Genomic DNA, 142,635 nt, shown 5'->3' on the forward strand with positions numbered 1-142,635 from the left:
GGTTACAATTTATAGTGGCTAAAGAGCCAAATTGTTAAGGAAATTGTTTGAACCACTCAAATAAAGAAACTATTGGCCGGGAAGGTCAATATTTGATTTTCTCTAGCCATGGAAATTAAATCCTTCATGGTCTACGTTCCTACTTTTATGGCTCACACTATCCTTTTTGGGTATGTTTATCACAGCCGGAATAATTTGAGCATACATATATTTTCGAAAATTTTGGGTCTTGCACCGTGAAGGAAATAAGAAAGGAAAATTCAATTCCTTATTAAGTGCAAGAGAATCTCTGACTGAAAGATACAAAAGAAAGGAAAAGGTTGAAATTCAAGGGAAGTCCTGTTTCTCCTTTTGGAAAAGAAGGGACCTTTGATCGCAAGGAAAATATAGAGGTAAAAGAAATAAGAGTTTCATGCGTACACATGCCTCTGGAATTTTTTTCAAAAAAAAAAAAAAAAAAACTGCCCTTCATATTTCCTTAAACTAGTCGGTCAAAGATTTGTCACAGGACAGTCACGTTTTTGGTGGAGTTGGGAAATTTATTCACTATGGAAAACACAAGATTACACATGCCTTGTGTAGGAAAGGAAAGCTTTGGATCGGTCATTGTATGGGAAAATATTTCGTAGCAATAAAAGTTTCCATGACAGAAAGGCAATAGTTGCCCGTCGAATATTCCTTGCCTAAAATTTTAAAGTCAAGCTTGCTAATTTTGGGGCTGAATCTAAGTTGGGCACAATTCATAGAAAAAAATAAAAAAATAAAGTGATTGCTTGGACGAGCCACAGTTTTGCACGAGGGCGGCGGCGCACCAAGGTTCATTTTCGTGGACCATAAAATCCAACGCTAAAAAAATTGTCACGAGGCACTGCCAGTTTAAGAATAAATAAATAAATTCGTCTGCAATCTGCTCAAATATTTGGAACAGCGAGGTCAAGCAAGCACTTCTAGTTACAAGGACGCCAAAGGAACTTCAAGTCTCGCACTCAATGCTGGCAAGCAAGCATCCTCCTGAGTGTTGAAGTGGGGGCAAATTTGTAGACACTAAAATTTTGGCATGACTTAATCACCGTCCGACCAATTGGGATAAATTGTCTTAATTAATTAAAGTCAAGATTGATCAAAGCACTCGAATAAATATTGGACCCAACAAATTTCTACGGCTCAATCCATTTGAGATACAGTGAAGACCAAAGTAAGTTGGGCTAATTTAATTAGCCTAACGGATTAAAGAGTTGGGCTAGCTTGATTGGCCAAATGGGTTAAGGTATACAAGCCCAAAAGTGCAGGCCCGCTTCAAATAAATCATAAAAGAAAAGAGTCAAATAATAAATATATTATTTCTTTTTTAAATTAAAATCATTCCTTAAAAAGAAGAATAAAATCTTCTTACATATGAAATGAAATGGGATCAAGATCCAGTCAAATCAAATCAAGTCAAATCAATCAAGCCAATCAAATCAAATCAAGTCAATCAAAGATCTTATTATAAGATCTTGTCATACTTAACTCTTCTCTTATTGAACCTATAAATAGAGGCTCATATGAGAGAGAGAACACCCTTTTGCTTGGCATTCTTTAGAGCTCTCAAACACTCTTCAAGAACTCAAGCATTCCTCAACATCCTGCAGAGAATCATCAAACACCAAAAACTGTGTCGATTTTTTTGCAAGTCCACCACATCAAATTGTTCAGCTACTCAAATCATTCAACAAACCAAAACACTTGGAGATTTTAAAGATCAAACTCCAAAGTTCAAGTCATCTTCAAACTTTGTTCTTCGGTTTATTCAACTTGAAGATTCAAAGAAAGTTACTGTTCGGGCGATTCAACAATAAGCATTCAAGCCGTTAAAACGCCAATAATTCCGGAGATCGAATCAAAGGATTTTGTTCTTTTCTTATTTAAAGAGCATTTATTAGAGAATTGTACCCCTTTCAATTCAAAATCAATAAAAAATATTATTTTATGCATCTTTTTCGTCTTCTTTATTGCAGGATTCGAATTTGTGTGTTACAGCCACCACCTCGACTAAGCAATACAATCAAATAAAACTAACTATACTAACTAACTAACTCAATATTTAACCTGGCTTCGTTACACCTCAGGTTTTGTATAAAGCCAGGTTAGAGGTATCCACCAAACTAAATACGAGCTACTAACACATAAATTAATAGGCTACTACTACAAGAAAGAAGCGGGATACTTACAGCGGTTTGTCGAACCTCTAAGAAAGCCATAATAAGAAATTCCCGGCAACGGCGCCAAAAATGCTTCATTTCTCAATATATCAAATAAGATCACCCCAAGTGTAATATAAAAATGTTATTTGAAGTATAATAATCCGGAAGACCGGGATCGTACCCACGGGAATAATTAATACAACTTGATTGGATTTGTAGAAGTAAGCACGGGTTTTCAGCTTTTAGACAGCCAACTTGGTTTTACTTTGCGGTGGAAATAAAAATGCTAAATTGAAAGCAAATTAACTAGGATTAAAAAGCATGTTAGGTCTAGGAATAACTAACACCCACTACTCAAGTTAAATTACATTTTTCACCCGATTACACGATTTAAGATACTCAACTAAGGTTCTTAACCCGGAAGATAAAATGGTTCGATTACCAAGTTAGCTCTAGAATTTATTTAGCAAATACCTCGAGCGACAGAGCTCTAAGCATCATGTGTGGCAAGTAGGCGATGCTCGTGCCTACACATGATCAAAGAGGTAAACACCTTAGCAATTTGATAAACAAATCCGAACTACACATCGATTTTCAAACCAAAGATTCAAACGTTATTGGTGAAAAATGCAATTTTTACTCAAGCCATGAGGTGCTATTCACCCGATGACCTAACCTTAGAAAACTACTCACACATATCTAAAAAGATAAGAGCAAACAAAAATCTACTTAATTATTCCGTTCAATTGGAGCCGTCAAGCCACCTTCGGGTCTTTCCGGCCTGAGCTTTGGGACTTGATTATTCCGTTCTTAATCATCTTTGAACCTTGAATATCTTTGACAAGGTTTGGGCTTTAAAATTCTTGAATTAAACGGTTTCCCTACGAAACGAAACTAAAATACCTTACGTGCGAAAGTAATTAAAAACAACTAAGTTAACGATAAAATTAACTAAAACTAGAGACGTAGCGCACCCTAAATTGCAATATCGGGTGCTTATCACTCGGCCTCTGGACCATTTTACAACTAGTGTTGCTTGTGATTCTTTTGCTTTCTTTTCTATTTTTGTGACTAGGAACCATTATATTATTGCAAAACCATCCGAATAATTCATCTTGAATTCACCGAAACCTTAATTTTCGGACAAGCTAGAGAGACACTTGGAGGGAGCGTTTTGTTCTCGTTTACTTTTCTTCAACGTGTGGTTGGTGATTGCTCCAACACGTCGTCTTGATAATAAACAACAGCAATTCTCGGGCCAAAGTGATTATTGCAAGTAAGCATAACTCATTGCCATATTTTAATAGTACTACAACACTACAATTATGTTCAATCAGAAAATGCATTTAAATTTCACTGAAACAGAATGTTCCTTGTGTCTAATTTTATTGATTCAGTCTATTTTATACAGTGCATAAGTTAATTTCGATTTTGTAATGGTTATATGGTCAGTAGAACCAAGATAAAACCAATAGCTGTTCTATATCCATCGGCTTCGTTGTATGAGTAAGATGGACTTTCCCGTTTCAAAAAAACAGATGGGACTTTCTCTATTTCTTTGTAAAGTCAGCTGAACGAGCCTTACTACTTTGTCCACCTTCGGCAGGTACTTTCTCAGGTGTCGGAGTGTTACTTCTACTAATTTGTATGTGGTGGTTGTACCGAGAAGTCAATAGAAGAAAGGAAGCAAAGCTCAAGGAAAAATTCTTCAAAACGAAATGGTGGTTTGTTGTTAAGCTATTTGGATGTTGTTTGGAGACAAAAGTTCCTATGCTGGTTTATGAATTCATCCCTAATGGAACCCTTTCCAGTATATCCATGACCAAATTGAAGAGTTCCCACCTGGGATTCATGATTACGGATCGCAACAGAAATTGCAGGACTCTATCTTACCTTCATTCAGCACCTTCCATAGCCATCTGCCATCGGGACATCAAGTCCACAAACATACTCTTGGATGATAAATTCAGAGCAAAAGTCTCCGATTTTGGCATTTCAAGGTCAATTTCTGTTGATAAAACTCACTTGACCACAGCAATGCAGGGTACCTTCGGCTACTTGGATTCGGAGTACTTCTAGTCGAGCCAATTCACAGAAAAGAGCGACGTTTACAGTTTTGGAGTGGTACTTGTTGAGCTCCTTACTGGAAAAAGGCCAATTTTGTCAGCCAAGTCTGATGAAGGGGGAAGCCTAACAGCACACTTCCTATTGACAATGAAGGAGAACCGACTGTTTGATATTCTCGATGCTCAAGTTGTGAAAGGAGCAGGGAAAGAAGAGATTTTGGCGGTTGCGCACGTCGCAAAAATGTGCTTGTCCTTGAATGGAAGGAAAAGTCCAACAATGAAAGAGGTTGTAATGGAGTTGGATGCGATCAGAATGTCAGATGGGGCATCTGCCGCTTATGAAGACGTTGAGTTCGCGGCAGATGATGACCTTACTGGACGGTCTGGACGGTCTGGACCGTGGGAGGCTGCTTCTACTGCAACAGGTTCATTCTATTCTACAGTATGAAGAATCCTCTTGGTTGGGAAGAATATTGGTGACTTCCCTTGTAGAACATCGAGTCTTCCATATGAGTAGTGTAACTAGTGTTGCTAATCATAATATCTGCTTGGCATTGTTGGATCACTTCTTGACGATAACAATAATTGAAACCCTACTTAGAAGATAACAATATCTTGTTGGTTTTAATTTAATATTTTACTTTTACGTTAACTTTTATCACATGGGTCTGAGGAGTAATTACAGGGATGTATAGTTAGAGTTAAAATGGGAGTGTTTAGTTGAAAACCACTTTGACTAGGTCTCCTATTTTTCCTCCTAGTTATGAGACCACTATCTGTTAGCATAACAAACTTACGTTTTATTAATCCCTATAAAACTTTTGCTTTGTTATTCGGCTGAAAAAGATAATGTTGGAGATATTACAAAAGTTTACACTAAAAATAAATATTACAATGGACAAATTAACAGGCTGAGTCGCGGAAATCTCGCTTTCTTTAAGGAGAGTCAAGCCATTTACGGTAACAAGCCGGTGCAGTAGAAAATTTCTGACTTATCCCCTCCAGGATATAAACAGCCCGATAATTTATCATATGGTTCGGACTTACTCTGCACAAGTAAGAGAACCCAAAGCTAAACAAAAGAACACTCTTACATTTTGCCCAAGACTCTCACGCTCATATTAAATTTACAGGAAATAAATAGCCTGATAATTTATCGTATGGTTCGGACTTACTCTACACAAGTAAGAGTATCCAAAGCTCAACAAAAGAACACTCTTACATTTTGCCCAAGACTCTCACGCTCATATTAAATTTACAAGCTGTTTTTTTGAGAATGAAGATGGACAAAGCTGGAGGAAAATACTAAGTGTTTAGGAGAAGTTGGCTTATGGCTCTATGGCTGGGATTGCTTCTTGAATACAAAGCCACCCAAGCAAGCCTTATATAGGCAAAAAAGAATCCAAACTATATCTTTTCATTAATTACTAAATCTCATAGGATAGATATGAATCCAAACTATATCTTTTCCATTATTGACTAAATCCACTTGGATATGGATAGATTTGATAGATATGGATAGATATGCTCTAGATTTGCTAGATATGGATAGATATAAAAGATATGCTCCCGATTCTTTCTAGATTTACTAGAAATTCTCCTTGATTCTTCTAGATTTGCCTAGATATCCAAACACTCAATTAAATGATGTGATCTCAAGATTAGATATGATCTTGCGAATGGATATCCAAATAAATGCTAAGATAAGAGTCTCTCACACAGATATACACATGACTTGTAAAGTCTTGCACCAAAAAATGTGCAGAAATTTAATATTAAAATAATAAATTTCCAACATTCCCCTACCTATTTTAATATTAAATGAGACTCCTGGGCAAAGAGGGATATTATGCATCATGAAGGTGTGCTCTGCATTGAACCTTCACTTAGTGAAAACAGTAATCTCTACTCCAGAGTCAATAGTGGTCTCCGACTTGAACTATGACTGCTTAGGGGAAATAAAAAATGCTGCCCACACATAATAGTCCAGGCATTGACATGAGTTTTAATAGCTAGCACATTACAGCCTTGTGCTAATCCCAGTTTTCATGAGCGTATTTGAGAACAAAAGCCTAATTCTCATAGGAAGTGGCCCCACCTCCACGCTCACATAGGTGAAATCTGTCAAGGGTGCTCTTGTAATTCTAACACCCCACTCATAAGAGCTACATAATTTCATTAAGAGTTTCTTAAAAAACTCAACCTCCACAACATTACAGGGTAAATGCACTCACACCATAGGGATGGACTTATTCAAAAATTTCAGTGCATTTTCAAATGACCACCATATGATTCGTTCTTCCCATTGAACCTAGTTACAGGATCTCTGGTCCCTAGGTTGGGTATCCTCATACGTGGCTCATGAATTTAATGGCTTTAGCCCCATCCCCCTCGATGTATTCCAGACTCTTTCTCTTGCCAAGACCTTGGTTAATGGATCTGCAAGATTATCACGTGAACTCACATAAGTCACATTTATGATGCCATTACTCAAATAAGATCTCACAGTATTGTGTTTTCTTCTGATAGGTCTGGATTTACCGTCGTAATAACGGTTTTGTACTCTACCAATCGCAGCGGTGTTGTCACAATGAATTAACACTGGAGGAATTGGTTTTTCCCAAAACGGGATTTCATTTAATAAATCTCTCAACCAATTAGCCTCCTCACTCGCTGATGCTAATGCTACTAGCTCAGCCTCCATAGTAGAATTATCAATAACAAATTGCTTTTTCGATTTCCAGCATATAGCACCACCACCCAAATTAAAAATATATCCTGTGGTAGAGAGTGAATCACCTGACAAAGTATTCCAATCGGCATCACTATAAGCTTCAAGTACTGGAGGATACTTTTTGTAAAACAAGCCATAATTTTTTGTATCAAATAAATATCTAATTATTCGTTCAATGGCTAGCCAGTGTTCTCTACTCGGCTTGCTAGTAAACCTACTCAGTACTCCTACTGCATAAGCAATGTCAGGTCTAGTACAGTCAGTAGCATAATGTAAACTCCCTATTATGCCAGCATATCCTTTTTTATCAACAATATGCTTGTCATTTTTAATAGGAAATAAATGCACATGAGGATCAAAAGGAGTAAGAACATGCTTGCAATTATCAAAATGATATTTTTTCAAAATTTTCTAAATATAATGCAACTGATTGAAAAAAATACCATCACATGTTTTTGTAATTTTCATCCCCAAAATCACATTAGCCTCACCAAGATCTTTCATATCAAAATGGCTACTAAGCATATTTTTAGTCTCATTAATATACACATTAGAGCCAAAGATCAATAAATCATCCACATATAGCCTAACAATAACATGTAAATTTTCACAAGATTTATAATAGATGCACCTATCACACTCATTTATCTTATAACCATTTTCAATCATGCAGGAATCAATTTTCTCATGTCACTGTTTAGGCGCTTGCTGAAGCCATATAGGGATTTAGTCAACTTACACACTTTGCTTTCTTGGCCAGGTTCAGTTTGTTCCTTCTGCTGATCAAATTGTTGACCTTTTCACTAAGGGGCTACACAAGCATCGCTTTGAGCTTCTGCGATCCAAACTCGTCCTCCCTCCTATGTTGTAAAAGGGAAGTGCAGATCTTTCTGCAACACTCTTCCGACTTTATGCCACCCCTGAATCCACAAGTACTGGCTGCCCTAAGATAAGAGGAGGATATAGAAGCAGATTTAGTTACAAGTAGGAGCGCCCTGCAAAGCGGCTTATCGCTTATCCCCATTTGAGAACGGACTCCACCTATGGGATCAGACCTAGCCCCTTATCCATCCAACGGGCTCCACAAAGCCCTCGGGTTGATCCATGTAAATTTCCTCATCTAGGTCCCCATTTAAAAAAGCTGTTTTTATATCCATTTGATGAATTTTTAAATCATGAATTGCAGCAACTGCAATTAACAGTCTAATGGATGCTACTCTAGTAACCGAAGAAAATGTATCAAAAAGTCAAGATCAGCTTGTTGATTAAAACCTTTTGCAACAAGTCTTGCTTTTGTATTTATCAATAGAACCATCCGGTTTAAGCTTTTTACGTAGGACCCATTTACACCCAATAGTTTTACAACCCTGTGGTAAATCGACTAATTTCCAAGTTTTATTGGACATTAGTGATTCCATCTCATCATTAACTGCCTCTTTCCAAAATATAGCATCAAGTGATGTCAAAGCCTCTTGTAAATTAAGTGGAGTACCCTCCACATTAAAAACAAGATAGTCAGGGCCAAAATCTTTTTCAACTCTAACTCTTTTACTCCTTCTAGGTTCAAATTCAAAATTCTCTTGATTTTGTAAACTAGGAGTTGAAGAACTAGGCTCAGGTAAAACCAATTCTCTAGATTCTTGACCCCCACCATTTTTAAGTTTAAAAGGAAATTTTTCTTCATGAAAAATTGCATCACCTGATTCAAAAATAATTTTATTTTTCATATCAAAAAATTTGTAGGTTGTACTATTTATTGCATATCCAAGAAAAGCACAAGTGGTAGCTCTAACACCCAGTTTGGGTCTTTTAGGGTTTGAAAGCCTCACAAAGGCCAAACAACCCCAAACTTTCAAATATCCCAAATTTGGCTTATGACCTTTCCACAACTCATAAGGTGTAATTTTAGTCTTTTTGTGTGGCACTCTATTTATCACATGACAAGCCGTTAAAGTTACTTCTCCCCAAAGATTTGAGGGAGCGCCTGCTTTAATAAGCATGGCATTGGTCAAGTCAATTAATGGTCTATTTTTTCTTTCAGCCACACCATTAGACTCGGGCGAATATTATGGAGTAATTTCATGGATAATTCCCAAAGACTGAGCAAAAAAGTTAAATCCAAAGGATTCATACTCACGACCTCTATCACTTCTAATTCTTTTAATTTTTCTACCGAATTGATTTTCAACTTCTTGGAGGAATTCTTTAAATTTGTCAAATGCATCACTTTTATGTTTCACACAATATACATAAGTATATTTTGAATAGTCATCAATAAAAGTGATAAAATATCTATTTCCTCCACGAGTTAAAATTCCTTCAAACTCACATAAATCCGTATGGATTAGTTCTAACAATTCGGTATTTCTTTGAACACTTTTATGAGGCCTACTTGTGATTTTTGCTTTGCTGCATGTTTCACATTTCTCAAAGGAAAATTCTAAAATCAGCCCAATGGGCTGACGATAGTAGGTGTATGAATGTGTATTAAAAGATGTAAAAAGTGCACAGAAATACGTATTTTTCTTGTCTTTTAGTGTGTTTATCGTCAGCCCAATAGGCTGACAATAGCAATACCGTTTCTCAAAATCTTTTTTTAATCTGGGAATTAATCCTAAGCTACTCATGATTCCTACATAGTTACTGTTTACATGACATAGTCTAGCATGCCAGAAATTTAAAGAACACAGCATGTAAACAGAAACAGTAGCTGGTTTATTATTCTCAACGTTTAGTTTGAACATACCATCACATGCATATCCCTTACCCACAAACACTCCTTTTTTAGTAATTACAAACTGATCAGATTCCATAGTCTGCTTAAAGCCAAATTTGTTGAGTAGATAACTGAACATCAAATTCTTCCTCATGGACGGTGTGTAAAGCACATCTTTCAGAGTTAGCACACGTTTAGAGGTAAACTTCAAATCAACCTCACCACTCCCAAGCACCGTGGTAGTACTAAAGTCACCAAGCATCACAATTTTTTCTTCTGCAAAGGGAGTATAAGTTTTGAACCAATTTTTATCATAGTAGACATGCCTGTTGGCACCAGAGTCTGCCCACCACCCTTCCACACATTGAACCATATATATGTCTATAATCATAGCCACAAAAGGCTCCTCGACAACATTAGCCTGTGGAGCATTCTGTGTTTTTTGAAAATTGCAAAATTGAGCAATATGCCCACTCTTGCCACAGACAAAGCACCCACCAATTTGTTGTGCTTGTGAAGGGGGTCTTTGGTTCCAATTATTTTTTCTCATTTGCATTTCACCACGAGATTTACCCTTATTTTGAAGTTTTTCTTATTTGGCTTTAAATAAGCATTCTTTGGAAACTGACCTCTGGGTAAGTTATTTTTTGCAAAAACTAAATTTACCTTAGTGGTGGAGTGTCCATTACCCTCGTGAGTCATAAGTGCATCTTGGCCTCTAGCCTCGTCCTCCACTCGGATGCGGGTAATCAAAGTCTCCAGGGACGTCTCCTTTTGCTTGTGGCGCATTGATTTCTAAAACTCCCTCCACAAAGGTAGTAATTTGTCAATGATGCCTGCCACTACAAGATTGTCCTCAATTTTAATGCCTTCAGATCGGACCTCCGCCACAATCATTTAGAAATCTTGCACTTGCTCCACAACAGATTTACCATCTATCATCTGATAGCGGAAAAAACGGCTAGCTGCATATTTCTTTGCACCTGCCTCCTCAGTATCATATGTGCTCTGCAAGGCTTTCCAAATTTTCTTTGCAGTGGAGTAAGTAGTATCATAATAATCTTAAAATTGATCTCCAAGGCACTTTAAAAGATAATACCGACAATTATACTCATCTGCATTATACTGCTCAACTTGTTCAAGATGAGCATATTTTCATCATCGTTCATCCCATCGGTGGAGACTTTGTTGGGATCCTTCTTAGTTAAGATGTAGGCCACCTTAAGGAGACTGAGATAGAAGAGCACCTTACCTTTCCATCGCTTGAAGTGAGCTCCCTTGAACTTGAAGGGCATGTTGAGATCTCCGATATTTTCATTGGGTTTCTCAGCTATGTGGTCCATTTTTGAATCTCCTTAAAATTTTGGAGATATTACAAAAGTTTACACTAAAAATAAATATTACAATGGACAAATTAACAGGCTGAGTCGCGAAAATCTTGCTTTCTTTAAGGAGATTCAAGCCCTCTACGGTAACAAACTGGTGCAGTAGAAAATCTCCGACTTGTCCCCTCCAGGATATAAACAGCCCGATAATTTATCGTATGGTTCGGACTTACCCTGCACAAGTAAGAGAACCCAAAGCTCAACAAAAGAACACTCTTACATTTTGCCCAAGACTCTCACGCTCATATTAAATTTACAGGCTATTTTTTAGAGAATAAAGATGGACAAAGCTAGAGGAAAATACTAAGTGTTTCAGAGAAGTTGGCTTGTGGCTATATGGCTGGGATTGCTTCTTGAATACAAAGCCACCCAAGCAAGCCATATATAGGCAAAAAAGAATCCAAACTATATCTTTTCATTAATGACTAAATCTCATAGGATAGATATGAATCCAAACTATATCTTTTCCATTAATAACTAAATCCACTTGGATATGGATAGATTTGCTAGATATGGATAAACATGAAAGATATGCTCCCGATTCTTTCTAGATTTACTAGAGATTCTCCTTTATTCTTCTAGATTTGCCTAGATATCCAAACACTCAATTAAATGATGTGATCTCAAGATTAGATATGATCTTGCGAGTGGATATCCAAATAAATGCTAAGATAAGAGTCTCCCACACAGTTATACACATGACTTGTAAAGTCTAGCACCAAAAAATGTATAGAAATTTAATATTAAAATAATAAATTTCCAACAGATAACAGTGCTCATCTATATTAAAAAAAAACTCTCTCTCTTGCTTTACAAACTTACACTCTGATACCCGTTGATTTATGTTCCAAACTAAATACTTTCAACCATCCTCTTTCATATATATGTAGATATTTGGTACAACAATATATATTTGGATTTCGAGTGTTGGGAAACAATCGGTTCGTGAGTTTGATTTGCTGCACCGAAGAGAACTTGAAGGTCGTTGTATCTTGGGAAAAGAACATCATCCAACCCCGTGCAGAAGGGGTTGTATCATTCCTTAGGAGGACACCATCACGTGCCTCGACCACCCCACAGGCTATTCTTAAATTTTCTCCAATAATATCTAGTTGCCTTACTTGGTTGATTATTGTTCTTGTTTAGGCATTTAATTTCTAGTAGAAATATCCTAATCATATAATTTTCCCTACATATCTATCCAACACTTCGTAAAGCGTTCAACAGAATAAATGCTGCTTTCTGAGAACTTAGTGTTGTAAATCTTTGCGGATATGCTGAACCATTGTAGCTTGTGTCGCTTGTGATTCTTTTGTTTTCCTTACTATTTTTGTGACATGAAACCATCTTGTTATTGCAAAACCAGCCAAATGACTCATACTGAATCATTGAATGTCTAATTTTCGGACAAGCTGCAGAAACACTTGGAGGGAACCTTCGTGCATATGTTGGAGAAACTATCTATTTTTCATGCACGAAGTTGTTCGCAATTAAAACCCCATTTTTTCAGCCTATGGTGTCTACTCGGTGATTGTTCGTGTTTTCTTCTCTTCAACAGGGCCTTTCCGAATGATGTATCGCAAGCAGTCTGTCCTCATTGGTTAGCATTTTTAGGGAAAACAGGTCGGGATTAGCTGGACTTGGCGGATTTACCCCCTCTTGCTTTGTCAAGGAGGCGTACAATCGTCCAATAAGGAGACATGTTTAATTCATAAAGATTCCTCCAACGCTTTGTCATGACAATAAACAGTCATACGGTACGACAAAGCTGATTCCCCTAACGCTTCATCATGACAATAAACAGTCGTACCATTGGAAATCACTCAAGCGCACGCAATATTTGGATCCACGAAATTAAGGAGTGAACTTATAGAAAAAAGTTGAATATGGGATATAATACTGATTTATACTAGACTGCTTTTTGGTGCTCTTAGCCCATGACATGTCTAGTAGTAATAACATCGAAAAAATGTCGATCAATGAAATGTCCACAGACTCAAAGTCTAGTGGAGAAATTCTGAAATTTCTATAGAATTTCTCTATGTTCATAGGCTTTATTGCATCCTAGAGTTTATTTGCAAGAAAGTATTGTGCTTGAAAAGCTTTTTTTTTTTTTTAAATATTCTTCTACCGCATTCCTTTCTTTTTCCTTTTCAATGTACATACTAAAAATTTTTTAGGGGCGTTTTTGAAGCACCATAGGTATTCCTTGTTTTCTACTTTGTCGTAATTTTGGTCTTGCATTATAGTTATCTTTTGTGTGTATTTGCAATGGTGTGTGAGAAAGATAAGCAAACATAGAAGTAGTCCCCATTATGTTCCATCCTTGCACTAACAAGAAACATTTCAAACTAGTGTTTTACATAGCAAAAGAAGATAAAATACAATCAACGACTAAATTTTATTTATAGTGATTACGATACACAAAACAAATTAACATTCATAGCATCTTATATAAGATTACATGATGAACCATATGGTTTTTATTTATTTTTATTCACAAATCATACTAATTTGCTCTGCCAAGGGCTCCCTAGTCACCCTTCTTCCACCATGCTGAGAAAGGAGGAATGCTTTGTTCATTTCTAAAGAAATTTCCAGGATCAACTTTGGTCTTGACTTGCACCAATCTGTTGAAGTTGTTCTTGAAATACTTGATCCCCCAAATGCTTGCTTGTGCATAGCTTGTGTTTCCTTTGTTATTGTTGACTCCAACATCAAGGTCTCTATAATTAATATATGCAGCCCTTGGAAATCTAGAAACATAGGGCGCCATATAACTGTAAAGCCTTCTAATCCAACTTATATGCCTTTGTGATACCTCTTCCCCTTCTTCATTCCAATAAACTAAATGCTGGATCTTGTAGAGATTTCCCTTTCTGTGTGGGAAAGGGATTGCAGACTCTGCAATCTCTTCCATCTTTCCACCATATGGACTCAAGATCATTTCTGCTAGTTCCCCCTCATCTTCGTAAAACATTCTCCAAATCCCTTCCAATCCAAATACCGGAATTGGCTCCTTAACATAGTCTGATTTTGCCTTGAAGTATTGTCTTGTGAGAGGAGTCCTATCCAAGAGGACATCAAGGGATTCACCGGTGGGAAAACCCGCGAAATAGAGGATGGATTCGATCCAGCTCATCTCAGTGCAGTCTTCTTCCATCAAACCTAACTCCGGGAAGCGTTCTTGCATCAATGGAATCAAGTTACTGATTCCTCCAAGGTACAAGGAGTTGAAAGAGGCTTGGATTGTCCACTTTCCATTTTCACTAGAATTCACCCTTCTAATAATGATTCTAATGAATAGATCTTCAGGAAATTTGGGAGCAATATGCTGCCACTTATAGATAAGATTGGTAGCATTTTGGTCTAATGTCTTGGCAATAGTAAAAACAGTCACAGTTGATGGAACAGTGACCAAATTTACTTTCCATGCTAGAATGACTCCAAAACTAGCACCCCCACCACCTCTAATGGCCCAAAATAGGTCTTCCCCCATGGATTTCCTATCAAGAACTTGTCCATTGACATCGACGATTCGAGCATCAATGACATTATCAGCCGCAAGACCATATTTTCGCAACATAAGGCCATACCCTCCCCCACTAAAGTGACCCCCGACACCCACAGTAGGGCAAACACCGGCAGGAAACCCTAGGTTTTTACTTTTCTCGGCAATTCTATAGTAAAGTTGCCCAATAGTTGCCCCAGATTCAACCCAAGCAGTTTTACTCTCGGAATCAACAGTGATGGAACTTAGGTTTATCAGATCAAGAACGACAAAAGGGACATTGGACACATACGAAAGGCCCTCATAGTCATGTCCACCACTTCGAACCCTAATTTGCATTCCATGGTTTTTGGAGCAATAGACAGTTGCCTGAATCTGGGATTCGTCGAATGGTGTGACAATGACTAGTGGTTTTGGGGTTGATGATGATGTGAACCGGAGGTTTTGTATGGAGAAGTTTAACACGGATAAATATGAAGAGTTGTTTGGGGTGTAAATTAGTTTTGAGATCGAGGTTGAGTTTGGGGAATGAAGGGAAAGGCATTGAAGAAACTCCTCATGAGTATCAGCCGAAGCTGCCAAAGAAAAAGAAATCAGGAGGAGAAAAACAAATGAAAGCATTGAGGTAGTGGGAGTCTTCATATTGTTTCTAGTTGTTTAATTTGCATGGTAAATAAAGATAGAAGTTCAGCTATTTATAGGGCTTAATGGATAGGTGGCTAGAATAATAAGAGAATGTGAACATTGGGTTAGAATTTGTTGCCATGCATATTAACGAGACTATTCCAGGCTCTAGAATTATGACTTCCCACAAGAAGTAATAATAGAATGTGAACATTGGGTTAGAATTTGTTGCCATGCCTATTAAGGAGACTATTCCAGGCTCTAGAATTATGACTTCCCACAAGAAGTAATTAAGGGCGGAGAAGTTTCTAGCGAACGATGAAGCATCGTATATGCAAGGAAATTGTGACAATTGACATTTGGCCAATTGTCAATATTGAGAATCTCTTAGAGCGTGCACACTACAAGAAAAACGAACCATGGCAGCGACCAAAAATATATGCTGCTAAAGATGGCTAAAAGAGCTGCTAGAGACCTGGCAAATTTATACCATTGCTTGTGCAACGTTGGGAGATACCTGTTGGGAAAGCCCTAAACCAATGCTTTCTTCAAATGACAGTATACGTGAATCTGCCAAAACGGCCTTGAAATTATTTTGCGCATAGGAACGGTTTAAGGCCATGGTGTAATATATTTACATTGATGTTGAGCAACCGCTGCTAACGTCTCATATTTGGTATTTATGACACTGCTGCTATTTCATATTTTTGTCAAAACCAATTCATTCATCAATTACTCTGTGATTCAGAATCCTCTTGTGATAATGATTGACGAAAGAGAAAAATTAGATGGGAAAAACAAAATGGCCTAATCTATACATTTTTTCTTCTATTTTGGTTAGTTTAGAAAACTGAGAAGAAAATTATTAGAAACTTGCAAAACGTCATGTTTGGGTTTGTTGCCTATAAATGGTGAATATGTGCAAGTGGTAATCGTACTTTTATTCCACGTTTAATTGCGGATGCCAAAACCCAACAAAGCATAGGTAATGAGAACTATTGCCTTTCATACTTTTGACAAAGCGCGGGATATTTGAGATGAGGAAGGTACGATTTGAACCATGACATCGGCATATTTTCTGCATACCATTGCAGAATTTTCTACGTTAATCTGTTGTTTCATAAAATTCGTTCATTGTTGAATGTCCTTGGTAAACTACAATTTGGTTTAAAAGTCACAAAATGGCCAATTGCGGATTTTTCATTAGTCAATGAAAATGGCCATTGACATTTATCTCCCATATTCAGAAGTTTCTCAATTTTTGTTAAACGGTAGAGCGTTAATCTATCAATATTCTATAGGAATGTGTTTACACTTACCAATCCTCCCAACCTCCATCCCTAATTTTCTAGAGTTTTGATTTTCTTTTAATTTGTTTAAATTGGCTGGGGGGAGGGCGAGCGAGCAAGAGAGAGAGAGAGAGAGAGAGAGAGAGAGAGAGAGAGAGATATATATATATATATATATATATATTTGAGGAGAATGGAGGAAAAGTAATCCAATGCTCGGTGGCGGCCTAACTTATTTCTTCACTACACGTTTGTTAGGTTCTCACTACAAAGTGTTGAGCCCGCACAAATTGTTTTTTGTCCCGTGCATCGAACAGTCGCAACGCTAGATAATAAAAAAGATAATTTAATATTTTTTCCGTCCCGTGTTCAATGCAAACTTGCAGTAGTCATAATTTATGCACCGAAAGACACGTGTGGTGGAAAATAAATTTGGAGTACCACGTAACGGTGGTCCCGTGCATCGGGCACAAACGCTACTATTTTCTTCTTATGTACGGAGTATTTATTTCTAGCTAAATAATTAATCAAGAAAATCAGGGACGGCAACTTTTCCGGATACCGACGGATAAACCAGTATATGAACTTTTTTTTCTACCTGTGGGTTGGTTTTTAAACTGAAACATCCAATGGATTTTGATTTATTTATTTTCCTAGTTTCTCTATATGCTTCCTCTCAATTCCTCAAGAATTTCAAAAGTTCCGAGAACGAAAAGTTGGAATAATAGATTGATGGGTACATACTAACTCGGCTGTTCAAAACAAACTCTCACACAAGCACTGCCTCCTCTAATCCTAATGTCGTGAGTACGGTATGCTTTCGAGCCTCATAGAGGATCTTGATCCGTGGTTTCGGTAGAAATCGTACATGTGGGCTTTGGTTATGGTACGGACAAATGAAACCTCTCCCCTCCAAAAAAAAAAAAAAAAAAAGAAAAAAGAAAAAAAAGACTTTGGCTATGGTACTAAAAGTCAAATCAATAGGGTTATTGCTTTACATTTTGGCACAAGTACTAAACATTTCGGGTTTGGATATTGTAATTCTGAAGTCTACATAAAACGACCCTTTATCATCCTAGAGTCTCCCTTAGAGCTAAAAGTGAGTATAGCATATAATAACAAATAACTTCTCAGTTTGTAATACCTTATTGCTAATCGAGTTGATGTAATTTTATATATGCGCGTAAACTATTATATCATTCTTTATGGATCGGTGGACAATGCAAAATTTGTATAATCTACTTCTCGTTATCAATGGTGCTTATTCACATTGATAATGAAAAGTAGATTCCGCAAATATATATTGCTACTCGGAAAGGGAGAGGATTAGTGCCAAACGAGTGTAGTAGCAAAGATTGACGACACCAAGAAAAACAAGAGTGTATATGTATACCTAGCCGCCTTTTATCTGACTCCAAATTTAACACAGAATCATAGTTAGGTGTTGTTTGATAACCCAATTCAACACTTAAAACTAATTGTATTGAATGCTAAGCAATTAAAGGTTTGACAATCATAATTCAAATTATTTAGAATTATAAGCGCATCTTAAATTGTAGGCTAAGAAATTTTAAAAAAATAAATAAAAATGAAGTAGTGCACTCGTCTGTTTGATGTTATGAATACATCTTACAATCCCTTTCTTCCACCGCCATCGTCGTCGTCGCTGCCATCCATGATCACCGCCACCATCACAACGACCACCATGACCACCACCGTTTCCCTGCCACCACACCACGCCACTCCACCGTCCTCCACCACTACCACAACCATCCACCGCTATCACCACCAACACCACTCCACCGCCTCAACCACAACCATCGATCACCATTCTACAACCACCTTCGCCAGGGCCACAGGGAGTGTGAGACAAATGGGGTCAGCTCACCCACTTCCTTCCAAATGTCAATAGAGAGAGTTATAATTTTCACCCAAAAATTGCTTATTTGAAACTTAGAGCATCAATATCAGCCTTGTATTTTGCGCTAGAGTAGCGAGTAAAAGGGCAGAAAACCCATGGGAAAAGAGGGACTCAGGCAAGCAATTGAACCAAAGCCAAAAACGAAAAAACTAGCAAACCCCATGATTTGGGTAAAAAGTGGTCTGACTTCTAGAATCTAGAGCAAACTGATTCGTTCTGTTGAACGGAAAAGCAAGCTAACTTTGAGCAAAGCTAAGCAACCCCATGGTTCCTAGTTGTTGACTTTTCATAATTATTTACTTTTTAGATTCCTCTTGTTTATATGAATTAATAATCAAAAAAAAAATTGATGCAAAACTAATCAATGCAAAAAAAAGAAGAAAAAAATGTACAAGAACAAAAAAAAAATCTGACTCAATTATTTAGCCAAAACACCCCTAAGTTAGGGCTTTTGAGTTTTGATTCAATCCAACATAAGCCAGCTTATTTGTGGCCTTCTTTCGAGAGATTTTTCCAAATAGATATACCACTAATTATCAACTTTTACAAGTTACAATGAGGTTTCGAAGCAAAGTGCATTTTTCTAGAGTACTAATTTTTTCATGTTAATCAAGTGGGAATACCAAATTATATATATATAGATACTTGACCCCAGTGCCTATCAGTCCTAGCTCCGCCCTTGACCACCGCTGTACCGCTTTTGCTACTCCACCATCGCTACCACTATCACTCCACCAGTACGCCGCCGCCAGCGCTCTACTACGACAACAACTGCTCCAACAACCACCTTCTACCATTACCATTAACTCGTGTCTTCACCATCATGACTGCAAGCAACTCGCTACCATCACCACTAGCACCACCTCCATCGCCATCTATCTCTCCATGACCACCACCACCAGGTCCACCACAACACTGCAGGGTACTTTTGGCTACTTGGATCCAGTGTACTTCCAGTCGAGCCAATTCACAGAAAAAAACATTGTTTACAATTTTGGGGTGGTACTTGTTGAGCTCCTTACTGGAAGAAGGCCAATTTTGTCAACTAAGTCTGATGAAGGGGGAAGCCTAACAGCATCTCCCCCTTTATCTCTACCAGAGAAGCTACCTCGTTCCAATTAAGACTTTTTTCTATTCTTTTCGGATTGACCCCGTATGGGCGAAAAAAAGGAGAACTGGTTGTTTGACATTCTCGATGCTCGAGTTGTGAAAGAGGGTGGAAAAGAAGAGATTTTGGCAGTTGCTAATTTTGCAAAAAGATGTTTGTCCTTGAATAGAAGCAAATGGCCAACAATAAAACAGATTGTAACAGAGTTACAGATTGTAACGGAGTTAAATTGTGTTATCAGAGACAAGGGAAAGTGTAGAGGGTGTTAATGAACCCTAACAGGCTAACACACATGATTCCTATTAATATAATGTGATACCTCATTACAATATTATACTAAACATCCTGGGACTAAGATAATGACACTCTATAATCTAACACTCCCTCTCAAGCTGGAAAATAGATATTACATAGTCCCAACTTGTTACATAATTACTCTAATCGTGGCTTGAACGACGACTTAGTAAACATATCAGCCAGTTGAGCGTCTATGGACACAAACAGAGTAGTTATTACACCACTAGCTAACTTCTCACGCATCAGATGATAATCAACTTCAATATGCTTAGTTCTTTCATGAAATAAAGGATTGGATTGGATAGCTCCTGCGACTGAGAGAGTACAAACACAAATTCGTTTGACGGACAGTCAAAGGCGATACTCGTGCGACTGAGTGAGACCGAGTCAATCCTGGGAGTCGAACATCGACATAACCTCCAGCACCGGTGAGACGGCGAATTCATCTTAAAGGCACCATGTGAAACACGGGCCTTGGTCATTCTTATTCCTTTACAGTTTCTGTCTTGTTATTTCGGTCACTGTAATTTTTGTTCAAGTTGTTAATTCCATAAATTGGTAAATTTGTTTATCGTTTTTCTGCACTGTTTTTCGTACAGATTAATTTAAGTCTTTTCATGATACTCCATAGACTCAAAATCTATGACTTAGAAATTCTGACATTTCTATCGAAATTCTCTATGGAGAATTCAGAAGCTTATTGCATCCTAGTTATTATTGCAAGAAAGGTAAATGTGTTTGAAAAGCAATTTTTTTTTTTTGGTATATTGTTCTGAATGGTGATACCTTCCTTTCATATTCCTTGTTTTCGATTGTGCTATAATTTTGGTCTTGCATTAGATTTTTTTTTTTTTGTGGTCGCTTCATTAGGGGCGTCAACTTCCACCCAACCCAACTAGTGATTGTATTTATATCTGTGCATGAGAAAGATGAGCAAACATAGACGACCCCATGAAGTTCCATCATCGCACAGTCGCACTAGCCAGAAACATTTCAAACTAATGTTCTACAGAGCAAAAGAAGACAGAATACAAATGCAAATCAAGCAACTAAACTTTACTCGGAATGAAAATGGCATACACGTTAATAAAAAGACTGTGGTACACATAAATCAGCATTAAATTCCTAATTTACAAAAAAAAAAAACTCATAAAATTCATAACATCCATTTAAGATTAGAAGATGAACCACATACTAATTTCCTCGCCCCATAACTCTCTAGTCACCCTTTTTCCACCAAGCTGAAAAAGGAGGAATGCTTTGTTCATTCCTAAAGAAATTTCCAGGATCAACTTTGGTCTTGACTTGCACCAATCTGTTGAAGTTGTTCTTGAAATACTTGATGCCCCAAATGCTTGCTTGTGCATAGCTTATGTTCCCTTTGTTATTATTAACTCCAACATCAAGATCTCTATAATTGATATATGCAGCCCTTGGAAATCTAGAAACATAGCGCGCCATATAACTGTAAAGCCTTCTAATCCAACTTATATGCCTTTGTGATACCTCTTCCCCTTCTTCATTCCAGTTAACCAAATGCTGGATTTTGTAGAGATTTCCCTTTCTGTGTGGGAAAGGGATTGAAGACTCAGCAATCTCCTCCATCTTTCCACCATACGGACTCAAGATCATAACCGCTTGTTCCCCCTCATCTTCATAAAACATTCTCCAAATCCCTTCCAATCCAAATATCGGAATTGGCTCCTTCACATAGTCTGATTTTGCCTTGAAGAATACCCTTGTTAGAGGTGTCCTATCTAAAAGGACATTGAGGGACTCACTGACAGGAATACCAGCAAAATAGAGGATGGAGTCAATCCAACTCATCTCGGTGCAGTCTTTTTCAGTCAAACCCAACTCCGGGAAGCATTCTTGCATCAATGGAATCAAGTTATTGATGCCTCCAAGGTACAAGGAGTTGAAAGAGACTTGGATTGTCCACTTTCCATTTTCACTAGAATTCACCCTGTTAATAATGATTCTAATGAATAGATCTTTGGGGAATTTGGGAGCAATGTGCTGCCACTTATGGATAAGATTGGTAGCATTTTGGTCTAACGTCTTGGCAACAGTAAAAACAGTCACAGTTGAAGGAACAGTGACTAAATTTACTTTCCATGCTAGAATGACTCCAAAACTAGCACCCCCACCACCTCTAATAGCCCAAAATAGGTCTTCCCCCATGGATTTCCTATCAAGAACTTGTCCATTGACATCAATGATTCGAGCATCAATGACATTATCAGCCGCAAGACCATATTTTCGCAACATAACGCCATACCCTCCCCCACTAAAGTGTCCACCGACACCCATCGTAGGGCAAACACCGGCAGGAAACCCTAAGGTTTTACTTTTCTCAGCAATTCTATAGTAAAGTTGCCCAACAGTTGCCCCAGATTCAACCCAAGCAGTTTTACTCTCAGCATCAACAGTAATGGAACTTAGGTTTATCATATCTAGAATGACAAAAGGGACATCGGACACATAGGAAAGGCCCTCATAGTCATGTCCACCACTTCGAACCCTAATTTGCATTCCATGGTATTTGGAGCAATAGACAGTTGCCTGAATTTGGGATTCGTCGAATGGTGTGACAATGACTAGTGGTTTTGGGGTTGACGGTGATGTGAACCGGAGGTTTTGTATGGAGAAGTTTAACACGGATAAATATGAAGAGTTGTTTGGGGTGTAAATTAGTTTTGAGATCGAGGTTGAGTTTGGGGAATGAAGGGAAAGGCATTGAAGAAACTCCTCATGAGTATCACCTGAAGCTGCCAAAGAAAAAGAAATCACGAGGAGAAAAACAAATGAAAGCATTGAGGTGGTGGGAGTCTTCCTATTGTTTGTAGTTTTTTGCATGATAAAAAGGATAGAAGTGCAGCTATTTATATATAGTGCTTCATGGATAGGTGGCTAGAAAGAATAAGAGAATCTCAAAACGTTGGGTTAGAAATAATCACCATGTATAGTATAGTAGCATAACTAAGAAGACTATTCTGCTGATCAAAAAAAAAAAACTAAGAAGACTATTCTAGCCTCTAGAATTTTGAATTGTCAGAAGAAGTAAGGATAGAGATGTTCCTAGCAAAAGATGAAATAACCTGATTGTACCAAAATTTGACGGTTGACATTTGACCAATTGTCATTATTGAGAATCTCTTACAGCACGCACACTACAGGAAAATCGATGCATAGCGGTGACCAAAATGCTGCTAAAGATGGCTAAAGAAGCTGCTAGAGACCTCACGAGTTATACCAGCACATTTGGAATCCGTTGGAGATCCCCGTCAGGAAAGCCTTATACAAATGCTTTCTTCAGACGCCACTATGCGTGAATCTTTCACGGCGAAAATATTTTGCATGTAGTGGGTGACTGGTTTATGGTCTTTGGCATTGTAAATTTACAGTGATGTTAGGCAACTGCTGCTAAAGTCTCATACATGGTACTTATGACGGCTGCTACTTCATTTGCTCATGTCCACTGGTTGGAGCCGTTAATAATTTTGCCTAATTTGGCCTTAAGGTTGGTAAAGCTATACTTTGGCTTGAGGTTTGCTTCACCAATGCAGAGGGAGTTTTTGGGTAGCAATGCGGATGATTAACTTTTGCAAGTGTTTTGATCTTGGCGTAGATTTGCTCTTACCTAACAAGACAAACGTTTCTGATCAAAAATACCCAACTGCACTGTGCAGTTGATTCCCAAACTGCTGAGATTTCTTCTAAGTATTTGGTTAGGTAACGAAACTGAGAAGAAAAGGATTAGATTTAACATGCGTCATGTTTGTGTTGTTACCTATAAATAGTGAATACGTACAAGTCGTAATTAGAGTATACTTTTTTGTTAACTCAGGTGTCCGGGTTAGCTTGCGTGCTCATCGACTATTTTTATTCCACTTTTATATATCAATTGACATGAAATCCAAAACCCATAAACATCATAGGTGAGTCATTGCCTTTCTGCATAGCGCTGCAGAATTGTCTACGTTAATCTAACGTTTCATTAGTTTTGGTTCATTGTTGACTGTTCTTGGTAAACTAGGATTTTGTGTAGAAGTCACAAAATGACCAATTGAAGACTTTTCATTAGTCAATGAAAATGGCCATTGACATTTAAGTTTCTCAAGTTTCAGTAAATGGTAGCTAAAATATCCGGTGGATTTTGATTTATTTGTTTCCCTAGTTTCTATAGATGCTCCCTCTCATCGTTCCTCTCAATTTCGCAAGAATTTCAGAAGTTCTCAGTACGAAAAGTTGGAATAATATAATAATAGATTGAGTGGTACTCCCTCCGTCCCAGTTTGTTTGTCCCATTTCGACATACGTGCCTTTTAAAAAATTGTCTATATCTCACAATCTATAATGTTTTACATAATTTCGAAAACATCATATTTTAGATCTAATTGAGATCTATCAAACAAGATCCAAATTGCATATAAAAAACATTATAAATTGAAATATATAGACAATTTTGTAAGAGGTCCCAAATAGTGAAAAGAGACAAACAAATCGAGACGAAGGAAATAAATAACTATATACACACACGCACGGCCTCCGCTAACCTTAATGTAGCGGGTATGGTGTGGCTTTGCTAAAAGTTATACCCACAGACTTCGGTTACGGTACTAAAAAATTGAATAACAAAACAAAAAATCTGCGGTTTACAACTTGTAAGTTAGTGTAAACACTCTCAGGGCTCGGAAGATGAGAATATTTTCCGAATAGGGTAAACATATTATGTGCATGTGAAAGAAAATTGGGGCTAAAGAGACTTTCTCCGGGTTAAGATAGAATCACTCATTAAATAAATTCTCCGTAGCAGTATTCCTTTCCTTTCATCCCGAAAAGATTGTTAGTTTCTCAAAACGAGAACTTAAAAAATAAATTTCTGTCTAGAAAAATTTAAACTTATTTTAAATAAACTAAAAGGATTCATTGATATTTGCGTAACTAGCGGCAAAAATTCAAAACATTTTTCTATAATTTATTGCTCTTAAATTCTTTGTTTCCGGATTGAACAATTTTTTTGAAACCGAGGTAATAGTTTATTGCTAATCCATAAATGGTTCAATAGTATACGTATTATCATTGATAACCGAAAGTAGATCCTACAAATTAAGAGAGAACAACAGTTAGGTGGTGTTTGATAACTCAATTCAACACTTAAAACTTAATGTTACTATTAAGTGCTAAGCAATTAAGTAGGTTTGATGACCATAATCCACATTATATAAAATTCAAGTGCCTCTTAAAATGCAGGCTAAAAAATTCATAAAAAGTACCTAGTAAGTTAATTCTGCTTGAATATATGAATAGATGTTACCATCCCCTTTACCCGCTACCACCGTAACAACCCGAATATTTCAATAGCATTTCTATTTCAAAATATTCATTTTTGTGTAACTACACATTATGTTTGCAATTCAAGTTTGGATTTTCATGGGTGTTTTCTCCCTGATCAGGATTTGTCCTAAGACATATCTATAAAACAAGATCCCACCCTAAGTAAACCTTAAAAAAATTACTAAACTCCTGATCTCCATTAAAAATGTAAGTTAGATAGTTACCCTGCCATACACACAACAAACGAAATTCACAACAGATACCTAAAGAGAAAGCTGGGGTAAATGATCTTGAGCACCAGTTGTTAAACCAATACTATTAAATACCCAACGAGGTTTGAGAACCAAAAATGGGCATGCAACTGTAGAACTAGGTGAACACATACTCGAAATCTAGTTCACCGCTTGACGGGTTGAAGGATGCCTCAATTTCGGCTGAAATGCTACCTGTGCTAGATCCATGGATTCCAACTGTGACAGGCTCGGCCAACAACTTAACTCCTTGCTTCCAGTATCTTTGATCTGAAAACAAACGCAAGAGATGTAAATACCGGAACTCGATATCCACAGCTCAACTGCATCATTCTGCATAAATTTTTACGAAACCCATTCATCTTCATTTAATGCAACCCGGAGAGTCCTGAGAAAGCTTGGTTGCATAATTTAGAAAGTTTGTTTTAAAGGTGGATATGTCCCCCACTTTTGAGAAGTAGTGTGAGCTTGATACAAGTAATTTTTAAAGTAACTAAGAAAGCATAATTACGTGTGAAATTTCAGCAGTTCACTCTAAGCACAAAACTCAAGCATACCTGGTCCTGCTGAAATTAAAATGGAGTTATTAGTGTCCATCACCCAATCTATCCAGAGAGCAAAACCATGGCATATCCCAGTCTCCGTAAATTCAACCTGGTAAAGTTACTCTTTATACATACAATTTTGATACCTCAAGGGACAGTGTCAAAACAAAAGAGAAAAGATGCTTACAACAGAGGATTGGAATACCTGGGTTTCGCCAAAACACGGACTAATTGGTTTTGAGAAATCAAACTCCATGACTTCAAATATCTTGCTCAGTCGCTGAAATGACGCATATAATAATTGCAATTGAAAGAGGTAATAAAGCAGCCACTTCCCTAGTAATTTTATCCCCAACGAAAGTACTTGAAATTTTAATATATGTGATGTATCGATTACCTTGTTCTCCCCACACTGCCAGATAAAAAAGGGCAACCAAGGGCTCTCTTGGGGTGGAGGTAAATCCCCACATCCCCCCAAGGTGGCATTCACTACAGAGTGATCAAAACCTTCAATTAGTTGTAAGCAACGGCGACTTCTCCAAAGATCCTACACGAAAAGTTTTTAGTAAAACTCTGCAACATCACCACAGGCTTGGCTCAAGACAAAATTATGCATGCAAGAGCAACTTACAGGAAGAGACATTGCACAAGCCTTCAGTATTCCTTTACAAGGCATTATCAGTGCATCTTTTGACAGGACTGGGTCAAGCATAGTCCGTTCCTTCCTTCACGTCCATTTCAAAGTGCAAAAGAAGAATTCAAGTAAATTGCACCAAAAGGATTGCATGAAAAAAGAGCAATAAATATACTTCTTTCCTTACACCACTAAAACAGAATATAGTTTACGTGAGTATATTCAGGGGCCTCTACACCTCCATCAGATGAACCCCACTTAAAACATCCAGCCAGTATGTAAATAGTAAATACAAGTCCACATAATTTAAATTATCTGGTAAAAGAACCAGGTATTAAACATCTCTGAAGATGAAATTATCAGGGTTAAAGATCAGTAAGTTAACCAATCAAATGCTTGAATTAAGAATAGAGCTGTGTAAACTGTCAAAATCTCATTACCCATTCGAAGGTACCTTACATCCAGAATGAACATTGCAAGTGCCATTCTTATAAAATTCAGCACTACAATCTTCAGACCAGACTGATGCAATATGCCCACTTCAGACGGATCTGGATCCTCTCTCAACATTTTCCCTCTCAACATCTTCTCAACCTTCAATTCCTGACACACCGCCTCATGAATTTTGGAATCCAATGACTGAGAGGTGCTCCTCCCATTCACTTAAGTGAAACAATGCCACTTCGTAATTCACAATAACAGGCCAACCAACAACAACCTAACGGCTGCTTCTTTTTTGGTATTTGTTTCCCCTCCCAATAATACACATGCGGAGAACAGAGGGGTTTCCCTTCGCTCACAATCATCTAACGAAGCTGTAATTACCAAAACCCTTCCTTACAATCATGAATCATCTAATCAAAGTTGTAATTTCAGTTCAAAACAAAAAATTTCATATGTTGTAATTACGAAAATGATGAACTCCCATTCCAGACTGAAATATATCCTCTTGGTGCTCAATCCCTTCTGAAATCAAGCCCAAATTGATCATCTTAATCCACCACTTTGATTTCGACCTCTCCTCTCTCGGAATAAGATTGTGTATTTTTTTTCTGATTTCCTCTGCAATTGTAGAGAATATCAATTGCAGGCATGGGCCCAAAGGATAGGAGGTAAAAAAAAAAAAAGGAGATGAACCCCCCCAAATCTAATTGTTATCTGGCGCTTTTAACCAAGGCTTCTTCAACATAGTTTTAAGATTCACAATTAATCTTACAAAGTCATTATAAATTAAGTGAAATCAACCATATTGGGAGGTGAGGATAGAGAGAGGAGAAACAACAAAAATTAAACACAGAGAAATAGAGATGGAAGAGAGAGAGAGAGAGAGAGAGAGAGAGAGAGAGAGAGAGCGCTTGGGAACGGATATGAAGAATGCATTAAGCTGGCATTTGGGTGTTGGGGTCAAAACAGCGCAAATAAAACTAATGACATGGGGCGCTGAGAATAGAAGGTTGAGAAGATGCTGAGAGGGAAAATGTTGAAAGAGGATCTGAATCCCACTTCGGACACACTATTTGATGCTCAAATCAAGAAACACTGAAAAAATTAAATGGAAGTCATATTATTTACCAAAACCGCAGGTTTTGCCATGGAAGCATGCCATCATTCCCATAATAATAAGGTTCTCCAACAAGAAGCTCAACCTGCAGATAAAACATGATATTTCCCAAGTGTTAGACATGCAATTAAACAATTGATTCGAGCATCTTATAAAACTACTAAGCGCATTAGAAGTAACAAAAGAGAGAGGAAATAAAAAATTGTTTTTGAACTTGGTAAATGGAAAAACCATAGCAACATAAAACTGCACCCTTCAATAAGAATAAGCTAACTGAAAATTTGGCTATTCCTGTCTTGTTTCACAAGAAAATGAACAGTTTCACAACATTTTGTAGAATAACTTTGCAAAACTAGAAGCACATCAAGGTTGGCAAAACATCAGAGATCGGAACTGCAAGGAACTAACCTTTTTCTGATGAGTATCCCCCATAGTCAAGTTATCTTTTGCCTTATCAAGAACTTCAATTCGATCCATTGAGTAACCATTTTCGCTAGCAATGGCTCGTAAATATTTGGCTCCCTTTTCTCTTAGCCCCGGAAACAATGAGATTACTTGTGATGTTTCGCACAGATTAGCGATGGCAATTGTTAAAAAAACACTATCATCTGGAACAAGGCATAGTGGGGAAACTCGACCCTTCAACTGCAAGAAAAAGAACTGATGTAAAAGAACGATTGGGTGACATGAAAATGAAAAGGCAAAGCACATCACAATGCAGAACTTTTTCAGATAGTAATCAGAGATTCAGAAATGAAATCTGATGGTGTTGATACATATCAAGCAAGAGAGAGGAGAGAAATTTTACAGCCTTTTTAACAGCTTCTAACATAGAGCATCTCCAATTGCTGTCTCCATAAACTGCAACTCTTTCTGGCGGCAGAATGAGTTGATCTTCTTGAGCAAAGTCATACAGTTCAACTTCTCTTCTGAATGCTTGAATCTCAAATTCATATGAGATGCTGATATCAGTATGAATGGCATGCAGGGGAAGCTCTTCATCCTTGGATACCGACAGACCTTTTCCTGGGACAAAGTAGACACACTGTTTCCAGTGGTCACACCAATCCCCAGAACCTAGAAACCAAACATATATTGAATTCTAAAAAAAAACAAAAGCAAATTTAATAACGAAAAGGCCCTTTATTAAAAGAGCGTCAAATTACAGATATCAATGCAAAGAATCTAACTACATAATGTTTATTTAGTTAGACATCTACCAATAACGGCTGAAGAAATGAACCTGTTGCTGAAAGTAGACGTGTATAAAATTACCTAGGCTGCATTTGAACGCAGTCATAAATAGATTAGTTCCACTTACCTCGTACGATGCAAAAATGTGTTAATAATATGGATCTACATCCTACTTACTCCCTCCATCCCATTTTGTTTGTCCATTATTCCTTTTGTCTCTTTTGTGTTTATTGTGTATATCTTTCAATCTATAATGTTTTTCACGATTTCGACAATTTTGTATTATAGAACAAATTAAAATCTATCAAACAAGATCCATATTGCATATTTTTTGAGGTTCATATTGGAAAATATAAGCGATTGAAAACTGACAAGAACATCAAAAAGGGACAAACAAAATCGGACGGAGGGAGTATATTAATTTCAACCAACTTCACCAGTTAAGTGGATTCTACAAGTACCACCTAACATATCATAATGTCAACTAAGAGTAAAAAGAAAGTGTTTCATTAAGTACCATGTTTCAAAACACTATCTATAGCTGTTGCTATTTTCCAAAATACTAAGGGACATCAGCAAAATCAAAATGTACCCTTGCGATGCTTACCCATTCCTTCTTCTAATCTTATCCATTTTGGGCCAGTGGAATAATAAAGTGTTCCTTCGCGATCAAGTTGAAGTATCCACCTGAAAAAGAAACAAATATATAGGAATAACCACTCCACAGAAAAACTATGACAGATTTCACATATTGCAGTACAAAATATACCATGAGACAACAGCATGAACTGTACCATCATTAATTGCCTTAATGAGTAGTTTACTTTCTCCTCGACTTTCTGGCCTTCTCCAAAAGTCAAATTCAAAAATTTTGAAGGGTTCTGACAGCTGGGTGAGTGTTAAACTGAGTAGGAATAGGAGATAAGCCTATATCTTCATACTAAAGTTTTTTAGAGGAAATAATGTCTTACAAGTTTTATTTCATCTTGTAGTGCATCGCAATGCATGGCTAACTGTTGCGACTTCACACATAAAATTGTCTCCTTTGTTGTTGGAACAAGTTGAATGTCATCCAACGCTTGTACTTCGTTATTATGTAGGTCATGCAGCTTCCACAGATACTTGCTCTCAACTAACTGGGATGAAAAATGAGAAAGAAATCATGAAATGTCTGCACTAAAGTGATTGCGGAAGTTAAACAAAGAATAAAAAGATGTCATCAGATGGAAAGATAACAAGAAACCCAACCAATTAAGGAAAACAGCAAACAAAAAAAAATATGTAAGGCTGCTCGGTGAGATTCCAACTTTCCAGTGTAAAGCTGATATTTGGTTGGGCCATTCATGATACGTCACATCATAAAAATGTAAACATGTAAATACTGCATGTGCATATTAATTTAACCTGTTAATACTGCATGTGCGTAGGCAGGAATGAAGACAAGGAAGTAGGTGCATGTATTACCTAAGGAATCCCTCTCGGGGATTTTTGTCTTTTCACATTTTTCTAACTTTTTAGAGTGGGTGGCAGGTGTGATTATTCTAACCTATGAGTATATAAAAGTCCCTATAACCTTTTTGTAATCAAGGAGTCCATACTATAATTTGCCATATATAAGTAACGAAAAACAGGACTTAAGTCTGATCAATTGAATCTTTCCCATTTTTGTAAATCAGATAAAACAGTGGAATAGATCATAGATGGTGTGTAGGCTGTTCTGAACACACAGAAAAGCCTATACAGCACCTTGGCGGACTCAAAAACTTACAAGTCAGAAGCTCATGAGTCTACCGAACACCTCTTTTGCTTGGAACTCCATGAGGAAAATCCCATACACTTTGACCTTTTTAACTTTTTTAAAAACCTGATCAGTTTGGATTCGGTGGTAAGTATGATGCCATCACACTGAAGAAACTACCATTACGAACTAAATAGAAGCTCGGGGACTTCAGCGAGCCTGAGGAGTTTTCTACACTGATTTAATTGAACTCTTACTGTTTCAACAACAGAATGAAATGCCTATTACGTTGTAAAGGGAGAGGGATAGTTGATGTTAGCTAGTAACTGAACAAAGATAGAGAAAATGCAAATAGAACATATAATATTACCACTACATAATAGGAGAATAGAAATAAGTGGATATCCTGAGTCGAACACCTGGCCATAAGTAGTTGCTCGGTAAGGTACCGTCTGTGGGTTTTCCACCAATAACTTGTCATGTGCGTGCTGTAAAGTAGGGATTAGTCCTTCACCCAACAACTCTGAGTCAAGTATCTCACTGACCTGCATTTAGAATTTATTACTCATCATAAGTTACAAGTACAAAAACAGGGAATTATATAGAATGGAATACACCAAAGAATCTGTGCCAATTTTAAACCAAGGAATTTTACGTGAGATTTTTTCGTCAAGTGGAAGAGGAAGAGGAATAAGCAGTCACGGTGATAGCCCGATTGTGTCACACATGGTGCTTGTGAAAGAGAAAGGAATATTTTCTTTAGTTGATTTCATTGGTGAGCTCAATCTCAGAGATGAACTCTTTCTATAGGTGCTGTTTTCCTAAAGGTTTCACTACATGCTTATTTACTTGTGAGAAAAAAAGGTGGGCAAGTTTGATTAAGTGTTTAAGAAGAACAGAAACAAGAAAGAAGAGTGATACTCACAAGAATGTCCGCACGTTTAGAGATATCAACGCCGATTTCTAGTTCATCAGATCTCTTGTTGATAACACGTACTCTTCTTTCCATACCATTAAGTCGCAAAACTTTCCGCATCAGCTTCACCATAGGAAGATACGATTCACATGCCGTCACTGCACCTTCGGAAGTAGAATATATTGTTGACTTACTAGGATCTATTGCTCGTGCCGCCATCATTGAGAGCAAACCAGTTCCAGCACTGCAAAGTACTTAACCAATAACGCTATAGGAAAAAGAAATCGGTCTGAATACTCTCAAAAACAAAGACAGACATTGCGCGGGTCAACAATCCTCAAATGCAACCACCACCCATAAAATCTAAAGTACTGATAATAGTGAATTAGTGATAACTGATAACCAAAAATTTTGCACAATTTAACTCAATCTTAGGCCATCTCAGTGTACTTACGCAAATCTTGACCAAAACTCAAATTTGGGCTAAAAAACAACCTCAAACCCTCTCCAATCCTTTACACAAAATCATATCGAAATGAGTTTTACTACTCAAAAGTCAAATCAAGTGAGACGCTTTATCTTCTCAAATATTCCAAGGCACTTTGTGGCTTTGAAATTTAACACTCTACCAGAGTCCCAGCTTCCCCTTTTTGGCCCTTGGTAATTCCGCATCTGAGATGAGTTAGGCCAGGAAAGGTGGCAAGAGCCTTATGAAGCTTTTACTCAATCCTACGAATCAGCGTTGACCAACTGATTTTGTCTACTAGAGTGCATCACTGAACTTGAGTAAAAGGTTTTAAGTAAAAGGTTGAGAGATGGTCTTACACACTTGATTTGATTCTCTCTTCTCTCTCCTTCCAACTATAGGGTACAACATGGTGAAGCTGCAACCTTTATTGCATTTACTCTCAATTCTTTCATCGTTGATGTTCATTATAAGTAAGGGTGCCAACGAGCCAAGCCAAGCTTTGGAGCGTTCAAGCTCGGCTCCTTAACTAAACGAGCCAAAAACTCGAGCTCGAGCTCAACTCGTTTAACGAGCCTCTTTAAATGAGCCAAGCCTATACAAACAAGCCTCGCTTTTGAGTGTTGAGCTTCGATTGTTTAGTAAACGAGCCTAAAACTCGAGCTTGAGCCGATCCATGGTTCATTTGCAGCCTTAATTATAAGTCAAGTAAAAAATGTACTATCTAAAATTCAAAAATCCAAGAAGTAATGAGACAACTTACGACGAAGTAGTAAATTAGTAGTAAGTAAGTACCCAATGTCAAGAACATGGCCAGGTTTCGTGATGGACTTGTCGATGGCTTGGCGAAAAGCTCTGTTGCGTCGGGAGTCGTTAAGCATGTCGAGGTACGACGTGGTGGCCAACATGGGTTGTTGCTGCGGAGATGATCCTTGGTCTTCTTCATCGATAACGATCCACTCTGAGTTACCGGTAAGTGGGTCAAGTTTAAGCTGGAAAATGCGCCCCCCTCCTGAGTTCATGCTTCGAACGGGAGGATTTGGGTTGGAAAGAGAGAGTGAGAGGGGTGTGGTGATGGTGGAGAGGCGGAAGGTGGAAGTTTTTAGGGTTCTGTGGATTAAAGAGCGCATCAAACAACGGAGGTGTAACCTAGTTCTAACTTCTAGGGATGATGTAACCTAGCCCCGATTCGATCTGAAGGGTCTCGGGTGACTCCGAACAGGTGCTTCGGTCGGGTACGAGTTGGGTTCTGTTAAAAAAATGAGTTTCAGTTCAGACTTCGGGTCTGTGCGTTTCTTACCCGCGGGGGTCGGACCCGACCAACTTAAAGGCTAAATCGACCAACCCGACCTGAAGTAAAAAAAATTGGGCTCGCGGACGGATCTATACCATCCATCGGTTCAGTTGCGGGCCTGAATTTTCCTTACCCGACATGGTTGGATCGGGTTCGGGTTGCGGGCCATACCCGCCCCGTGCACACTCCTAGTTTTCACTCTGAATCGAGGATCCTATTTAATGATCTGTTTGGAACTCGTGGAAGAGAAAAAAAGGAAGGGAAATTAAAGAAAAAGAGTGGAGGAAAAGTTGGAGAGAAAATTGGAGGAAAGTCGGTATTCATTTTCACTATCGTTGGTTACCATTTTAGTTTAGTTTTTCAATATTATCCTATTTTTTTCTCCAATCATTATCATATTTCTTCAATTATTATTTTCTCATCTCTCTTTATCTCTCTCCAATCATTACTCATCTCTTCAATAATTACTCTATTTCTCTCTCCACCTACTACCAAAACTAAACTAAACTAAAATGCCAACCAAACAAAGCATTTGTTGTTTTCTCTCCTCCCCCTAGGAAAATTTTTAATTTGAAAAGTTGAAAGATTGAATCAACATATATTCATCATCAATTGAGCTGATTTTTCTAAGAATTATTCGAAAAATTATTTTAAAATTAGGAAAAATGACTGCCAATAACGTGTTTTGATAATTAATATCCGCTAAAGACATGCTGAAAATGTCCTTGGGAGATATTAATTATCAAAACAAGTCTTTGGCCGTCATTTTCCCTTAAAATTAATGAATGACGCGGATTATCCATATGTGACCCAAAAATGGGCCCTACACGCTTGGATGATCCATATGTGACCCAAAAGTGGGCCCGTTGTAGATGTGTGAAAATAGGATTTCACTGACTACAAGATGACAATTTGATAATTCGAATTTGATAATATCAAACAAATTCCGTCGATTTTTCTAGCGTAACCATCATGACAAGCGTAATCTGTAATTTTTAAAAACTTCGGGGGTAATTTTAGTATCAATCTGCATTTGCAGATTACATTTTCTTTTTGTTCAAACAAAATTAAAATATCACATTTTGTCTTGAGGGAAAAAATGCATCTTCAAATTATCTTTAAACTAAATGCGCTCCAAGGAATATGATACAATCAAATCAACATTAAATTCCTAATTTACCAAAGAAACATAAAATCCCTAACACCTAATTTAACATTATATGATGAACCGGATACTAATTTCCTTCGAGTACTGCTATGGGTACCGACGGTACTCATAGGGAAAATGCACCGACGGCCATCGGACGGCCGTCTCCGGTCACCGGACGGCCGATCCGAGCCGTCCAAAAATTTTAAAAAATAAAACGGAGGGGCCTACACGAGAATCAATGGCATCCGAGGTGTGTAGGGTACTTGATCCGAGCACCCATTTTTCGTGTATATTTGTATATACGTGTATATACACGAAAAATGGGTACTCGGATCAAGTACCCTACATACCTCGGATGCCATTGATTCTCGCGTAGGGCCCCTCCGTTTTATTTTTTAAAATTTTTGGACGGCTCGGATCGGCCGTCCGGTGGCCGTCGGTGCATTTTCCCTATGGGTACCGTCGGTACCAATAGGATTTCTGATTTCCTTTGCCCATAACTCTCTAGTCACAATTCTTCCACAAAGCCGAGAAAGGAGGAATGCTATGTTTTTTTTTGGGTAAGTGGAGGAATGCTATGTTCATTCCTAAAGAATTTTCAAGGATCAACTTTGGTCTTGACTTGCATCAATCTACAGAAGTTGTTCTTGAAATACTTGATGCCCCAAATGCTTGCTTGTGCACAGCTTGTGTTCCCTATATTATTGTTAACCCGACATCCAAATCTCTATTTTTATATGCAGCTCTTGGAAATTTAGAAACATAAGGGGCCACATAACTATAAAGCCTTCTAATCCAAGTTATATGCCTTTGTGATACCTCTTCCCCTTCTTTATTGCAGCTAACCAAAATACTGTAGAGATTTCCCTTTCTAGGTGGGAAAGGGATTGCAAACTCGGCAATCTCATCCATTTTTTCACCATACGGACTCAAGATCATAATTGTTTGTCCCCCTTCATCTTCGTAAAACATTCTCCAAATCCCTTCCAATCCAAATACCGGAATTGGCTCCATAGTTTGATTTTGCCTTGAAGTATACCCTTGTTAGAGGTGTCTTATCTAAAAGGACATCGAAGGACTCACCAACAGGATTACCAGTGAAATAGAGGATGGAGTCGATCCAACACATATCGGTGCAGTCTTTTTCAGTCAAACCCAACTCCGGAAAGCTGTTCTTGCATCAATGGAATCAAGTTATTGATGCTCGAATCGTAGAAGTTGCCCTAGCTAGAGGTGTCCTATCTAAAAGGACATCGAGGGACTCATCGACAAGACTACCAGCGAAATAGAGGATGGAGTCGACCTAGCTCATCTCGGTGCAATGTGTTTCAATCAAACTCAACTCCGGGAAGCATTCTTGCATCAATGGAATCAAGTTATTGATGCCTCCAAGGTACAAGTAGTTGAAAGAGGCTTGGATTGTCCACTTTCCATTCTATCTAGAATTCACTGATTCTATTTAATAGATCTTCAGGGAATTTGGGAGCAATGTGCTGCCACTTATGGATAAGATTGGTAGCATTTTTGGTCTAATGTCTTGGCAATAGCAAAAGCAATCATAGTTGATGGAACAGTGACTAAATTTACTTTCCATGCTAGAATGACTCCAAAACTAGCACCCCCACCACCTCTAATGGCCCAAAACAGGTCTTCCCCCATGGATTTCCTATCTAGAACTTGTCTATTGACATCTATGATTCGAGCATCACTGACATTATCAGTTGCAAGATCGTATTTTCGCAACATAAGGCCATACCCTCCCCCACTAAAGTGTCCACTGACTCCCACCATAGGGCAAACACCAACGGGAAACCCTAGCGCTTTACTTTTCTTTGTAATTCTATTATAGATTTGCCCAATTGTAATTGATTCATATTCAAGCCAAGCAGTTTTACTCTTGACGGAAATTCTCATTCCTACCATGACATCAAGAGTTTCCTGTAAAAAAATTTAGTCTTGACATAAATGGTATAATTTTTACTGGGCTGAAAAGGAAATTAATCAAGATGTAAAGGAGAAAAATAGGGATTGATTTTTACTCTCCCTTTGACCATATGAACTATTTTTTTTACTCTGCGCACTCTGTTTTTTTTTTTTTACAACATTAGAGAATTCTACCAAAAAGTCCATCATTTCTATCATCTGACCTCTTTTTTTTTTTTTTTGCCTTTATTTGTCAAACAACCGAATGTTAGTACGTTAATGAGTTAGATTACTAAAAAGGACCAAACGCCGATCCTGATGCTCTAGCAGCTCGAACAAATAACCTCATTCTCAGGATCAAACCCAAGAGAAAAAGACCACTGAGCCAAAACTCAAGGTCTTTATTATTAGTTTTTTCTTTGCCATTTACCCTCCTCTTTTCTTAACAATTTGCACTCCAAAAGAGTGGAGATAATAAAAATGTGAGTGTGACAATCCCTCCCCAAGAAATATCCCAAAAGACACGACACCTTTTTGCCATTTTGAGGAGGCATATCTATCGTGGGTCATAAGGCCCAAACAAACCTTCAAAAAGAGAGAAACGAGGAAATGAAAGGTGGTGTGCGCTGCTCCAATCGCCTGTCCCTTCGCATGACAAAACAAGGGGAGGGGAGACAAGTCTTCGCGTACATATACAAACTATACCAGTTAATATCTCTCTCTCTCTCTCTCTCTCTCTCTCCTACATGTTCAAAGGGACGTACTCAAGAAGACCAGAGGTGCTTCGGTCCAATACCATTTCTCTCTCTCCACGCTCTTCCCTCGTCTTCTGTACGCCCTCTCTCTCTCTCTCTCTCTCTCTCCATTTTAAAATCGTCATCGTGGGTCGTGTCAAAATTTTAAATATTTCCATCTGTGGTGATCATGTTAAATAATCGTGACTTTTCCTTGGCCTTGTAGCTGGTTTACAGATCTTGTTATTGTTAATACATAGGAATAGGAATAAGAAGCTATACGTTTGCACAGATTTGATGTTTTATATGGGGAGCCAGGTATAGCTTTTGCAAAGACTTTATTCAGATACACTTGTTTTATTTGTAAAGTTTGACCCTTTTTTGTGCAATTTGAGATGGGTATTTTTATTTGATTTTTGAAATTTGTTTCTGGTTTGCTCTTGAAAATAGATTCCGTTTCTCAATCCTACATTTGGATTTGGATTTATTCTCAACGTGAATTGGTAATTTTGATGGTGGTCCAAGGCTGTCCCTTTTCCCCCTTTTTTATTTTGTCTTACATGTTTGCCTCACAAAGAGATGATGTGCTAATTGAATTTCTTTGTTAATTGGGTCATTTTAGAGAGCTCAAATTTAGACTGGGTTATTTCAATACTTGTGTTCTCCCTTTGGGCTTTTCTGTTTGATCAAATTATTATGTGGGTGTATTTTTCTTGAAAATATGTTTTATATGCCAGGTAGAACGTTTGCAAAGATTTTATTCAGATACCCATTTTTTATTGGTAAAGTTTGACCCTTTTTTGTGCAATTTGAGTTGGGCTTTTGATGGTGTTTGTCGGTGGGTGTTTTTATTTGATTTTTGAATTTCTTTTGTTTTCTGATTTGCTCTTTAAAATGGATTTCGTTTCTCAATCCTACATTTGGACTTGGATTTATTCTCAAACTGAATGGTAATTTTGATGGTGGTCCAAAGGCCCTTTTTTCTGATTTGCTCTTTTTTCTGATTTGCCCTTTTTTCTTACATGCTCGCCTCACAAAGACATGATGTGCTAATTGAATTTCTTTGTAAAGTGGATCATTTTAGATAGCTAAAATTTAGATTGGGTTTTTTTAATTTGTATGCTTTACCGTGCTATGTTTCTCCTGTTTACTTATGTTTTCCCTTGTGGCTTTTCTATTTTATCACATTATTATGTGGGTGTATTTTTGTTGAAAATATGTTTTATGTGTGGTTTTGACCTAATTGTTTGCAATTCAAGTTTGGATTTTTGTGTGTGTTTTGTTGATGGTATTAGATTTTGGAATCTCATTGATTTCTTTTAGTTATGTGTGAATCTATTCAATGTCTGAATTGGATGTTTCAATTTTGGAGTTCTGGTGCTTGAAGATAAATTGCTTATTTGAATTATGATCCTTCAAAGGCCAAACCCTTTCTTTTTTCTTGATTTCTACTTCCGTCTTCCATTTTGGTGTTTACAAACAGACAATAGACTATATCAACAACTTTGTTAAATGGGTCATTTTAGATAGCTAAAACTTTGTTTGGGCATTTTCGATTTATCTCTTTCTTCGTATTATGTTGTGGTCTGTTTTTAGATGTTTCTATGCATCTGGAACACAAAAGCGGGTAATGTCTTTTTCAGGCGGTTGTTTGTTCGAGAAACAAAAGATTGTGTGTTTCAGTTTTCAAATTTTTGTATCTACATTTTACTTTTCTTGTGCACTTGGCTCCCTTTTTTGTTTTTTTTTTTTCCCCTCATCATTCCATGGATGTTGTAGTTTATTTTAGGGGTAATAAATTCTCTCCCACTGGACTTTAGCTTGACCTATTTGACTTAGTGCTTGGGGTATCATATGGTGGGAGTCATTGGCTCAAATGCAATCCTATGACTTTTGACGGATTACTCAAACTTTCTTACACTGCTGCAGATTAGACAAGTTGCACCTGCACCAGATTTGCGCCCTTAATTGACCACTGAGTGGCATGAGAGTTATTTAAAATTACATATTATCAGTGAAGACGGAGGAGATCTTCCCAATGCTAAATTTTAGCAGGACAAGGATGCAGCCACGGTCAACAAGATCTATGTCTTTAGGAGGTATGTGTTCCTTTCATTTTCTTTTTACTTTCATAGTCAATACTTTTTTCTCTGGTAGCGTTATTAAGTTTAATTTTAGAGAAATAAAAAAATATTTTTTGAATCTATTGAATTTATGGGTTGAAAGCAAGAGAGAGAATCTAGAAGTTTATTATCCTCCCTTCATCCTCTCTTTCTCAACATACATATCATTGTTGTATGTATGCATTTTAGTATTGGAATTTGGTCATTGCATAGTGTTTACTTTGTAGCTGCTGATTGCATGGCAGATTTTGTGTTCAGTTTTTATACGTATCTCAGTGATGTAAATTAACGTACTTCACTCGCTCAATCATTACTGAGTGTAATGGTTACAACTAATAATTAAGTTTCTGTAGCTGGAACTAGTACTTTGCTGCATATGTGCATTTCACCCATACAAATAAAAAAAAAAAACAAATTAGTTGAGTTTTATTGAAATCACGGATTAGATATAATCTTTTGCAGGACATTCTGTAAGTCTATTTGGCCTTTTCTTCTTGTAGGTATCGATTATGTGGACCCGAAGAAGAAGAGCAATGTTTTAGGAAAAATTCTCTTGGCTGCTGCCTTTACAGCATTATGCATTCTTATGCTCAAACAATCCCCAAGTTTTAACAGCCCAAGCCTAGTAATTCCCTGATCCCTCTATTTAAATTATAGCATCTTCACTGAGTTTCCTGCTGACACATGGTTGCTCTGTTTAGCCTCATGGTCGTGAAGTGAGATACTCATGCCAAACTTATTATTACAACTTTTTAAGTTCTCTTTCTTTCTTTTCTTTTTGTTATTTTGCTTCTTAGTCTGAACTAGACTTAAATATGCATAGAAAATGAGCTTCCTTTCCTGTATCCCTTAAGTGTCGTACGGTAAAACTTGTGATGCCTTATAATCAACTTGTACTGGGATGCCATGTTTGATGAAGTATCCTCATGACAACATCCTTTGAAATCCAAAAACTGTTAGATGGGTTGAAGCTTAGTTGCTAGAACCTCCTACTATGGGTGATGAATTTGCTTCTGAACCTCCATTCTGGAGTTTGGAGGAAGAAGGAGAACCTCGCTCCTTTGTCAAAACCTTGCTCCAACTAGGATGGAACGTCCCGACAATATGATCCCTAAGTAACAAAAGAAAATCTACAAAAAAAAAAAAGAGGACCGTTTCTTTTTTTCTTTTTCTTTTTTTTGTGGAAAATTTAACAAATACCATAACAACGTTTTCTCGCCAAGAAAGAGACTGAAAAGGAGGACATTAAATGGTGGAATAAAGAGGAGTCAGAGTGGTTAGAGGGGCAAAAGTTAAAAGTTATAGAGGTTTTTGGCATTATTAATGGAGCAAGGCCAAGTGGTTTGTTTTCAGAGTACTGCGTAGGGACAAGGCGAAAATGGAGATTGGAAGAATCACTTAGCTAGAACGAAATATCTTGGAGGCAATTGTCGAGGGCATTGTGGTTAACAGAACGTGATCGGAATAGTCTGTTCTTTCAATGGAGGGCTAATGCTCGTTTCAGGATTAATCACATAGAGCATATCAGTATTGATAGCAGGATGGTTGCGGACGAGCAATCTCCGAGATTGTATTACTGAGCTTTATCACAATTTATTTTCAGGTCAAGAGGGGGGTTGGAGAATGAGATGGTTTGGATTTCGTGCCTGTTTTTGTTGAGGATATAGATTGTTCGGAGAGGCATTTTACAGAGAAGAGGTTGTTAGTGAACTGAAGGAGTTAAATCGTGATAATGCTTTTGGTCCAGATGGGTCGAAGATGAATTTATTCCAAAGCTACTAGGAGGTGGTTAGGAGGAAGTGTGAGACATGACGAATCAATTTCATGCTACTAGGAGGAAGTGTGAGGCATGATGACTGCTACTTTTAAAAGGAGTTTCAATTCCTCTTTTGTACCATTGATCAAAAGCACCTTGTGGAGCATCCTGTTCTATTTTATGCCCATTTGTAGCCTTTCCGTGTCGGTCCTAAGTTTAAGATAATCCCTTTGGGTGATGATGTTGGGGAGGAGTTCAAGCATCATTTTGTAAATTGGGATGCAGAGTGAAGGTCATTTGGGATGGGGGTTGTTTTAGGAGGTTGGTGCCTTCAACTTAATGGTTGCTAAACCAAAAGGTTTTCGTGAAGTCCAGAAAGCCTGAGGTTGGTTAACAGAAAAAGGGTCCTGAGCACGAGAAATTGGTGGAGAGCAAGTTGAAGAACTGAATGTTAAAAGATTGGGCTTTCTTGTCTACGGAGTTCTTTTTTTGATCAAGGATCCTAGCTCAAAGTCATCATACTACTTATTTTCAGTTCATTGTGCAACCCAATTGAAAATCACACAAAGGTAAAAGAAACGGTTTCATAACCTTTAACCAAATCTAATGGTTAACAAGCCAACAGAATTGATGTAAACCAACTTATTAGAGGTGTGGGGAATTTCCTGTCGAAAAGAACGGTTTCATAACTTTTAACCAAATCTATTGGTTAACAATCCAATAGAATTGATTTTAACATTAATTTTGTTGGTTTGTTCACCTTTGCATTAAAACCAACTTATCATAATTGTGGGAATGTCTAGTATCTAGCATAGCGGTGTAGCCAAATTACAATGATCTAAGTTAAATTGCATTATTCACTGTATGCAAAGTGTATAAATTTGAAAGATTTTACAGAACAAATGCTTTGCGAAGGAAATAGCAAACAATTTATGTGAATCCCTCGTTAAAATCTTAGATTAACCGAGTAATAAATACCATGAATGACTCATGACTCAGCCCATACTGTGGCTCAACCTTCTTAAACTCTAATAATGTGCAATTACGGCTTCTCGGCTTATGACTCATCTCCTGCTAATGTTCACACAAGGTCTGCAATTGTTGAACTTTTGGAGTTCATTACTCCCATTTTTTGTCAATCATATCAACACTGTCAGCTATGGTGCTGATTTTGTGAGTGTACTGGAATCTCTCCTGAAAAATCAAATCAAGAGAAGTATTCGAATCAATCCTCGCCAATACCCAGTTTGACCACGGGACCTTGAAAACATGACTGTGGTACTTGGAACCATGTAGATGATCTGCTTTTCATTATTCGTAGTGATAAATGTATCTCATGCTCATAATATTTTCCCCTTCATTTTGACTGCAAGGGAATGAAATTTTTGAGACTAAGTTAAAGTGGCTATCATAAGGCTTAAATTTTTTATTTTATTTTATGGACTCTCAACCATCACCTATGAAGCACCAGTACGCCAGAAACAATGGCGTACACGTACCTGGTACGGGTACGGGCTGGGTACGCCGGAAACGCACCGGGTACGCCGGAAACGAACCGGGTACGTTCGTATGTTTAGGGTACGGCATGGGTACGTGAAATACTTTGATGGGTACGCAAAGAAGAAGAAGAAGCAGATGAAGAAGAAGAAAGATCGAAGAAGAAGAAAGATCGAAGAAGAAGAAGAAGAAGAGAGAGAAAGGGAGAAACCTGTTGATCCACTGCTACTGCGAGAGAGAGACGTCGGACGGAGAAGAGAGACGATGATCGATGGCGACGGCGAGACGATGATCGATGGCGACGAGAGAGAGAGACGTCCGACGACGATGATGATCGACGGCCAGAGAGTCAGAGAGAGTCGACGGTGAGGGAGTCGACGGCGAGAGAGTCCACGGCGACGTCGGCGAGAGAGTCAGAGACGATGTGGGACAGTGGGAAGTTGTGAGCCCTAGGTTTATACGTATATTTAAAGGGTTATTACACTCCAGTCCTTATACCTTATCATATGCAACAATATGGTCCCTAAATATATAAAAGTTTGCACTTCGACCCTTGGTCTCTTTTAAATTTGTATTTTATTAAGAAATATATAAATTTTTTATAACTAATATAATGATGTGATTATACATGAGCTATACATTATACATAAAAACTCAAGCGTATTAAAATTATAAAAAATAATAATAAATAAATATGCCGTACCCATACCCTACTTTTTTGGATTTTGCCGTTTCCCGTACCCGTACCCGTACCCGTACCACGTACCGGTACCCGTGCTCCATAGACCATCACGGACCTTTCTTGTAATTTCAAATCTGAGATTTGTTGTTTTCTCATAGTTTTCCATTACAGTTCTCCCGACGCGAGCCAGGAGTTACTCATGTCTTAGTAACTGGAGGTGCTGGATATATTGGTTCACATGCTGCGCTCCGACTTCTTAAGGATTCTCACCGAGTAACTATAGTGGTATGGTGGTACCTCTCTCTCTGAAAATATGTATATGCTCTTTGCTAGCATCTCAGCCTTTGATTGAGATGGATTTGAGATTTTCAAAGAAAAAAATTCTTTGTATGACAGGACAATCTGTCTCGTGGAAACATTGGCGCAGTCAAGGTTCTACAAGAACTATTTCCAGAGCCTGGACGGCTTCAGTTTATTTATGCTGATTTGGGGGATCCAGAAGCTGTATCCTAGTTATTCCTCTTTTAACAATGCATATTTTTTGTGTTTATTGCTTGGAAACCATTTAGCATTCGTTGTGTATCTTGGTTCCTTAATTGCCGTTTCAGGTCAAAAAAATATTCTCAGAAAATGCTTTTGATGCTGTGATGCATTTTGCAGCTGTCGCATATGTCGGAGAAAGCACCCTTGATCCTCTAAAGTAAGTGTTGTGTGCTCCAGGGCTGTTCAAATGTTTGTTGAATTTGCATGGACTTTTTGAATGTGGCAATTACTAGTGAAGCTTTGAGTTCCTCAGAGATATTAAACTTCTACTATTTTCAGGTGCAAGTTTTTAAGTTTCTATATTAACTTTGTCAAAATCTGCTTTCAGTCCATTGGGTTAATAAAACCTTTGAACCCTGCAAATCTGGAAATTTTTTATTATCTGGTTGATATATTGATTGAACAATTCACCCTAACAACCTTAAACTGGAAAACAAAGTACTAATCTGGGGTTACGAAAAAAGAGAGTTACCTTCCCGCTACAATCATGAGTTTAGCATTCAGTGGAAGAATCATATTGAAGTACTTAGGATTATTATGGATTATCTTTTCACTTTGTTGAAGATCAGAATCTGACCTATTTAAGTAGTTGAAATTGTTTGGAGCATGGAAACTTCAACAAGTTAACCTTCTTGTGTTTATCCAGGTACTATCACAACATTACATCAAATACCTTGGTAGTATTAGAGGCAATGGCAGCACATGGTGTCAGTATATTGATATATTCTAGCACATGTGCAACATATGGAGAGCCTGAACAGATGCCAATTACAGAAGAAACTCCACAGGTGAAGATTCTAAAAACTGTTTGTGTTTGTGTTTTCTACAAATTTGACTTAGTCTGTGCTTGGGGGAGTAGAGTTGGACCAGTTGGCATGGTACTGTTTTTTTTTAGTCAATTTGTTAATAGGTTGTTGGGATGTACTGAAAATTTACTGATATCTGACTGTTGCATTGATGTAGCTCCCCATTAATCCATATGGAAAAGCCAAGAAGATGGCAGAAGATATTATCCTTGATTTCCATAAGAACTCTGACATGGCTGTCATGATTTTAAGGTAGGTGTTTGAGCATGTACTACATCTCAGATTTGTTTTATCATGTTCTGTTATATGTTAATTGGCCATCTTATTTCTATCCAGGTCTGTCTTCTGTTATGGCTAGATTGTCTCACAAGTGTGTTTCTGTCTTGTATTAGTCATGTCCCTGTCTCAGTGCAAGTATTAACTGGAAATGTTTGTGTGTTTGAACAAATGTTTGCTGTGAAAAGCTTGTGTGAGAGTGGTTGATCTTGTGCCACATACCAGTCTTATTGCAATTATTTTCGTTCTGAATCAGTATATTTATTTACAGGGAGAACTTTTGTACCTTCGATGATTAAGTGGGTTAGCTGAATTCTCTACACAAACATGTGTCTGTTTCAAGATGAAAGATAGGAAAATCATGAAACAGTAAAGAAAAAGACTTAAGGGTGAGGGTTGAGCGGGACACTGTAGGATTATTGATTTGAGATTGATTGGATTTACAGGGTTCATTGACCTTGTGGTTCTGCCACACTTTGATGCCTTCCCCTTCCTTTTTCCATCTGTTTTTCCGCTGGGTCTCTGGAGCTGTTACTTTTTTTTTTTTCCTCCCGATGTAGTCTACATGGGACCTTTCCCTTTATAAAGTTCGATAATGGAGTCCCTCTATAACCAGAAAGGTCACACCTGACAGGGATACATATTCTTGTTTCTTTGTTTTGGCGTCGTCTTATTCAGAAGAAGAGTAATTGCACCCAAGATAGTTTTGGACTCATTTTCTGTTTCTGAATAATTTCAGATACTTCAATGTGATTGGTTCAGATCCAGAGGGAAGATTAGGAGAAGCTCCCAGACCGGAGTTGCGAGAGCATGGACGGATATCAGGTGCTTGTTTTGATGCAGCTCGTGGGATTATTCCTGGGCTTAAGGTATGATAATTTCTCATGCTTTTTTTTCCCCTTCCTGCTGCATATAATCTGGTGTACGCTGTACCATTGTCTTTAACAAGGAATTAGATATGTTGGCTGGGTTTGAACAATGATAGATCAAATAGAAAGATGAATTTCTTCGGGGAATTTAGTTGAAAGGAGGAAAAATTACAAGATGACAAACTTTTCATATTCCTTGTCTTCAGTTTTCTTTCTTGTTCATCCTTTTTGTTTGTCTACATCGAATAGAGTTTTAAAAAAACTGGAGATAGCGCTGATTCTAAAATCGACAGAAATTTTGTTTGGTGAAGATATCCCGTAAATGTTTTAAGAAAGCTAGTTGGAGCGAAGTACTGTTGTAAAATGGAAAACCCATATTATTCAGCTTTCTAAGAGAGTACAATTATTGCTAAAATGCTTGGGCTTTCCAAGATTCCACAACTTCTTTTGATTCACTTTAGTTAAAAAGGGAAAGGCAGAAATGAAACTTCACAGAATTGGGTCGACAACATCTCAAAATGGACCAACAATTTAGGGGCAGCCAAAATTGAAAAAAGTGAACAAAATATTTGAGACGGAGTCACAGAGGGAGTAAGTCAATGACGTAACCAACATGTATATTTACTAACTTCCTTGAGGTGGTAGAACTATACAATATCCATTTTTTTTTTTATGAAGAAGCAAAAACGATGATGTACATCCAGTGAAATCTCTCTGCTCTTCTATATGTCTCAACAACAGTTATAATGCAATACTCGGACTTGGCTAATCTTTTTTTTTTTTTTTGGTTCCATGCAGGTAACAGGAACGGACTACAAGACTACGGATGGCACTTGCATACGGGACTACATTGATGTTACTGATCTGGTTGATGCTCACGTGAAAGCACTTGAGAAGGCAAAGCCTGGAAATGTTGGGATTTACAATGTCGGAACCGGAAGAGGTAATGTGTTTAGGCTTACCTATGAAGCATAGAAAATTCGAGGACACGCATATCTCAAGTTAGACAGGGGAGGGGGCCAATTCATAGTTTTGAAAAGCTTTTTTTTTTCTTATTTTTGTGTGTGTGTGTGGAGGACTGGGGGAATTATTGTATTTAGGAAAGAAATGGTAATAACTGGAAGTTTTAACCTGATAATGAACAATTGAAATTAAGAACTGCAAGTTGTATTAGTCTTGGTTGTTTTTCAGAAACAATATTTCACTTGAATAACTACATATTTTGAAAAAGATTTTTTTTTTTTTTTGGACAGGATATTTTGGGAAAGATATACATGCATTTTTTGGCACGTCCCTTGAAGTGTCCATTTTTTTTTTTTAATTCGAATGTTACTTGTCGTTTATCTATACCCTTGCACATGTTTGTGTGTGTATTAGGGCTTCGTAGCATCTCGCTTATTTACAAAGGAAGGAGCGTAATTTAATTTTTCATCTCCATGAAGATCTTTATTTTCTTCCAATAGAAGCAGTTTTTGGAAATACATAGGTCCCACAAGCACAAACATAAAGAACAAATAGAATTACAGGTTAACATGCTCTAGCTAATATGTAGGTACCGCGTAGTGTCTCGGTTCTTTCTTCTTTTTTTTCCTACCTATCATTCCTTAGGTCAGGAGAGGAAGGGCTTCTCAGGGCTCGAACCCCTGACCTAATAAGTCACAATTTACTTGTTCGAACTCTGGGCTATCTACTTCTCTCGCCGTGGCTTGATTAACCAGCCCTAGAGTTTATTTAAAAGAAATTTAAAGATCCAATACTTAAGCTAATACATATCGTTAATTTGTTTTATTAAATTCACTGATTTTGGCCTGAAAAAAATTGCTATACATTGGATATCCTTTCAAAAATTGTTTCACACTAGTTATTTTGGGTCTCTGTTATCACAGGAAGATCAGTGAACGAGTTTGTGGAGGCATGTAAGAAGGCCACAGGGGTTGATATCAAAGTTGATTTCCTACCCCGCCGACCCGGTGACTATGCCGAGGTCTTCAGCGATCCGACAAAGATCCTGCGCGAACTCAACTGGACTGCACAACACACTGATCTTCAAAAGAGTTTGCAGGTCGCGTGGAGGTGGCAGAAGTTGCATCGGAACGGATATTGAACCACTGTACCCATGGCGTTGTATTAAATCATTTATCGCTCTCCTTGTGGAACATGAACAACACAAAAATCGCAGACTCCTCGCCAAGCATGCTTTAGCCCCCACCATTCTATCACTCTCTCATAGAAGGTAGGGGTTTTTGAGGTGAAGGGATTAGTATAATTCTTTGCACATTTTCTATTTACTTCTATACATGGGGTAGAGTTGTAGAAAGCAGCCATTTGTTATTAGTATTTACTTGAAACAGGACCAAGTTGTTCAATAATATTGCCAGCCAGGTATAGCATTTTTGTTGCTGATCTCTCTCTCCTCGGCTTCTCTCTCTTTCATTTATACCTCTATTTTTTTTTTTTTTTATGTAACCTTGTGGAAAACGCTTTCTTCTGTACCTCTCCAGTTTTATGTTGTAACCTTCTCGGCGAGTTCAAGCAGCAGGCTAAAACACAGTCATTGCCCCAAAATTTTAAAGTTAGTTGTTAGAGCTCAATTTTTCTTTGGAAGCATAAGAATTCCACGATATCAAAGCAAGTACTGAGTGCTAATAATAAGCACATAACGCATCATCCTTGTTGGACCTAATCATTCGATTCCATCAGAAACCATCACCGTATCCATTCCTGTGATCTGTTTTTTACTTTGGCTTGAAATCAGATCGAGGACGGAGTTCCAAGTTCTGGTCCAAGACGGAGGATCGTTTCTGTCGTCCATGGAGAGCCGTCACACGTCGAATTCTCAGTCTTTGTATCTGTTGAGTATAGTTACAGGTTGCCCCCTATAATAATTACTCCCTCCGTCCCTTTTTTAGAGTCCAGTATTTCATTTTGGGCTGTCCCTTAATAAGTGTTCATTTTGTAAAGTTAGTGGATAAAAGTTAGTGTATTGTCTATTTTGTCCCTAAAAGTAGATTCCATTTTGAAAAGTTAATGAGTAAAAGTGTAATGATGATGGGTAAGTAGTGAAAGTGGAGGAAAAAGTTGATATGAAAAGTATAATGATGATGTCTTTTTAATAAGTTGGAATTACGAAGCAGGACATTTAAAAAGGGATGGAGGGAGTACTTAATTCTCTAAAAAGTTTATTCTTAACTCCCTTCGTATTCCAAAAGTTCAGACGTATCTCAAACAGTCAAACTTATCCTTCATGTATCCGAAATTGACAACATTTTTATTTAAGTATATGATATTTTTTTGCCTCATCCGATATGTATCAGGGCATTTCGATAAACTCGTTTCGGAGTATCCCTGCTTTGTAGCTTGGGCTTCGAGGTCTTGACTCTGTGAGCCGTGGAGCTCTGGCTTGATATGGTGGACTTTCAAGCATATGCTTGTGCTCCTTATTTGTTAAATATGTTTCGTTAATGTATAATTTTATTTTAGGAAACACCAGAAGCATATATTAATAATACATAGGGGTGATAAATTGAACTCAAACTCATTAATCAACCCAAATACACCCACTAGAAAATGAACTCAACCCAACCAATTTATTAGTTGGGTTAAAATGGGTCCAACTCATCTAACTCGTTCATGAATTGGGTCTCAATTGGGTCAACTTAAATAACCTAATAGGCCATAGACATGACCCACCACATGGAAGGAGGAAAGAACCACCACAGAATCTACTTCTCTCATACTGTATATCGACCACCTCTCTCTCTTTCTTTCTTTTTTTTTTATCAGTTTTTCTCTTTTCATCAGGAGAAACAAACCCACCTCGCACCCCCCCAAAAAAAAAAAAAAATTCACAAACCGCACAAATTGGAAACTCCTCAATTAAACTGATCCCGCTCAAATTAATTCCGCTAAAAATATTCCCATTGTCTCTCTATCTCATATTTAAAAAACTAATACTGCTTCCGTCCCATAATGTTTGTCCGGTCCGTAAAACGAGAACGTAAAAATAATAGTACAATTTTTTGGAAGAAAAATTTCAGGTAGACCTCAGTTCGGAGCTGGATTGTAAGTCTTTTTTTTCTTCCCTTCAAAAAGTAAACGATGGTAAACACAGAGACCTCAGTTCAGAGCTGGAGCTAGGGTTTGAATTTTGCAAAAGTATTTGTTATTGGATTTAGGCCGAGTCATACTTGTCTTCCGAGATGTGGCTCTTAGCTTATTTAGTTGTATACCCTTGGCTTACAGGGATGTCTGGGGTTCGAGTTCCATAGAGGTCGAACCGTTAACTTTCTAAGTCCGTCACCCACTGATGTATACAATATAGTACAATATTGAAAAAAAATATAACTACTTTATCTTAGGGGTTTTTTTTCTCTCAAAAAGATTTCAGTTTGGCCTTCAGGTTTTTTGGGTCTCTAAATACGTTGCCTTAAACTGAATGTTGTTAATTTGTTATAGATGTGCTGGGTTTGGATGATTTGTTGTGGTGATGAATGACCAGTAACACCATATTTGAATTTTAGTCATTTTAATGTACAGGGGTCATATGGTCATTTCAGTGTACATGGGTATTCTAGTCATTTTAATGTACAAGGGTAATATGGTCATTCTAGTGTACATGCGTATTTTAGTCATTTTAAATTTTAATTTATATGTAATTGGGTTAATGGACAAGTCGGGTTTGATTTTAAATAAATTGGTCGGGTTAGGTATGAGTAACTGAACTCATAAATAATTGAGTTTTAAATGGGTCATGACCCATTAAAGACCCAACCCACATACAACTTATTCAATTTGGCCCAAACCCGCCCATTTAATACCAAACTGAAATAATCAAACAACAATACAACTTGCAAAGCTATAGCTCAACTGCTCAGGATCAAACAAAATCCTTTGCCAAACCTGCCAGCACATGGGCTTCTTGAACAAAGGCCCAACTAACCTTAGTAATACAGACATTATAAAACAAATTACATAAAGCACTAATGTTTTCTAACATAGCATCCAAGAGCCATTCGGATGTGTTGCCTTTCACAAGATCACGGACCAAGAGCGAAGAATCGGTATGATTTTAACTTGGAGAAAATTGTTTTGAAAACACCAAGAGACAGCTTCATAGCATGCCCTGTATTCCGTTAATGCATTAACATACCGAAACATTTTGTTGAGATTAGCAAAAGATTTCGCTCGCTTCAATTTTCCTTTTGGTTTTCCCATTTTGAATGTCATTAGGGCTTGTGGCAGGAAAAAAGCCTTATTCCTTTCGTCTAGTTTGCGACGTAAGCTCTTTGGGTTTTGGATGGCATACGAAGATCTTTATTCTGTTGAGTGTTTTGGGGAACAAGTCCTTGTAATTGAAGCTCCAAATAGTATATCGCACCAAATTCCTTGAAATAATGAACTGGATATGCAAAAAAAATTAACATTCTGAAGAAATGCAAAACTTACACAGCTTGCTGAATACCGTAAAAGCAACTGACTAGGTGATATCATTCAAGGTACATACATATATAATCACCAGAAACTGAAGAAAACTTTACTTTGAATGGAACTTTAGAAGTGACTCCAACAAACATTGTTCTATATATCTTCACAATCAAGAAGCTCAGGAGAGAAAAGGGACAAAAAATACACTTCTAGTATCTGAAAAGGCTCTGACAGCAAATTCTCATCACAGATTCTTTTCCAATAAGAAGTAGTTAAGACAACATCCACAAAACATATCTGAAAAGGCCTGAGATTTGACAAAAACCAGTTGCCTAGTGGATATCAGTTCCCCCAACATTCATCAAGCAATTGTTTGAACTGCTCTGTCAAAACTTTCTTCAGCAGATGATGAGCGTTTGACAAGCATGTGGTCCGGATGTGACAGTTTCAGCTGGCTGCAAAACAAGGTTACATAATATAATCATTTCCAGAAACAAAAAGAACTCACTTTTAGCAACCCCTGGAACGACTTGGTTACGGACGATGTATGAGTGGTGCCATGAATTACACAAGCTATTGGAAATCCATAACGCGTAGGACCATAATAACTGCTGAATAGAAATCTTCCTCACACGCATGGGTAGTACATCCATTGTACCTCCGGCTAAAATAAGAGACAAAAGCTAGCAAAACCACCTCCAGCAGAATTAGCAATTCCCACTTTTAAATGGAACTGCTACAAGGATAAAACACAACCTTTGTAGAATCTCCATTCACGAAATGCTTTATCATCTGTTGACAATTTGCACTAAGTTTTGATCTTGGATGTGAAAGGGAGGCAAAGGTAAAGAAAAGCGGGAAGTCATTTTCCTATGTGTAATCACTGACTATAGTGGTTAAAATCTCGTGGCACACAATACGAATGCTGTGCATCGATTCAATTTGACGCCTACTTGACTTAAATCTAGCGGCTGAATATCATATATTACAAATCTTTATGAATATACCGTCGTATGTGTGCCAAACTGTCTATCTTACCAGACAAATGTACACCACATTGTGTGGGACCCATGGGTCCCACACTCATGATCAGAGCCATTCAATTTTTTTTAAAACACTATTTTAAGGGTCCCTGGAAAAAATCAACTCATTCGGATATCGGGGGCTTGATCAATTCATTCAATTTTTGTCCCTATGAATTCTGGGATGAAAATAGATCAAGCTCTTAGCGACATCCGAATGAGCTGATTTTTCACACATGTTTTAAACAAATTGAACAGCTCTAATCATTTGTGGGACCCCGAGATGGGTCCCACGCAATGTGGTGTACACCAAATGGTGTACCCTTAGTGTTTTTGCAGCAAATAATTGAGGCCTGCTACATGAATCCGTTTTCTCAGGTGAGCTCTATGAAGAACCAACCACATTAACTTCGTTGGCAGTCATCAATTCAGCCATGTTAACTTCATTCGAAGTCATTGATTCAATAGGTGGTAATTTAACATCAGGTTCTACATTCAGTGACTTGAAGATGAGCAAAACATGCAAAAACACCATAAAATTCAAGCAGTCATGATTTTCACAGCTATTACCGGTAAGAGGATAAGGGATAGCTAATACCAGTAAGAGGATAAGGGACATTAATAATTGATTCGGTAACCTCACTAGGCACTCTGCATGGAGTGGACTTGAACCTGTGAGCTTTCTAGGTAGATTCGTAGGAATCTTTTCAAGTGCTATATGCGGTTAGCATTGCCTACGTATTATTGGTCTCACTAGTATCACAGGATAACAAAATTGGGAAAAATGTCCCAAGATAACATCTCAATAACGTCCCCATGTTCTTCTAACATGCTCAAATTGAGAAAATAGTCAGTAACCTTGGAAGTTCGTAGCCTAAGAATGAGCCATTGACGATAAAATTGACTTCTATAAGAAAGTGGCACATACTGGGTAATCAATATTTTCCTCATTTGAGTCTGTAAGGTAAAAACATCATCTTCGCCTAAATAATACTTGATCTTCCACAAAAGACCAAGGCAAAGAAGCACAATTCACATCATGTCTCACTTCCGGCAGCTATAATCTCACATAGCCATAAGTGAGGTCCATAAGCTATGGGAACAAATAGCAACAAACAGAAGGGGCAGGTCAAAACATAGAAGGGGCTGATTAACCACAGGAATGTGGTGGTTATAGGTAGTTTGGTGATTTGCAAGCCCATGAGGCCACTTTCATCTAATACGAGAAAAGGCGATGCAGTGGTAATCCAATAGAACAACCACACTTAGAGCAAGTAGAGTTCAGAAAGATCGTTTCAAACAATCTCAAATGCAACTCGTGCAAACTAATGATATATGCAGATAACTTACTTCAAGTAGCGTGAAGATGATTTCCCAAGGTGAAGGCTGCACACAACCAGATTAGCCAGTGTCTCTGGATCCTTTGCATCCTGCGTCAATTAACAAAATAACTAACCACTAGATGTAAAGATGTGCAAGTCTCTCCAATGCAATGTCAAGAATTCGGTGACAAAAGTGGATTCTAAATGGCAACTTGCAGCAATTGTAGACAACCAATATCAAACAAATAAGTTGATCACTTGGGAGAAAAAGTGTAAGAATTTCTGTCCTTGGATGAACTTTTTGGCTGGGATTAAGGTATATGACTAATTCTCGTCAATCTAATCACTACCTGAGATGTGCATAAGAAAAAAAACAAACACTAGCCGAGAAATACGCTACTTTATTCTGTTAAAGAGAAGAGAAGGTGATTTTATTTTATTTTTGGTCAATCAGATCATTTCCATCATGTATGAATTACAAAGTACAAACCACGGGACACTACATCAATTGTGAGAGTCCACAAGATAACCAAGCCCAACAACTCAACCAATACAAGAAATAAGCACATCATAGGGAAGAAACAAAGAAAGAAAGGATGTGAGAAAGTGAGGAAGATGATTCAAGCCTTGTTAAGTATACCCATGTATGTGTCTATCAATCTCAATCAACCATCTACTTCTGAGATCCCTTGCCAAATATTTTTCAATAGAAAACTTCAGCATCCTCCCATGAATTAGCGAATGAGACATAATTGTTTTGTACAGGGGGGAAAAAAAGCAGCAGGTCAATCTAATACATTTCACAAGAAAATGATTCAGCTCCTAGCCAAAGATCATAGTTATCAAACGAGCAATGAAAAAGATTTTGGAGCATCCTCAGGATTAGGTATCATAAAGATTTGGCTGGAGAGGGCAAAATTAGCTTGTTTGGTGTTGTTTTCCTTTTCTGTTTTTGTTTTCCAGAAATCACATAACACTTGGAGCGCTTACTGATAAGTGATAACAACCCCCTTTTTTAAGAATCACAAAATGATCCTTCAGTTCAAACATCTAAAACATTCTCCGCATGAAATTGAGAAACACGAGTGTTTTAAATTTCATAGTTTCCGTATGAGAAAACACCAAAAAAGAAGAAGATTTGTTTGATGATTATGACACACTCACTTCAAATAACATATAGGCATTTACATGTACTCTTCAATCCCCATACTGCGCCAATGCCCACAAGATTATCAAGGTTAAGCGTATGAGATACGTTTACCTCCGGCACCCAAATTGGGCACTTGGACCATCTTGTTTCTATGATGTTTCGTGAAGCAGCATCTCTAATTGGATAAAAAGAAATTTATCAGGCCTCTCACAATGATGGGAGGATATTTTAATCCCTTATCCCTACTACATCCATGTATCCTAAGTTTTTGGGTTAGGGGGGTCCACTCACACCCACCCACACGGCTGATATATTTGCCTGATTGCATTTAACATAGCGCCGAGGTAAGAGCATTAAGGACCTCAAAAGGCAAATGAGGGGAGTACTTAAACTTGCCTTGTTCAGTGCTTCTAGTAATAGTGACTCAGCTTCGTCAAAATTCCCCATATGCATGCAGCACACAGCTTTTCCGTTAAGGATCAAACTTGTCATCTGATACTTCTCAGAGAAATCTTGGAAGATAAGATATGCTTCTTGTATCTTGGAGCCACCCTAATTTCCAGAACAATATATGAGTACAGAAGTAGGAAATCCGTCAGGTGACGGGAGAAACCATGAATAAACGTACCACTGCCAAGTTTAGCCATGCACTTGCAAGTTGAGTTAGTGTATGGTCCTCATCAATCTGTTGCATGACCCTCAACTGTTTCTCTGCATAATCTGATCTGTGCATCTTAAGGAATATTTGAACGTTCAATGCATGCCTTCAAAAGAAAAGGGATGTATCAAGCACGAGAAACTGATAAAGTAAATAATCACGTTAAGTAATGTTTGCATAATTGCATCACGTTTCGAGTTATAGGTGGAACTCATCAGATATCACCCGCCATATGCACTTCAAAAGAGGAATCTTAACTCCGCAATGCCAAAGCATCTGTATCCTATAGAGGGCTAAGCAGATATGTAATGTCTCAAACAAACTTTAGATTGAGATATTATTATGTTTTGCTAATGAAGGGCAGTAACTGACGTAAAATTTTCTTTCTTAAGAAGTCCTCCAAGAATCTACAATCTGGTGTAGAAGCTTAGTTCTGCGATGCCACAATATACACTGAAAGTGCTAGGTTGGATGTTGTGATTAGTACTTAAAAGAATAATTTCAGAACACTAAAAGTGTTTTCTCAACTAAGTTAAGTCGAATCTACCAAGATTCAATTCAAATAAAATTCAAGACTCATTTGTCAATTCTTTGATCTCAAGATTCTCAACTACTGGTCACTTGGCACGTTTTGTTGCTGCATAAAAAAAGAGGGACTGGATTACTAATCCATGGAACCCTTTTATCCCACAATTGCTTCCCTTTTTTTTGATAAGTAATCCCACAATTGCTTCCACTACTTAACTAGTTACTGTGGGACGGTGGGAGAGTGGGAAAAATTTAAAAATCTACAGATAAAAATACAACGTACAAAAACAGAGATTTTACAATAGCGGCAGAGTTCTATAGGGTCCCAACCAAACATGGGAGAGGATAGCATACACTATCCACAGAAAATAATTTATCCTATGTAATCCACAAATCTCTCGCCTATCCCAAGGATAGTCCCTTTTCTTTCCACTTTTTGCCAATGAGGGTGTCTGGGATTTTTCCTAACGTACATGTCGCCCCCCCTCCCCCACATGTCTGGTAATTGTTAGACCCAGCTATGGGGTAGCTGTTACACGGTCTTGGGTAGAACACAATCCCAAAAGCTAGCTCTTGAAGTAAGTGTGCCCTCACGCTTATATACTTCATATTATTTTGGTGCCTAGGGGTCGTAGGTGATGTGGGACTTTGTTTCACACCCTCCCTCACCACAACGTGCTCACTTAGCAGCACCGGTTGCATGCCGGCCAGGGATACACACCCTACCCATCTCTGGCACCTAACTTTTATACCAGGTTACACAGTCTTGGGCAAAACTTAACCCAAAAAGCTAGTTGTTCAAGTGAGGGTTACCTCACGCTTATATACTTCATATTATTTTCGTACCCAGGCTATGTGGGACTTCGCTTCATGGTAGCCACCTCAAGAGGTAGTGCAAATTGCAGCTTACTAATTGTCCACCCTAAGCCCAAGTCTGGCTGTTCGTGCTTAAATAAATATGCGATTAGATCCAAGTGTAGTTACAAACCTAGAAGTAGTATCGTTCAATCAGGGTGACAAATCGACGTCGGAACTTCACTCCTGCACTCCTAAGTCGAAATCTCCTAAGAAGCTTGCTCCCATTGAGAAAAGAGCGCTCACAACTAGGGTAGAACCTTTTGAGTATATGAAACTCAAAAGAGACAAACAACAAAAAGCCACCAAGCAAGAGAATATATAATGCAAAGATAAGATACCAAAAACATTAGCACAAATTTTCTCAGGTACTTAATGCAATGAAAACATGCATACTAGGACCATAAAGATAATGACAGTATTACATTATTATCTGCACAAGCTCCCCGCGATAAGTTCTTTTATGACCTCACACTTCCGGTCCTGTACCCGCACCTGCTTCGTCCAACTAAGGTAACAACCACGTGCCAATCTCTAATCAAAATAATGCCTAGCAGTGGCACAACTGATACTCAAATTCACTATAAGATCCACATTGCAAAGAACACCAATATCATCTCATCCAACAAGGCTCGAAGTTAAATATACTCATTGCTCGAGGTAAAGAGATGAAAACCAAGATTCTCACAATTGTTTTGGAGACAATTTTTTTTGAAAGGCAAAATTTCTTATTAATCTTTTTAATTGTTACAACGATTAAAAGGAGCAAGAAAATGATGGCATCATATCCCAAAGCTAAGTTAAGAACAATCCTGTGCCCATCCGAGACTCAAACCCAAGGTTAGCAAGAAGCCAACCATGGAAACACCCATTGGGACAAGACCACACCTAATGGGCCAAGCCCAAGACACCCAAAGGGACGAGCCTGCACACCTAATGGGCCAAGCCCAAAAACAAAACACTTAAAAAAACCAAAAGAAAACCCTAGCCACACTACCCACCAACCACCGCAGCTTGGCTGGATCAGACCACCAACATCACTGCCACCGCAGAAACAACATCCACCACCACCAGAGCACCACATGCATCACCTTGTTCCACCCAATCCATGCGATGAAATACTGACAACTAGATCCAAATCAGAGAGAGACCTCATCATCATCATCCTATTGACCAAGTATCTGAACAACATAAGGCTTGTAGAGTATCTTGAGCTCTATATTGTGATACTAACAGTGCAAAATTCGTAGTGCAAATGAAACATCATACTCTTGGAAGTTAATACAAACTCAGGATATACATATTTGAAAACTAATACTCCCTTCATCTCTTCATGTCAGTCCTCTATTCCAAATTATTTTGGAATGTCCCAAAATATTAGTCCACTGAAAAAGTAAAGAAGAAGTGCCTAAATTTCCAAATCTACTAATTTCTGAAAGAATTTGGGGGGGGGGGGGGGGGGGGGGGGGGGGGGGAGGGGGGGGGGGCAGGGTTGTTGGGGGTGCAATGTTGGAAATTAAATCCTACTTTTTAAGGGGACATGCACTAAGAGTACTTGGAATTCCCAAAAGGGACGACGGGACCAACTTTAAGGGATGGAGGCAGAGATTGTATCATCCATTTATGTAGGTCTATTAATCTATGACTGATCCAAACACTCTATATTGAAGATATATGATGTCATCACCCTGTTGACCGTGTATTTGAACAACACAATGTACTATTAAAAGTGTCTATAGTTCTTTTATTCTTTACTAATGATACCCAAAAGGGACGACGGGACCAACTTCAAGGGATGGAGGCAGAGATTGTATCATCCATTTATGTAGTTCTATTAATCTATGACTGATCCAAACACTCTATATTGAAGATATATGATGTCATCATCCTGTTGACCGTGTGTTTGAACAACACAATGTAATATTAAAAGTGTCTATAGTTCTTTTATTCTTTACTAATGATAACTACGGTTGACGCATACTTCAAACCTGCAGAGCTGCACTACGCATGATACACATTTGCAAAACAAATAACTGACTCACCCATTTTGTTATTCCATGTTAATGTGCAAACAATTCAACAACTAGAAAAGGAAAATGTTACCCCAGCAAAAGGAGGATTAAGGGGGCACTACCACGTAGGGCCGTAGCACCAAACAATTACACATTGCAAACAAGGAGTGATTTTTTGGATGAAATATGCTTAAGAACTTCAGTAATAGAGAAGTAACATAATACTCACAAGTCCATAGTTCCTCCAACATTGGTGTGTTTCAAAGCTTCATTATAGTCTTGTTCATGAAGGAAAATGATCCCAGCAATAAGCCGTAAGATCGGATTGTTTCCAATGGCTGGATCTCCCAACCACTCATGGAGACTTGAAATCGTAGTTTCCTGCAGGATTCCAGAGCACCGCTATTATTGAGCGGAAAGTTAATGACACAAGTAGCCTCCATATCATTGCTGACAATTTAATAAAACCATCCCAAATTCATGTTTCACAGCATTTTTATTCAAACAATTGGAGAAACTCAAGCATGTATCCGTAGAGTTGTAACAATTATCCAAAGTCCCATATCTAGGCTATAAGCGCGTCAGCCAAAAATCAAAGTCACGTGTGATCAGTTACTACTAGATAAAAACAAAAATCACCCTCTAAACCAAATACTGCATGAGAAAAATCTAGCTGGATTTTCAGTCTTCTAATTGCCAAACAGTAATTTCCCCCCACCAATTTCAATATACAAACATTTTCTTTAGAGGGAGACCGAGAGACAAAATAACGGTACCGTTGCTTCCAGAATCAATTTTACAGTACATATTTCCAAAGATTTTTTCGGTTAAACTAGTTGGGCAACTTATTCTCCACGGATTTGAAAAAGAAGACATTTAAAGGACGTTCTGAAATGTTTTTAAGATTCTCGAGAGCTATTTCGTATAGGATTGAATAAGATATCGAAAGGAGTAAAGGACGAGTGTCTTTGTTTCGAAAAATAGTACCTTGCAGATATTAACATAACTACTTTAAAAAAATGAGAACACAACAAGGGCCATAACAGCAAACTCAAGGAATTTTACACGCAAAAAGCAATAAACGAACTGAATCAAATCTTACTTACGCAATGCACACCTATATAACTGACTTCAAATCAACAGGTAGCAATGAATCAAAGCAGATCTAGTGAAACACCAACCAAATGATAGCATCGCGTAACTACCTTATTAGTGGGACTTGACAGGTACATTGCTAGCAACTTCACCGCTTGGAGAGGCGTCGCGGCCGACGAATCGATCTCGTTGATAACAAGCTGCAACAAAAATCATGAGTCCGAATCGAATCAAAGAATCACAAAGATTGAACGAAAATCGAACGCACTCGTGTAGATCACGGGGAAAATTGGGGCGACAGCACAACAACATAAGAGATCGCTCTTATAGTCTAATTATACTAACGGTTTGTAAGATAATTGCCAAATATACAACCTAGCAATTCAAAACCATCAAAAAACCATGCAAACATTTTAATTTGATAACGAAATCAGAACGGTGGTCGCCGCGAATAAGAGGATTCGGGAGTGCCAAAGTTGGAATACGGTATCCTGGATAGGGGTTGGGATAGTGGATCCGTTGTGTAGTACCTGGTAGCTGCCGAGGGCAATGTAGGATCTGTAGACGAGGCAGTCCCGTTCGACAGCGTCGTCGGGGGAGAGGTTAGGGACGTCGCTGTTGTTGATGGCGGCTTGGTAGGCGCCCAGGTAGAAGTTGTTCCGCAGGCCGAACAGCAAGTCTGGTGCCGCCATGATTTGATTTTCCTGCCTTGGATCTGGAAGGGTTTAGAGAGAGAGAAAAGCGAGGCACAAAGAGGAGAGAGAGAGAGAGAGAGAGAGAGAGAGAAAATGTGTATGGTTTTGTGCTACGAAATGGAGGTTACGGAAGAGGAACTTTGGGGGTAAAAAAATGTCAACGTGCAAACCCGACCCGAACCGTGAAAAACCACGGGTGGGTTTGATTGGAAGGTGGAACCTAAGTCAAATAATCCGTGTGCATGAAAACGTTTTTGAAACATATTTCAACCTACTGAAATTGGTGAGAGCGAAGATTGAGAGCAGATGCACAATACAAAAATTGAGAGCGGGAGACATTTTGAAGGATTATGAACCTGGGTTTTTAGACCCATAGGGGTGTTGGCCTTTTAAGTGGACTTTGTCCAATGGATGTCCTTATTAGCTTCATGCCAATTTTAGGTTTGCGTCTCGGATTGAGTAAATGATTGCTTTTTGAGAATGATATTTACTCCTATTAGAGCATCCACGGTGGTATAATCAAAAATCAAAAGGTTGCTAAGCTTAGCAACATTTGCTCAAAAAAGAGCTCACATTGGAATAACCAAACTTAGCAACTCATCAAATTTTGGCCCTTGGATAATCTAAATTAGTAATATTTTACAAATAATCAAATTTAGTTGTCCTCATATTTCCTTAATCAAGCACATCATCATTATACAAAAATCTTCTATCTCTTTCATTTTCACACATGTACTTTTAGAAACAGTTCTTATTTTTTTCAGAAATTGTTTTTTTTATTAAAACTCTTTTTTTATTAAAACTTTTTTTTTCAAAAACTGTTCTTTTGAAAAAATAATTTTTTTTCAAAAACTTTTTTTTAAAACAAAAACTGTTTTTTAAATCAAAGTTTTCAAAAAACCTATTTTCTTTTTTTTTGAATAATCTGTTTTTATTAGTTTGAAAATTATTTTTAAAAAAATTATTTTCCATATTATAATTTTTAGATTTTTATAAGTTGAAAAGGTGATGTAGCAAGTTTTTATTATTCAATTTTGATTGTACCATTGTGGACCTTTACATTACTAACCTTAACAATCCTTTAAATGGAACTTTTGATTATCCACTTTTGATTATTCCACTGTGGATGCTCTTTGTCTTGTATCAATTTTAAGATTATTGAAATTTTTTTACCGTTAAAAAAAAAGGAAGATGGAACACAATTTCCAAAGGCGCACAAAATTCATGCCCCGTTCAATTGTGTGGCAATGTTAGAAAAATCAAGGTTTCTTCTTCTTTTTTTTATAATAATTTTCACCCCCCTTTTTTTTTGGTAAATGTACTCCTATTTTTGTCATTTGGTAAAAAATTTATGTGTAATTCTTCACTAAAAGGCAAAAAATAGAATGCATTTTTTTTTATAAAAAAAAGTGTGAAAATCATTTCCACCTAAAGGCAAAAAATAGAGAGCTTGTTCATTTTGATATTTGGATTTTAAGTAATGAGTGGAGTAAAATAGAGAGAGGAATTGGAGTAATAATTGAGAAAAAAATTATTAGGAACCGTACGCAAAGAGAGAATCTAAAATCTCAAATATCAAAACGAAGAAGCTCCTCATGTTGGACTTGGGAGGTCTTGCATCTAATGTAGGCACACATCCGCAGGCAGGGAGGAGTCGCAGGACTAATTCAAGAGTAATGGGACCAGGTTATCAAATTATGGGACCATAGTAAAATATCAAAATATGGGGTTTGCGATTGCCCGCACCCCCGAGACCGCCCCTGTTAGTACGCCGTACGTGAGCCCTTTCCCATGATAGCGAGCAGTAAAATTTGCCACCTTACCATTACGGGTCGTTTGGATGCAGTAAAAGAAGGGGGGGAAAATAATACCCCTCCTCCAAGACCTGGGGCCCATCTCTTGCCCTCGTTTGGGAACTCAGTCGCAGGGGGTTTTTGGTTATCCTCTTCCTTCGGTAAGGTTGTTTGTATTACTTTTTGGCGAATAAGGTTGTTTGTTGTTTTGAGCATGCAAATTGAAGTTTCTTAACTTTCTTCTCCGCTTATGTCTTGACATTAAACTTGAGCGTGTTGCTTAAGCACATATCCTGGTGTACAATTGGAGGCTATGTTTTTATATCGTTATTGCGCATTATTTCTTGCATTCTGTATTTTTTTTGAGGGGATATGTTGTTGTGTTTGAGGTTTTTCTTCATTTTCTTATTGTTGTCCTTGAAGGCTTTTATTTGCTTAGTTGTCTCCTTAAATTTGACCCATTTTGAACTGACTTGTGTAAATGAGGGGAAGGAGTTACTCCCCTTGACCACAAGGGACTATGGTAGAAGAGGAAGGAGCCCCTAGCCCAAGGGGTCGCTATATATGGTAGTCGTGGGAGCAATCTTCCAACTAGTTTAAGATATATGCATGAAAAATAAGCATTGACTAACTTTAGGTACTCAAATTAATACCCTTTATAAAAAATACAAAAAAGAGGGGTAGTTAAAAAACTTCAAAAAAATTTACTATGATAATGTCTTTTCATTGGAGCAATAAAAGACATGAAAGTACAATATCTATCTATTCTAACTATACGACAAGAGAAATACTTATTTCCGGAACAGCCAGAAACAACTTGTTTACAGCAATAGTCCATCGCGACCGTCCAAAAGTGTTTTGGATGGTCCGGATTTTAATGAAACTTTTTTGGAAAAAAGTTTAATTCTTTCTCGAAAAAGTTTCATTAATATCTAGACTGTCCAAAATACTTTTGGACGGTCGTGATTGAGCGCTGTAAATTCTTGTTTATGACTGCTCCGGAAATAAGATTTTCTCATATGACAAACCAATGCATGAGAGAGCAGTTAAAGCCACGGCCTCCTCTTAAGAGGTAGTAATATTTCACTTTGTCTTCTTCTATTATACACTAATTTATAATTTATAGTACTTCCTTTTAGTCGGTACACAGTTGTAATGAGTAAAAACAAACATGCCCAGTTCGGTTTGAGTTTTGTGAGAGGTTTTAAAGTGTAATAAGTGGAGAGAGAGATAGAAAAAATTTATTGGAAACTATGCGCTAGAGCTGCTAAACGAACCAAACAGCTTGAGCTCAGCTCGAATTTTGGCTTGTTCAAACTTGTTTGAAAAAAATATAAGCCAAATTCAATGACGTTTTTTTTGTTTGTTTATGAATTCAAGCCAAGCTTTTAACATATGAGTGTTTGGCTCGATAGGCTCAAAGATGTCATTCCATAAATTTTACAAATTAAATATAAGGGTGGATTTAATAAATGTCCCAAAATATAAGATATGCATCGGCCTTTCAAATTGATATTTTCACCAGTTTTACAGTATCATTACATCCATATAGGAAATATCCTATGTTAGATATGAAAATCTAAGGGTTATAGGGTTTTTAATTTAATGAATGTAGTCAATAACTGAATTTTATGTTTATGAGTATTTTTTCCCTAGATTAATGATGTTAGTTCTTTATGGCCTTAAATTAGCGCCTTTCATTTTGGAACTTAATGAGTCTAGCTTGAAAGCTCGAAACTTTATGAGTTTAAGCTAATGCTTGAAAGCTTGAGATTGACTTGCATATTTCACAAGCCAAGTCAAACTTATCAAAAACACAAAAATTCAAGCTCAAGCCGATCGAACTTAAACAATTAATCTCAAAAAGTTTCGAGCTCAAGCCAAACTTGAACATATGTAATAAGAAGTCAAGCCAAACATGAGCAATACTATGCTTGGCTTATTTGGCTCGATTAGCACCTCTACCGTGCGCAAGGGTTTTAAGTACTCCAAACATCTTCAAAAAATACTCCAAACGAACAAGCTTAGTGACCTGCCTTCCAATTCCATGTTTGCTTAGTGCGTTGCCTTCCATGTTTGATTCGAATCCGAATTATTAATTTACCCCCACACCAAATGTAAATTTTTTTAAAATTGATTGGGGCTTCCCTAGACCATATTGAGTTCATAGAGTTTGGCTGTGTCTTTTTCTTTTTCCCTAAAAGAACAAATTTCATGTATAAGTCGGTTGGGATTAGAGAAAGGACAAACTTGATTGCACTTTAGAATTTTCAATTAGTTTATATATTGTTCTCCTCTTGGGATTTTCTAGAGGTTGAGGCACGCACGATGTGTGCAAGTTGAATTTTGATTAATATGCGCAATAGCTTCTTGTTTGTTGTTTGTTTAATCATATTTTGACCATATATGTAAAATTCGAGTTGCACACGTATTGCGTGTGCCTCGCCGCTAGTGTATTTATAAACAAAGTATGATATAGCTTCTTCTTTTTTGGATAAGCAAAATTATGATATTGTTATTTTAGAAGTTATTGAGATCATTTGAAAAAATACAAAAAATAGTAAAACATTGCACTTTTAAAGGCTATAAGCTAGCCCAAAAAGAATTAGGGGTGAGCATGGTCCGGATTAGTTCGGTTTTATAGTAAACCAGGAACCAAACCAATAATTAAGAATTGTGAATTTGGAGAACCAAACCAATTCATAGAATGCATAGAACCAAACCATAAAAATACAGTTCGATTTTGGTATTGAACCACGGTTTGCATGAAACTAAGATATCTATCTTCATAAACTATTTAAATTAAGTACTAAGAGTCATATTAAACCAATCATTATTATTAGTATTAAAACCAATTCTTTTCCTATGTAAGGAATATAGTAAAGAAAAGAACTATTAAGAGAGAAAACAGTGGCTAACAAAGAGTGCCTATCATTGATGGAAAAAAAAAAAAAGATGAATGCAATTTGCCAATTTATTTTTATTACGTTAAGTTTAGATAGAATAGGAATATAGTTTCAACATACAAATTTAGACTTAGAGTATTAGATTAGAAAATTAATTGACTATCGCTTAGACTAATTTTATTTGGTGTATCTAAATCGTGTATATATCGATATCGATATATGTAAATACTAGCACTTGCTAGTTAGTGGCTCAAACAATAAATCAATTCATTAATGTGTAGTGTGTGATCCTCTTTTTAGTGGCGCGAAAGAGAACTACCCGTGCTTACGGCACTCCCCCAACTAAACTTTTAAGCTAGCTACAAAGAACTATTAATTTGCTTATGGAATCCCAGTAAATACCAAGTAAAAAAGTTAAAATAACACTACTATGGATCCCCTACCACAACATTAAATCCATTTGCAGAAATGAAAGAATATATTAGAACCTAGAAATCAAAAACCTCAATGTAACTTCAATCACTAATAGTTATCAAACGCCATAAACTAACCATATAAAGAGTAAAAAAAAATTTAGTTCGGACCGCGAGGAAAAAAAAAACAGGCTATCGAAAAAAGCTACAGAGAACTCAGGCTTTGGTTGAAATACACAGTGTAAGCGGTCACCGGAGGCATAGTGTTTGCCCGTGTCTACAGCACTACCCACCCCAATTGGATTGGCTCAATTTGCTGAAAATTATATACCCATGGAGTTACTATTCTGAAGTTCAATTTCTGCCAAGACTTGCATCATTTTCTACCCATGTAGGCACGGGCAACCCGATGATAACATAAAAAGGAAGGGAGAAAAAGAAAAAGAAGGGTATGAAAACACATGGACCTGGGCGCGGACTACACTACTAAACAATCATTCAAAACAAAACGTCAAGAGGAATCAAAATAACAAAACTCGATTATGTGTAACATTTAACAACACATCCACCCACCCACACTAAAAAAATCACCCAAATTTCTTGAACACTCGGAACAGGCACAAATTCCATCTGGAACAACAGCTAGATTGAAATTTAAGCACTACTTGCACCCTGAAAAGAAACAGACACCAAAAACTCTTAAAGGAATGTTTCACACAGCTTTCAAAAAATGGTTTATTTGTTAGATCCATAACCTTTGTTTTCACGGAGCTTTTTTGGCTCAGTTTTCACACAGCTTTCTTCAACCAGCTTCACCGGAATAAATCAAAAATTTCAAAAGAATGTTTCTTGGCCTAGCTTTCGACAGGATTTGTAGACCTCGGTGGGGATTCGAAAGATGACAGGAGCGGGAGAGAGAGAGGCAGGGGGGACCCAAACAATAGGAGCTGAAATTTTTTTTTTTTGGCAAATGCTAAAGGGTGCCCTATAGCACCGGGTATGTGGGTCCAATTGGCCAACTTTCCAATTCTCTCCGTACTGGACATTGACATCACAAAGACTTCTAACATGTTTTACTCCCTTCGTCCTAGATTCTTTGTCCGGTCCGCAAAACGGAGTGTTAAAAATAATGCAAATTTTTCAAGAAAAAATTCAAACTTTTTTCACAAATTAAAAATACCCATTGATATCTAGTAAATTGTTGAAAAACTTTTGATTTTTTCTTGCAAAAATTGTATTATTTTGAACACTCCATTTTGCGGACCGGACAAATAATTTGGAATGGAGGGAGTACAAATTTACCCTTACTTTTGTAACTAATAACAAAATAACCAATAACCCAATCAGAAAAGTAATGTGCGCCATTTCCCAAGCATTTCCCCCATTTTTTTCCCCTCTTTAGACGCCATATATACACAGGCATTTCTTTTTCACCTTTTCTTCTTCTAAACTCTCTGTTTCTCCATCTCCTAAACTTGTTTTGATCGACTGGAAGGTCAGAGAGCTCTCAATTACACTTGAGGTGCTGCAAAAACTCTTGATTACCCCCTCCTACATGGGTCCTTTTCCCCTCGTTTTGTCCGTCCCCCTCCATTTCCTTTTTATTTAGAACCCTAGAAATAAAAAATTTGAAGGAGCTTAATCAATGGAAGAAGAATAGTTCGGTTGTGATTCTCTGGCGAGGGTTCCGTCGTGGCGAACAGGTTTAGGCATTTGAGGGCGAGACAGTGGCTGGTGGCTAGGGTTTGGAGTTCAGACTTGTGGATTTGATAATGGGCATCTATTTCTCCAAGACCAATCGATTTGTTGTCTGATTAGGTAATGATCTCTGCTTGATTTGCTTCCCTTTGGATACATATTTGCCTAGATGAATGGGTGTTGATCGATTTGGTGCTAGATTTGGTGCAACCTTGGTAGTATCAATTTCTTGATTCAGATTATTGTTGTGTGCGAATGTGTATGTATATACCTGTGTATATATATGTGTTTTCTCTTCTTTAAAAAAAATAGTAGATCTCTAATTTGTAGGATAATGGTGAACTGTGTGATTCAGGTATATACCTGTTGTGTTTCGATTATTGACATATTTATATCTCTAATTTGTAGGATAATGGATGGACAATTGTTTTCTTTTGATTTAAATGAGCTTCCAACAGTTGAAGATGCAACATTTGTCAAATGTGGGCAAACCAAAAATGATTCATGGAGAAATGAATTTGATCGTTTCATTGGCCAATGTTTTCTTAGTGAAGAAGAAGCATTCATTTTCTATAAAAATTATGCATTTAGGCATGGATTCTCAACTCACAGAGACCGCTCTCGTAAGAAGAATGGAGAACTTAAAAGACATGACTTTTGTTGCCAATGTGAAGGAAAAGCACCCTTGAAACTTGTCAATCCATTCAAGCAACAGCGAAATAGGTAATCAGTGAAATGTGAATGCAAAGCTCGAATCTGTATCACTTTGAAAAAATCTTCTGAAATTTTTCCTCAAGAGTGGCAGATCACCACGTGTGTTAAAGAACACAATCATGAGTTGTTAGCTACTTCAGAAGTTCGATTTCTTCCAGCTTATCGAACAGTTTCTAAGAAGGATGAAGATCGTATCTTATTGTTAATAATCAATAATCATGGAAAGACAGTATTATTTGGATGCGTACTTCTTTGAAACAAAACTACAAGTGCTTTTCAATGGTTGTTCAAGGTAATTAGTAGGACCATAATTTTTTCCTCTTGTCAAATGTAATTTACTTTGATATTCTAAATTATCTCATTGTGATTTGTAGACTTTTCTGACTTTAATGAAGAAACAACCGAAGACAATCCTGACTAATTGTAGACACCCCAATCCGGTTTCCCGATTGTTTTACTTTGTTTTTCGATTTCTTGTTTCCCCGATGATGAATCAGATCAAAAACAGTCTTGAGAGCGAAATGGTTTGAGCTTGGAGTGAGTGGAGCCCATCCTAAACCCTAAAACCCTAAGTCAAAACCCTGATCTCAGGGTTGACCGTCGCGCTATCAATTGACTCTCCCGTGTGATGATGTACCTGCCAGGTGTTGGTCAAAGTCAAAACCTTGACTGTTGACCATGGCGTGGGTTGGTGCCACCGTCGCGCGATGGAGTCACTCCCTCGCGCGATGGTCAACACCTGTCACTTTCACCTTTTTTTAGCTGGATTTTGTGATGATCAGAGGGCCATTGTCCTGAGGAACCCCGTTTTCGTCGACTAAACAGTGTTTTGCAGGTGCATGGGTTGCACCACCCTCACAATCTCTCCCATCACCTTGTTGGAACCCTTCTCCACCAAGCCTCCTTCAACCAGCCTTGTTGGCTGGTTTTTCCACCAAGTTAGCCACCCACTAACTTACTCCCTCCTCTTGTTCTATCAGTACCCCCATTGTCTTTCAAGACAAAGGTTTACAAAAAATCAAGCAAAATAAGGCATACAAACCCAAATATACTTCATATTCTCTCACTCTTGCCATCATCATACAATTATTTCACAAGCTCTACCACCTCATTCAACCCATTCTCAAAACACTCAAGCGAAGGTATAATTCCCTACTGTTTACTGTTTTGATCCCTGAGGAGGGCTGGTAATCTATACTAGTCCTGGCCCTAAAGTCAGCAGGGCTACAAGAACCGACTCATTAGCATTCCCGCGCGCGACGGACCCACTATCTCGCGCGACTGTTTCAGTCAGCACGTGACGGTCCTCGTGGGGATGGGATGCTGATCCTTTCTTGTTTTTATAGTATTATAAACTCCTGTGAAGCATGTTTAAATATTAACCCATTGTCTTGCATGCTAAAACTCATAGCTTACTTCAGATAGTTTGTTTAAATTCTCTAGGATGCCCCTGGGTGGCTTCTGAGTATGTTTCAGAGCCCAAGCATGCAAAGCAATTCCTGAAAGTCCAGTTAGGATCATCGCGCGATGATTCTCTTATTTTCAGGAACTGCCCTTGCATGGGCAACTAGGCCCTAAGCCTTTGCTTTAATACCCCTACTGTTTAGGGGTTCTGATGTAAAGTTTGGTTATTCTGTTTGTAATAATTATTTGCTTTCAGTTCTTATAAACTGCTTGGTTTGAACCTAGGTGTGCACTGGTCCTTCCAAAGCCCAGAAGGAGGTAAAATTGAACCTGTTGAAGGGACTTGACCATCGTGCGATGGTATGAGTCTGATGCGCGATGGTTGACTTGCATGCTGGCAGATCCATGCATGCAAGTTGGCTACTGCTTGTATCAGATTCATTCCAACGCACTGTTTTGATGCCCAGCCACGGTGTTGGATTTTACCTCATTTATTTTCTAGTATATCCATCCATCCATGCCATTCTTTTGATTGCATCCTGTAAATTGTTATGGTTTTAATCCCCGATTAACTGTTTCCCCGCCCTAATTGGCTAAAAATTGGTTAAATAAAAGAAGAATCGCAAATATTTTCGCAAAATGCTTAAGTAGAGACCGATCTCCGGATTGGCGAGAGGGGTGCCTTAAAACCCTTCCCCTCTCATAACTTAGCTACTGACCCAGATATGGTTATGACGGACTGGTTCTTTAACTTTTTCAAATCAAATAAAGCGCGACTGGTGCTTCGAAATACGGTTCCTTGGGTGTCGGACTTTCAAAACCCGAGTGGCGACTCTGTATTTTGCGAGCGCTTGCTTATCCGCTCATGCTCCCTCGATTTTCGGGCCCTCGCGTTCGAAAACCCAAAAGTTTCCGAAGGGCATGCTGCCCACACTAATCAAGATCCATGGATGAGTGAAGCGATTGCAAAAGAATTTCCTGGTACAAAGCATAGCTTTTGTATTTGGCACATTACAAGTAAATTTAGTGCTTGGTTCATGGCTGTTCTTTGCGACCAATATTAGACATGGTGTTCTGATTTTTATGAGTTATATCACTTAGAAACACCTCAAGAGTTTGAGGATCACTGGACCCAAGTCATTGCCAAGTATAATTTGCAGTCCAACAAGCATGTCATGGGTTTATATGAGATTAAACACTTTTGGGTGCTAGCTTACTTGCGTGATTATTTCTTCGGAGGGATGACTACTACAGGAAGGTCGGAGAGCATCAATGCTTTCATAATGCGGTTCATTAGCTCTCATACAAATTTAGAGAAATTTGTTAAACAGGTTGGTAACCCTTAAATCTTAAATTAGATCTTTTTGTATTACTCTCATGGTACTCAACTATTAGCTTCGTCAAACACATAGGTTGATCTTGGTATTGAAGATATCTAACAAAAGGAATTGCATGACACCATGTTACAAAAGTACATATGTTCTTCTTTAAGAACTATGTCACCATTGGAAGAGCAAGCCCGTGAAGTTCTTACACAAGTTTGCTTTAAAAAATTTCAAGAGGAGTTTGGAAGAGCAACTTTATATTCATTGCTACATGGTGATGGGAATGAATTTATTGTAAAATATCACAAGAACGTGGATAGCAAAAAGCACAAAGTGTTTTGGGATGGTGAGGCAGCTACATGTGGTTGCAAGCACTTTGAGTTTTGGGAAATTCTTTGTCGACACATATTAAGTGTGTTTCTTCATAAGGATTGCTACCAAATTCCATCCATGTATTTACCATCACGTTGGTGTCGTGATACATTCCAAAGTGAGGAAGGGTCTCAAATGTCAGATGAAATTTTAGCAGATAACTTGATTGATGATGTTCATTGTCCTCCAATTTCTAAAACCAAAGGCCGTCCAAAGACTTAGCGACTGAAACGCGGAAGAGAAGTTTACTCCAAAGCTAAAAAGGAGTTGTGAATTTTGTAAGAATGTTGGGTATAATATCACTACTTGTCCGGAGAAGGAAAATATTGATTGTGTCTACAATTCTCAAAAGAAGAAAAAGATGGCATCAAGTAGTGACATGGGCTTAAATCCTGTGTTCTGTATCAAGTACTAGGTGATGTGCAATACCTTTATTCCTATACTTAAAAACTCTTTGATTTTATTTTTCTAAGCAAATATTGATACTCCTTCATGCAGGTCGATGGAAAATTTTTGTGCCACACGTCTAAACTTTTGGAGTGGATGGGCATGTTTGTGTAGCTCTTTTTTGGTGGGGTTTAGTTTTTGTTCCGACATGGCATACATGACTGATCATATGTCCTAAACTTGTTTTTGTTCTTACATTTTGTATAGTCATGTTAATTTGCTCGTACAATTTGACTTTGTTGATGGGCAACAAAAATAGATCAATGCCCATATATATTTTTGTAGTTGTGGGCTGTGGAATGATTCTTGATATGGGATCATAATACCTTGTCTTTTTGTAATTATGTCATGTGAAAATGAAACGTAGCAGGAACGTGATGGTTTATGGAATTTTTGGCATTGTTCAAGTTCTCACTTAATTATGTACTTACGAGCTGATTTATTTGTGGCTTATGGTGTTTAGGCATTTCTATGCACTTTTGGTCTTGTTCAAGTTCTAAAATACAAGATATTTGGGTTCAGGTGTAGTTCATCTAATTTTTGTAAATTTGGCTTGGAAACTCTGACTTGGACTTGTCAACCACCTCAAAAAGAAAAACAGTTGTGCCATTCGTTAGCTGGACCGGCGAATACAAGTTAGACTCGCATAACTCAATAAGAACTCGTATAACTGTTTAACTTTTCGTGTCGACCCGTTAACATGAAATGACGCGAATAGAATACAACTCTTGATAATTAGCTTGTCGAGACAAACTAATAATTCACAAACTTCTACGCAAAAATTAAAAAAAATTTAAAATTGTAAAACTAACAAATACGAAAAAATTTAAATAAACACAAAACAAAATGCCAAGTTGATTTTTTTCAAAGGAAACTGGCTTGTTCGTTTTAGGTTTTGAATGAGGTTTGAGTGAAGAGAAATAAATACGAAAATGTATTGAAAATCGACGCAGGAGTTATACAGCCCCAAACGAAAAAAAAAGAAAAAAGAAAAGAAAGGGTAAAGACATGTCAATCAAAAGAAAAGGTAAAGACAGATGCCAATAAAAAAAACAAAAAAAAGAAGAAGGTAAAAATTGTAAGTAGAAAAGGTCACCCATTATTTGAGGGCAAAGTTGTCAATTAAAAATACATTGGTAAGCACGTGGCTAGTCCTTTCTTCCTTGATTGGGAACTGAGAAATTCATGTCCTTTAGGTCTAAAAAAGTAAAAATAGTCAGAGTTTTAGAAAAATAACACCTCAAAAAGAAAAACAGTTGTGCTATCCATTAGCCGGACTGGCGAATACAAGTTAGACTCGCATAACTCAATAAGAACTCGTATAACTGTTTAACTTTTCGTGTCGACCCGTTAACATGAAATGATGCGAATAGAATACAACTCTTGATAATTAGCTTGTCGAGACAAACTAATAATTCACAAACTTCTACGCAAAAATAAAAAAAATTGTAAAATTGTAAAACTAACAAATTCAAAAAAATTTAAATAAAGACAAAACAAAATGCCAAGTTGATTTTTTTTAAAGGAAACTGGCTTGTTCGTTTTAGGTTTTGAATGAGGTTTGAGTGAAGAGAAATAAATACGAAAATGTATTGAAAATCGACGCAGGAGTTTTACAACCCCAAACGGGAAAAAAAAAGAAGAAGGGTAAAGACAGATGCCAATAAAAAAAACAAAAAAAAAAAGAAGGTAAAAATTGTAAGCAGAAAAGGTCACTCATTGTTTGAGGGCAAAGTTGTCAATTAAAAATACATTGGTAAGCACGTGGCCAGTCCTTTCTTCCTTGATTGGGAACTGAGAAATTCATGTCCTTTATGGTCTGAAAAAGTAAAAACAGTCAGAGTTTTAGAAAAATAACCGATGCATAGTAGCACTGGTTAGCTTGACCCTTTATTATTATTATTATTATTATGCCAACAGCAGAAGTTGGGTAAAAAGAAAAGATGATATTTTTGTGAAATATTTGAAAGATTGTGGGCACTTTCGTAAGAGAGTTGGAGAGCACATATCAGGCATTGAATCAAACAAATCTGAATCGTTGCAACAACTTGTCCCCACGCCCTTCTGTTTTATAATAGAGATAGAGATATATACACATACATACACATACATACGGTTCGGATTGAAATAGGAACCATTAATATAAATCCATAAACCAAACCATTGCACACGGTTTATATAATTTGAAATTTTTTGAAATCGGAGCCAAACTACACCACTAAAAAACCGAACCAAACTATGTCATTTAGATTGATTTGGACCGGATTCATAGATCGACGATTTTTTGCTCCCCTTAAAAAAGAATTCAATCCTAATAAAATATGAAATAATGGCTAGCCTTCGCCACATGGGCTTGCAAAAAGCAGGATATTATGATGATTGTCAGTTAAGGCCTTCCTAGAAAGTTTGATGATATAGGACTATTTGTTATTTTGTTATATTTGAAACGCAATGGACGAAAGTCAAATATGTATGAATAAATGAGGGTAAAACTGTAATTAATTCGATGATATGTTCACAATTTCACACGCTATGGGTGTGTAAAAAATCTCTCAAACCACGAATTCAGCCTTTGCCAAAATAATTTAACTTCTATATATCACAACTCATTCATATAATTTTGATATGGTAAAAGCACATACGATCATTCAACTTACACAACCCAATTCTTAAATTGCCCCAAAGCACATAATTTTGTCATTTTCCTATTTCTTCACTAGTTACCCTAACTTTCTATATAGAAAAACATATGTTCCTATTCAATATGAAGACTGAAGAATAGAAAGTTAGGGTAATTAATAAAGGAAGAAATTAAATCTATTCCTATTCTGTATAGAAATTATCATCACTAGTTTTTGTTTAATTTTTTTTTTGTGATTATCACAACTTTATCCAGAGGACTACATAGGAGGGGAAAGATACCTAGATAAAATAAAACAAATTACAGGAGAAGGGGACGACACCCAATTTATTGGAAGAAGACCTCTGTCCCACCACTTCATGAGCTAGCCCATTAGCCTCCCTCTTCGTCTAGGCACACCTAATCCCTTCTTCAAGGCATAATTGCCTAATATCCAACACAACCGCTACAACTTCCCAAGGGGGAACAAGCTCCGAGACACTTAGCTTAATGGCCAATTGATTGTTTGATTCCACAAGAGTTGTTCTAAGGGCAGCGCTTTCACCATCCCACATGCTAGTCAAATTGCCAACAACTCACCATGAAGAGGGGAGGAGATGTCTGCTTTAAGCACTTGCCCATCCAGTAGAGATCCTGCCTCATTTCTAAGAACCACAACACAAACTCCCTTCCTACCATTACAATGAACTGCGACATCACAATTAAGCTTGAAATTTCCATGATCTGGAGCCCTCCAATGGGAAGAAACGACCTCAACTGTTGGGTTGTCCATGTGGACCAAACAAGGGATCCTAAGGTCCGAGAACTCATGAAGTGCCTCAAAGGCTCGCCTCATAGTATTCTCAGGATCAACAAGATTATAATTGAAAACGAAATCATTTCTGGACTTCCATATATACCACACAATAGTCACCACTCTTCCCAGAAAACTCATTAATTGCTTTCCCTTCAAAACATCACTAGCTGAGAGGTCCACCTTAAGACATAATTTGGATGGCCATGACCCACATTAAGATTTAAGTTGCACCCAAACCAAACTGCATGAACCCATTGGTAGTTAAACAGAAGATGTTCAATGGACTCGTCAAAGCTTCCACAGATTGGGCATGTCTTAGAGGAACCACATCTCATTCTCATTAAGTTCTCCTTTGTGGCTAGACTGTTACTACTAGCCCTCCACCATAAATGACGCATCTTGTGTGGAATGTTCAGTTGCCAAATTACATCCCAAAGCTTCTTATTTGGGGTAAAAGAGGAATAAGGTCCATTCGCTTGAGGAGAAAGAGCCTGAAAAGCAAGATGGTAGCCAGTCTTGATCGAGTAATTTCCATTCTTAGTATGATGCCAAACAAGAGAGTCCCCCCTCTTGAACTGAGAGGTGGGGATAGAAACGATTTCTTGCAGCTCCTCTTTTGTCACAATCTAAGCCAACAAATCCCTATTCCAGCTGCCTTTAACATGAACTATCACCTCTGCCACCCACTGCATATTGCACTCCTCTGGTCTAGTAGAAGTTAAAGCGAATTTTTTTAAAGATGGAACCCACTTATCCTCCTAGAACCTTATGGATTCTCCATTCTGAACCTGCCACCTCAAACCTTTACTCAGCAGATCCCTCCTTTGCAGGAGACTCAACCAGGCCCACGAAGCTCTACTTCCCCTTTTAGCCTCAAGAAAGGAACAATTGGGAAAATAAAGCCCTTTGAGAATTCTTGCCCAATAAGAGTGAGGGTTCTACAACAATCTCCACCCCTGACGAGCCAAAAGGGCCTCATTCATAGATCTGAAGTTTCTGAAACCCATACCTCCGTTAGATTTTGCCCTTGTCATTTTGTTCCAACTACACCAATGGATCCCCCTAGCCTCAGCATCCCTTTTCCACTAGAAATTGGAAACATAGGAATTAACTTTATCATACAAACTACTTCGTTCTCCAATATAATGTGGAATAATACCCCAAGCGTAGGGCTTAACACGTCGATTGAAGCATAATAAACCGGAAATCCGGGATCGTACCCAAGGGAATAATTATATGGCTTGGTCGGATTTGTAGATGCAAGTAAGGGCTTTCGGCTTTTAGACAGCCAACTTTGTTTTACTTTAAACGGTGGAAATTAAAGGCTAAATTAAAAACGAATTAACTGGAGAAAAGATAGGCTAGGTCTAGGAATTATTAACACTCAAGACTCAAGCTAAATCGCACTCTTCACCCAATTACACAATTTAAGATACTTGATTAAAGTTCTCAAATCGGAAGATAAAATGATTTGAGAACCTAGCTAGCTCTAGAATTCATTTGACAAATACCTCGAGCGACAGAGCTCTAAGCATCATGTGTGGTGGGTAGGCGAAGCTCCCACCTACACATGATCAAAGAGGTTAACACCTCGGTGATTTGACAAACAAATCCAAACCCCACATCAATTTTCAAATCAAAGTTTAAAGTTTTATTGGGTGCAAAATGTAATTTTCGCCCGACCCATGAGATGCTAATCACCCCATGACCTAACCCTTGAAACTACTCACTCATATCTAGAGAGAAAAGAGCAAGCAAAAATCTACTTAACATAATTGAAAAGCAACACTAGAAGAAAATTAGAGATTAAGATAGATCGGGAGAAAATAAACAACTTTAATTAAAGTAACAATATCAAAAACTAACAACTAAAGGCAGAAATTAAAGTATTTAAAACTGAAAATGAAGAACACTCAAGAACAATTTGAATTGCAAAGAAATCTAATCTAGATCTAGAAAATATGCTACTTGAATCTATCTACTTCTTGTTTTACAAAATGACATAAGCTTTTATACTTCTAAGATCCGCGCCTGGAATATTCCCTAGATGCTCTGAAAATTCGCTCTTAAGTCCCTTGGCATCGATGGCAACGGCCTTAGAGTGCTCTACTATGGGGCTCGTCATCGATGTAACAAAATACATCCCATCGATGCCGAGCTGGTTAAGGGACTGGACCACTAAGGGGCTCGGCATCGATGGAACTAATGGCATCCCATCGATGCCGAGCTCAATAGCTCAGAATTCTGCCTTGGCTGCTTTCCTCTTGCTCGGGCAAATCTGCTTTTGCTCGGGCAATTCTCCTTCTGCTCGGGCAATTCTGTTTCTGCTCGGGCAAATCTCCACAGCATCTTCTCCACAGCATCTTATTTTCATTCTTAACCTTTCTTTTACCTTTTCTTTTACCTTTTCTTTACTTTAATTTATTTAATGAAAATAAGGAAGTACCCCCCATTTGGAAACAATGGCATTACCAGAATTTTGAGATTTCAATCCAATCAAAATGTTGACCCCCAGCTTTTAGTGTAAAACAGAAAACAACACACTTTTCTATCGAATAAATGGCTCAAAACATGGCCTTAATCTTTGAATAAAACCTTGCAATTTTGAAGTTGCTCTTAGAAAAATTCAAGGATCAATTACCGCCATTTTTTATCTCGAAAATCGATATTTTTTCAAAAAGTGATTTTTCCATACTTAGACAGATTTTCAGGGGCCGATAGGGTCTTCATTGGTTCCTCGGGTACTTGGACGCACTCGGGCCATGGATGATGTCAAAATATGTCTTATTCACACAATTTACCTGAAAGCACTAAAAACATACCTTATGAGTAAACGCAATTAAGAAGCAACTAATTAAGCGATGAAATTAATTGAAACTAGATACTAGCGCATCCTGCATTGCATTAACGGGTGCTTATCACAAACTCTTGGGCAACAAGAAACACGACATCGCATAACTCAGAATAGCCTGTGTAATAGACTTGATCATAATCTCCTTGCCCCCCATTGACATCCCCTTCTGCTTCCATCCTTGTAAAACTCCAAGAGTTTTCTCAACAATAAAGGAATACGCCTCATATTTCAATCTCCCCCAAAAAGTAGGCAACCCCAGATATTTAGTGTCTCCTTTCATTGGAGGTACATCAAAGAAGTCGCTCAAGAATTATTTATCATTGCTGCACATATTGGAGGAAAAAAAAGAGACTTGACTTGTCAAAATTTATTTTCTGCCCTGATGCTATCCCATAATCCTTAGGATGGCTTTGATATTGTCACAGTTTTGCACCTCCGCCTTTAGAAACAGTAGAGCATCGTCAGCAAATAATATGTGGGAGAGTTGAGGGCAGTGATGATTGAGCTTGATACCACAGATCTCGTTGCTATCCCTGGCTTTGATAATCATCTTTGATATCACATCTTTAACTATCACAAATAGATAAGAAGACAACGAGTCTCCTTGCCGAAGTCCCTTACTTGGATTGATCTGAATTCTTGCCTCTCCATTCACCACTACTGAAAAATTGACTGTAGAAATGCACTGCATGACCCAATGCACCCTCTTGGAATGAAACCCCATCTTCCCAAGAAGAGCCTCAACGAAATCCCATTCCACTCTGTCGTAGGCTTTGTTGAAATCTAATTTAAGGGCCATGAAACCATCTAACCCTTTCTTCTTCAGTTTCAGAGCGTGGAATGCCCCATGTGCTACTAAGATATTATCTTGAATTAGTCGCCCAGGCACAAAATCAGATTGATTTGGAGAGATAACTTCCTATAAAATGCTCTTCAATCTATTTGGCAATACTTTTGTAATCACTTTGACCGAGAAATTGCACAAACTGATTAGCTGGTAGTGCCCAAGAGATTCCGGAAACTTTACTTTATGGATCAATACAATATTAGTAATGTTGAACTCCCTGAGCATATACCCATTTACGTGCATTAAAAATGAGAAGTGCTAGCCGTACCGACCAATTTCAAACCGAAACCGTACCGACGGCCGCTCCGGGCTGTCTCCGGCCACCGGACGACCGATCCGAGCCGTTCAAAAATTCTAAAAAAAAAAACCGAGGGGCCTTACGCGAGAATAAACGGCATCCGATGTATGTAGGGTGGTTAGATCGAGTACCCTATTTTTCGCGTATACATATATAAACGAGTATACACGAAAAATAGGATACTCGATCTAACCACCCTACACACATCGGATGCCGTTTATTCCCGCGCTGGGCCACTCGGTTTTTTTTTTTAGAATTTTTGAACGGCTCGGATCGGCCGTCCGGTGGCCGGAGACAGCCCGGAGCGGCCGTCGGTACGGTTTCGGTTTGAAATTGGTCGGTACGGCTAGGATTTCTGATTAAAAATAGTTTATGAAGATTATAGCATTTAAAGCAAACCGTGGTTCAAAACTGAAATTGAACCGTATTGTAATGGTTTGAATTAATTTGGTTTTATACCTTTTGTGAATTGGTTTGGTTCTCAAAATTCAAAATCTATGAAGTAATGGTTTAATTCTTAGTTTACTACAAAACTGGACCAATCCCATATATGTTCATCCATATGCACGTAACCTGGTGCCGCGCAGAGCATTCTGGGAATTTACAACCTGTATAATCACAGGACGGAAGGAAGGATTATGTTTTGGTCCCCTTTTTTTGGTGCTATATATATACATAATGTATATATAGGGACAGTCTTGATATTATAAAAAAAATGAGTATGAAATCATAACTGCAAAAAAAAGTGCTGGATAAAAACTTATTGAAAGTGACAAGTGACACCTGAGGATGATTCTTTAAGTCTTCCTAAAATGATTTTCAGTCAGGGGCTTCCTAGAAAGTCCGATGATATATTTGTTACAGACGAAAATCAAATATGTGTGAATGAATGTGGGTAAAACTGTAATTAATCCAGTGACGCGTACACAATTTCGCACGCTAGGGGGATTCAATCCCTCAAATTGCGAATCTAGTCCAAACCAATTCAAACTATATGATGTGATTTGGTTTTTTTTAGTATGATTTGATCTCGGGTTAAAAAAAAGAAAAAGAAATCGCATTAAATGATTTGGTTTGTAAATTTACATTGGTGATTTCAATTCCAAACCGATCATACTCAATCTATCGCTCTATTTTTTTTTCGTCCACATCAAGATAATTTTGACTAAATTTCCATATGTTACAATTCATTCCTACGATTTTGAATCTTTGATACGCTAAAAGGCAAAAGCACATCATTTAACTTTCACGGTCCAATTCCAAGTCCTTTTCCAATTCCGTCACACAGTTACCCTAACTTTGATCGGGAAAAAAAAACTTTCTATAAAGGAAGGAGAACATATTCCTATTCCTTAGAAAAACAGGAAAACAGAAGAAAGTAGAAAGTTAGGGTAATTAGTGAAGGAAGAAACCCCGCTGCCGCGCGCAGAGCATTCTGGGAAGTTACAACCTGTAGTGTTCTAGTGGTCTAGGAGAGAGAGAGAGAGAGAGAGGATGTCGTACTTGCTGCCGCACCTGCACTCGGGATGGGCGGTGGACCAGGCGATCCTAGCCGAAGAAGAACGCCTCGTCATGATCCGATTCGGCCACGACTGGGACGAAACTTGCATGCAGGTACCTTCTCTCTCTCTCCCCCTCTGTTTGTATCGGCAAAATATTCAATGTCCCGGGCACAGCCACGTAGTGCCCCAAACACTTTCTCCACCCCAGATTTGTGTGGTTTCCACCACAAAGCATGTGTACTCCGCACAAATGTGTTGTAGAGTGGCGGTGCCAGGGACATGGAATAATTACTCGTTTGTATCTATTACTTTGCGTACTGAATCCTACTTTGCGTTCTGAATCCAACGTTCTAAGGTCGCTAGGCCCGAAGCTAGTCGGGCGGTAGGTGAACTTCGAGCTTCGAGACCTAATAACCGGCAATTTATCGGCCATAGCAACTAGATCGGCAATTAATCGGCACAAAGGAATTAGTCGGATAGGCCCCGCCAGCGATTAATCGGCGTTTAATTCCAATTTTTAGAACATTGACTGAATCGGACTTAGTTACATGTCAGTTCAACAAATTTGTCACATAATCACTGAATTAAAGTTCAATTTCAACTTGAAGGAAGTCATCAATAGTTGTAAGACAGGTCTATAACCTAGTGTAAAAGATGCTAAGCCTTGTGCTTCTGCCTAATTCATAAAAATAATTCTTCACTAGGACGCTTCGCCTCAGCTCTCAATTCTCGCTCTGCACCCCTGCTATCATTATGTGTAGGTGCTTCGGAAATAAAGATACCCAAACAGAGAAGCCATGTTAAAACAACAAACCAACAGGAAACTAAGGGGGATTGTTTGGAATTTGTGGGAGGAAAAGAAAAGAAAAGAAAAATGGGAGAAAATTTGAAGAAAGTGGATTACTTTCTCTTGTTTGGTTGTAGAGAGAAAATTATGAGGAAATGACTTTCTTTTGTTTGGATTCAAGAGGAAGCAGAGGGTAAAGTAATGAAGTGTATATGCCTTTCTCTCCAAGTCAGTTGCTTCCATTTCCCTTCCATTTTCTCTTCTCCAGCTGTTTGTAGACTTTTTTGTAATGGACTCCTTTCTTTTCTTTCAAAATCAGGAACCAAAGCATTACTAAGGAAAATTTCTTATTTTCCTTTCTTTTCCTCCGTTTTCCCTAGGATCCAAACAGAGGGTAAACCAGACACCCTTTAGTGGCCAAAGCCCAGCCCATGCTCCAGTACATAGTGGCGCTCTGCTGGAGGTGCTGCTGCAGCGACGACAAGCTCATCTTCTTGCTCAGCTCTCAGCCTCACTTAGTTATCAGCGCTTTGGTTCGCTTGGCGATAGATATTCCTGATTGTGGCATGGGAGGAACCATGAGCCTTCCTGAATCCTCCACTAATGCTTCATGTGGATGTTCCGGGGGGACGTTCATCGATCTAGTACATGGCTGTGAGAGAGTTGGATTCCACTTTGATGTCGCTCATGCTCCTTTCCAAGATGGTCGTGATTCGTGAGACCTTTCTAGATACTCCTTAATTTGGTTTCTAAACTTGACCCATGGTTCAGCTTTCCATAGAAACCCAGATTCCACAATCCTCTACTGTCTCAGTTTATACTTTATAGTGGTGGGCTTTCCAAATGTTTGTGGTTTTTGGTTTCCAATTTAGGGATTCTGCATTTTGAATGCGTTATTTGCCCCTTTGGCCTTCTCAAGGGCCTTTCCCTTGGTCTCCCTTCTTGTTTCCACTCATGGGGTATTGGGCTTTGGATGTAGTAGCCGTCGCACTCCGGCATTTCTGCTGCTATAATGGGCCGATTGTCAATAGTGGGCAAGGCCTCCTGCATTACTAGGACCATTGGGCAGGGTTGCCTTTTGTTTCTTCTAGACATAACCATCCAAACACCAAATACCCAATCTCTTCCGTCCAAGGTTTTAAATAACGATTTTGCGACACGTAAAGGTAACGGTTAAGGTGTACTGGTTTCCGTAGTATTGAACATAACAACGGGAATCAGGTGTAACAGTCGTGAATTTGCTAATATCACGAGCAACATCTATGAGTCTCAATGGGACACTATGATGCACGGAGACGGATATGGACACAGATATTGACACGGGGACACGAGAATTCTAAAAAAATGGGGACACGGACATGGCGGTGGACACGTTACGTGTATATTTATTTATTTATAAATAAATAATTATAGTTTGACACCTAGAAATTTAAAAAAAATTACAATTTGGCCCCAATTTTTTTTAAAAAAATTTACAGTTTGACACCCATTTAAAAAAAAAATAACAGTTTGGCCCCAGCCGTGTCTCCGTAAAAAATTTAAATTAAATTATGGGACATGCCACGTGGCGTGTCCCATACGTGTCCTCGCCGTGTCCCTGTATCCGACACTGCGATACTTCTATCTCTAGAGGTGTTGGTGCTTCATAGATGGAACACATTATTTTTCTCCCTTCGACTTATTTTATCACATTTTAACCATTATTGAGACAAGCAGTAGCTCATTTTATCCATTAAACCTTTTATACAAATTGAAATCTACATAAAGCCATTAAAAATACACTTAAATGCATAATTTAGCTACTGCTAGCTATTTGATTTTAAAAGAAAAAACTATTGCCAAATGCCACCCAACTCCACAATTAATGCTCACATCCCCACTGCCCAAAGCATGTGGGAATCTTTCTTCTTCCCATGGGAACTTGGTATTTCTCTCCCTAATGGCCTAATTTGTACTGCTTCTTTGCCTTTTCATCTTCTTCAAAAGCGAGCAAAGAAGGGAAGAGCTCTAGACACAATGAGCGATAGTGAGCGCAGTGAAGAAAATCATCTCGTCTAGATCGACGATATTCTAGGAAAAATTCAAAAATATTATCAAACTTCTATTCTCTCTCACCTTGTCTCTCTCTTGTTTATTGACTTGACTGCACAAGACTTGGTGTTGGAGCTTAAAACCACTATGTTTCTTTAACGGACAGAATCTGGGTGGCAGAACTTGTCTGTTCTTGTTTTCATCTATAGAAAATCATCAAAGACCACCGAACTGGTTGGTAACGGCTCGAAAAATCTGTGACACCTCACACCGCTATATTGGTACCCAACTGGCCCTTCGGAAATCCATTACGCACTGATCGAACTGGTACTTAATAGCCATTTTTTTGAATCTATGCTTCCGGCCCATCTTGGTCTACCAGACGGTTGAACCATACAAGTTTATTGTCAGGTGAATTGGTGCAAAAGCGTTCGTAATTGCAGTGGCATTCTCTTTTCCGGCATTGGGGTGAGACTGAATTATTTCCTCTTGTGCCCCACCCCGCGACAAGAGAAACAAATTAGATGCATGTGTCCCAGAGATTAAAAAAAATGGCCGTTGCATACTAGTTTGACTAGTTCGTAACGGGTTTTCAAAGGGCCGGTTCGGTTACAAACCGGTATAGCAGTGTGGGGTTAAACTCGCAGGTGAAACAGGCGTTTCCCGTTACGTAGCGGGGTGTAACGAATTTTTCGAGCCGTTACCGACTGGTTCGGTGGCCTGTGATGATTTTCTACAGTTGAAAACAAGAACAGATAAGTTGTGCTACCTGAATTCCGTCTATTAAAAAAGAAACAAAGTTGTTTTAGGCTCTGAACCTCCGGCGTGAAGTGGCTGTGCGTTCCGACACCAAGTCTTGTGCAGTCAAGTCGATAAAACAAGAGAGGCATGAGAGAGAATCAAAGTTTGACAATATTTTTGGCTTTTTCTGGAATATCGTTGATCCAGGTGATTTTCTTCATTGCATTCACTTTCACCCAATGTGTTCAGAGCTCTTTCCTTCTTTGTTCTATGCTCGCTTTTGAAGAAGATGAAAAGACAAAGTCGTAGTACAAATTAAAGAGAGAAATACCAAGTTCCTATGAGCAAAAGAAGGATTCCCACGTGCTTTGGGCAGTGGGGATGTACATATTAATGGGAATGTACACATTAATTGTGGAGTAGGGTGACATCTGGCAGTAGCTTTTTTTTTTTTTTTAAACCAAATAGTAGATGGCAGTAGCTAAATTATGCATTTTTAATGGCTTAGTGTAGATTTCAATTTGTATAAAACTTTAAATGGATAAAATGTGCTGCTTCTCATCTCAATAATGGTTGAAATGTGACAAAACAAGTCAATGAGAGAAAAATATTGTGTCCCATTGGTATTTATAGATGTTGCTAATGATTTTAGCAAATTCCCGACCATTACACCCTATTCCCATTATGTAACGTTCGATACTACCTCATACTACCTCAACCGTTATTGCTATGTGTCGCAAAACCGTTATTTAAAACCTTGATGTGTCCATATTCTATCAAATAACCATATTTTCCTACAATAGATGTCTCCAGCGGTTTACTAAGATCCAGTTCAACACAAATATCCGAGCGTAACTGTCTCTAATGGATTCCATCGTATTGTTATCCACTTTGAGGGGTTCACCTAATTTTGTCACAATAACGAGGAGGCTTTCCTTATCATAGAATTCGATAGTTAACAACAAGAGTCGAATCCAAACGGCAGTTTTAATGCCCTCTGTCATATCTGCCTTGAAATCACAATGCCTGTTGCGTACAATAAGGTAATGGTCTTGGATAATCCAAGGGTCACCAGTGTATACCCGAAAATAATCAATTTTAGACTCTAATTTAATAGGATACAACCCAAGGCCTAGATCGACTTATTCAAATACTCCTTCAAGGTTCCACAGATGTTGAATCTGCTCCATTAACATCTTAAAGCCAATGTTCTTTCCTAGAAGTTTGATGATGAGGCAACCCTTCCACTGCTTCCTAATTCTTTTCAGGTGATCATTTGGAAAATCCACCCTAATCATAGACTTTGTTTTAGGGTTTCTTTAGAGTCCATGTCTTCATCATCGCTATCTGTGAATTTAGTGATCCTTCTTTCAATGTCCTCTTTGGAGGTTTCTCTTGCTCCCAATAGAGCAGATTTGAAGGATCTCGCTTTCTCTAGTGGAACAGCTGATTTCTGAGCCGAGTCCCGTGAAATCTTCATTTGGACATTACTGGGTGCTCTCCGCCATTAGGTATTTCCCCCAGAGCAAAATCCTCTGATTCCATAGGGGTGCTTATTACAGAAGACTTTCCTCCTTTGACATTGCTTTTGATTTTCTTAGTGCTTCGCTCAAGTTGGTCTTTTTCCTCTGATGATTCGAACTTGAGATCGGGTGATTCACAGTGGGGAGAGACTTTGTCTTAGTTTGGGATTGAGGGTGGGAGTCTTTGTCTTATGCACATTCCTAGGTGGTTGTGGTCCTGCTATCAATCCTCGCTCTGGCGAGTTTTAGTAGTCTGAGATTTTTTCGGAATTCGCTTTCACACTATTGCGCCTACTTTTTCTGATGTAGTTTCCGAACAAGGTCTCTCTTAATGCTTAGACTTTCAAAACTGCCTTGTGTTATGCTTGCTGCATTTTACTTTTACATGCGTGCTGTGTGAATACTGGCTGACTCGTTGCTCTGTCTTCATGAGAGAAACTTCTGCACATCCAGTAATAGATGGACTGCTTTGAATTAGCTTTCATTTCTGCATCTCTCTCAGTGACTTGGACGGTTTAGATCTCGAGTTGGAAAACTATATTGGCTAATAGAGAGCTATGGTTGCGTATTGTGGTTCTCTTCATGCGTTGCTTTTGGCAATTGAAACCGTTCCCCTTTCTCTTTGCATTTTCTTTGCAGTTCATTTGTTTAAGTCAAAAGTTTCGTGTGTTGCATTCCTTGCAAAGTTAAAAATAATGACACCAAGCTCAGGCTATAGTTGAAGTTTCGGATTGTGAAATATGGCATGCCTGTTTGATTTGCTAGCACTCTCCCTAACTGCAACAATACAGTATTTCACACTACAATGGTAGGGAAACAGCCACATCTTTTGAAATCACCCTCATAGTTCACTATGGTATGATCAGTTTGACCAACTGGGCTTTATTGTTGTACCTAAATATCTACCCAAATGGCCAAGTTGACTTGGATTGACATGCCGCTACAGATTTCTGTGCAATCTTGTCTTCCAACTTGTAAGCTGATATGACTCGTGTTCATGTTTTACCAAGTAATAATCTGATTTTTAGTTCCACTTCGCTTTTATTTTTGCCTTATTTATTTCTTTGCATTGCAAATTTCTTATCTGCTAAATATATATTTTTTCGTTTGGGATTTTAGATGGACGAGGTTCTGGCTTCAGTTGCTGAGACTATAAAAAACTTTGCGGTCATATACTTGGTGGACATCACAGAGGTGCCTGACTTCAATACAATGTATGAGCTGTATGACCCATCAACCATAATGTTCTTTTTCAGGAACAAACACATAATGATTGATCTTGGTACTGGAAACAACAACAAGATCAACTGGGCAATGAAGGACAAGCAGGAGTTCATTGACATCGTTGAGACAGTGTACCGTGGGGCCAGAAAGGGTCGCGGGCTGGTTATTGCACCCAAAGACTACTCTACTAAGTACCGTTATTGAGCAAAGCACTTGGGTCATTTGCTGTGTCATTTGAAACTGTATAATCAAATCAAAGTCGTGTTTGCGATTATGCTTTGAAAATCTAATTGTGGTTAAGAATGTGCATGTGAGGTTTATGCAACAAGTATTATGTTGGACTGTTTCCCAATCTGAAGCATGTTTGTGTCAATTGGTTTTTATGTAGTAGTAGGTTGTAGTAGTTGACATTCTCTTGACGGCTTATGAGGGCGTGTTTATTCATATTTGCTTGCTGGGAAATTGATAGGTGAACTGGGTTTCAGAAGCTTGCTTTGCACGTTACTGAACGTATGACCAAGTTGAATTTTTAGATGGGTGACCTACTCGACGAGTCTAAATCTGTTGTTGCTCTGACCCAGGTAACATGAATACCTCTTCGCAATCTGATTACTAGAAAGGAAAGAATTGTGTGAAAGATCTCTAGCCTTATCAAATGTCGATCGATGGGTGGTAACCTTTCCTGCATAGCTACGATCAAGGCGCCTTTACTGTATTGCTGCTAGCCTATGATGCACGAACACGGACAAGATAATTCTAAACAAATGGGGACACGGACACGGTGGGGGACACGCCATATGTATATTTATTTATATTTGTTTTTCAATTTTTTTTCGAGTTTAAATGGCAAAATGTGGACAAAATGAAAATTCTATAGTTCCAATACCTTCAAACAAAACAAGACATCCATAAATTTAATACAACTCATTTGAAAAATTACAATTTGACATCCCAAAATTTTTTAAAAATATAGTTTGACCCCCAATTTTTTTTAAAAAATTACACTTTGGCTCTCACCATGTCTCCATCGGTGTCTCTAGTCATGTCCCACTCAAAAATTTAAATTAAATTATGGGACATGCCACGTGACGTATCCTATACGTGTCCTCATGTCCGACATTGCAATGCGTTGACCTCTAGAGGTATCGGTGCTTCATAGCTGCTAGCTATTTCAACTCTGCAGGGGAAGATTTGCAGAGTTGTATGGAGTATTTTTATTTGAAAAAAAGCCGGATCCCCAAAGTTACATCGGGATGTGGAACTTCAAAATCTAGTGTTTTTGATATTTGAGTGGGTACAAAAAAAATCAATTTTCAACTGGAACTTCGAAAGAGAGAGTATAGATCTACAATAAGGATTCCTGATGCGAAATTCCAAATGTGAAACTGAGAGTGGAAGAAGGCTACAAAAAATTCTGTCCTTAGTCCTTCACGAACAGAATCAGTCCTTAATTCTTCGATACCCAGAGTTCTCAAAGGGGAGAGACACTGATGGCATCTCATTCTCCATCCCATCATCCACGTATCACCATATTCTTAAAATAGTACCACTACCATATTTTGTTAAAAATCTAGGGGGGTGTTTTTCCTAAATTATGGAAATTATACAGTTTTTGACAATTTTTTTGGGAATTGATGCTAGTTTATTCGCTTAATTTTCTCTTTAAATTAATCTTCGTCTCAACAAAAAGAATCTAGAAACTATAAAATTAGGATCAAAAGAAAGAAAGAAGGTTACTGACCCCAAGGGTTTGGTCATTATTACATGAAAATGTAACTAAAGGGCTAGCCTCTCAAAAGGTCGTGAGTTTGAATCCTGTGAATGCCAAACATTCGAAATTAAACCTTGGGTCCGTTGAAGGTTTGTTCTTTAGATAACTTCAGGACCTCAGGAATAGTCGATGTGCGCGCAAACTGGCCTGAACATTCGGTTATCCATAAACGGATGATGAAAAAATTCAAAAAGAGATACCCTTTGAAGTTAAAGGGGTACTTTAGTCTCGGGAACACCTTTAGTCAGTTATGTGCCGTTCGCATTGTACGGTCACATCCAAAACCCTAACAGACCACTAATGGAAGGTGTTTGATGTTAAAATTCAAGAACTTTAAGGGGTTGAGTATTCGAGTTTATACATTAGGAGGGCAACTCGAAAATGGGTCATAGTTAAGGGTTTTTTTAAATGTAAAAGAGAGGAATAGGAATAGTTTTTTAATGACATTTTACTTTTTAATATTTTTTTTTAAAGATAATAAACAATTTAAAAAATTGCCTGGAGACTACAAAATCCCAACATCCAGAGCCCGTTGTTAGGTACAAAGACCTTAATTTGTAGACCTCAATGACCGGGTTATCCAAGGATATATAATTCGATTACCCTTTTTTGTATGGATATATAACTCAGATATTAGTCATAAATCTTACTGTTACTTTTTTTTCCCCCAAAGATTAGAAGAGTTCCATTGATGGAAGAGAGACCATTACATTAGGGGGAGAGAGTTCAACAAACAGCTAACCCAAACGATACCCACAAAGGGTGAGGAAGACCCACATATGGAAAACACAGCTAAAACAGAAAATAACAACAAAAAACCCCAAAACCTAACCCTAGCAGAAACAACACTGATGCCTTAAAACCACCCCCGCCACATCACAGATCCGCCACCCTCAGACCACCAAGCTGCCAAGCAGATGCGACCATGGACAACAGCGCCATGGCACCACCATGAGCCGCAGATGCAACCATGTACGGCAGACGTGACCCCCACCACCACCAAACGCCTCGGATTGCAACCCACCCCACCTGCCATTGTGGCAACACCACCACCAACAAAACATTGACGGTGGATCCCAAATAGAGGAGGACAACGCAGAGGTGGATGAGAAGGAACTGGCCACCATCAGAACCGCAAGTGGACCCGACGGGAGACAGAGAAGAACTGGCCAGGGAGAGGGAGGGAAGGAAGAAAAGAAGAGAAAGGAAAAGGAAGAACCGGACGGAGACCATTAATTGTCCTTTTTGGGAGTTCTTGTCAATTTTCAATTGATTATATATTGTAATTTATAATGTTTTAGGTGATTTCGAAAATATTGTATTATAGAACAAATCGAGATCTATTAAACAAGATCTATATTAGATATAAAATTCATTACCAATTTAAAAATATAACTATTTTTTTTTATTTAGTTAAAATAGAACTGAAACAAATAAATTATAACTGAGGGAGATTGAACAACTGATCATCCATGCGGGTTTGGTAAGGTGGCTCAAAACTTTCTGTTGCATGTATTTGGATTGGTAGAAGCAAGGGTGGGTGGGTTTAATGGAGGCATATGGGCCGTGCCAACGCGAGTGTAATCATGGAGGTGGAGGAGTGGTTTGGTCTGATTTTGAAGTTAGGGCTGCAAACGAACCAAGCCGTTCGCGAGCGGCTCGCAGCTCGGCTCGTTAGTGGTTTGTTCAAATTCGGTTCGGAAGTTAAACGAACGAGCTCGAGCCGATTTTTTCAGCTCATTTTGTAAACGAGCCGAACTCGAGCCAGGATAAGCTCAGCTCGAGTCGGCTCGTGAGTCGGGGTATATATACTTAAGTTTATGATTTTTATTGTTATTTCATAATTTATTCTTTCCGTTTTCATTTTTCAGTCAACCAAGGGAGGCGAGAGCACATGCACACCAGTACACCCCCCCGCCCCATAGGAAAATGAAAGATATATACCTTTACAATCAAAATATTTTTGGTTGTATTAGGCTTATTCGAGGATATATATACATTTTTCGTTGGTCCGTTGAAGCTCGTGAACAAGCTCGAGCTCGAGTCAAGCCAAGGCCCGCTAGGCTCGAGCTCGACTCGTTAAATTTTTACTGAGCTCGAGCTCGAACTCATGTTTGTTAAAAACTTAATAAACAAGCTTGAACATTGTAAAGCTCGGCTCGACTCGGCTTGTTTGCAGCCCTTTTTGCAGTTGCAAAATGAAGAGGAATGGTGGAGGGTGATTACTGGCGGAGCCAGAATTTTAATTTTGGCAGGGTCGATTTAGTAGACATATTTTTTTATTGAAAAATATATTTATTATATCATAAAGTTCTTATTTTTTAATTCATTATATTTGTACATTGAAATAATTTTTTAGGTTACATCAACTATTACGAGCTTATTTTTTATTTATAAAAAAAATTAAAAAATGAGAATGTAAAATAACTAATTTTTTATAAAATCAAACTAAAATTATTAAAATTATAAGTAACTATACACGAATAATTATCTATAATATTTAAAATAAAAAATTTTAAAACTCGTACACTCGCGAGAGCCGGAGCCCCTGGCCCAATATAGCTCTGCCGCTGAGGGTGATGAAACGGAGTCAACTGGCAAGACAATGATTACTCACCTTTATCAAATCAAACAATTCATTTGGTGTAATGTATTTATATAGCATCTCTCTTTTTTAATTAAAAAAAATAAAACAAAAATTGTGCTTTCTCAATTGAGAAGTAAAATGGGGAAGAGACAAAACCTAAAACAAAAATGGTGATGAAAAGTTGCAATTGAAAAACACGGTAAATTAGAAGTCGAATATAAGGCTAATACAAGAGTTGTTCGTTCACGAAAGAATTAGTTTGGGTAACAAATCAAATGGGGCTGATAAGCTTCTCACCACAAGATGACAATAGAGTCATTTTACACAAGTGCTCGTGGCATTAGAGGCGGTCTTACTCATACTTTCAATTATTACTTTCATTTTTTTTCTTCACTCATAATCCTATAAAAAATTTTAAAATTTTCTCAAAAATTCATCAAAAAGTAACCCTAATTATAATTCAAAACCCTCCAAAACTCTTAAACGAACAATACGAACGGGGTCACGTGTTTTCAATTGCCCCCCCTCTCTCTCTCTCTCTCTCTCTCTCTCTCTCTTTCAGAGGAGCATGCAAATTTCCATTGCCGTCTGGTCTGATACTACTGTTCATGTTCGTCTTGCTGCCCGTGTTGCATGCCGGTTGTTTTGAGACCCTTTTTCTTGCTGGTTCTTGATGCCGTTGAGGTTAAATAGCTAGACTGTTGAAATTAAAGAAAAGAGGTACTGTACTGTACTAAAATTTGACAAGTTTGCAGTGGTGGCCCGGTGCAATGGGAAAAGACGAGGGTGACGTTTGGATAGCAAAGACACCTCCTGCCAGGGCTGAGCCAAATCGAACAAGGGCGAGGACTAGGAGGCCAAATCCACTTTCCGAATCCGCCAGCAATTTGCGACAAGAAGATTACTGTACGGGGGTTTCTATTCTCAAGTGTCCTATTATAAAATTTATTAACTCAATTGAAAAATCAGCTATCCGTGACCAAAATAGGGTTGCAAACCATCCGAGCTGCTTGAGACTCAGCACATTAAGGCTTGACTTGGCTGGTTTTGTAACTGAACCGAGCTTGAGTTTTGTAGGATCATGAAATAAACGAGCCAAGCTCAATACTCTAAAGTTCGGTTCACGTCTCTTCGAAAAAAAAACTTGACTCTTTTATATAGGCTTGGCTAGCTAAGAGTTCGGCTCATTTACAAAAGAGCCAAGCTCGAGGTCGAGTTTTAGAGTTGTCTAGTAAATGAGCTGAGTGCGAACACTACCAAGCTCGGCTTGTTTGCGCCCATATACCCAGCACACCCTTTTTCACCTCACTCAAATGCGAGAGTCCACGTACTTTCACCTCAAATTTACATGGAGTCCATATACTTAATATTAGATCCCACACGTGGTGGATAAAGTGTTGGGCATCACATGGCGGTGTTCCAAGGCCACCAAATAATTTTTCCTAAAGTTAAAACGGAATGGGTCTTTCGTGGACTCGAGGATGGAATTCAATTGAGAAAAATTAAATTACAGACTTAAAACATAGCAAAGGTAACTACATTTGGACCATAAGTTGAGTATCCTGAGTTTTAAATTCTTACCTACGTAGCATTTCAGAGTTTCGTCAAGTTTTGAACAATAAGAAAGTCAACAACTTTTCTTCTTTGGTCGCGCAATAGGATTGGATGATTTTTTGATCACATAAATTGAGACAGACATAACTAAAGTTTTTTTTTGACGTTGATTCTACCATGGATCCTTTTAACGTCATGGTAAAGCATCGAGCACAATTCTAGATGTATCACTTTAACATATAGATTGAGGAAAGAACTACCAGGTTTTTTTGGGTACTATGCGTGCATATCAGAAACATTGTTCGTTACTTAGATTTTATTTAAGATTTTTGTCGATAAATGATCATATTGTGGTTCATCTTTGTATCTTTTTTCAGTATATATATCTGCCACCACTGGGTTAAGATTTCGCCTTCGTCCTTGCATGAACTGGAGCATCTATCTTAATGATCGGAACGGTTCAAAGAGTCAAGCATGCAAAAATTCGCATTGAGCAAAAATAGAAATTACCTTGATCAGATATCGCTTGATGTAGTTTCGAAACACATTTATATTGAAAATTAAAGATTTCAACACTGAATCACAACCGTTTAACCCATTTTCTCAAGGTAAATGTGATACAAAATTATGTTAATCGATATCTAATCAACTTGATTTTTGGCATGGTTGACGTACTGCACAAGCTCTAAAACTTGAAGGGTTTGATTATTAAAGTGGGCTAGGTAAGGGTTCACAAAGGGGCATAACTGGACAGTCCAGTCCGTGAAGATCCATTCCCGAGTTGAAACATGTTCCAGACATTTCTGAAAACTTTAGGATACTCGCTGGAGATGTGCGGGACTCTTAGGGGGTGTCAAATGGGGGAAATTATTAGGTGCTCCTGGGGCAAAAGCACGTGATGTCCAAGTACATTACAGTGTGTGGATTGGATAAGTATATGTTATGGTTAAAGGTCTTGGCCAGCATGTGTCCATATCTAGGACCAATGAATATTACTTGTGAATTTCACAGTATGCTCCAGGTTATGCTCGGGGGAGCTTTTTTTTGGGTATGATAGAAGAATATGTTGGGCGGAAGATGGTGGAGGAATAAGAAACGCTTTTTGTTAGAACACTTTATAAATGAACCAAATGAAAAAATGAAATGATCGGTTGACATACGTAAATGAAGGCATATGTTTTTTTTTAGAGGTATAGCCCTATTTTGGCTTTTGTATGTAATAAAACTGCACTAGACTATCAAAAATAGTGTTCCTAACGTGCGGTCTCTTTCATTTATTCAAAATTTACGTTTGAAGAGTGTTTGGCACCTTGTCCATTATATGTCCCGTACGGGCCGTACCCATGTGTTACATGGTATATATGGCCTCTGCATATGATAATGCTGTTAGAGTCTTGGGTTTCAATTGGGTGGAAAGTTGCAGAAAACCCATATTTATCTCTTTTCCAAATTCTTCAAACTGCAAGTAGCTAGCTTGATTGATCACTCAAAGAAGCTTTTACTTTGTAAATATGCAGACCCTGGTCGGTACTGGCTTCGCTCAACTTCAAGGAGAATGATCGAGGGCTTGGAAACAGCAAAAGCTCATCCTAATGGCAGTACGCGCTTAATTTTAACCATGTCTTCAATTAAATCTATTGTATGTCCTATTTATATATACTTTTTTAAGTGCCTAACCTGTCCCGAGGACCAAATTGTGTACTCCTACAAATAAAGGAAGGCTCTGTTTAATTTAATACAGAAATACGAAGTAAAGTGATTTCTATTATGTTACACTGCGTAAAACCAATTATATTTGTTGTGGAAAATGGAGTTCTTGAAGGTATCAACATCCACATGAGGGTCACATGAAGTAGCAGTTATCAGGACTTGGTGTAGAAATAGTTATTTACATATTAATAGTGGACCGTTTTTGCTGATGGCGAATTGAAGGGTTATCCCAAAGCGCCTTTGTGCAAGTTGATTTTCTCCAATTTTGTCATCAATTCATTTTTCCTTTTACTTAGTGGCACATTCTTTTCAACATCACTCTCGTATGAACTATCCTGATTTTCTAGTATGTTAATCCTACAGAGTTGTTCAGCTTTCATTGGATTGTTTAACCTAATGATACACGTCAGCTAGATCATAAAAATGAAAAATAGTTAAATATGAGCAGATATGAAGAAACAGATGACGCATTTGTCCCTAAGTTCTAACATTTATCTTATTCTTATTCCCAAGATTCCTACCCCTCTCCCTGCCTCTATTTTAAGTACCATTCAGTATCTTAACTGGTCTAATGGCACCGTAATAGGAAACATGATATCATTGCATAATTGAACAACTTTGCCCAATTTATGTATGAGTCATTTATGTGGGTGGAAAAAATGGTAAGAATTCTGCCTTTCCCTACAACATTAACAAACAAACAAGCAAGAGGGAGAGGCATACGAGTTCGACTTCTCGTACTATCATGTCTGGTACGTCATTGTCAAAAGATTGAAGTCTCAGTGGCAGTACCGCTTAAAGAAAGTGTTCAAGTTGCAAGTCGGAGCTGAGGTTTGCCTGTGATCGTAACACTTCCGTGTTGGCTATAGTTTTAAGTAGCTATACAATAAGATGTTAGTATCTATGACTTACCATGAGAAGTTAAAATTATATTGTTGATTGCAGGGGATGAGCAGTCCAGATTCTATGACAATAGATGTTTATACAAGAAGCTGGTAGATCATAGAAAATATGGGCCTAGAGTGTTAGGTGAAGCAAACATAAAGAGGATGCTGGAATCAGTCACACATGATTATTCACCATCCAAGAGAAAACTATGCATGGATGTGGAAACTGCATTTGAACCAATTCAACAATCTACTGCAAAATCATGCAAGCGATCATTGGATTTTACTCTGGAGAACCTGGAAGGAGAAGATCAGACAACACCTTTCAATGAAAATAGGAGTGGCTATGATACCAAGTCTCTTCAAGTGTATAAGAGGAGAAGGCGAAAAGTTACTGCATGCTATTTGCAGTCTGTCGTGAACAAAAAAGACGGTATTGTACCATCAGCGGTCTCAAGTTGAAGTCTGTCTGGTGAAAACTTAGTTAACTATTGTCGTGGTTTAAGCCTTGGTGAATGTACAGAGGTTATAACCATGGCTAGTTTGGCAACAAGTAGAGCACCTGTTATTATCAGTTGAGACCATGTCACAGGAACTCTGGTGAAAGTAACCTATATCTGCGTTGCTTGTTCGCAGTTATCATTACATAGTTGAAACAAGATAGTGTTTCTGTTGTTGCAGGTTCACGGGACATGCAACCAGAAGAACTGATTGATTTTGCTGTCCAGAGGGCCGAATATCCAGAAATGTCCAATGGATGTGCCGAACTGGGTGCAAATGAAAGCACTCCAAATATGAAAGATCACTTGAAAGTTAAACTCGAAATTAGAGAGAGATGGTTGCAACAAGAAAGGAAACTACTTCGACCACGGGTAGAATCATTTATTGCCCAGATGCGGCGAGTTCAAGGTAGTTCTCACTGTTTAGTTTTGATCTGTCAAAAACCGGTAATACCGGCCTGGTTGCTAATCGATACATGGGAGGGCAAATGGAGATTTTCATTCTCTGACTTGCCATGGGTATCGCTAAAAAGAGCATGGAGCGAGATATGTTATTTTCTACATCCAGTGATGGCTCTACGGCTATGGGAAGGTGGTGACTTGAAGACCCTGGATTGGGAAAGAATGAGAACCCAAAAATAAATTGAACGAATATATTTGTAGGATTACATATGTTTTGATAAACCCCATGAAAGTGATGAACATTCCAATGCCACACTTAACTATTTCTAACATCAAATTATTTCAGCTCAATTCCTTACGTAATTAAATTTATTTCAATCTCCTAAAAAATTGTCTTTTAAGTCAGCCCTCTCATCTCATTGATCTGACTTAAATTTGTGGAAAAAAATGTTACGACAAAGTTTAATGTTGAAGCCAGAAAAGCGTGTGTGTGTATTTATATTCTACTCTTTTTTTCCTGGGAGAGTGTTATTTCAATCTGAATTTTTTTCTTTCATCAGTAATGCAATGTCTAAAGTGTAAATTCCGTGACTAATTAATGGAGGTAAATAATGTCTTAATTACGGACACAAAAAGAGAGGTATTTACTAGCATTAAAAACTATACAAATGCAATATAGTCCTACTATTTACCAGTCACTTCAAGAAAAATTACATTGGGTGACGAATGAAAATTGTCACAAATTGCATGTTTTTCGCCACAAATAATATAGGTGACGAAAAAAAATTTGTCGACTAAAGGTTGTCGAAGATTCCTTCCTGGTGACGAAATCTATTTTTCGTCACATATAGTGCTTTTTGATGACGAAATATTTCGTCACCAAAAAGTGAATAATTGGTGACAAAATTTTTTTCCTCACTTATTGTGCTGTTTGACGAGGAAAAAATTCGTTACCAATGGGTCATATCGGTGACGAAAATTTTCATCACTAATATAAGAAATCGGTGACGAAATTTTTTGTTACAAAAGATGTTTTCATATGGGGAAAAATATCTTCTTTCTTGCTCCTACTGGGTTTCGAACCTGAATCCTTTGAGTTTTTCACATAAGCCCCAACCAACTGCACTACAAACATTTTTCAATAAATATTTGAAATATCTAATATATAACATATATGTTTAACATGAAAATATATTTCGAAAGTAATTTTAAACCTTTAAACATTAAAATTAGCAATTTTGATAAACATGAAAGTTGTAGGCAATTGAGTTATTGTTCAAACCCAATTTGAATTATCTCAATCGGAGTTTTTAGTAAAGAGTTATGTCCGAAATATATTTAGTGACAAAGCGCAATTCATAAATTTCATCATGGAAGGTACCCATTTAGTGACGAAATATATTTTTCATCACTGAAAGCATTAAAATGGTGACAAAATTATTTTTCGTCACCAAAGTTAAGCATTTGGTGACGAAAAAAATATTTCGTTACTAAATTGGTCTCATTTGGCGACAAAATATATATTTTGTCACCAAATGATTATCTTTGGTGACGAAAAATAATTTCGTCACATTTTTTAAGTTTTCGGTGACGAAAAAAGTATTTCGTCACCAAATGGGTACCCTTTGGTGACGAAAATATTTTTTTCGTCGCTAAACAAGTATAATTGGTAACGAAATTTTTTTGTCGCGGAAGTTGTTAAAATAGTGACGAATTTATTTTTTCGTCGCCAAATATACTCATTTAGTGAAGAAATTAAATTTCGTCGCCACTTTTTCGTCACCAATTTTCATTTTTCTTGTAGTGAGTAATGCAATAAATACTTACATAATGATCTTACTCTATGAAAACTAAGCGAGGGCAATCGTGTACTCTTATTTTTGCATGTAAATTTCCCTAATATGCTTGTAAAGCTGTTTGGGAGAATTTTTTTGATTTATAGTTGTTAGAATTACAAATATTAATCTTTTTTAGTGACTAGATTGACGAAAATTTCTGGATGCCATTGTCTAGATTTGGTTCACATTCTAGAAGTATCGTATGTCATACTTACTACTATTAAGGAAAAAATAGAGATGGTTTATCACATTTTAGCACTATCCGTGTACATGAATGCTTTAGATTTTAAAAAGCTAAATAGTATCACCTCATGAAATGGTGAAGAGGCTAGAGATCTAAATTCTGAGAATAACCCAAAACTTGAAATTACTGCTTGTAGCAAATTTTGTGATTCACTCCCAGGAATGGAAGATATATAGGTATTCGAGTGCTTTTTGGATATCCATTGACATTCTATTAGCATGAGATTTTGATTCACGTGTATCTACCATTTCACCACTAAGGAGTCTTGAAAATTTGAGTTAATTGTGGTCCATAGAGCTATGGACGTACAACCTATCATCCATGCATGTCCATAGAAGAATATAACAGCCGTCAATCAGTATGACTTTGACATTGTAGCTGCAATGATACGAACACAGACACTCACAAATGTGGATAATAAAGCACTTCAATTGGAATGTGACATTAACACCCAAAGACCTCGACAATTATAAACCTGTGATTTCCTTTCATAGGATTACAACAGTATAAGTAGAGAATCGTACATCTACATTTTGCCAAACCAATCTGTGATGAGTCCATTTTGCGCTCGCACACAGGCAATTGGAACACATCCTAGAAAGACAAACGTCCAAATGTGTACAGAGATATTTTTATGCAGATATTGCCAAACCAAGCTGAATGATTCCATTTTGTGCCTACACATACTGCAATTCTTTCTTTGTTGTGGGAGAGCGCCTCGTCAAATTTTCACCATTTTATTGACCACAAGTTAAACTTTGCAGGAGACAGGCGTTATTTACCATGGAAGGGTTCGGTGGTAGATTCAGTAGTTGGAGCTTTCCTGACTCAAAATGTTTGTCAAGGTGAACTCATGTTTCTTGGTCAAGAATTGTCTCTTCATGTTCATTCGATAAGCAACACCTTTATTACAAATTACGTGGTAATAGAATATAGGAAACTAGTGATCTTGTTTTCTTACAGCTCTGCCTTCATGTCCCTTGCTGCCAAATATCCCCGTAGAATAGTGGACAAAAACAAGTCACCACAGAAAAACTTTACTTTTCAACTAGTAAAGCCTTGAAGGGAACCCAGGCCTCCTCTGCTGTCAACCTGGATTATGTAGAGTGGAATAAAGTTAGATCTGTGAGTGTTAGAGAGATATCTAAAGTCATCAAAGAAAGAGGGATGAACAACAAACTTGCTCAATGGAACAAGGTACTCTGACGTCTGCTTCAAGAAGTTACTAAAGTTTAGAAGTTATCATCATACAATACAAAACCTTATAATGGTCTGACTTGACTATTAGTAAATAGCCTTATAACAGTTGTTCTTTCTGATTTCTTCAGAAGTGCCTTGATCGTATAGCTGGCGAGCGAAAAGGCATTGACCTGGAGTGGTTAAGAACTGCTGAATCTGACAAAGCAAAGTACGCAAAAACAAATTGTTACTGGAAATATTTAGTAGAGAGCAATACATGACTAGAGCACTGTGTCCCATATGTTTGCACTATGTATTATGTGATTTTTAGTAGCTCCTTTTCTGTAGGAATTACTTGATGAGTATTCAAGGTTTGGGATTAAAAAGTGTAGAATTCGAACGACTTTTGACTTTAAGGCATCTGGCATTTCCAGTAAGACCTTATCACCTTTACAATGTAAAACCTCAATGTAGTTCACAAGTTCTATCGACGTGCCCTGATTTGTTTCTTGAAAAGGTTGACACCAACGTTGTTCGGATAGTAGTTCGCCTAGGATGGGTTCCCATTGAATTACTACCAGAGGGAATTCAGATGCATCTTCTGAAAAAGGAAGGACCATTTACCAATTAGTTAATACATAAAATTACCGTAAACCATAGCAGAATGCTGATGTTGTTCTCATTTCAGATCCGTAAGGCGAACTCCATTAATGAATATCTATGGCCAATATTGGAGGACACCTTTGATCATGAAACAATGTAATTTCACTTTTTGCAGAAAAAATTTCCTCATTAGTGGATTTGTGCTAGGCTCCAAAGGATTTCTCATTGACTAAAAGATCAGCTAGAACTCCATACTAATTTGATGAATTGTGTAATGCAGGTACGAACTACATTAACTGATTACCTTTGGAAAAGTATGCTTCCGCAACTTTAAATGCATGTTCCAGTATCACATTTTCCTCAAGTATATTTTTTCATCAATGTAGTGTTGTGTTGCAGGTCTTCTGTACAAAGAAAAAACCAAACTGCAATGCATGCCCAATGAGAGTGGAATGCGAGCACTTTAAAAGTGAATCGGCAAGGTTTGCAGTGAATGTGGTGTTTAGTTTATTTGCAGTTTGTTTATTTTGCTCTCTTTCTGTGATACTTGGTGGCCATCAATGCCCTTCTAGGGACATATGAACATCTAGTTTGGTACCCGACCAAATAAATGATCTCTCAAGTCTCAACCATAAATCCTTGGTTGCATCACTGGAGACAAGTAGTCACGGGGATGACATAAACGATTAGATTCCCTTTCCACAGTCCACACTGGGCAAGATATGCGATAAGTGATCAAGTGTCCCCCGGTGAGTTATTATGTTTAAGAACGTTTGATATCTTCCAATGCAGCCAAAAATAGAAATGTTACAGTAGTGATAAGTAGTTCTTTTTTCAGGAAGAAAGATAGACTTTAATAGCGATTTTAAATGATGGCTTAGTAAAACTATCTTAATTAGTATCATACAAAGGTTGTCATCAAGAGCCTACGTAAAGGTATGTTAATCCTCTTATATTTGCTAATGTATCATGTATTGTTTATATTCTGTGAAGGAATACCCTGACAGGACTGCAAGAGAAAAGAACATCATGTTCCAACAGTCTCATTACATCTGTGGAAAGCAAGGTTGACTGCGAACAAACATGTGAGAGAGATAATGAAGATTTGGTGGTTGACACATCAAAAGCTATTGGTAAAACACAGAAAGCTGCTTCAGTTTCCGCACTTGGGAAAAGGAGGACAGAGCACGTTGTGTAAGTGCACATTCTATTCAAAAGTAGAATTGTTTATTCCAATAATGTGGTCACTGTATAGGAATAGTGAATGTGGTGTAAAAAAACAATGTAATTTGTGCTATTACATGGACTGATGCCCAATGCTAGAGCTGGAGAGTTTTTTTGTTGTAATAACTTGGAGCATAACAATGGCAGCAGGACACTAATCTCCGGGCCCGTTTGTTTGACACAATAAGAGCATCGAATTGTCCTGCACATGTATCCAAGGGAACCACGTCTCCAATATTTGTTATCCTTTTTACAGCCCGGATTAAATGTCCCTTGAGTATATAACCCAGAAAGTATGGGATATACACTACCGTGTGGGTGTGGTATTACTACTGCTCCGAAGTGATTACACATGTGTACGAGATTTTAAATTGCTTCACTCTTAGTCCCTTCAAACAAACGGACCCTTTGTGTGGATAACATTTTCCTAACTTGTTTGTTTGCACTTACGTAACTGTAGACGCTTGCAGTTTGTTCTGATAATATCTTTTCTAGTGCAGCTACGAGCTTCTGAATTCACACCCTGTTCTGGTAAGGGTATGTAGCTTCACCCGTCTTTTGCATTTGTATCTTTGTATCAATCCTGAGTTCACTTGGAATTGGCGGTATTGCAGCAAGACAGCAAAGAACCTGATTGCACGTATCCATACCTACTTGCTATATGGACAACAGGTGCAACCTCTAATAGAAGTATGATTTTAATACCTCCAAAAAAATCCTTTATAATCCACTGAGTCCACTAAATGTAAGTTGATCACTAATGAGAACTTGTACCATATCCATATCAGTGCTTGACTGCTCGTTATGATCTGGAATATCATCAGTGCAAGAATGATAATCATTGCAATTTTTAAAACCAGCATCTTTGGAATCAACGATGGGAAAGATGAAGTGTGGCCTTAATGTGTTCCTTATATTTTGAGATCTTATACCGATAATTGAAAGTGCAGATACCTCTGAATGCGAGTCTCGCAAAGCAGAACTCAACGATGTATCCTCTTTGTGCAAAAAAACAGCCGAACAAGATAGAGAAATGGTCTCTGGAACCCTGCTGGTGAGGGAAAAAGTCACATGTATAGATAATTTCTAGTTGTCTAGTTGTAATTCGTGTTACGAATCACAGAGAAATAAAAAAAATTCATTTGTATCATTTGTGTGCGCTTAAAATGCGGACTCACCTTTCCTGATTGAATTTCGATGATCTGAGTCGTTCAATGTGTTTATAACGTGATTTTAAGAGTATCCACTTGAAATTGGCAAAAAAAAAAAGACCGGTAAGGGCTTGATTTGAGTAGTTTTCTATTGAACCGTTCAATAAAAAACTGTTCAAATGAAGCCCTTCCCAGTAATTTTTTTTGTTGATTTCTCGCGAGTATCTTTAAAATCACGTTTTGATCATATTGAGCGGCTCGGATCATCAAAAATCGATCGGGAAAGGGGACTGTTAGAAAAATGGGTCGGTTCGGACCAGACCCAACCCACATGGGTCGTCCACATGGGTTATGTGATTGAGTTGGTTAGAAGGATGAGATAGACTCCTAATCTCTATCTGTTAGGAGAATTCAAAGATAATAGATCACACCTATATCTATTAGGAGACTTTGAAACTCTTGGACTTTAATCTATAAATATAGTCTTGCAGATATTTGGAGATATACACAATACGAAAGAATTAGAGTTCCTTCTCTCCTTCTACTCTAGAAAAATTCTCCAGTCAAATATTCTCCAGTCAAATATCTTCTCTCTCTAGGTTTCCATCTAAGAACCCTAGGATTTGCGGTGTGGATATCAAGAGTAGACTCTAGTAGTCTTCTCTATCCGGCGTGAAGAGAAGACGGTGTTCGTATACGTAATCGGTGCTTGTAGAGCGGGCCTCAGATCGTGAAAAGCTTGAAGCAACTTAATTCCGCAGCGCTTCAATCGTACGTGTAAGTCTTATGTGATTTACGAGCTTTCGATCCTATAAAGCACGCACAACGGTCTTTCTTGACCCAATTTTGATAAGTTTTCATGTTTCGGCGGTCTTGGGCAGTTGTCCCCTCTTGGGGGACAATCATGGTATTGGTCAAAGTTTCAAGTACTTCTTGCTCATTCAAGAGATACTGGATTTTCTTGTGCCACATGTCATAGTTTTTCCCATCCAGTTTCTCTCCCTTAACAAGATCAGCAACAATAGTCTTCGAGGCCATTTCATTGCATTTATTTGCGCATTGGAAATATTTAACACATTACAATAATTTTATCCTAAAACCCTATTAAGCAAATAATGATTTTAACCATGGATAGAGATCGAAAATCTACAATGCTCGTAGTCATCACTCCAACACATGGTGTAAATCATTATTTCTTAATCGATTTTTAGACAAAATTTCCAATGAATCCATATAACAGTAAGAGGATGAGACTAGTTATTTTAAGTCCTTCATTAATATTTTATGCAAGAATGGGAGGCAGAAATATTATACAAACATAAGTGCAAAAATTCACCCCCTTACAAATAAAAAACCCCCTTACAAATAAAAAACCAATGAGGGTGTTGCACTTATTCCATATAATAAGTTTGTCTCCGGTCTCTATCATCAATGAGAGCCCATCTCCAAACACATATAAATATTAATCCCTTCAATTGACCATCCATGCCAACATGCACATAATCGGTAAGTGTATGGATGGTTCCACCACACTCATCCTCTAAGAAGATGGGTGAAGTCTGATTAGTAAGGGTACAATTGTTTGCGCCGTAACACATCAATAAACAATCAATACATGATCAACTTAATTACACCGGGATCGCTAAATATTTTCCAGAAAAGAAAACAGATACAGTAGGATATAGATTCTAATCCATATCAATCCAAAACGATGAGAAAGAAAAATCAGTCTTGCAGTCCCTGCCTTGTAACTCGGTTTCACCAAAAATAGTCACCAAAGCCAAGTTTTTTTTTTTTTTTTTTGTAACTATAATTCATCAAATGGTGGTTTAACTCTCCGGTCCCAGCAAACCTGTTCCAAAACAATTTTTATTTGACAAAGGTACTTGAAAAACAGAACCGGAAGCCTTTTTTTTTTTTTAAACAAACAGAGTCCATCCAAGTCCAACCACTAACTGTTGAAAAGTTTTGTTTTCCTAAGAAGGAAAATCAAGCCACATGGGAAAAAAAATATGCTTAAGATTAAAACCCCGCTTGGCAGAAGACTAAAGAGACAAAATATAGTCCATTAATAATAGGTGCATAACAGTGCTCTCTCCAAGTCCGTGATTCGCTGCCGCTCCACGTCGGCGCACCCACAACCGAGAATAACAATTCTTAATCCAATGGACTCTATTAATCGTGACACAACACCAAGCCAAGGCAAGCCCGCATCAGATTTATTCTCACTATTGCATCGTCCTCATTTTTTTAATAAACACCAAATATTCATTAATATGGAAAATATTTGTAGTCAAAACATAAAACTTCAAAAACGTAATCAGTGCTTGTAGAGCGGGCCTCAGATCGTGAAAAGCTTGAAGCAACTTAATTCCGCTGCGCTTCAATCGTACGTGTATACGCAAATAAATGTAGTTAAATGGCCTCAAAGACTATTGTTGCTGATCTTGTTAAGGGAGAGAAACTGGATGGGAAAAACTATGACATACGGCACAAGAAAATCCAGTATCTCTTGAATGAGCAAGAAGTACTTGAAACCTTGACCAATACAATGACTGTCCCCGAAGAGGGGACCACTGCCCAAGACTGCTGAAACGTGGAAACTTATCAAAATTGGGTCAAGAAAGACCGTTGTGCGCGCTTTACTATGTTAGCCAGCATGCACAATGATCTCATTGGTGAGTTTGAAAACTGCGCTACGGCCCAAGAAATGTGGAACAAGCTGAAAATTACTTTTGGTGGCACAACGGCAACTAGGTTGCGCGCGTTAACATTGAAGTTCGACAGTTATAAAATGAACCTCCAACATTCTGATATGCACCATATAATGTAATAGAGGGTACGCTAGTTATCTAGTTTTAGTTAATTTTATTGTTAATTTAGTTGTTTTAATGTTCAAGGATTTTGGAGGGTTGCGTGAAAGTGGTTTTCAATGATTCAAGGAGATTTGGGGGTGGTGTGAATGTGATAGAAGTGGTTGGAATGCAAAAATGCAAAGAATTGATATGTGATTCTCTATCTCTCCTCTCCCACTACAAAAGTTAAAGTCCCAAATTTTCATCTCCCTCTCCAAAAAGCCCCAAAATTGGCTCATCAATCTCTATCACTACTAATCTCACCTCAAATGACCCTATTCCTCAAAGAAATGAGATCAAAGAAATGCTATGAAAGAGCAAAAGCGAATTCGGAAAGAGCGTTAAATACTTTGATGAGAGGATTGTTTTGACATATGGGCTAGCATACATTCCGGATGAGAAAAAATCTAATGAAAAGGGGGAGCTCGAGGCTCAATACCGTGAAAAGCCGGATGAGGATAGTGACTAGGTGTGATGGAGTCGGTGGTAGTAGTTTAGTAGGTCTTATCTAGTATCTTATTCGTAACTTTGTTTAGTGCTTGGAGGCGTGTGGTCATGTCTTGGGTAGTTTAGGGTCGGTAGTGGCCAAGGGTAGATGAACCATGCTAGCATATGACCACTACACTATTTTGTAGCCCATTCCCTTTGTAACCAAGGTCATTACAAGCTTAAAAAGTCCTTAGTTGATCTTTTGTGCGCATCGATTCCTTTGTGATTGACTGTTGATATTTGCATAATTAGTTGCATGACATGTTTTCCTTTCGTTATCCAAAGTCATCTGATAGTTGTTAAATTCTGTTGAATAAAGTGCTTTCGCTGTTAAGGCATAGTATTTCTTGTTCGTTGTTGCCTGTTTATAAAGCACTTCTTCGTGGGATATGGTTTAGTTTGAATTCACAAGTTTGTGTCCCGTATCCTCTCCTTGTTCGAGGACACAACTATTTTTAGCTTGCTCTTAGACTTGCTTGATGCTGAAATTGTGGATTGTAGAGAGGAAATAAAAAGCTGGATTGTTGAACTCTTGTTAGTTTACAATGTTGAGCATGTTCTAAGTTATGATAGCGGAATGGATTGGAAGGACGTTAGTTTTCAAATTTCCTGTAGTTTATTTGCTAGGGACTAGCAAACCTCAAGTTGGGGGGTGTGATAAGCACCCGATAATGTAATAGAGAGTACGCTAGTTATCTAGTTTTAGTTAATTTTATTGTTAAGTTGTTTTAATTACCTCTACTCGTAGGGTATTTTAGTTCGTTTTGTAGGAAAACTGTTCAATTCAGGAATTGTAAAGCCCAAAACTTGTCAAGATTATTCAAAGTGCAAAGATGATCAAGAACGAAATAATCAAGTCCCAAAGCTTAGGCCGGAAAGACCCGAAGGTGACCCGACGAGACGAACGGCCAAGGCCAGGACCAAAAGTCAAGTGTTGGAGATAAACAGTCCGGTACTGATACCTACTGATTTGTTCTATCAGTACTGAGGGTATTAGTAGGGTTTCAGCGACAGCAGTTAAGCAGCTCGATATTGATACCATATTTTGACTTCTATCGGTACCGAAGCTCTTAGCACAGTAACGTAAGGCCTTTGCTATCGGTACCGAGGTTCTCGGAGGGTAATTTTGAAGCATCTCCTGAAGAATATTTCGTGCGCAAACCTTGGAGTATAAAAGCCCGTGATGTCATTGTACAAACAAGTAGAATAGATTTGATTGCATCATTTTTAGATCTAGATCTAGATTTTGAATTGTTCTTGGTTGTTCTTCAATTTCCAACTTTGAATCTTTAATTTTCTGTCTTCATTAATTAGTTTTTGATATTGTTGTCTTCATTAAAGTTGTAGTAAATCCCTTGATCTATCGTTTAATCTAATTTTCTTCTAGCGTTATTATTTCAATTATGCTAAGTAGATTTTTGCTTGCTCTTATCTCAATAGATATGTGTGAGTAGTTTTCCAAAGTTAGGTCATGGGGTGATTAGCACCTCATGGCTCAAGTAGAATTGCGTTTTTCACCATAAAGTTTAAACATTTGGCTCGAGAATCGATGTAGGGTTCGGGTTTATTTGTCAAATCGCTAAGGTGTTAATCTCCTTGATCATGTGTAGGTAAGAGCATCGCCTACTTACCACACAAGATGCTTGGAGTTCTGACGCATGAGGCATTTGCTAAATGAATTCTAGAGCTAGCTTGGTAATTGAACCATCTTATTTTCCGATTTGGGAACCTTAATTGTGTATCCTGAACCGCGTAATTAGATGAGAAATGCAGTTTAACTTGAGTCGTGAGTGTTAGTAATTCTTAGACCTAACCTACTTTTTAACTTAGTTTATTCGCTTTTCAATTTAGCCCCTTTTACTTCCCACTGCAAACGTAAAACCAAGTTGGCTGTCTAAAACCCGAAAACTCGAGCTTACATCTACAAATCCAGCAAAGCCGTATTAAATATTCCCGTGGGTACGATCCCGGTCTTCCGGATTATCATGCTTCAACTGACGTATTAAGCCCTACGCTTGGGGCGTTATTCCATACATCGAAGTGAACGAAGCACATTCCATGCTTGAACATTTGAGGGTTATGTCGGCTATGATACGCGACATTAGGACTGCCGGTAACGTTCTAACAGATGAGCAGCAGATTCTCGATGTGCTTAGGTCTTTACCTGATGAAACATGGGACCATTTCAAGCTCACAATGACACACAATGAAATGGTTAAAACTTTTAACGATTTGAAGTGTCATCTTGAGCTTGAAGCCGAGCGCCAAGATGCTAAGCGAGGCAATGAGGTTCTCGTGGTTGAACTTGGCCAACGCAAGACAATTGGGTCTAAGCACAAAAGGCAAGATGGTGAGGCTAAGCATGGAGAAGCTAGAGATAATGCGCCAAAAGAACGTGTTAAGCACTACAGAGGCAAGAAGGATGAATCCAAAGTCACTTGCTACAACTGTCAGAAGATTGGACACTTCGCTCGTGATTGCACTGAGTCGAAGAAGGTACCATCTTACCATATTTCTCGCATAGATTGCTTAGTTTTCTCTCATGTATTGGTTGCTCATACTGGATTGTTGACACAGGAGCGACAAAACATGTAGCACGAGAACGAGGAGGATTTATCAAGTATCGTCGGATTCCTGTTGGTAGCTAGAGTGTATTTATGAGGAATAGTTCAGCCGAGTATTTGCTAGGAGTTAGCACTTATCAACTGAAGTGCAAAGTGGTTGCACACTTATTCTCTATGATGTACTTTATGTGCCTGGAGTTTGATGTAACTTGATATCAATAGTAGTTTTTGTTGAGTTAGGATTTTCCTTTAATTTCAGTAGAGATGGTTTTTTAATCTGCCTAGATAATAAGCCGTTTGGGCATGGATCTATTTTTGGTAGTTTCTATGTTTTGGATTTGGATGGTTTGAATAATAATGCATTTACGGCTTTTCATGATAATGACGTTGTTTCCAGTTCTGTGAAATGGCATGCCAGGTTAGGTCATATTGGCCAAGATAGGATGATTAGGTTAGCTAGAGAAAGCCTTTTAGGCCCACTCGTTAAAGTCAACCTACCAATATGTGAGTCTTGCATGGCAGGAAAAGCAATAAGAAAACCATTTGGTAAAGCAGTGAAAGCTACAAGTCCACTAGAGCTAGTACATTCAGACATTTGTGGACCCATGAATGTTAGGGCACAACATGGTGGTACCTACTTTATCACATTTATAGATGATTATTTGCGATATTGAAATGTCTATTTGATCACTCATAAATCGAAAGCATTGGACTGCTTCATTCGATTTGTTAAAAAAGTTGAGAATCAAAAAGAGAGAACCCTAAAAGTTCTGAGGATAGATCGCGGACGCGAATACTTATCTGAGCAATTTAAAGGGCTTTGTGAAAATAAAGGTATCCAATGACAGTTAACGAAATTAGGTACTTTGCAACACAATGGTGTTGTAGAAAGAAGAAATCGTACACTGTTAGATATGGTTAGGTCGATAATGGCGCATACTAATCTTCTAATTAGTTTTTGGGAAGATGCTCTATTAAGTGCGGCTTACATCCTTAGCCGTGTGCCAAGTAAATCAACCTCTTCTACACCATATGAGTTATAGGCAAGTAGGAAGCCAGTGCTTGACCATTTGAGACACTGGGGGTCATTAAGTGTGCGCATTATTTTATGATATGCGAACAACCTGATGGTGGATTGACTGAGATTGATGAGTCCAGAGATGTGAATTTCATTGAACATGAGTTTCCAAGTAGAGAAGATGTGAGGGGAGATCTGAATCTTTATGAGATGTATGAATCACAGGAAGTTACACCTGTTCTCAGCGTCGCCGAGAATAGTGGGAGTAACTTGCCTCCTAGTGGGAGTACTCCACTAGACTATTGATTCTCAAGATCCTCCGCCATGTAGGAGCCATCGTGAAAGTATTCCTCGTCATCGTTTTGAGATTGAAGGGGAATCGTTTATGTGTGCTCCTCAAGAGGAAGATGAGCCTAGTTCATATAATGAGGCTCTGTCTTCACCTGCTTGTAAGAAATGACTAGCTGCTATGGAAGATGAGTTTAGTTCTATGGGTAAATATCAGGTGTGGGAGTTGGTTGATCTTTTGCTTGGGGGCAAGACCATTGGCAATAACTAGGTCTTAAAGGCTGTTTAGTTGCGGAGATTCTTACGGCGCCTTGACACAGGGCCTAGATCTAGTGGGCCTGTGACTCTATATTGTGATAGTACGGCAGCTCTCGCTTATACCAAGGATCCCAAATGTCATGGAAAATCCAAACACATTGATATTTGGTTTCACTACATTCGAGACATGGTTGCGCAAGGAGAGGTGGTCCTAAAGCATATATCCACGACTAGTATGGTTGTTGATCCCTTGACTAAGCCTATTGCAAGGGATGTCTTTCAGAGCCATGTTAGTAGTCTGAGACTTCGTAGGATTTGAGTTGTTTATGCTTTATTGAGACACCTTCGGATATTTATTGTTTATGCACTAATTTTTATATTCGAGTTGATTGTGATAATAAAAATCATGTTGCATTTAAATTCTTATGCACTTACACTTGTGTGTCAAAAGGCATAGGGTTGACCAACTCACATGGTAACCTACCTTGGTGCTGATGGCCGAGCGAGATGAGACATACTTATACTCTTTATATGATGCTGAGTTTAGAGTATTGTCGCCTTGGTTGGACCAAGATGAGGTCACTCTTGACCAAACACAGAGTCTGTGTAGCCTTTGATTGAGCCAGATGGAAAACTAGATAGGGCGCAGTGCATGTGACAAATTTGAGAGTCTCGAGTAAGGCACTTTTAGTAGCGACTGTACTTATGTCTGTACGGTGTTTTTGAGCGTGACACAATCTTTAAGGATTGCTCCACCGTAGCATGTGAATCCTACCATATGTGTTGTTGTCGACCATACTTAGAGGAGTGATAGTGTGGATCCATTTCCTATCCTGTGTGGGCTCTAAGAGTCATTTTTATGACCACTCATTACCCTTACTTGACTTGAGACTATGTCATGAAGTAGAGACTTTGTGTTGCTACTCTAGCTTGACTACCTAAGGCCACGAAATGTCAGGGTCCCATGGAGCATGACTGGGAAAGCAACAAGATTGACATGGATTGACATGATGGCTCAAGGAAGACTTTCTAGTATCACATTCATTTATGCGGTTGGTTGTGCTTTGTGCCGGCACAAGTTATTATCTTTTTATATATAGTATATCAAAATGAAAAATAATTTTGAAATTGGAAGCACACCAACGCAAGGGGGTTGAGCATAGCTCTGAGCTGGGACTCAAGAGGGATTGGAAATGCTCGATCCAATGTGGCTAGATTTGTCTAGGGAAATGACGAGATCTTGTGGAGTGATGTGCCATGTTAGTTTGATGAAAGCTTAATATCGTACTCCTATATTGCTTGTTTCTTTCTCGTCGGTTGCACGCCTCATTTCCTGTATGAAGAGAGAATTGATAAGATTGACATGGATGAGATTTTTTCCTTAAAGCCCAATGTGTACGAGTGGGAGATGTTAGAAAAATGGGTCGGTTCGGACCAGACCCAACCCACATGTGTCGTCCACATGGGTTATGTGATTGAGTTGGTTAGAAGGATGAGACAGACTCCTAATCTCTATCTGTTAGGAGAGTTCAAAGATAATAGATCACCTACATCTATTAGGAGACTTTGAACTCTTGGACTTTAATCTATAAATATAGTCCTGTAGATATTTAGAGATATACACAATACGGAAGAGTTAGAGTTCCATCTCTCTTTTTCCTCTAGAAAAATTCTCCAGTCAAATATCTTCTCTCTCTAGGGTTTCCATCTAAGAACCCTAGGATTTGCGGTGTGGATATCAAGAGTAGACTCTAGTAGTCTCCTCTACCCGGCGTGAAGAGAAGACGGTGTTCGTATACGTAATTGGTGCTTGTAGAGCGGGCCTCAGATCGTGAAAAGCTTGAAGCAACTTAATTCTGCTGCGCTTCAATCGTACGTGTAAGTCTTATGTGATTTACGAGCTTTCGATCCTATAAAGTTAACATGGAGAAATGGGAAAATCCGCATTTTAACTAAAATGAGGTCGTCCTCATTTGAAACGGACTGAAATATATATATATATATATATATATATATATATATATAGAGAGAGAGAGAGAGAGAGAGAGAGAGAGAGAGAGAGAGAGAGAGAGAGAGAGAGACTCATATGACCATGAACAGATACCCTGGCAGAGAGCAGTGAGAGGAAGTTTTCCACTGAATGGAACATACTTCCAAACAAATGAGGTGAGTTTATTCCAGTTCACCAAATCGTTTCAATCATTATATCTGCTTAGGCTGTTATACTAAAGCTACTGTAAATTTCATACACGTTTTTGCTGATGACGAATCAAGTAGAAGCCCGATTAATGTTCCCTGGGAATCGATACGAAATCTCACAAAGAAGACTTTGTACTGTGGAACCTCCTTGAGAAATATGATGCGAGGTAGAAGACTTTGTATTGTGGAACCTCCTTGAGAAATATGATGCGAGGTAGAAATGATTGAGTGCATAAGCTCAGATCAATCTGCTCAGTGCTTTGTATACATGTCTAATACGTGTTTATTTTTTCTCTTCTTTGTTTGGGAAACCAGGTGGATCAACTGACAAGATCCAGCAATGTTTTGGGGAAGGTATGAAATAGGTTTCTTCTTGTCAAAATATAAGAGCAGGTCATTAGATAGGATTCGGAAGTGGAGCTATTGAAATTACTGTCTTACTAACGTCCGCCCATTAGGAGTAGGATAATATGCCAATAATTTCAAACAAGTTCGGATATCAATGCATATTTTACGGATATTAATACACTTTTTTCGGATATCAATGCACCTTTTACTTATTATCCTACACTCTTTGAGCGAACGTTAGAATAATCCTTAAAATAAGTCATTGCAGCTCTACACCCTCCAAATCATTGCAGCCACTAAAGCCCACACCTGTTTGTTTCCTTCTGTTCCATTCCTCATCTTTAGGCTAAAGATGTTCCACAAATTGCTATTGGGTACTAGATTCAGTCAGTCTAGTCAGAGAAGAGATGCTACATATGTTGTGTCCCAGTTTACTAAGGAAAGGTCCCCCGCACTATGTGTGAGGGTCTTAGAAATCCAGTATCTTTGCAAGAAATTACAATGGCTCTTAAATCCATCTAAGGTTTTAAGGCCCTAGGGCCAGATGCCCATGGTTTTTGCCCTCTCTAGTCTTAGATCCAAAAAATCTAATTTCGCCCTCTCTAGTTTTAGATCTAAGAATTGGATTTTTTGTTCAAGCACTTGCCACTATGCAATTGAGTGGAATTTTTGCATTGTTTCATAAAAAATTAATTTATAAAAAGGTAGCAGTTCTAATGATCAAAGAGATACCCGCAATATATCTTATTACCGAATGTGGGTAAGGTTACCCTCACCTTTGGTAAAGGTGAACAAAATTGTTCTCCCCCACAAGGGTTGGAAAGATTTGACCTGATATTTCTTTTTCAATCCAGACTAACCTCTGAAAGTTGCTACTTAGATCAACGCATCCTTCCATAGCATTCATTGATTGAACAATTGGTGTGCACACCTTCCTTTATGTTCTGATTTATCCAAATTGTGTGCAGGGGTTGTTTGCTTTAGGGGATTCAACCGAAAAACACGAGAACACTGACCGTTGTCCAATAGATTCCACCTTTGGAAGGGCAAGAAAGTTCAAAACTTGAAAAGACATATTCACCTTCGAAAGGGCAAGAAGAGCAAAACAAGAAAAGACGACGAATGTGTCAAGACTAGGACAAGGGTCAATGACGGTAGGATTTCATTTGCTGAAATGTTGGGATGTATGTAGGTAGTTTCTGCAATGGGAGGCTCGTTTCTCTATGTTGATAGTCTCAGTTACGCTTTGTTTGTTTTGACAAATGGGGGAGGAAAGAGCCTCTGCTGCCCCATGGTTCTATGATTATTTTTTTTTTGCTTTCAAGCACTGGCTTTTTGACTTTTGCTAAATCAGTGGGAAATAGAAGATAACTAATATCTCATTACATTCCACAAGCGATGATTATGTTTGTTTTTTTTTTTTTTGGGGGGGGGGGGGGAGGGCGAAAAGTAGAATTTCATACAGATAGATGAAAGAGCTTTTACAAGACTTAAAATGAGAAGATTGTGGTATTTGGGAGGCCTGTTTTTGGGTGCTCTTTGATGTGGTTTGGAAGTTGTTTCTTAGGAGAAAGGCTGGAGATTTCTTAACGGAGAAAGCTATTGTACTCAAATAAATGGTTTATGTTTTGCAGGCCTATTTTTCTCTGTTTTGGTAACCTGTAAACTAACCCGACTCAGGCCTCATTGGACTCGCCTGGGAAGGGTAAAACTTGTGAGACAAAGTGTTGCCGGAGGGAGTCGAATACAAGTCTTCCCTGGAGAAAGCTATTGTACTCAAATAAGTGGTTTATGTTTTGCAGGCCTATTTTTCTCCGTTTTGGTAACCTGTAAACTAACCCGACTCAGGCCTCATTGGACTCGCCTGGGAAGGGTAAAACTTGTGAGACAAAGCGTTGCCGGAGGGAGTCTAATACAAGTCTTCCCTGTACAGTTGATCGCAGAGCAGACCGTAAATTGATGTATTGTGGGGGGCGAAAATTGGGCATACAAATTCAATCATTAATAGAGCAAGAAGCTACACAAACTCAACGGGGCATCACCCTTGCAAACAAACAAACAAACAGGAAACACGAGGCAAGCAAAAACAAAGCAACAAACAGGAAACACGAGGCAAGCAAAAACAAAGCAACAAACAGGAAACATGAGGCGTAAGAGACTAGAGAAACAGGCAAGCTAGGGACCCACAATCTCTCAGTTATTTACCGAAACACTTTGGGAGAGAGATACCAATCTTCACACGAAGTATTCGATTCTGAGCGTTAAATTGCAACGTTGTCAAGCTGCATAGTTTAGTCCTGACCTCATCCAACACAGTTCATATTTCCGGCCTTCTTCCTAAGGCAGTTAGGCAAATGATTTGACAATCAAATCACACGTAGCGGAGTAGTTGTAGTTGACATTTTTGAAGTCAACACAAACTCAAATTTAATGTCATTTGACAGCTATCGAATCCTACATTGATTTGACATCACCTTCGCCCTTGCCATTTTTTAAGGCAATGTCAAATCTTTATTTGTTAGAAAAAGAGACCATTTGAGAACAAAATTTTCCCATAAAAAAATGATGACTCCGAATCTGAAGTTATGGTTGGAGGGGAAGAAGTTGTACTTGTTAAAAGTTGACCTGCCCCAATCTCATCCGACGGACTTGGCAGATACTTTACGAATCAAAGCTTCCGTTAAGTCTTATTTCAATCCGTATAATTTACTTCCTCTTGACCAATACAGCTGGTGGGACCACTACAAGAAATTACACCATTCCCGACTAACAGTTTAGTCGGCAAAAGGTCAAAATTTAGTCGGCAATAGCATTTTCCGACTAAAATATTTGGTCGGGGAATCACGGTCGGCAAAGGTAATCACCGACTAAAACTAGTTTAGTCGGCATATGTTGTATTTTTCCAACTAATTATTTAGTCGGCTAATTTTAATTATTGTCGACAAAGTATTTAGTCGGCAAAATTATTTAGTCGGTGAATGTTTAATACATTGCCGACTAATTATTTAGTCGGAAAATGTTTAATAAATTACCGACTAACTAATTTAGTCGGAAAATGTTTAATCATTTCGGGAAAATGTTTAATAAATTACCGACTAATTAATTTAGTCGGAAAATGTTTAATCAATTCGGAAAAATGTTTAATAAATTACCGACTAATTAATTTAGTCGGAAAATGTTTAAGAAATTACCGACTAATTATTTAGTCGGTAAATGTAACATTTATTTTTAGCATTTAATAGCTTTTACCAAGTATTTAGTCGGCAAATATAATATTACAAATTTTAAAATTAATTCTAAAATCTGCCTAGAATTTTTTTTTTTGGGTGATTTTTTTTTGCTCGGCTTTTTGGGTGATTGATTCACAATAAATTAAATTCAACATCTATTCACCAATCTACCGTAATCAAGTATTGAAATTCAAGAACAATTCATTTATAACTTCTATAAATAAAAGGTGTTCACCAAATACTTAACAAACGGAATCCAAATTCGTAGAGTACAAAATAACAAAAAATCGTACCACAAAAAGTGTACGTAGCATCAAATATATCATATCCAAGCCCTAGAGTGCAAAATGTAGAAAAGTTCAACAGCGAGAAAACTAAATTACGGTAAAATCCACGGCAAAAATTCAGCTTCTTCATATAAATTCTTTAACGAGATGCCGGATACTCCAATATCTGTGGAAAGAACAAAAGACAATAATAAGACCCATGATATTGATACAAAACTTGACAAGGGTACATCAAGGGAAGAAAAAAAACCTAACACCATGATATTTTTTTTAAAAGGCGAAAGCAAATTTATTAAGTAACAAGAGACAAGATCCCAGCTATGTTGGCAACCCAAACGCTCGACAATCATAAGCCAACCCAAACCCCCATAGATCAACACCTAAAATAGTTGGCAATGTTCCAACCATAAAGTACATACACCCACAAAAAGCTAAGACACCAAATAGATAATCGAAAATTACAAATTGCAATGGTGCATAACTCATTAGAAGGACACTGGCCAATTGTTTTGGCAGCAAAGAAGTTGTATCAGCATAAGACCCAACCAATGACAGTAATGAATGTCAAGTATTTGATTTTCTCCAAGGTGACAACAAGAATTATGAACAAAGCAAGCACAATGATAAATCATGATAACAAGCATTATAAACATACTTCCCACATAGACAAAAGGAAACTCTTAAATGGATTATGATTAGTACGACACATTTATTTCCCTCTCACTATTCAATTGCAGTTGTACACTGCACAAATCTTGTTGAAGCAATTGTAGTGGTTCCTATATATCTTTGGTCTAATAAGAATAAGACAGCATAAGAGGTTGGATAAGGACTTTGTTTTTGCCTCGTTCTTCCCTTCAGGCTTTGTTATGCAACAGATAATAAAAACCTTATATTTGATTCTTACAATAGAAAACACAATGCTTTAGTCCTAGATTACTTCTATCTGATGGGAAGCTTCATTCAGGTGTGCAGAGTGCATGCACGTAATTGAAATCCAACCAAATAGCGAATGGATGGACTATTAAGATGTAAATGAAAGGTCAACCTACGTGACGAATTTCATCTCACTACAAGAAAAATCGCTTTTTACAGCGTTTGAAAAACGCGATTAAGCGATATAGACAACGTTTTTCCCATGCAGGAACTTAAATTGGGTCAAACCTCCACTATAGGTATCCAGATGACTAATTTTATTGATCAACCAGCATGATAAATTACATTTTAACCCCAGTCGTGTCCTCGGCGTGTCCCCAGCCGTGTCCCCGGCGTGTCCCCTATCAAAAAATAATAAAAATTATTGGACACGCCACGCGGCTTGTCCAATACGTATTTGGACGTGTTCCCGTGTCCAATACATGGACACGGCGCCCTTTTGGAGTTTCGGTGCTACATAGCCCAAAACCATCCAAGGGGTAACGACAATTCTCAATAGTTGGAGTCTTGTACTCTACATCATCATGATCGTTTTCCAACAATCCATAATCCATTAGTACTAGTACTACTTGTTCTGCATCTTTGGTTTTGAAGAACCTAATAAATTCATACTATTGGGCATATAGAGCAAGATCAGATTCATAACAGCAGCAACAAGAGAATAACAAAGTCTCCAAAGGCATTGAGACTACTACTAAGGCTCCAAAGCATATTGATGGTCAGAAGATTGAAGATTGAATGACGATGTGAGGGAGATGACGGAAGTGTATAGCTGGATGGGTATGATACGGTGCAACGGTGCCGTTTTGTATTATAAAAGAGTTGCAGACTAAATAGTTAGTCGGAAATTACCTAAATCCCGCCAATTTTTTTCGTGAAAATTTTAGATTGGCGCAAAAAATTGTTCATTCCCAACAAAAATTAATTAGTCGGTATTTTTTGTCTTGGCCGACTAAATATTTAGTCGGAATAACTTTTACCGCGTCCAAAAACATTAAAGTCTTATAACACACCACCCGAGCCCCACTTGAGATTTTTTTTTTGTGATCAGAACCATTTATCTTCTCTAATATTATCAGTTAGATCATTATTACTAATATTGCAGTTGATTGTTTTCCGTTAGACAATTGATCAAACAAAAAATATAATTTTTCTAATGAATTCACGTCTCGATAAAGGGATATTCTAAACCTGATCGAGCTGCAAATTTACGGGAATGAATAATTCAACAAGTGCAAGAAAATCAATGATCTTGATCATCAAGATTGTCTCGCAATCTTGTGGCTAGTGCAATAACAAGTACAACATAAGAATTAGTTAACTATCAAATACATCAAACATATATATAGTTAAGGTAACTGTCGAATCATTTTTTATAATGGTCGATCTGAACCGTTAGGATTTCACATCTTACTTATTATAGCATTGTCACTAAAATCGGAGATCATTTGGTATTGGCGACCACATTATCGAAAGATATTTAATGTGTTTGGAGACGTTTCAGTGTTAAAGTGAACTAACCGAGCCCCACCTGAGGTATTTTTTCACGATCGAAATCATCTATTTTTGAGGTAATACGAATTTGAACACTCATACCAAGAATGAAGTTAACCATATATGGATAGACACTTAATCGGACAACAAAATTCTTTATTATTTAAGAAATTTTGAACCGATAAAGGGGCTTCCTTGGCCCGATCGGGCAAAAATTTTACGAGAATCTTATGATTAAGAAGGGAAAAATAATGAGCGGTAGTGATCGAAAAGGTTGCATCGCGATCAATGTAGTTGGAACAAATATTTCCTTTCTTCGAAATTTTTAAAAAAGGGGAAAAGTTAATGTTCCATGACTAAATCTATTAATTGGGAAATGTATTTGATTTTTTAATTCGGATGAAATAATATTACCCGACTAAAATATATTTGGTCGGAAAATGTAATTTCGTTTTCTCTATTTTATTCAATCTAAAAAATGGTAATTACCGACTAACTTTTTTTTTTTAGTCGGGAAAAAAAAATATTACCGACTAAATTTAGTTTAGTCGGCATTATTTTATCAATTACAGACTAAATTTTAGTCGGCCAAAATTTCCCCAGTCTGGCGCGAAATTTCTTCCTTTGCGCCACATAGTTACCGACTAAAAATAAATATTAGTCGGGAAAAATACTATTTCCGCGACCAAAAATAATTAGTCGGTGATATTTTTACATTTTGCCGACTAAATAGTAGTTAGTCTCCAATTGTGTAACCATTGTCGACTAAATATTATTTAGTCGGGAAAATTAGTCGGGAATTGTGTAATTTCTTGTAGTGGACGTAGCACAAACCCTTGCTCAAAGCTTTTGCCGTAGAAGCTGACATCAAGCTATTAGTGTTTTATCTGCTCCACCAGCAGGGATTCGCTTTCTTTGGGATGAACTTGCAAAGACTCGACCTGGGGACTTCCCTCGTAGTGTGACATCTTTTATAAGACTCGAGTTTCTCAGTTGAACTAAAAAAAAGAGTTTGAGCTCTTTTGGCTTACTTTTAGCCACGCAGAGTGGCTATCCGCATGTGTCCCAAAGTGACGTCCATTTTTTTTGCATTATCCATGCCGGACACGACAACGACAAAACATACAAAGGTGCATATAGGACACTGATGGCATACTTTTCTCCAAGAAGCAGGAGAAAAAGAGCCCCGACCAGAGTTAGCATGTGTTGAGTGAAAATGCGTGTGCGTGCCAAGAGTAGAAAACTACTCTAATTTGATCAAGGAATGAACGCCTAATCTAACCCCCTACAAGCAACTGGATGAACTCAAGGAGAAAAATAGAGTAACAATTGGATTCAACTTGCCTCAATGAAGAGGACTTAGAAATTCAACAGAAATATAAACTAAACTAACAAGTGCTAAAGAAACGAGAACTTTGCATTTAATGGCTAAAGTGATTGAAAGAAAACAACGTCTAGTTAGATAACTAGGGATGATATTGAACTAAGAAACCTGTATGGCTGCTATGAGCTTTTTGGTGCGTGGATCCCATCTAAAATCCACCAAGTCTGTTCAATTCAGTGACGCTTTCACGATCCCTAAAATTTTCTTAATATTTAAAATTGGACCGAATCGGTTCTGCCTGAAAAGTGAAAAATGGGTCGGTTCAGTCCGGTTTTCCGGTTTTTAAAAACACCCCTAGTCAATATGAAATGAATTCAGCGAGAGAGACCAAATTAAGGACAGTAACTTACAAGTTAAAATTGACACAATTGGTACTGGAGGGATGGAATTAAAACTTCATGCAAGCTAGATGAATTATTTCTAAAATTGACCCCTTATTTTTACCAAATTCTCGATGGTTATATTTAATTACCGTCTAATTGGTGGATAATAATGAATGATTCACAGAAATGTAAGAATTAAAGTACACATCTAAATGCAGTTTTCCATATTTTTGTATATATACTTTTTGGGAAATGATTTTCACACTCCCTTTTTAACCATTCACACTCTTTTTGTGGTTTTTATCCACATGAATTTACAATATCGTTCCTGAATGTGTCAAAAAGTGTATTGAATAAAAGGTAAGATACTGTAGTAAATTTAAGTAAATAAAGATAAAAAAGAAAAAAGAAAAAGAGTGTGAATCGTAAAAAGGGAAATGTGAAACATTTCCCATATAACTATAGTAGTATATCTGAAAGATTAGAAAAGCGGGAAAAACAAGAAAAAAAAAAAGAAAGCCATCTTAAGGCTGTGTTCTTATGAATTTAACTTAAACTTAACATAAAATTGAGAATTTTGTCTTTATTTGAATTTTTTTTTTGCATTTGTTAGTTTTGTGCCAAGCTTTTGGGTTATTGATTCATCTTGACGAGAGGAATCAGATAAGTTAATTTTTTTTATTTTTACCAAAGTATTTTTGAGAAATAACCACTTTTTAGCGCAAAAAATTAACAAATGCAAAAGTTTGTCACTTATCCAACTCTCGTCGAGACGAATCAATAACCTATTGGCACAAAATTAACAAATGCAAAAAAAAATTCAAATAAAGACAAAATTCTCTGATTTAAGTTAAGTGTATAAGAATGCAGCCTAAATCGGGAGGCAGTATGTTGAGGGCTGGCTGGCCTCAGGCACCGTCGTCACTGAAGAAACACGTGTTGTACACATACTTTAGACACATGCAAGAATGCATGCAAGCACTATATTTACTGCATGCGAATTGTAGTAGGGGCTGTGCTAGGAACAAAGAAAATGGACAAAGAAAAGGCCCTTAAAGTGTACATGAATGGCTCAGATTCACACCCTTAAAGGGTAAATAAACGGCTCAGATTCATTCTGTGTGAATCTGAGCTGTTCATGTACACTTTAAGGGTCTTTTCTTTGCATTTAGCATTTCTCTGGTAGACATCTCATCGATCGGAAATGCATGTCTTGGAAATCGCAATGCAGAATAATCTTCAATTAATTAATTGTACATGCGTGCATGAAGTAATTACTCCAGTAAAAGCATTAATTGATACATCTGATCTGAAACAATATTTACTACTCCTCTTATCAAAGAGTGGGCATGCAGATCGAGTGAGTAAAAGGAGAACTTTCGATAAGGGTTGGCACTCATTTCAATCGTCTGCCTGGTACCCAGAGCACTAATTTGAGCTGTTCAAACGTGCTATGAATGAATGGTCCGGATTCGAACACTCTCTCCCCCAGTAAAAAATGTAAAAATGGTATTTATAGAAAGTGGGGTTGGCATGTATGTGACAAATGCAAGTATAACCAAACCAAATCAAAACTTTATGTTTTCACAATTAATTATGATCGGCTACTTGAAAATGTTTCTTTTATTGAGCTTTGTTGATAACAAGTTAAATGATATTCAATATTCATAATTTGATTTATGCCTTAAGGTTCCAATTTTGACTTCAAATTTTTTTTAAGGCTCACGTGACAATTTGACATTTATAAGATGCCCACTCCAACAACTTGTCAAATATATTATTTTAGGTAGTTTTGGAGTGAAGTAATGAAAGAAAATTTTTGACATCACACATGTCAAATTTAACATGAGAGATGAGACGTCAAATAACACATAAGCATTTGACATTTTGGTTGCAGTTGCTTTAGATGCCAATTTTTTCACTTGGCATGCCATGTCAAATTTGACATCCTTGGTTGGAGGGTTCCAGGAGTGCTCTAGTGCACTCTCCGCACTACACCGTGTAGTGCGGCCGATACATCCATCCATCCATCTCGGTAATGGAAAGCTCAGATTTTCATCCAAACAATAGACGGTTAAGATTTATAGGAGTTCAGATTAAATCTAAGCCATCCTTGCCGAAATGGATGGCTAGATCAACCGCGCTACACAGTGTAGTGCAGCAGCAGCAACCCCCAATCCTGGTTGAAGATGCTTTAAGGAGTTTTTTACTTGCTGGCTTTTTATTAAGAAAATAGAGTCTCATATTTTGATAGTGAAATAAGTGATCACTTAATAAGATTGGAGACCTCTTCACTCATAATTCATTTTGAGATGGATATAAAGTTTCTATATAGTATTAGAATAGGATCCATTCTACCCCACATTTTAAAAAATTTACAATCCATATACTGAGATGACAGACCAACGAAAAGGCTACACGATGATAGAGACCCAAAAATTGGCCATACGTGACATACCTCAAACGCTGTTGCACGTGAGGAGGGATGTTAATTAGGAAATAGAATCTCACATTACTTGGGAGTAGAATTGATGATCACTTAATAACATTTGAGACATTTCCATTCAATGTCAATTAATTTTGAGATGGATATAAAATTTCCATAGCTTTCAACTACATATTATGCCTTTACACCACGCCAAAGAAGAGTTTTTTTCAATGTTTTATTTCTGTCCTAATTGATCTTAATTCCGACATTGGAATTATCATTGATTTTTTTTTTCCGTTTAATTAAATACTTTAATGTATAAATAGTTCATAGTTGATTATCCTCAGTTAAATTGAACCTCAACGGATCAACCAAAAAGTTGGGTATTGTATTCTCACTTCTCGGTATACTAACTTAGAAGGAGTTGAAAAAATATAGTAGAATTCATAGACCTTACGTACGTGCAATTTTTAAGCTTAAAAATAATGTACTTACAGAAATAGTAATTTTTTGTGCAAATCTCGATGATATCTTTTAAATGGTAAAAAAAATTAAAAAATTATTTTTGTAAATACATTATTTTTAAGTTTAGAACACGTTACTCAAACAAAAATAAGGAAAAAACAAAGGGTCTTATTTTCCGTCATTATAATTTTCTCTCTTTGTCAAACGCAGATCATCCACACTTGGACTAAGAAATTCACATGAAATTACTTTTTTGTGGCATGACCCACCCTAAAGATCAAAGGCTGGTCAATTGTGTGAGAAGAAAACTTCAAGGGGTTGACCTAGTGGTTAAGGCCTAAGGCTTATCTATTTTCTCCCTCCTAATTAAGATCTCAGGTTCGAAATTTTTTAGATGGTATCCATATTTATGGGGCCACTCCGTACGGGGCATTTATTCGATCCGGCTTTGACATGGGGCCGTTGGTAGACATTTATAGCCCCAAGATAAGTCAAGGTGTGAGTAGCCTAGATCAAATACTCTGCTTATCAGAAAACAAAAATTGTGTAAAGATCGAGCAAACCCACCAACCAACCAACCAGACTAATGTTCGGAGTTTTTTTTGTCTCCATGTATAAAGCCCCACGAAGGGCAACACAAGCTCTCTACTGCTTTCCTCCCTCAAAAAACTACAACAATGGATTCACCAAACAGCTTAATTCTCCTGTTTAGCCTGGTTTTGGCTTTCAACCTCCTCTCCCATGTTGATGCTGCTCGCCAACTTGGAATGCCAACACCAGTAGTTGTGGAAGACAATCATCATCTATTAAACAAAGAAAAGGAGGTGGTGATGATCAAGGCAGCTGCAAGGGAGAACATTAATGGTACTGATCATGATGAGATGAAGAACTTGCCAACTAATTTGAACATCCCATTTGTACCTCCACTGCCTGATACTAGTACTATTCCTCTCCCACAATTCCCTCCCTTTCCATTTCCACCCCCAATTCCTCAAATCCCTGGAATTCCTCCACTTCCTGCTTATACAATCCCTGTGCTCCCTCCTTTCCCTCCTTTCTACATTCCCAACATTCCTTTCCTCAATATTCCTCCTCCTGCATGATCGATCAAATATTTAAGCCTTTCAATACCACTTGCAAAATCTTTCATCTGATCAAATAACTATCCAGAGCTTTTGCAAATGGTTTGGTCCCCCTCCCAGGCCACCATAAAGTTTAGAGTATGTATATGTGTGAGAAGAGGAAGTTTAAGTATTCGCAGACTAGTCAATAATTAATTACCTCTTTTCTTTATCTTTAAAATAGTAACATCGATCGCTCTGGGGAAATGATTTTGGTGCTCACTCCAGATGTTGATAACCACTCTAATATTTTTCTTTTAATTAATTAATGTTCGTGTTATGTGTATTTTATGAACTCTAAAAGACAAATTATTGGAATGTGGTTATCAAAAAATGGAATTCCAAAATCAAATTAGCTGTGCGTTGTATTAGTACCTCCTTAATTTCCGTCCTCTCGTGTGTCTCTCTCTGTGTGTACTGTACTGTGTTCTAGTTGGATTACTTTTGTATCTATGTACGTGCGGGTGAACCATGATATGCTAATGATGAAGTGGGGTATGTTTTGTATTTTTATTTATAGTTTTGCAATAATATTTAAATTTAGCATTCTTGTTTGGATCTTGAATTATTGCGAAATAATGTATCTACAGGGAAATAAGAAAGGTAAGAAATTAATTACGATCCATGCATTTACTTTTAATTCGCATGTGATCAGGAAGAATAATTTTCTTTTTTTGTTTCACAGGTCTAATATTCAAATTAGAATGCAATTTTTTTTCTTTGTGCTTGGAGATTGCACGTACAAATAAACTCTACTTCATTGTCCGAATTCGTTTTTTTAGGACTTGGTACGTGTTTTAGGAAATCCTATGAAAAATCAGTTCAATTCCAAAACGCAAGTATGTGATCATAACACTTGGTTTTGGTTCAAAACTTTGGACTTGAAACTTCGAATTGAGTGCTTGCAGAATGACGAATTCACTTATCGAGTTTTAATTTTTCAAAATTTCTAAAAGGCAAAACCAAATGCGCTGGTTTGATCATCAAAGTAAGCTCCGCACAAAGTAGTTGATATTTTCACTCTATTTTTTTGGGTACTCAACAAGATCACTTTTCCAATTGAGCATAAATTTTATTTTTCGAACAACAAAACAAGAAATAACAAAGGCAACACCAGCTGCCAAAGCAAGCATATCTAGGACTTGATCTGGTACAATCTTATATTAGAGTGACAAACTTGTTCAATTCACATCAACTCAATCGACGATTCAACCCCACTGGGATACCGGAAGGGGGAAAAAAATAAAGGACGTATCAGAAAAACGGGAAATACAAGCTTGATTTGGAGGCAAGATGCTGTAATAATTGGAGCAGTGCAATTTGTACGTCTAAATGTCTTCATCATCCGAGGAAAAAATCAAATTGTTCAAACATAGTAATTAGTAAGTGACACGAATAAAGCATTCATCATCTAAGGAAAAAATCAAATTGTTCAAACATAGTAATTAGTAAGTGACATGAACAAAGCGTATTTGTCATCACAAGCGAAATGAACGATTTACGTCTAACGGTTCATTTCTCTTATGACAAATATGATTGGATTAACCGCTTCCCGAATGTCCAATCTGAAGTGGTGAACCTTATTTTCACTCAAAATAATAAATCCCGGCATAAGTGAATGACAAGGGCGAAGAATAAATCTCCGTTCTGTATTACAATATTAGCTACTATAAGCCAAGCTTCTATATATATATGTTTGCATGTGTGTTCTGTGTAGTAGTTTTAGGCAGTCAACAACAGATTATCTCATATACTCCCCTTGTTTTAATTCTTTAGTTTTTTTGGAATTCATGTCATTTATTCAATAAAAAATTAGTCTAGAGTCCACTATAGCATGTTTGTAACCCAACTAGTCCACTTCTTAAATTCCTAACCCCTCTAGTCCACTAATAATGTATTGTAAGGTCTAAGATCCATTTTACTTAAAAAGGGAATTCGTACAAGACAAAAATACTCTCTTAGGTTTCTCTCTCTCTCTCTCTCTCTCTCTCTCTCTCTCTCTCTCTCTCTCTCTCTCTCTCTCTCTCTCTCTCTCTCTCTCTCTCCCTGCTGCCGCCGATCTTCCCCCCTTCCACAGCCGATCATCCCTCGCGCCGTCGCCACGACGTCATCTGTAACGACCTGGATTTTTGACCCTATATATATATATATATATATATATATATATATATATATATATAAAGTTAATATTATTAATAGAATTCATATTAAGTTTTTATTATACATTTTCTTTGATAATATGTATATATTATTACACATACAAGCATGAACTTTTTTTTTCCTTCTGCCACCCCACTCTCTCTCCCGTACCTCCTGTCTCTCCCTCCCACAGCTCCATCTCTCTCCATGCCTCTATTTCTTCCCCTCTAAGAAAAACCAAGTTCATTCCCCATTGCCTAAAACCGAAAAAAAATCCTTCATCACCAAGCAAAATCCGAAATTCAATTCGTTCATATCCATTCCTTGTTTCCTCTCTAGCTCCAAAAACAGTTCCAATTCGTCCATACCTAGTTCCATGAACCTAACTCCATTAAATTCGATCCTATCCTACTCCACCAAAATTCACCTATAAATACCCCACCCCATTGACCCACGAGCACACCACGATACTTTCCACACTCCACCCACCAGAGAAGAAGAGAAAAATGAAAGAAAACAAAGCTCCAATCCATGGAGTTTTAAAGAGAGAAAGAAAGAGAGAGAAAAGTGGGTTTGTGTTCATAAACCAATCGAAACCCAAATTGACCATCCCAATCACTTCCCCTAACCCCAAGCATCACCAAACAACATTCAATTTGGTCCCAAGGTTCCTCCATAGCCAAAACCGAAGTCATCTTTCCTAAAATTCAAGTTTTGATTTGTGAATCAATTCGATCCAATCGAGGTATTATAATCCATTCCAACCACTACTCTATGTATAATTATGTATTTTTAGGCCTTAGATATAGCCCATGCGAATCCATGCACGAAACCGAAGCCAAACAAACAAACAAAAAAACAAATTCTAGCTGCGACCTTGCGGCCACAACCTTCTGGTTGCCCAGTCGCAAGAACCAGGCCTTCTGACCTTGCGGCCCGCAAGTTCCACTCGGTCCAACCTTGAGGTGAAGTCTGTTTTGGTTTGAATCAACTTTGCGACCTCCCAAACATCATTTTTGACACCCGAACTATTTTTCCTAGATTTCTTACACCTCAAAGATCATACCTTGTTAATATCATAAATTTTTATTTTATTATCCATTTATTAATTATTTACTTGTTTTCATTCAAAAGTTTACATACAAAAAATCTTTACGACCTTATAAACAATATTATTAATGCCTGAGTAATTTATTTTTTATTCTTTACATTCCAAGGATGGAACTTTGTTAACCTCAATATATTTTACTTATCAAATTATTTATTATCTATTTATTTTACTTTCAGTAACTTTCATTAATCTCTTTATTTAAAATAATTTCGCGACCCTCTGAACCCAACTTTTGATACTCGAACATATTGTGTAGGACCTTTAGGACTCCTATTAAGGTCATGATAATTTTTCTAATACTTTTACCTATTTAATGTATATAATTAGTTATTAATCAATCTAATTTCTTAAGAAATAATTAATGAGAGCTTAGAAAATTTTTTAATTTTTTTTTAAAGTTCTTACTTTATTATTGACATTTTGGCCATACAAGACTAAGGGCAACGACCCATTCATAAAAAGTTATGTGATTGCATTGCTTGTTATTGTTTTAATTACTATTTTGATTAATTGTATATTGTTCAAATACTTGATTTGAATGCTAGATTGGACTTTAGAGACATGGGGTGGTATGCGATTAGATTTCATCTAGATGATACTAAGTTAATGAAAAAAATGGTAAAGTGTTGAAGTTGTGAGATTGTGGATTATGATTTGGCCATGGCTAAGGGTGACCTGCGGGGCCCAGTGATGTTATTGTGGTGACCCTAACGTATGGTACGCCATGGGAAGTTCCAAAGGGTAATCGCGCCCTTGCAAGGCCAGCAAGGGGGGATTGTCCCATGCAGTGGCGGAGCCACTTGTGGACGAGCGGGGGCATGCGCCCCCACTGAATACTCTTTTTTTTTTCTTTCCAGATTTTATATTTTTTCCTTGTAATTGGCTTCTTAAATTATTATTTGTTTAATTACTTTAATACATTTTGTTGTTTGTATAGCAATAATTCTAGTACCACATACAATTACACATCTAAATACACACCCACACTCACATGAGTGGTGGGTCCCACACACACTAACACCTCTAGTGTGGGGGGTCCCACACACACTAGAGGTGTTAGTGTGTGTGGGACCCACCACTCATGTGAGTGTGAGTGTGTGTTTGGGTGAGTAAGTGTATGTGGTGCTAGTAAGGTTGATGAATAAAAAGAGTCACCACTCACCATTTGAAACTCCTCAATACATAATGTCCAAACTTGTAAGTGGCTAAACCATGGGTTATATGCATTATACTTCATTAATTATTCACTATTTTGAAAGTAATCTTGTCTTTGTCGATAGAACTCATAACGCGTGACGAAATTAGAGGTTTAAGCATAAAATTTAAAAAGAAAAGCACATTTTTTCTTATTGGATCAAGATTGCTAAATATTACTCCCTCCGTCCCTTTTTAAGTGTCCTGCTTCGTAATTCCAACTTATTAAAAAGACATTATCATTATACCTTTCACATCAACTTTTTCCTCCACTTTCCCTACTTACCCATCATCATTACACTTTTACTCACTTACTTTTCAAAAAGAAATCTACTTTTAGGGGTAAAATAGACAATGCACCAACTTTTACCCACTAACTTTACAAAATGGACACTTATTAAGGGACAGCCCAAAATGGAATACTGGACTCTAAAAAAGGGACGGAGGGAGTAACATTTTAGTTATTGTGTATCTAACTGCTATTAGACTTGGTCCATTGAGACAATTCAAACAATTGATTTATCTTGATAGTTTATGAAATTACTACCTTCCTTAGTAAATGTGTTAGCTTTTTTTTAAAATTATTTTTAGCACAAGCATACTTTTATTATTTTGGTGTTGCTAGTTATGATTTTTTTTTTGTTGAAGTGTGTTTAAAAAGTGCCCCCACTATCGTTAATTCCTGGCTACGCCACTGGTCCCATGACACGGTCATAGTTAGTGGCTTAGAAATGGTGGCGACCCTAACGTATGGTACGCCATGGGAAGTTCCAAAGGGTAATCGTGCCCATTGTTATGGTCTTAAATGAATTCATGCTAAGTACATAACTTAGGTGTACTCATTTAGGACCCTGTGTGCAGGACAAGCAAGAGGGGGATTTTCCATGACATGGTCATAGTTAGTGGTTATGGGAGGAAAGGATCTTGTGGAGAAGATCTTAGATTTCACTTAGGTTAATGGATAGTAACAAACTAGTTTATGTGTAAAATCTCTGCTTGACTTCTTCGATTTAATATTATCTTGTTACCTGCTAGCTGTAAAGTAAGAGGGGTAGTTGGGTTGGATTATTCTACTGGGTGATTTATCGTACTCACAGATACGTTTGTATCTTGGCAAATCGATTGCTTCGGCGATTAATTTGCCAGAGGGTGCAGGATTCAATGATGAAGCGGCTTTGAGACGGGAGGAAAATCAGGAACGGAGATTGAGTATACTTGGAATCTGTATCAAGACTAGAGTCGCTCTCGAGTTATTTCAATAAAATTGTATTATTTTAATGCCTTCAAAATTATTTGAAAAATCGGGGCGTTACACCATCGTTGATCCCTCACCGGTTAGCATAGCCACGGCTTGTGCGACGATGCCGACGCCGTCCAAGATGATGCCAACGCCTTGCGACGAGGCAGTCAACGTCACGCATTGCCATTGTCCATCACTTATTGAATTGGTTCGCGCAGTGGCCTCACTGACTTGCTTCTGATAACATGCAGACAACAGAATTGTACATATAACCATATATGTTAAGAACTGATGACATGATACAAGGTTCAGATGTACACATAGTGAGGCTGCTGCGTGGACCAATTCAATAAGTGATGGACAACGGAGTATGGTTTCATGAAGTGCCTAATCCAATTTGTATCAAAATGTAAAAGACCATTAAAGGGAGATTTATATTCATTAACAAGTAACAATCTTTAAAACCACTACAGTCTCCGCTAATCAAAACACGTGTTTCCCAACTAGTACTTTTGTACTTTCATTTACAAGTTAGTAGCTAAGAGAAACCTAGTAATATTTGTAGCATTTATAACAAAGTGTGCTCAAAATTCTCAGCAAACTCTGTTGATCTTTTTCTTGGGGTGTTCACATCTCTAAATTCTTCATGTTCTTTACTTGCCCTTTTCCTCTTCCTTGTACTATCCTTTTCAACCTCTGCCGTGTTGTGGCTATCCTTGATCTTAATTTTGATTTTTGACACTTTCTATAGTGGGATTTGCATCTCCACATCACTAGCTTCTTTGTCTTTATTTCTGTACAAATAATCAAAGAGTTAAACAAATAGCATTATATGTTCTTGCATTATAACAAAAAAAGCTTCAATAAGCTCATATATAATAACCATATGTGTCTCAGGATAGAAGCTCATATGTCCTCGTTTTCTGGATTTACAGAGGACAGATGCTAACATATAACTATATATATCACTCAAACAAACAAATTCATTGAATAGTATGATGCATAAATAACAATATATGTTAAAGATCAGAGTTGTTCGAGTAAATATATAAATAGATAACCATACATGTTAAACAACCAAAATTCTAAACGTTATATGTTCTCTTTTTTTAGATTTAGAAAGCACAGATGCTCACATATAATCATGTATGTCACTTAAACAACCAAAACCCTAACTAAAACAACCTTCAAACAAATGCTCATATACATCCATATATGCCACTCAAACACACAAATTCATCGAATAATATGATGCCTAAACAACCTTATATGCATAAACAACCTTATAAAAATTCTAACCAAACCATAAGTAGGTAACAGCTATCAAACGAAACCCTAAACATTATATGTTCTTCTTTTTTCTTTTCTTTTTTTAGATTTACAAAGCACAGATGCTCACATATAACCATATATGTCACTCAAACAACCAAAACCCTAACTAAACCATAAGTAATGCTAACTGTACTTGTAAATGACAACGGAGGGAAGGCGACGACGACTGATGTCAAAGACGGCAAGGAAAATTGAAAAAAAGCACGGCTATGCTTTGGCTGGAACTCCACGCGTTGCCGTTGCGGCGGACTGATCCGTATGGTGGTGGGGAAGGTCGTTGGCCGTGGTGAGAGGGATGATGAAGGTGTGGGCAGTGATGGCGGCGATGGAGGGCGGAAAAAAACGGCAGCGACTGATGGAACGACGACGGCGATGAAGTGAATGATGACGGAGAGGGAGTAAATGTCGACGACGACGAAGGAGGAGGAGTGCACCGGCAACGGCGGTGGCGAGTAATTAGAGAGAGAGAGAGAGAGAGAGAGAGAGAGAGAGAGAGAGAGAGAGAGAGAGAGTGAGTGAGAGTGAGAGTGAGAGAGAGGGGCTGTGCTCCAGATCTAGAAATGATTAGGGTTTCTCTTTTTATGGGTGGTTATATAGGATGAGTATTTTTATCATAGGAATTTGTTTATAAGGCTAGTGGACTAAAGAGGTTAGGAATTATAAGAAATGGACTAGTGGGGTTAGAAACATGCTATAGTGAACCTCCCAAAATTCTTCATTTATTCAATTGATTATATTTTGTAATCTATAATCTTTTAGGTGAATTTGAAAACTTCGTTTAAAAGAACTAATTGAGATCTATCAAACAAAATCCATATTGTACATTAAATGTTTATCAATTAAAAAGTATAACCAATTTTCTATCTAATTAGGATAAAATGAGGGGAAAATGGAAACAGAGAGTATAAAACAAGAATAGAATAAAAAAAAACAAGAACAAAAACAACATGGAATGCAAGAAAAGCCGCTCAGCTCAAAAAAAAAATAAGAAAGAAAGAGTGCGCCCATTTTTAAGAGAGCGGAGGGGAAGGGAAAGGATGTAGTGAAAGAAAGGGGAATGAGGAGAGAAGGGAAAATTAATATTTGGGAGGAAGGAATGGGAAAAAGGGAGGGGAAGAACTTATCTTTTTGGAAAGGTTGCTAACACCACCTCCAACATTAAGATTAGCTAATTCGGTGGGAAAAAATACTTAATTACACCTCAATCTTTTTTTAAACGCAATACAATTTTTTAATGAGGGTAACCAAGTAATTTCTTACATTTTCACCCATATCAACTACTACTTAAACCAACTATAAGTTAATCCCTTCCTTAACTAATCACCTTATAATTTATCCACCATTTTTTCTTGTCACGCCATCAATTTTCAACATAAATAATAATAACTTTAGATAATCAAATTCTCGCGATAATATAAATAATATCCCAAAAGACATTACAATTCCCAAATTTAGCAAACCCGTTTAACAGTTACAACATTCCAAAAATAAACGATACAGTGCAATACGATCTATTTTACAATGATACAAGGACGGCTCTTGAAAATAGCTTTTGACGGTGATGCTCGCATGCACACCAAACACTTAATGCTTGTGCCCTTGTGTTGTACCTGAAATAATGAAGGGTTGAGGAAACCTTGTGCCCAGTAGAGAATTTTATGCTCAAACTATATAAAAATGTATTTAATCAAGCACCATGAATGATGACAGATACGCCCAATGTACGAATGATTACCAACGAGGTATACGCTATAGTCAAAAGGGTTCTAGACTTCGCATAAATGTCATTGACTGGTTACTTCTTAGACTAGATGCATTAATAACTCACGTCAATCCACATTAGTCTATAACCAATTCTAAATCATCTTATTATCCTTCGTACGATACTACAATCTTCCTCGTGCCCACATTTATCATCATCAATCCCTTTATTACAAAACCTATCTTTTTTATTTCAAATCAATTCAAGAAAACTCAAGACCGTTGTAGGCCGAGCTCCGTTGATTCGGGCCGAATACTGGAGTTCGTTGATTTGTGCCCAAATATCGAAAACTGTTGATTCGCTCAAGAATACCAGGGGATTTTCATCAAAATCTTTTAACCAAGACCAAAATCCTCTCATTAACTTCATAAACTAATAACGTATTGTTAAGAGTTTGAGTCGAAGCTCCTGCCAGGGACTTACTCGACAACGAGCCCTGAAGACAAATGATATGAGCATTTAGCTTCTGCTAGACATTTACTCATTAAAGAGCTCTGAAAGCATATGATATGAGTATTTAGCTCCTGCCAAGCATTTACTCATTCAAGAGCCTTGAAAGTTCTCTTTGTGTCCATTTATCATTCACATTCATTCCACGTTCCCATTTCACAAACATCAAGTCATTCAATCGAATCCAAAAGCTGTTTAATCAATCACATGACATTACAAGACCAACAATCTACCATATCGCATATAAGCAAATACATGCGTTATCGCATATAAGCAAATACATGCGTCCTCATCGTACCTCTAAGTATATCCCCGCACCAACACAATATACTACTCACAAGCGGTTTCTAAAGTATTCAACATACTAGTTCCTATACTTGAATCCCGTAGCAAGTGTACCAAAGAAAGATCAAGAGGTTCAATGAGTCGTGAAAATACAAGTTACTACTTTGCCCTTAAAGTCATTATACCGCTCTCATCTACCATTTATACCCACCACAACGTTCATACAACCTTCAGTACTCATAAACACTCTACGATACGTTCTTTGTTGACAACGACACTAAGATTGAGCTTAAGAAGTGTCTAGGGAATGAAAAACATCAATGAGTCAATGAGATCGAACAATCGAGTTTAGAGAAGGTTTAAAGATGTTTAAGAGGTGCTAGAAGTGATCATGGGTCAAAATGATAAAGTTTAGAACAAAGCAGTAAAAACTGTCCATAAGCTCCTGGTACTGATACAGCCACAATGGCTGTATCGATACAGCAACCAAATCAGAAATTCTGAAGCTTCTTTTTTCTTATGGTATCGATACGGCAGAAAGCCTGCATTGATACAGCGAGGTTTCGAGCAAATTTTCTGCAAATTTTTGAGATTTCAACTACAACAACCAACAATCTAAAGTACGATCAATGTGCAAAATCAACACATAAACATATAACAAGTGTAAGAAATCCATATCTCAAAGTTGGAGAGCAAATCCAAAGGGAGATCAAGCTGTAACGACTAGGATTTTTGACCCAATTTTTTTTCCTAAATATAATATTATTAGAATTATTTTTCTTAATGCAATTTTTTAATACAATTATACATGCAATATATACATGCATTTTTTTTAAATTTTTTCTACACACACATGCGTGTATGCACACTTCTTCTCCTCCCTCACCTCAAACTCCTTCCGTCTCTCCGTCTCCCACTCAGTCTCTACTTCCTCCTTAACCCTCAAATCAAGCCCAATTCGTCTATTCCAAATCCCATGAACCCAACCCCATTAAATTCACCCTTATCCTCTTCCACCAAAATTCTCCTATAAATACCCCACCCCATTGACCTACGAAAATACCACGATATTTCCCACACTCTACCTACCAGAAAAAAGAGAAAAACAGAAGAAACCCAAGCTTCAATCAATGGAGTTTTAGAGAGAGAAAGAAAGAGAGAAAAGTGGGTTTTGTACCAAGACTCGACCGAAATCCAATTCGATCGTTCCAAACTCTTCTCACAACTCCTAGCATCACCAAGCATCGTTCAATTTGGTCCCAAAGTCTCCCGATCAAAAAACTCGAAGTCTTCTTCCCCAAAATTCAAGATTCATTTTTAAATTAATTCGATCCGATTAAAGGTATTATAATCCATTCCAACCTCTTCTCCAAGTATATTAAGTGTTTATATGCTTAACCCTATGTCTTGAACGAAAAAAAATATAGTTCACCGCGAGTTTTCTGCCATATTCACCAATTTTGATATTATTTTTGATCCCAACACCTTATTTGTAATTATTTATGAAGAAGATAACCTATGTGATATTTATTTTACAATCTTTCTGATATTAATATTATGAAAAACTACTGACTTGATATTATTTTCTTACAATATAATATCATCGTAGTATAAAACGTATTAATTATATCATTTTAATTTATCTAGTAGATTGAATTGATTAATAAAAGTTTTTAAATTAATAATACTCCTATTTATTAATTTTAGATGATTCGAAACAATTTTGCGACCTTCCAAACCTTATTTTTGACACCTGAACTATTTTTTCTAGACTTTTCACATCTCAAGGACCATAATTTGTTAAGATTATATTTTTTTTATTTAATTATCTATTTATTAAATTATTTATTAGTTATCTATCAAAGTTTACAAACGAAAAATCTTGTGACTTTCCAAACAACGTTTTAACACCCAAACTAATTTTTTCTGGACTCCTTGCATCTCAAAGATGATATCTTGTTAAATTAATATTTTTTTATTTAATTTACCATTTATTGTTATTTCTATAGCGTTTCCAATCAAAAATTCCTTACGACCTTATAAACCATATTATTAATGCCCGGGTAGTTTTATTTAGACTCCTTACATTCCGAAGATGAAACTTTGTTAACCTCAACATATTTTAATTAGTAAATTATTTATTATCTATTTACTTCACTTTCGGCCACTTTATTTAACGTCTTCATTTAAAATAATCCCGCGACCCTCCGAACCCAACTTTTGATACTCAACTAGTTGCGTAGGACCTCTCGGACTCTTAATCAGGTCACGTTAATTATTTTAATATTTTTACTTAATTAATGCATCAAATTAGTTTTTAATTAATCTAATTACTTAGAAATAATTAATGAGAGCCTAGAAAAATATTTTTTTAATTATTTTAAAAAGCTCTTACTTATTATCATCTTGGCCATAAGAGATTAAGGGCAACGGCCCATTCATAAAAGGTTGTGTGATTGTTTTGCTTGTAGTTTGTTTTAATTATTATTCGTTTTAATTGTATATTGCACTATTATTTGATTGGAATGCTAGATGGAACCCTAGAGACATAAGGTGATATGCGAGTAGAATTCATCTAGACGATGCTAAATAATGGATGAATTGAAAAGTTTTATTTTTAGATTGCCTGTAGGCGTGATTTTGAGATGTGATGAGATTGTGATGAGATTGAAACTGGCGGGTGTCCAGTGATGAATTGATAGACTGGCGAGAGTCTAGTGATGATTGTGAAGTGATTTGTGAAGTGGTATATAAGATAGACGAACCCTAGTTGTGATTCAGGCATGATAAGCTTTCCCTTTATTGTAGTTATTGGGGTGCATACTCGGTATATAACTTAGGTGTATCTGCGACAGCAAAAGGAAGTAACCTCATGGGACCGAGCATGGCTTGCGGTTGAGGGAGGAAAGATCTCGTGGAGGGATCTTAGATTTCACATTAGGATAATGAATAGTAATAAATTGGTGTTTATAAATCCTTATTCTGCTTTTTCGCATTATTATTATCTTGTTGCTTGTTAGCTGTAAAAGTAAGAGGGGTGGTTGGGTTGGATTATTCTACTGTGTGATTTATCACTCATGGATACGTCTGTATCTTGGCAAATCGTTTGCTTCGGCGATCAATTTGCCAGAGGGTGCAGGATTCACTGGAGAGGATTCAAAGATGGTGCAGTTCGACACGGAAAGAATATCAGGAACGAAGATCGAGTATGTTTCGGATTTGTATCAAGCCTAGAGTCAGCTCTGAAGTTGATGTATTTTGAATCAGTAAATTTATCTTGTGACTGTAATAGCTAAACTTTATTTTGAAAAATTATATTTATTTAGCAAATTTTCTTAAGATTTTATTTTATATTGCTTCCGGAAAATCGAGATGTTACACAAGCCCACGTAAGCCCTTGACTCCGAAATCTTGAAATCGACCGAAATACTCCTCCTCTAAGCAAAACTCACGAGATTCAAGCTTAATAACACGGATAGAATGTAACAATGGAGGTGGGTTTGTGTGGGTTTCGAGCTTTGGTGGTGGAGAGAGAGAGAGAGAGAGACGTGAGAGTACAGAGAGAGTGGGTTTGGAATTTTAATCCCCTACAGTTACACACACTCTATATATACTAGGATATACACAAATCACACTTGCACTCCTTTAACTTCCAATCCCTTCATTCGAATCCCAAATCATATAAACAAACATTTCACATTTTCCTAAATTTCTAATATTAATAAATCTTTAAAAAATTTCCCCAAAAATACGAGTCTCTACATTCCTTATCCATCCAAACTCTCATCGGCTATTTTGAAACTTATCTGCTCTGCAAACGAGACGATACTGTACAAATAGTGGTGGTGCAAGAGTGTGATTTAACTCTTGTAATTTATATTTTTCTAATTTTTCTTCTCGGGATGAATAATTAATTTGTGAAATTAAAAAAAAAAATTTAAAGTAAAGAAATCACTACAACTGAATAATCCCAACTATTTTTTGAAACAAATTAATTTGGGAAATAATTTTGACACTTTATTTTGATAACTGCACTCTAATACTTGTCTTCTAGTGCTCATGCTATGTGTATTTTGAACACTAAAAATACAAACAATTTAGTATTAGACAGTGAAGTGTAAAAATCATTAAAACCATTAACTTCGGCCACAAAAAAAGTGCCAAATACCAGGCATCACAAAAGTCAAACTACTAATCAATTCTAGTCGTAAATTAAACATCCCAGATGGGCCTCTCAGTATAAATACAAGCAGCTGTAACGGCTACTTGAGTACTTACCGTTGGATACGCGGATCAGCAGAGCACGCTCCACTAGGCCATCGCCGCACTCCGACCACTTAAGAGTTAGAGAGAGACAGAGAGAGAGAGAGAGAGAGAGAGAGACAGTCATCTCGGATTTAGGGTTTCCGATTGCGATACGGAGCGTGGAAAGCCAGCAAAGCAATGAACATCTTCAAGAAGAAAACCTCACCCAAAGGTGAGTTAATTTCTTCTCTTTTTTTTTTCTTTTTATCAAATGAACTTGTACTCATCTAGGGTTTTTTTTTGAGGTTTACCGTTTTGGATCACTACATTGTCTATTTGTCTGTTAGATCCTAAATTTGGGTATTTTCTACTTAGTTTCACTAATTTTGAGGGTACTTTGCTTTGTTGATGTTAGCAGTTTTAAAAAAAAAGAAAAAAGAAATCGAACTTTTTGTTTTCCGTCTGGAGTCTGGACTGGTGTAATTCCAGGGTTTTGGGTGGCCAAGGAGGTCACGGGTTCAAGTCGCGCTAACGACGTCTTCTCGAACTTGGCCCTCCTGTGAAGCCGGCTGGGTTCCACTAGTCCTCTGTGGGGCAGTAGTTGCCATGGCTCTTTGGTCCCTTCCGGAGCCTGCCACGTCATGCCCGAGGGAGAGTTGCTATGCCGGGTCGCCCCCTCCTCCACCCTTTTTGATGATTCAAAAAAAAAAAAAAGAACTTGCACTAATCTAGGGTTTTTGATGTTTACCCTTTTGGATCTACATTGTCTGTTAGATCTTAAATTTGGGTCTTTTTTCTCCTTAGTTTCAGCAACTTTGAAAGCACTTCGCTTTGTTGATGGTAGCAGTTTTCTTTTAAAAAAAGAACTGTATTTATAGCGGATGGACTAGTGGGATTACATGAGAGCAAATTCGTGTCCATATAAGAAATAATTTTAAAAAACCTTGTAGCCCTCTAGGGTTTTTGATCTTATCCACTTGGGTCACTACCGCTTGGCTCCTAACTTTTGGCATTTTCTTTTGGCTCCTATAACCATATTTACACTGAATTTCTTGGATTTTGTTAAACCTAATTGTACTAGAATTTGAGGTTCGCTTAGACTGCCAAAACTTTCTCTACATTTTAAGTAGAAAAGTACAACAAGTATAAGTTAAACATGTTTTCTGGTAGAAAGTTTTTCAACTTAATGTTTTCCATTTTCATTATATTTGCAGTGAGGATTAATGTAATTACCCTAATTAGAATTTACGAGATTTAAACTGAGAGCATATTGGTGATGTTGTAATCACAGATGCACTCCGTACAAGCAAAAGAGAAATGTCAGTTGCCACCAGAGGTAAATTTGATTTCCCCCATGATGTTTTTGGATTGGATATGTGGCCTGTTTGGTTAGACAGAAACATTATTGCTAAATGAACATTATCGTAGATGCCAAACGCATAAGGCAGTTTTGCATTGCAACAAGAATTGTAGGAAATAAAATTTATTGAGGCAGTAGACAGTTGGAGGGGGTTAAAAATTCTGAAGCTATATATGTGCAGCTAATCTCTTGTGTTTCTGGAATTGTGGGAGTTGTAATGCTCTGGAAATATGATACATGATATAACATTGTATATGCCGAATCAGTAGATATATCGACAAGATGAGCTATACTAAAAGGATTTGGTATATTTGACTGTGAATCGTGTACTGGTTCTATTTCTGCCCATCTCTTCTCCTCTGATTCCAAAATAGTTGTGGTGATTGATTAATTATATGTGTCTTTAGAGTAAAACTTTGTCATCTGCTGTCTTGACAAGGGCATGGATTTGAGTACTCATTCTGTCCAATCCTAAGCCAATGTTTATATCCAATTTGGCTGCAGACAAGAAATTTATTTTTTTCCTGTTATTCTCTGGAAAAATATATCGTACTCATTCTCTCCGATCTTAAGCCAATGTTTATATCCAATTTGGCTTCAGACGAGAAATTAATTTTTTCCCGTTATTCTCAGGAAGAATATAGCTCCCCAACTGAAAGCCTAATCACGGTTTAAATGATCTGCCACATCAATGATCATTTGTCCAACCCTTCGTCTCTCTGCTATCTCACTCTTATCTCAGACTCCCCATGTCCTCTTTCACACGTCGACTTCCTCATCTCTCTACCTCTCATTCTCGTCTCACTTGCGTTCATAGATCTCCAGTACTTCAAATTTTTCTCCTCCATTTCAGAAACCTCTCTCCTCTTTCTGGTTAGGTTTCGTCGAAGAAAAATATATTTCTTGGGACTTTACCTGAATAATGGCATGAAGCTTTTCACCTACTGTGTCTATTTATGTTCTCATTCTACCCTCTCTCTCATATATTCGTGTTATGTTTCAGATAAGGTTTTGTGTGTGTTTTTCCCCCTAGATAGACACAGTTAAGGGTGGATATGTGCTTGAAGGAGTTGAACCTATACGTGATAAGCGAATCCAAGAAACATCATGCCCTTTTAACCTTTTGCTCTATATGCGTCAGTCATTCAGGAATACTTAGGCTGAGAGTGCGGGGTCCCACTTTCTCGCGTAATAGCAATCAGGAGTTGTTGAGTTAAGTTTCCATTCCCTGTATCATTGTTAAGTTTTCATTCCCCATATCATCATCATGCAATGTATTTCACGGCATTGTACTTCCTCCTGTATAAGGATTAGGTAGATTTCCTCCTCCGCTTTTTGTCACAAAAGGAACCAACTCAGGACCAAATTGATTTTTTTTTTTTAAGACTTTTATTTACAAAAAAAAACACAAGATATCTACATTGAAACTCAATACACAACCCAAAAGTTACCAGCTTCATTTCTCAATTGAGTCACGTAGGACTACTCAAGAAAACAAGTCAAGCCTGAGAGAATAGGCAACAATGCAATCCAACAGGTTTTGACCACATTCGGCTATGCACCCATGATTTCTTTGGGGGTTTTCTGTCCGAGATATGCAATTCATTCTAACATATTCAATGGAAAATCACCCTACCAATGCAGTTTTTTCCTTAGCCTTACCGCCTATAGTCAGTTGCGCAGCTTGCAGCCTAAATTTCAGTCAAACAACTAGTTGTACCAACAACAAAGCTGCAACCAAAGTAATCAAATGCTTAGAACACGACAAGTCTCAACATCAAAGCCAAGCTGTACATCATAGTTCGTATGAGTATGAATTTCACGAGGACTTTTCTCTTATAGATGTATTGTTCATGGTTAAACCTTGTCGTGGCCCTCGTGGGTATACATTCAGGTTTGCAAAGACAGGTCCTAGAGGGCTGCATTTTCCACGAACTAGGGTTGCTACCTTGTCATGTGGTATATTTAGGTTTGCAACTGCCAGGTTGGGCCACAGCTCAAAGCCGAAGCTTCTCACTTAGCCAAGCCTGTTAAATTAATGAGCTCAGCAACCGAGGAAAAAATTCACCTTGTAAATCCCAAGTTGAAAGAATAACTAAAGTGAAAGCACTACCACTGTGCCACCAGTATTTTTGAAGATTGAGTGCCAAGATAAAAAAAAAATAGCAGAGTTCAGTAAAATTAGGTCCTTTATAGAAAACAACATAGAAGCCAATAGAGAGCTTCATTTGAAAATGTTTGAAACTTCCAGTCCCATTGAGCAGAGACAATTTCTTTAGGGTTGGCACAGAATAATGTGACTTAATGGAATTTCTGGCATGGAGATATATGATGTAATTACAAAGATTGCTCAGATTGTAATTGCAATTACTGCTTTTGCTGGACCCCTATTTCTCATCTAATAGTCAGTGTTCTAAATGGCGCTCGGCGCTAGTCGGGCGGCGACCCACCGCCAAGCGCCTAGCCCACCTAGGTGCCGCTGAGCAATTTGGCAGGTTTTTCCTTCTTTTTTTAATATAAAAAGAGGTTCTGACGGGTTATCCAAACATTCGGCCCTCCACAATCTCCTCTGAATCCAACTCATCCCAAACCACACAGTCATGGCAGATGTGTTCGTGTGCATGAGAGAGAGAGAGAGAGAGAGAGAGACAAGAGATAGACGGGCAACGACGATCGATTTCTCCTTGTCCTCGACTTGCAACTGGGTAACAGGTTATTAGGCCGAAGACTTGACTTCTATTTAATAAAAATTACACCAAAGGCCCTTTATTATCTTAACACAACACTGAGGCCCCAGCCGCCTAGCTCTGACTAGCCGGCCACCCAAATCCGCTAAATGCTGCCTAGTCTCCCTGGCTGCCGATTGAACCGCTGAGGGCTATAATCGCGGTGGCAGGCCACCGCCGAGTGACTAGGCAGCTGCCGAGGCTGCCATTAGGACACTGCTAATAAATCTAGATATACAGACTCT

The 142,635-nt window shown here is 37.7% G+C and overlaps 12 protein-coding genes, 2 long non-coding RNA genes and 2 pseudogenes across 18 annotated transcripts in view; 10 read left to right on the forward strand and 6 right to left on the reverse strand.

Annotated features, from left to right (window-relative positions):
* The first annotated feature begins 3,504 nt into the window (after positions 1-3,504).
* LOC131317465 (wall-associated receptor kinase-like 9) lies at positions 3,505-4,697 on the forward strand (annotated as a pseudogene).
* An 8,764-nt stretch (positions 4,698-13,461) lies between these two features.
* LOC131312703 (tetrahydroberberine oxidase-like) lies at positions 13,462-15,280 on the reverse strand. Its single transcript, XM_058340645.1, has one exon. It carries the CDS (start codon positions 15,235-15,237, stop codon positions 13,618-13,620), a length of 1,620 nt encoding a protein of 539 aa, XP_058196628.1. The 5' UTR covers positions 15,238-15,280; the 3' UTR covers positions 13,462-13,617.
* A 5,609-nt stretch (positions 15,281-20,889) lies between these two features.
* LOC131312713 (tetrahydroberberine oxidase-like) lies at positions 20,890-22,784 on the reverse strand. Its single transcript, XM_058340655.1, has one exon. The coding sequence runs from the start codon at positions 22,691-22,693 to the stop codon at positions 21,053-21,055; it is 1,641 nt and encodes a 546-aa protein (XP_058196638.1). The 5' UTR covers positions 22,694-22,784; the 3' UTR covers positions 20,890-21,052.
* Positions 22,785-25,352: 2,568 nt separating this feature from the next.
* Positions 25,353-33,650, reverse strand: LOC131312721 (protein arginine N-methyltransferase 7). 2 transcript variants are annotated; one of them, XM_058340666.1, is made up of 14 exons: positions 33,275-33,650; positions 32,023-32,257; positions 31,517-31,642; positions 30,331-30,495; positions 30,129-30,247; positions 29,967-30,046; positions 28,974-29,242; positions 28,574-28,810; positions 28,177-28,250; positions 26,602-26,695; positions 26,368-26,517; positions 26,176-26,250; positions 25,983-26,079; positions 25,353-25,695 (listed from the first exon to the last, which is right to left on the reverse strand). In XM_058340666.1, the coding sequence occupies exons 1-14, from the start codon at positions 33,607-33,609 to the stop codon at positions 25,544-25,546; spliced, it is 2,208 nt and encodes a 735-aa protein (XP_058196649.1). In that variant the 5' UTR covers positions 33,610-33,650; the 3' UTR covers positions 25,353-25,543. The 2 variants fall into 2 exon arrangements, with proteins under 2 accessions (XP_058196649.1, XP_058196656.1); XM_058340673.1 differs by lacking the exon at positions 33,275-33,650 and adding an exon at positions 32,839-32,976.
* A 1,817-nt stretch (positions 33,651-35,467) lies between these two features.
* Positions 35,468-36,846, reverse strand: LOC131317466 (berberine bridge enzyme-like 23; annotated as a pseudogene).
* Positions 36,847-37,469: 623 nt separating this feature from the next.
* Positions 37,470-48,283, forward strand: LOC131312739 (UDP-arabinose 4-epimerase 1). Of its 2 annotated transcripts, XM_058340684.1 has the most exons (12): positions 37,661-37,677; positions 37,807-37,898; positions 39,510-39,679; positions 40,204-40,328; positions 43,810-43,923; positions 44,035-44,142; positions 44,247-44,338; positions 44,828-44,969; positions 45,145-45,239; positions 46,003-46,132; positions 46,931-47,075; positions 48,019-48,283. In XM_058340684.1, the coding sequence occupies exons 3-12, from the start codon at positions 39,619-39,621 to the stop codon at positions 48,234-48,236; spliced, it is 1,230 nt and encodes a 409-aa protein (XP_058196667.1). In that variant the 5' UTR covers positions 37,661-37,677; positions 37,807-37,898; positions 39,510-39,618; the 3' UTR covers positions 48,237-48,283. The 2 variants fall into 2 exon arrangements, with proteins under 2 accessions (XP_058196675.1, XP_058196667.1); XM_058340692.1 differs by lacking the exon at positions 37,807-37,898 and having other exon boundaries at positions 37,470-37,677.
* Positions 48,284-51,586: 3,303 nt separating this feature from the next.
* On the reverse strand, positions 51,587-60,890 carry LOC131312755 (coatomer subunit epsilon-1). The gene is made up of 7 exons (XM_058340714.1): positions 60,729-60,890; positions 60,309-60,398; positions 59,333-59,484; positions 55,679-55,814; positions 55,447-55,602; positions 53,929-54,008; positions 51,587-52,011 (listed from the first exon to the last, which is right to left on the reverse strand). Exons 1-7 carry the CDS (start codon positions 60,888-60,890, stop codon positions 51,918-51,920), a joined length of 870 nt encoding a protein of 289 aa, XP_058196697.1. The 3' UTR covers positions 51,587-51,917.
* A 9,869-nt stretch (positions 60,891-70,759) lies between these two features.
* Positions 70,760-72,363, forward strand: LOC131312792 (uncharacterized). The gene is made up of 3 exons (XR_009195984.1): positions 70,760-71,152; positions 71,234-71,933; positions 72,017-72,363. It is a non-coding gene; the product is annotated as an uncharacterized LOC131312792 (long non-coding RNA).
* A 2,802-nt stretch (positions 72,364-75,165) lies between these two features.
* LOC131317467 (uncharacterized) lies at positions 75,166-78,432 on the reverse strand. The gene is made up of 6 exons (XM_058347015.1): positions 78,325-78,432; positions 78,204-78,212; positions 76,412-76,487; positions 76,191-76,306; positions 75,654-76,028; positions 75,166-75,582 (listed from the first exon to the last, which is right to left on the reverse strand). The coding sequence occupies exons 1-6, from the start codon at positions 78,430-78,432 to the stop codon at positions 75,166-75,168; spliced, it is 1,101 nt and encodes a 366-aa protein (XP_058202998.1).
* A 2,112-nt stretch (positions 78,433-80,544) lies between these two features.
* LOC131312766 (thioredoxin-like protein YLS8) lies at positions 80,545-87,582 on the forward strand. Its single transcript, XM_058340729.1, has 2 exons — positions 80,545-81,015; positions 87,105-87,582. Exons 1-2 carry the CDS (start codon positions 80,896-80,898, stop codon positions 87,411-87,413), a joined length of 429 nt encoding a protein of 142 aa, XP_058196712.1. The 5' UTR covers positions 80,545-80,895; the 3' UTR covers positions 87,414-87,582.
* A 4,747-nt stretch (positions 87,583-92,329) lies between these two features.
* Positions 92,330-99,893, forward strand: LOC131312748 (uncharacterized). Its single transcript, XM_058340706.1, has 5 exons — positions 92,330-92,473; positions 94,639-94,719; positions 95,777-96,151; positions 96,400-96,627; positions 99,467-99,893. Exons 1-5 carry the CDS (start codon positions 92,338-92,340, stop codon positions 99,763-99,765), a joined length of 1,119 nt encoding a protein of 372 aa, XP_058196689.1. The 5' UTR covers positions 92,330-92,337; the 3' UTR covers positions 99,766-99,893.
* On the forward strand, positions 99,773-100,867 carry LOC131312784 (DNA glycosylase/AP lyase ROS1-like). The gene is made up of 3 exons (XM_058340763.1): positions 99,773-99,899; positions 100,031-100,110; positions 100,230-100,867. Exons 1-3 carry the CDS (start codon positions 99,870-99,872, stop codon positions 100,510-100,512), a joined length of 393 nt encoding a protein of 130 aa, XP_058196746.1. The 5' UTR covers positions 99,773-99,869; the 3' UTR covers positions 100,513-100,867.
* LOC131312771 (DEMETER-like protein 2) lies at positions 100,765-102,631 on the forward strand. 2 transcript variants are annotated; one of them, XM_058340745.1, is made up of 5 exons: positions 100,765-100,798; positions 100,884-100,966; positions 101,478-101,678; positions 102,209-102,245; positions 102,323-102,631. In XM_058340745.1, the coding sequence occupies exons 2-5, from the start codon at positions 100,926-100,928 to the stop codon at positions 102,440-102,442; spliced, it is 399 nt and encodes a 132-aa protein (XP_058196728.1). In that variant the 5' UTR covers positions 100,765-100,798; positions 100,884-100,925; the 3' UTR covers positions 102,443-102,631. The 2 variants fall into 2 exon arrangements, with proteins under 2 accessions (XP_058196728.1, XP_058196737.1); XM_058340754.1 differs by having other exon boundaries at positions 102,209-102,239; positions 102,323-102,629.
* Positions 102,632-112,582: 9,951 nt separating this feature from the next.
* Positions 112,583-114,229, forward strand: LOC131312799 (uncharacterized). The gene is made up of 3 exons (XR_009195985.1): positions 112,583-112,697; positions 112,846-112,884; positions 113,847-114,229. It is a non-coding gene; the product is annotated as an uncharacterized LOC131312799 (long non-coding RNA).
* Positions 114,230-124,102: 9,873 nt separating this feature from the next.
* Positions 124,103-124,528, forward strand: LOC131317468 (uncharacterized). Its single transcript, XM_058347016.1, has one exon. The coding sequence runs from the start codon at positions 124,103-124,105 to the stop codon at positions 124,526-124,528; it is 426 nt and encodes a 141-aa protein (XP_058202999.1).
* Positions 124,529-138,260: 13,732 nt separating this feature from the next.
* The window catches only part of LOC131312804 (vacuolar protein sorting-associated protein 2 homolog 2), an 8,828-nt gene continuing 4,453 nt past the window's right edge, over positions 138,261-142,635 (forward strand). The window contains exons 1-3 of one of the 2 annotated variants that reach the window (XM_058340799.1): positions 138,261-138,398; positions 138,429-138,536; positions 139,596-139,640. In XM_058340799.1, the coding sequence (XP_058196782.1) occupies positions 138,503-138,536; positions 139,596-139,640 (79 nt within the window). In that variant the 5' untranslated portion in view covers positions 138,261-138,398; positions 138,429-138,502. Of the gene's footprint in view, positions 138,537-139,595; positions 139,641-142,635 lie in introns of both variants that reach the window. The other variant, XM_058340790.1, reaches the window with a different exon arrangement.

This window comes from Rhododendron vialii, chromosome 2a (genome assembly GCF_030253575.1).
Source record: "Rhododendron vialii isolate Sample 1 chromosome 2a, ASM3025357v1".
NCBI lineage: Eukaryota > Viridiplantae > Streptophyta > Magnoliopsida > Ericales > Ericaceae > Rhododendron > Rhododendron vialii.

What these genes read in the sequence shown, in the direction of transcription:
- LOC131312703 (XM_058340645.1), bottom strand. Translation starts at nt 15,237, where the DNA reads ATGAAGACTCCCACTACCTCAATGCTTTCATTTGTTTTTCTCCTCCTG.
- LOC131312713 (XM_058340655.1), bottom strand. Translation starts at nt 22,693, where the DNA reads ATGCAAAAAACTACAAACAATAGGAAGACTCCCACCACCTCAATGCTT.
- LOC131312721 (XM_058340666.1), bottom strand. Translation starts at nt 33,609, where the DNA reads ATGCGCTCTTTAATCCACAGAACCCTAAAAACTTCCACCTTCCGCCTC. An exon ending in TGGCAAAACCTGCGGTTTTG is followed by an intron (nt 26,696 to 28,176) that starts GTAAATAATATG and finishes ATGGACGTGAAG; the next exon opens with GAAGGAACGGACTATGCTTG. An exon ending in CTTGTGCAATGTCTCTTCCT is followed by an intron (nt 26,518 to 26,601) that starts GTAAGTTGCTCT and finishes CTTTTCGTGTAG; the next exon opens with GATCTTTGGAGAAGTCGCCG.
- LOC131312739 (XM_058340692.1), top strand. Translation starts at nt 39,619, where the DNA reads ATGCTAAATTTTAGCAGGACAAGGATGCAGCCACGGTCAACAAGATCT. An exon ending in AAGATCTATGTCTTTAGGAG is followed by an intron (nt 39,680 to 40,203) that starts GTATGTGTTCCT and finishes TTCTTCTTGTAG; the next exon opens with GTATCGATTATGTGGACCCG. An exon ending in CAATGTCGGAACCGGAAGAG is followed by an intron (nt 47,076 to 48,018) that starts GTAATGTGTTTA and finishes CTGTTATCACAG; the next exon opens with GAAGATCAGTGAACGAGTTT.
- LOC131312755 (XM_058340714.1), bottom strand. Translation starts at nt 60,890, where the DNA reads ATGGCGGCACCAGACTTGCTGTTCGGCCTGCGGAACAACTTCTACCTG. An exon ending in GTTGGAGGAACTATGGACTT is followed by an intron (nt 55,815 to 59,332) that starts GTGAGTATTATG and finishes TTTCTTTTGAAG; the next exon opens with GCATGCATTGAACGTTCAAA. An exon ending in CATGGCTAAACTTGGCAGTG is followed by an intron (nt 55,603 to 55,678) that starts GTACGTTTATTC and finishes TCTGGAAATTAG; the next exon opens with GGTGGCTCCAAGATACAAGA.
- LOC131317467 (XM_058347015.1), bottom strand. Translation starts at nt 78,432, where the DNA reads ATGGAAGCAGAAGGGGATGTCAATGGGGGGCAAGGAGATTATGATCAA. An exon ending in GTAAAGGTTTGAGGTGGCAG is followed by an intron (nt 76,029 to 76,190) that starts GTTCAGAATGGA and finishes TTGTTGGCTTAG; the next exon opens with ATTGTGACAAAAGAGGAGCT. An exon ending in TTCTGTTTAACTACCAATGG is followed by an intron (nt 75,583 to 75,653) that starts GTTCATGCAGTT and finishes TTATGTCTTAAG; the next exon opens with GTGGACCTCTCAGCTAGTGA.
- LOC131312766 (XM_058340729.1), top strand. Translation starts at nt 80,896, where the DNA reads ATGTCGTACTTGCTGCCGCACCTGCACTCGGGATGGGCGGTGGACCAG. An exon ending in GGGACGAAACTTGCATGCAG is followed by an intron (nt 81,016 to 87,104) that starts GTACCTTCTCTC and finishes TTGGGATTTTAG; the next exon opens with ATGGACGAGGTTCTGGCTTC.
- LOC131312748 (XM_058340706.1), top strand. Translation starts at nt 92,338, where the DNA reads ATGGGAAAAGACGAGGGTGACGTTTGGATAGCAAAGACACCTCCTGCC. An exon ending in AAAAGCTCATCCTAATGGCA is followed by an intron (nt 94,720 to 95,776) that starts GTACGCGCTTAA and finishes TGTTGATTGCAG; the next exon opens with GGGATGAGCAGTCCAGATTC. An exon ending in CCAGATGCGGCGAGTTCAAG is followed by an intron (nt 96,628 to 99,466) that starts GTAGTTCTCACT and finishes TAAACTTTGCAG; the next exon opens with GAGACAGGCGTTATTTACCA.
- LOC131312784 (XM_058340763.1), top strand. Translation starts at nt 99,870, where the DNA reads ATGAACAACAAACTTGCTCAATGGAACAAG. An exon ending in AACTTGCTCAATGGAACAAG is followed by an intron (nt 99,900 to 100,030) that starts GTACTCTGACGT and finishes TGATTTCTTCAG; the next exon opens with AAGTGCCTTGATCGTATAGC. An exon ending in GCTGAATCTGACAAAGCAAA is followed by an intron (nt 100,111 to 100,229) that starts GTACGCAAAAAC and finishes CCTTTTCTGTAG; the next exon opens with GAATTACTTGATGAGTATTC.
- LOC131312771 (XM_058340745.1), top strand. Translation starts at nt 100,926, where the DNA reads ATGAGAGTGGAATGCGAGCACTTTAAAAGTGAATCGGCAAG. An exon ending in AGGAGGACAGAGCACGTTGT is followed by an intron (nt 101,679 to 102,208) that starts GTAAGTGCACAT and finishes TTTCTAGTGCAG; the next exon opens with CTACGAGCTTCTGAATTCAC. An exon ending in CACACCCTGTTCTGGTAAGG is followed by an intron (nt 102,246 to 102,322) that starts GTATGTAGCTTC and finishes GCGGTATTGCAG; the next exon opens with CAAGACAGCAAAGAACCTGA.
- LOC131317468 (XM_058347016.1), top strand. Translation starts at nt 124,103, where the DNA reads ATGGATTCACCAAACAGCTTAATTCTCCTGTTTAGCCTGGTTTTGGCT.